We start from the raw sequence: 144179 nt of genomic DNA, 5'->3' as shown, positions 1-144179 counted from the left end.
GAAATTTTACCTCTCAAATCCTAATAAGTATTTGAAAAACCTGAGGAGAGGCAATGTAGTCAGGGTGAGTGTGGAGGGAATGTAGTCAGGGTGAGTGTGGAGGGAATGTAGTCAGGGTGAGTGTGGAGGGAATGTAGTCAGGGTGAGTGTGGAGGGAATGTAGTCAGGGTGAGTGTTGAGGGAATGTAGTCAGGATGAGTGTGGAGGGAATGTAGTCAGGATGAGTGTGGAGGGAATGTAGTCAGGGTGAGTGTGGAGGGAATGTAGTCAGGGTGAGTGTGGAGGGAATGTAGTCAGGGTGAGTGTGGAGGGAATGTAGTCAGGATGAGTGCGGAGGGAATGTAGTCAGGGTGAGTGTGGAGGGAATGTAGTCAGGGTGAGTGTGGAGGGAATGTAGTCAGGGTGAGTGTGGAGGGAATGTAGTCAGGGTGAGTGTGGAGGGAATGTAGTCAGGGTGAGTGTGCACATAGGTTTGAGCATTTGGTGGGAATCAAAATGAAACATCTGAACAGCAGCCCTGCAGAGGTACGAGGAATGTGGGGTGGGGGGATGGGGGGAAGAGCAGGAGATCGAGGTCAAGCATGTACATGGTAAAACTCGTCAAAAATATGTGATGGTAATGTTAACCCACGCCATGGCTCCACCATTCAAAAGAGAACGTAACCTATGGCCAGCAGGACGGGTTCTGGGTTCTAGAGAGAATACAAAAGCTTGGTCCTAGGTGCACCGCTGGCTGGTATCATATAAGATAAGATGGACTTTATTAATCCCACAAAGGGAAATTTCAGCATTACAGCAACAGCTATAGACTGGATCAGTCAATATGCGCACCGTGAGCACAGTATGAAAGGACATAAATATATCAATATACAGTATAGAATGTACTGTATGAGTTCCTAGTGGAAAATTTAAACTGGAATGCCCCCTGAAGTCGAAATTCGACACATCCCGGAGCTCAGAGTTCAAGATGGCTGCTCCCTTTATCAACAGAAGCTAAAGCTGTAGTTCTACATTGTTTATTAGCACTTACGTCTTATTTGTGGCTCATTAAATCAGTCACACGCAGAGTACGGTACAACCGCTATCTGTGGATGTGCTGCTACAGAGTCATGTGCAAAATACCGTGTAATGTGTTGTTATCCACTGATATTGCTAACAATGGCTAACAATTAACCGGGTTAGAACTGGGGCCCGTTTCATTAAGCAGAATTTCTTGCTTAAGTGGATAACTTGTCGGATTTAAGGTAGTCTGGGCTAATTGTAAATAAACAAAGATAAAAGGTCTTTAAACTGGGCTAAATTAAATCCAACAAGTTACTGGGTAAGTAAGATATCTTGCTTTTTGAAATGGGTCCCTAATACTGTTAAATGGCTTTTCTTACTTACTGTCCTGGAACACCGCTAACTCATGTATGATGTTACTCCCAGTTCCGAGTTTTGACCTCTGAGGTGAATGGAACACAGCATAAGACCTGGAATTGTACTGTAAAAAGTGACGAGTGCTACGGTATGTAAACACAGGCCATGAGGTTAGGGGGTTCAGTGAGGAGAATCAGCACATAGCAGTAATAATAATGACAAAGTAATAAGTAGTAGTAGCAATAATGGGTGACGCTTTACATTAACTCTGGTTAGCAGAGTGATTTCACTGTGGCGAGGGAGCAGGGAGACACGGGGACAGAGAGGGAGCGGAGAGACACGGGGACAGCGAGGGAGCGGGGAGACACGAGGACAGCGAGGGATCGGGGAGACACGGGGACAGCGAGGGAGCGGGGAGACACGGGGACAGTGGGGGAGCAGGGAGACACGGGGAAAGCGAGGGAGCAGGGAGACATGGGGACAGCGAGGGAGCGGGGAGACACGGGGACAGCGACAGTAAAAAGTGACGAGTGCTACGGTATGTAAACACAGGCCATGAGGTTAGGGGGTTCAGTGAGGAGAATCAGCACATAGCAGTAATAATAATGACAAAGTAATAAGTAGTAGTAGCAATAATGGGTGACGCTTTACATTAACTCTGGTTAGCAGAGTGATTTCACTGTGGCGAGGGAGCAGGGAGACACGGGGACAGAGAGGGAGCGGGGAGACACGGGGACAGCGGGGGAGCGGGGAGACACGGGGACAGCGGGGGAGCGGGGAGACACGGGGACAGCGGGGGATCGGGGAGACACGGGGACAGCGAGGGAGCGGGGAGACACGGGGACAGCGAGGGAGCGGGGAGACACGGGGACAGCGAGGGAGCGGGGAGACGGGGACAGCGAGGGATCGGGCAGACACGGGGACAGCGAGGGATCGGGCAGACACGGACAGCGAGGGAGCTGGGAGACACGGGGACAGCGAGGGAGCAGGGAGACACGGGGACAGCGAGGGAGCGGGGAGACACGGGGACAGCGAGGGATCAGGCAGACACGGACAGCGAGGGAGCAGGGAGACACGGGGACAGCGAGGGAGCGGGGAGACACGGACAGCGAGGGAGCGGGGAGACACGGGGACAGCGAGGGATCGGGCAGACATGGACAGCGAGGGAGCAGGGAGACACGGGGACAGCGAGGGAGCGGGGAGACACGGGGACAGCGAGGGATCGGGCAGACACGGACAGGGAGGGAGCGGGGAGACACGGGGACAGCGAGGGATCAGGCAGACACGGACAGCGAGGGAGCAGGGAGACACGGGGACAGCGAGGGAGCAGGGAGACACGGGGACAGCGAGGGAGCGGGGAGACACGGGGACAGCGAGGGATTGGGCAGACACGGACAGTGAGGGAGCAGGGAGACACGGGGACAGCGAGGGAGCGGGGAGACACGGACAGCGAGGGAGCGGGGAGACACGGGGACAGCGGGGGATCGGGCAGACACGAACAGCGAGGGAGCGGGGAGACCCGGGCAGCGAGGGAGCGGGGAGACACGGGGACAGCGAGGGAGCGGGGAGACACGGACAGCGGGGGAGCGGGGAGACACGGGGACAGCGAGGGAGCAGGGAGACACGGGGACAGCGAGGGAGCGGGGAGACACGGGGACAGCGAGGGAGCAGGGAGGGAGCAGGGAGACACGGGGACAGCGAGGGAGCAGCTTTTAGAGAAACCTTGAATCTGAGCACTGAATCTGCAAAGGTCCTTTCAAACCTGAGCACTTAAAGCTCTGTGCCAGCAGAATTCATAGCCTGGCAGTCTGCCAAAAGCATGACACACATCTTAGCCGGTGAGCGAGCTTCAGCTGACATCACCGGAGGTGTACTGAGCACCCGGATCGTCATGCATTGCTTATGAGCTCTGTAGTCAATAAAAAATACATTCATTAACTTATTACTTTATGTGTTATAATCATTACAGCTCTTCCATCTTTCTTCACTGACATCCTGAATCTCTGCTTATCTACCATATAACAGGTGTATACAATGCATAAAACATTCCAGATTATGGTGTGCAGGACATGCAATTCCTGAAACAAATAAAACCTATATAGGATTCTAGGTATATGGCATCTGCTCTTCCTGTCAGCAGGAGTTTCATAATTTATGTAAAGAACTGGCTGTTTCTCCCCTCCGTGCTCCTGGGACAGGATGGCCTCAAGCACCTATCCAAGGCATCCGTCTGCAAAATAAAAGGCAATGAGAAATTAGCCATCATTTGTAAGGGACTCTGATAAAATGTTGCCTTAGGGACCAGCGATGCTGCTTTTACTGGCTTTATCTACTGGACTGAATCGGCGGTTTCCTTTCAGGTAACATTCTTGATGGTTGGCTAGAGCCTCCCGAGACCCTACTGGGGCGGCCTTAGGAGGAACCGCAGGAATCTCCTACCATCCACATGCTTCATAGATTTGCAACGAGCTCGGCGGATCTCCGCAGTTTCGAGATGGATGTTAGTTTTTGTGGTTAATCATTACCAAATATAACGTTACTGATATATAGACCTCATTATGAGCAAAGTAAGGTTTAAGAAACTTGCCCATTAATCACCGGAACACAGTCAGGGCGCCATGCAAATTGAATGAGAGAACAATATATTAGTGGAATCCAAAAGGAGCGCAGAATGATGACTTTTAGTCTACAGTGACTAATGCAAATCAATACCCTTGTGTATTACAGTCTAAAAGTTTTATGACATCCATACCACTGTTGACAAAGAGGAACTCGATTATCCGGGGGCACAGTGGCCCTCTTTTTGATGGCTGCAGGATTAAGTTGTTGGCACTTGTGGTAACTGGCACACGAACATTGGACGTCTCTGCAAACGCTGGGCTAATGGCATCCTTTGTGAGGTTCTTGCCTTTCCTAAGCGTCCTGCCGTAGGTTTATGATGAGCTGCCTAAAAAGTTGTTTCCCTGCGGCTTTCTAGCGCAGGCAGTTGGGTCTTACTCTATATAGCCTGTCGTTAATTACTGCAAAGTAAGGGTATGACATTGGCCTGTCTGGGGAGAGCAGCAGGCAGCCTTGCTGGTCGCTGCAGTGATGGAGTGTCGTCCTGCGACTGTTCCAACGGAAAAGCCCCCAATGGGATTCTTTTATGAGGACTTTGGGGCTGTGGATGAGAAGCTCAGGGGCCTGGAGAGGGAAAGGGGAGGAGAAAGGGGGAGTGGGGAATGTTCTGGTGAACAGAGAGAGAGATAACAGAGAGGGGAGGGCTTCACGTTTAGGATTTCTCCGTGCGGCGGGGGGTGGGGCGTTGGTGGGTGCAAGATGATTTTCAGCCAAATAAGCCATAGCAACCGAAGTGTGCCAGTGGTGACACTGAAGCCTGTCCAAGGTGACCTTCCGAAGACGGAGGCTGAGCTGCTCTCGCGCCACCTGTCCCACCATCCAGGGAACAGACTCACCACTGCGGACACCACCTGTAGCAGCCCGGGATCTGCTGGCCAAACACAAAACGAAAGCTGACTTTGGAGAAGGTCAGCTTCTGCCCTCTCTGCCGCGGTTCCTTTGCCAGGCAATCTGGGGTGTCTGTAGACTGCCTGGGGTGTCTGTAGACTGCCGTGGTAAGAATGAGCGCGGTGCAGAACGTCACCTGGGCCTCCTCAGTCAGAAAGTGAAGCTGTAAAAATACCCACTCAGCAGGCGGCCGCGAGCAGAAAAACCCCGAGGACAGTGTGTAGATCGTCCTGTGCTTCCGTCTTCGTGAGCTGGAGGAGCAGGTATGGTGTAGGCGCTGTTACAGGTTACGGAGAGCCTGTCAGGGATGGGGACAGGGAGGCGTATCACGATTCACTCAGCGCTGAAACAGAGTGACCACATTCACGCTCTGAATGTAATAGTCCTCCATTAACCCTATGGATTAATAATAAATCCATTAACCCTATGGATTGCACCAGGGGTTCATGTTCAACAGGCCATTTGTTGCCTCTTTGGGATAATTACCTTATAACTTCAGATGTAAAAGTCAGAGACACATGCCTGCCTGATACCTAAAATCAAAGCTGACCCTGTACAATTAATTTTAGGAAGCTGAATAACTGAAATTAATAACCTGTGTATAATTTATGGACAGGCGAAAATAACAAAAAACAGTAGAAAAATACAAAAACCTGTGTTTGTGTTTTGGCATTTTGCACATTTTTCAAAAACTATATGGTGGATTCGGTCCAATTTTAAACATGTGGTTCTCGAACTTGTTTTCTACATCTGTGCCCAATTTCATTTCATTTGATGGAGCCCAACAGGTTTTATGGAGGAAAGAGCAAATGGTGCAACTGGGTGCCAAACCTACTGTATCCCAAACCTAACCAAAACCTATCCAAAATGGCTACAGTGTAACTAGTAGTGTTTCTTGGGATAGCCTCTTTCTTTCTAAATGCATTACCACTTATGGGTCATAAGAAACATTTAGTCACACAATATGACCACACATGCTGGGGAAAAAAAACTGTATTTTGTTCACACACAAAACACCATAAGAAATTTCAAGTTTCACTGTCCCCCCACCCCCCCATGTGTCTATCTGCAAATGCCACTCTGCAAAACAGATTCGGTCTGCAACTATGCAGAGTGGCACATTGCATGCTAAGCATTTGTAAAATGTCTTATTGCTTAGCTTCTTGGAGTGGCACTGCAAACGGTGCTTCCTGCCCTGTGTGGCCTTCAGCCCGGAGTCCACTGCAGAAGTGTCAGCGATAGCCACTGCGACGCACATCTGCTTCTGTGGCTGTGGCTCTGTGGCTCGCGTCCTGCTGGGTCCCCTCCTCAGTGTGTCCACAGGCCAACAGCTGCTGACAGAGACCCTCCCGAGAGCGTTTCTGTGTGAGACGCCTCTGCCTCTCCTCCCTGGCGATTGCTGTATAGATGATGAAGCTGTTCACCACTGTAATATCCACAAAGTGGTAGAAGAACTTCTTAAACACTTTGTAGTCTTCTTTGACAGTGTAGTGCTTCATGAGGTCAGATAAGTCCACACCCCCCATGTACTTATTGTAGTCCGACACTGCGTCAGATACTGCCGCACACTGTCTCTGCAGCACACTGTCTCTGCAGCACACTGTCTCTGCCGCACACTGTCTCTGCAGCACACTGTCTCTGCCGCACACTGTCTCTGCAGCACACTGTCTCTGCCGCACACTGTCTCTGCCGCACACTGTCTCTGCAGCACACTGTCTCTGCCGCACACTGTCTCTGCAGCACACTGTCTCTGCCGCACACTGTCTCTGCCGCACACTGTCTCTGCAGCACACTGTCTCTGCCGCACACTGTCTCTGCCGCACACTGTCTCTGCAGCACACTGTCTCTGCAGCACACTGTCTCTGCCGCACACTGTCTCTGCAGCACACTGTCTCTGCCGCACACTGTCTCTGCCGCACACTGTCTCTGCAGCACACTGTCTCTGCCGCACACTGTCTCTGCAGCACACTGTCTCTGCCGCACACTGTGTCCACCCATCAGCTACCTTCATACATCCATTTTCTGTAACTGCTTGTCCTATTCAGGGTCACAGCTAGTGGGTCCAGACCCTAAGGGAGCAAGGCAGGGAACAACCCTGGATGGGGTGCCAACCCTTCACAGGGCACAGTCACACAGCAGTCACTCACACAGCAGTCACTCACACGCCAGTCACTCACACACCAGTCACTCACACGCCAGTCACTCACACGCCGGTCACTCACACGCCGGCCACTCACACACCGGTCACTCACACCCCAGCCACTCACACGCCAGTCACTCACACGCCAGTCACTCACACGCCAGTCACTCACACACCACTCACTCACACATGCCAATATAAAAATAAATTAATGAAGTACATTAAGGAAAACAAGTCGTGCCAAATTAATTTAAACTCATTTGCCAACAATATATTAATTAGATCATCTGCTGATATGTTTTCGCCAAAAACAAAAATTGCATGTTGCACTTAACAACATGCAAGACTCAAAAGAGTTTTGAGTCTTGGCTCAATATTTAACACCATATAGTTATTATTGGATGAAGTCTGGATGATACCTCAATGGAAAGCTTTAACACAAAAAATCAAAAGTACACAAAATATTTTGAATTAAATATAAAAATTATCTCATTTTGGCAGCTTTTGTTTCTGTGAAGCCTTTTTATGCTTGTGTTGCATTGTCTGCCTCATCTCTATGCTACTTTGGATATTAAATGTAAAATGTAAATAAGAAACAACATTCACATGTTTTCAGATGTGCTTTTACGGTCCCAAATGGCTGCCAATTACCAAAACTCACAGCTCACAGCTCAGCGTTTTTAAGTTTTTCATTTCCAGGTGAGAATTCAGCTGTGCTTAACAAAGAAAACAGGGAAAACATTGGCTTGTGTGTTTTCTTTGATCTACTGCACAATGTGTGGAAACAGTGATTTTGGGCAAGTATCATAACCACGTGTTTTCTCCAGGAGAAACAAAAAAAAGCATCTATATATAACATATCATGTCAGGCATTACTCTCCGAAACCATCTGGAGAGAGTCAGCTGGGAAAAGATTTGTAATGATGTTGGAAAGTTAATTGTCACCTAAAGTAGGTTTTTCCACTTTGTTTAAACATAAATAAATACAGTTTATCAACTATATGTCATGTTTTCCTGATAATGAAGATAAATCCCAAAATATTTTTACACATATTCTGTTAAAAGTTTGTAGAGCTGGAGGGTGCAGTCACCAGTCTTGGCCTGTAGGGGGCCTGGTGATGAGTAGCCCAGCTTGTCTAAACTAATAATCTGCACCTGTCCTTTTTCATACTGGGGGTCTTTTATTTCTAGTGATCAGACTACAGAGATGCCCTGTGATGGGCTGGTGCCCCCACCTGTGAGTCTTGAGCCCAGAGCCTCTGGGATAGGTTCTGGATCTCCTCAGAAAACAGATGGATGGATGGATCACATAGAAGTTTCGGCCCATATGAAATGAAAGGAATACCCTGCCGTTAGTCACGGGCTCTCGGTCCGGTTATTCTGGTGCAGCGTCACAAAGCTGGTAGAAGGTTCTGCAGACCTGACCTGGTGATTCATTTGGTTGCAAAAATCATTATCAGTTGTCTGTGGGCCGCGTTTATTGAGCTGTCAAGCCACTGCGGTATTAAACACTTACCAATTTATTACCTATTAAATTCAAATTCTTATACTTCTGCAAGTAAATGCCATTGTCTCAGAGGGATTACGATGGTTACAAATATTCTTTATTTAGAGCAAATATACCTTATTTTGAAAGTAAAATGGTTTTACCAATTTAATTATACGCTCAGATAGTGCACAGCTCTGTCCCATGACGATATCTAAGTCATCTCTGTTAATTTGTTCGCTGTTACCAGTTAGGAGTGCATGCAGAATGTGGAACATTACTTCTGCGTCTTAGTTTTTAAGATTGATGGGGCTTTGAGATAGAGCAAGACCTCTAATTCTAACGCGAGAATAGAATGATCAGAAGACAACCTGTATATGATTCTCAAGAAGCACAATGTGAGAAATAATCAAAATTATTTCTTTTTACTTAGTCCAGATACTACAGACTAATGTAGTTGCTTGAAGTACATGCCGTTTTACAAAAATAACAACTATTAGCCGGAAAATCTTACGGGAAGAGCTGAGTCACCGAGGTTTCTAGGTTAGCTGAAGGGTGGCAGGATTACTTTGGAGAAATATAAAGGCATTACTTCCAAATTTCAATGCTGGAACATGCACAGATCAAGGAGGTTGGTGAAGTGACTTCTCCAAATGACCTATAATATCACAAGTGCTGATATAACTTACTCTAGTCACAAAATCCAGGGGATTTCTCTCATACCTACTAGGTTATTTCAAATATGGGGAGTCAAGTTATGATGACAACTAAGGAAGAAATAATTCTGAGCAATAAATACATGTATGTTGTCTGACTATTTAGACAGGCACTCACCCCACACAAAATCCACAAACAGTAAATTACTAACACTGCACATGAATACAAATGACTGCAATAGCATTTGGGGAGAGAGAAACAGAAATGTGGAAAAAAAAAACGAGACAAGATGTTCTTTTTGCCACCATAGTTTAAAGAATGAAGCTCTCGGCAGCAAAGCCAAGGCCAACCCGCGTAGGACACCCAAAGCCTGAGGCAGAAGTCTCTAGCAGCTTCTCTTCACACAGCTGAAGTCCACCAAACAGTGTTGATTGGTCCAGTGCACCAGTGCTGACACTGCCTACACACTGGTATCAAACTGCCATGGAGACACCCTAGTGGCAGGGAGCAGGCATTACCTCCCACATCTTAGAGATGTTTCTGTGTATGTGACTGTGTGTCCGGCAAAGGACTGGGATCCCATCCAGGGCGTCTCCTGCTCATCAAGAAACTCCACTAGTTAACAGTGATGACAGATGAATTGACAGAGAAACTGATCCTCTGTTACTATCTGTTCTTTCTGTAGATATGTAGTGTCAGCATCATAGTGTAAGAAATGACTTTAATTATGGGGAGGGATAATGTGTTTAATGTTGCACGTACAATGATTTATCTTGCATCTGCATAACAATGGAATTGAATAGAGAGAAAATGAGTCCCTTTCTGATTTCTGGATTCTGGATTCTTTATGCAGGTGTAAAGACAACAAAGACCATGGATGCACCACCCTGATATAATGATACCATAATAAGAGAAAAACAATAAACTGGCTCTTCTGGAAGCCAGTCAGTCTCTGATGAAACGGTTCAGAACTACTGCCATTACAGGAACAATGTCAGAAGGAATGAGGAAGTATTCAGTTTGCTCGGTGCAAAGTGACATGCATGCTGCTCCTGAGTCCAGTATGTGGGAGGGATGACTTTCACGCGGCTTGTTCAAATGCCACGAAACAATTTAAGGTCGGAATGGTGGATTATAGCAGACGGAATGCAGTCTTCCGGAGAAAATGATCTGCCCATCGTCGTCTTGGAACTGGCTATTTAAGCTCTCCAAAAGACTCTTAACATTAAAGTATGGCTTCTACACCATGATATCCATGGAAACTGCTGCAAAGGATGTATCACAGATACAAGGGAGCAGAACCGAGCGTGAAAGCGGGAAAGATGCAACAAACAATTTAAAATGCAAATGGGCCGTCGTGTCACCGCTGCGGGGAGTCGCTGCATCCCTCTGATGGCTGCTGGTTTGAGGAGAGAGATTACAGGAAAAGGTGTTTGACTGGGAAAGTCTGCAAACCAGTGAAAATCACACAAAGCTATAAATCAACACATGGCTTCTGTAAAGGATTCAGACCCCCGCCACCCTGGCAAGGCGACGGAAATTCTGTTGCAGCTGGAATTCCGAGAAGATTGGAATTCTGTGCTGGGTCCAGAGGACTCGATTTGATGTTTTTGGAGTCTGACTTTAAGTCCCCCCTCCTCCCCCCCCTCCCCCGCCAGAGTCAGAATATCATAGCTATGTAGCTGGTTAGCAGAATATGCTGCTTCAGCATCTCCTAAATAAGGAATGTGTTTATTTAATATTTAATGTAGTGACTGTTGGGGGCTCTGTGCAAATGCGCAGTTTGAGTGGCGGTAAATGCTGGTGCTCTTAGTCCTGTACTTTCTGGAGCGAAAGTGCACATGGAAATAGACAGAGTTGCAGCTCTTTCCATAATCCCAGCTGTGGACTACAAAAGCCTTTTCATCCCTACCCTTTAAGACATAGTTGGGTGAGTTTGCTGTGGAAGAACCTGACTGATCTACACAGATCCCTGACCTCAACCCCATCGAACACCTTTGGGATGAACTAGAACGGAGATCGTGAGCCAGGCCTTCACGTCCAAGATCAGTGCCTGACCTCATAAATGCTCTTCTGCATGGATGGGCAAAAATTACCACAGACACACTCCAAAATCTCGTGGAAAGCCTTCCCAGAAGAGTGGCAGCTGTTATAGCTGCAAAGGGGGGACCAGCTCCATGCTGATGCCTATGGATTTAGAATGGGGTGTCATACAAGTTCCTGTAGGTACAACGGTCAGGTGTCCCAAAACGTTTGCCCATACAGTGTACATAAAACACCACTGTGCTTTCTTTGATTTTCAGGTGGTTTTTGAGAAAGGAAAAGATGGACGTGGACAAAAAGGCTGCCACCCCTTGAAGAACCACGAAATTTATGATGCCCTTCACACCAGCTTATCAACAAGGATATATTCACCTTACCAGTTCATCAGACCCAGTCTCCTCCTCCTCAGAATGACTTCAACACCAGCAGTCTGCTGAGGTTGGTGGACCAGGAGCTGCAGAGAGAGCAGGTCCCCAGCACTACCCAGGGGATTTTACAGTAGCAGCTGAAGATGATGACAACCACATACAGAATGTGTCAGAAGTTCTCTCCAGGCTGAAGGAACAAGCTGAGAGGGAGTAGAATGAGTGATGGGAGACCCTACCTACTGTGGCCATGTCGTGTCTGGCAGAAGACAAGGCCGAGACCTACTGAAAACACTGTAACTATATCAAGACTGTGTGGCAGGTGAAGTCTTCCCTGGCTGTTGTCAACTACATCACAAGTTTGTGTCAGATCACCCCACAATGCATCACTAGTTAGAAGAACACAGGAAATGGTCACGCAGCCATGGATTGTCCTTCACAGAGCTAGACAATTAATAATGTTGAGGGAAGAGTTCAAACACTGTGACTGAGCACTTTCCACTGAGTTAGCGTGCAACGCTTTGCCTCAAGCCATCGCTTTTCCTTTTTTTTTTCTTAATCACTGAATAAAGAGAGACCATTTTCATTCACAATGAGATTGCTGACGCAGGCAAAATGCAATTATGTTCAAATTGACAAAGAACCCAAGTAAGAAATTATTAAACAGTCATTGGTGACTGATCACCTCCCGTCACTTGAGGTCTTCAACACAGAAAAGAGTCTCTTATTGATGACTAGTTCTCGATGGCCTTTCCCTGTGTTTAGGAGCCTGTAGCATGAACCAAACAACACGGCAATGCTAATGGCTTATGGACATTGGTAGCGTTTTGCTAACACTCTTGTCAAATACTCAAAGCAAGCAGTGCACTAATTCAATTAAATAAACATGGCTAACTGTGTGTGATAGCATTTAGAAGAGTCAGATAACAGCTAATAGATAATATACATGGGGCCTTAATATGCAGATCGTGTGTAGCGATTACATCAAAGCTGTGTCTTTTTCAGCAGTTTTTTGGTGCGAGATAAGTAGGAAATTTAACTATAAGTTCCTCATCAACAGATATTTCTGGGGTCAAGAGATCAGCATGGTGATAGAGGACTCACACAGGAGGTAACCTAAACCCCAATGGATCCAGCAGGCCTCTTCATGTCCATCTTGTCACCTCCAGGGAACTCATAACTGTTTATCTGCGTTAAAATCATTTATACTTGATGCCCAGTAAACAGCCGAGGTTTTGAATGAATTGTTTGACTGCAAATGAAAATAACAATCAAAGTGAAAGAATGGAAATCATGGTGTGAGTCTATGAGTCCCCCCCCCCCCCCCCCATCCCCCACAGAGGCATATTTTGCTTAAAATTCAGTCTTTCACACTGATTGTCGTTAAAATTTGCATTTGGTGATTGGAAGTTGGTACTGCATTAAAAAACAAAACAATCGCAGACTGGTCCAGTTACATTTCTTTAGTCGGAGTATTGTTAAGTATAGTGTGAAACAAATTATGTAGCACAGCAAGCCATAGAAGTGTCCATTATTAATAGCTTTCGGCTGCAAACTCGATTTCAGATTAGGTCTAAAGAGACAAATATTAGCAGAAAAATAATAAATGCTTGGACTTCTGTACTTACTATCTGCATTGAATATCACTTTTCTGAAAAATATTATTTATAGTTTAAATAAATAGTGTAACAAAACATTTTTGTGTGAATCTCTTGCAAAATGTGACAAAGCAGAGCCAAAGCTGCCCAGGTTTATTCAAGTCCATTGTGCAAAGGCTTAATTACATGTTCTGGTACTTCTCAAGAACTGAGTCATCAATCCACCAAAATAACATGTTTTTGGATGGTGGGAGGAGACCCATGTTATCGTGGGGAACGTCCCACACAGTAAATTCTGACGTGGAATATTAAACGGGATCCCCTGGAGTAGAGGGGTGACAGCTTCACCAAGCGCCCCGCTGGATATATCCTGAATATGTTCCAGTTCACATATCGTCATGGATCTCGTTGAGTCCAGTCACCACTGTCACTCTAATCACAGTACCTTGTTTTCTTACTCATATGTGGTTACATAATAAAAATCCACATATATATATATATATATATATACACCCACACACATTTATGGGACACCAACCCATCACAGGGCACACTCACAGACCTACAGGCAATTTGGAAACTCCAATTAACCACAGCATATGTTAAATTCAGTGCAAAATGGACTTTGAAAACACACAATGACAGGGAGAACATTTAAACTCCACAGACGACAGAGACTCAAACCCTGGTCCCAGAGGTGTAAAGCAACAGTGCTCACCACTGCGCCATGGTATGTATACTGTATGAACCTTACTGTTCTCACTATTCTGTTTTTTGCTCTTCAACATTATAGGTTCTCGGCATGTAGGTTTGCAAGCAAATATGTGCGCTTGTGCAATAAAGCTTTTGAATTCTTGAGTCCTAGCTGGACCGAAGCCCAGGGTCCTGAGCTGAAATGGGGCCTCAGATAAACCCCCCCTCCCTAGTAGTCCAGTTGCACATGAATGAACATTGAGACTATTGTCACCAAGGTAAATATTAAATAAGGGTTTATCTGCATACATTAAAAATCACTAACTTGCAACATTATTCAGTTTTTCTTTCAGCCATACAGGGACCTAAAATCAGTTTTCACTCAGTGCTGAATTTCTTGTATCTTGTATCTTGTATCTTTGTTCAGTCCTCTTGCTTTCAAAATGAAATTGGCAGACCATTTCACAGGCCCGGGACTTTCCTGTGAAGGCAACAGACGCCTTTCAAGTTCAGGACTTGTAAAGATCAAGCGCATTATGAATTACAGAAAGATTCAATAAACGACTCCAGATCTGAAATGCAGGGAAGTGTGTCGAGGGGCTTCACAGGCCGCTGCTGAGTGAGATCCTACAGCATTGATTAGAGGCCTGGAATACGAAGCAGCTTCGTAACTGGAATGTACTTTCACAGCTGTAATCAATGCACTAAATGATAAACCTGAATGGTCAAATGCTAGTCATGACCACTAGCTGTTATTAATTTGACTTTTGCTGAGATTAATCCGTTTTCACAGAATTCTTGAAGCAAAGTAACCTGTAGTAATTATAAAAGTGGGAGCCTAATACAGGTATTTATGATTTTGTCTCCTTTGCTTAAACATAGTTTCTGAAAATTGTCCTACATCATGTCTGATTGCATTTGCACAAATAAATACCCTTGTTTTGTAAGCACATTATACACAGTTCTCTGACTGATGACACGTATCGTCTTAACCTTGCTATCACATTTTATTTGCTCACCGTTGAGTTTGTCCAACCACCCATCTATCATAACTACTGATCCAGTACCGGGCTGTGGTGAGTGTGGAGCTGGTCCCAGGAAGAGCAGGGAACAGGGCAGGGGGCACCGTACTTGGGATGACAGACAATGAATATAACATTACTTACATGACTTCACCTATATACACAATCGAAAAATGATCACATTTTAATGAATAATTCATACTTATACATCCTTGCATCCCCAAAGACAGGGCAGTAAATTCATTGGACACAGAGCCTATTTCCAGGGTATCAGTCTAACATGGGGATCACAAAGTCATACTTAAAACCATGTGAGTATATCATTTTATTTCTGGATTCCACATCACTGAGTCCTGAGACGCTAGCATGTAGCTGTTGATGCAGAGTGATTTACGAGATTATGTAGCTTTATACAGTCCGTACGCCTCCCCCTTGCTTTAGCCAGGGAATCATCTCTAAGCCACCAATGAGCTGTCTCCTCATCCGCCGATGTTGATCTGCAGCAAGGGACTTCTGATCTTTTTTCCCCCACTTGAAAGAGAAAGGTATCCATTGGCCTCATGATCAGGTATCACTCCTGTTATGAAGACATCAGTACTGAAGGCAGTATTTCCTTCTGCGAGTCGTGGGCGAAGACACGATCCATAGCCTGAAGGTCTCAGAATGTGTCCTGCTCGAGCGCCCAGGAGAAAAGGCACTTAACCCAAATTGCTGTTTTAAAACGGCTGTTTTTATGTATAGGTGGGAAATCGCGGCTGATGCGCTGCTAGGGGATCGTCACGACGGCAGAGGCAACGGCTCTTCGGAAGTTCATCTTGCCTGACTTGTATTCTGTCGCACCTCTGTTGACATTTTCACGTCGATTCAATATGTTTGTGTTGTTTTATGTGACAAAACAGCGCTGGCCCTGGTCTATTTTTTCCGACCGTCAGGAATAAGCCGCTCTCCATCTGTCACCGTCTCTGTTAGTCAGAAGGTCCTGTTTTAGTGACCAATTTCCTCTGCAGAATCAACAGAATCAGACGATGTGGTTGTCAGAATAAGCTGTGTGTATAATGTGAGAACACCAGCTGTGGGTCTACGGGCTTAATCGCACACAGCAGACAGCGGCACACAATAAGCGGACCTGATTCTGCATCTGTTTTGTTCGGTTGTTTTATATGGGTTGGGAAAGTGAATTTGTTTCAAACCTTTTTCAGTGCATCAAACCACTAGCAACTCAAAATGGTGAAGGATGCATTTTTCAGCTGCAAGTTCATGAAGTTTTATTTACAATACTACCTAAAAACAACCTAAACAATAATCTTGATGTAACATTAATGCTTTCAAAACACACACCACAAAAGTTTTCTTTTTGAAAAACAACACATTTACACTGCAAAATATACAATTATCATTAAATATAAATTGTATATTTATATCATTAAATATAAATAGATCTAGAGTACGTGGTAACATTTTTGTCTGAAGAGCAGGTAATGTTGTGATAACAAACAGAAAATACATTATCAGGAATTAGTAAATCGTTCAATTTTTGTTCACATTCCATTCCAGTTTTAAACTGGCTTCATTGCTATTACAGATAATCACCATAAAAATACATTTACAATTAGATCAGTCAGTCACATTAGAAAGAAATGAGATTTGTTTTATTTTTATTTTCTGGATTTACTTCCATGACAACCATACTTATTTTTGTCCTTTTTTGAGAATATAAGGGCTTTGATTTAAATGCCTCTAATTCTCTTTCATTTCTGTGACAAAACAGGCATATAAATGTCTTCAATCATGAGTTTTTTTTCTCGCAGAAGATGGCTGCAGTATTTTTATTAGGTTTGAAGAGTCCTTTTCACTAAGTGACTGCAGTAATTACAGCAATCATTCAGTCAGTGTTGAGATTGGCCCCGAGGGTCTCCTTCACATGCATCTTGATCTAACCCTCAGGGTAGAACAGCACCTTATTCAGGTTCCTAAGGATGTCACCACAACTTCATCCAGCTTTAAGATGCTTGATGCCTGCTGATAATTTGATTATTTGGTTTCCGATAAGACATGTAGATGGTACATCCTGCACCACCAGCAAATTGCATCAATCACTTTCCTGTCTGCTCCATAAAGAATCTGAAAGAGAAATATTTTGCGTTGGGACTGATCTGCTGTGAAGCAACATAATAATATAGGCGTTTGTAGTGTGAACATCCTGTAATAGGTAATGTTTAATTTATCTTTTATGTTTAATTAATATTTTCAGTGCTGTAATAGGTGACTAATTTATTAGATATATTTTACGGTTAATTTAATGCTACCCCAAAAGTTTTTTGATGATAACATGAAGCATAACAAAGGGCTTCAGTGTCTTCAGCTGCCGTTTCAGAAGCTGCATCCTGGCTAAACATGTAATTCAGCATATAGAGTGGGGATCTCCAAATAACACTGTTATTTAGAAGTGTTATTTCGTAGTGCTTATATCACTTGCCTTGCTTGGATTCTGGGCAGTTCAAACATTTTTATTTGCTTTGAAAAAAACAAGTCAGTATAAGAAGCAGAGACACCGTGTAAAGGCAGACTGGGCAGTAAACTTTAAACTTATTTAGCGCTTCTAGTGTCATGATGTTTAAGTATATTAAAGGGGAAAAACAGATAATTGTACTAATGATTGTACATTTTCAATAGAAATGTCATTTTATCAAGTAAATTCTTCACACTCTGCAAAGTATATCTGTGATTATTAAAACCACCAAAAAATTGAGTTATGCCCATGGAATTATCAACAAATATGTTTCCCCTTTTACTTTACTTCTGTGGCTTATGATATTAGAATATTGGTCTATGAAAAGAAAAATGCATTTTAAATTTGCTTTCATTTCAGCACCCTATGCAAAATTAGGTGAATAGATTATATCTTTGAAATGAATACAGTGTATTTCCATCATCATATATTTCATATCATATTTTACTAATCTTCATTCCAGATTTTCCTATTTATTTATTTTTTTCAACGACGTACATTGGCGTTGAGATGTGTTGCATAATCACAGCAGACCACGCTATAGAGAATGACGAAGGTTAGCGCGTGACTCATGCTATAGCTCACACGCTATCAGCACCCCTTCGTGCCGCTGCTGCTGCCCTACTGCACAGAGCCGGAGCTCGCAGCGCCGGCAATGTGAGAATTTAGTTCACAGTATTATTCCGCTACACACTCAGATGTCGTTCAAAAAGATAATGGTGTCCGTAGACGGGCTTCACTGGGAACTCTGGAACAGACGGGTCTCAGAAGACACTATCCATCCGTGCAAGGTCACCCGCTCATTTTTACTGTCTTACTCTGTCTTATGCCTTATGATGTTGGGGAGAATCCTTCACTCGCTGGGGGAGTTGCTGCTGTCTGCTTTCCCACTAGGGGCCCTGTTCTGAATGATTTATTACTCATCTGAACTTGCAGGGGACTTACAGACATTACATTGTGTACATTTAAAAAATATATATTACAAATGGGCAATGAAATGTGCTAGCAGCGGCTAGCAGCGTGTTAAATGCGGTACTTTAAAAAGTCACTATTAATCAGTTTTAGCATCCCTTTTAAAAGCTTGTAGAATATCTTGATTTCATTTTTATTGGTGCACCGTTTAATTTTTAATCAGTTCTTAAAAGTCATACTCATATTGTATTCAGTTCGTGGTGCTATCCTATAATAATTCAACCATTTAAAGATAAAAAATAAAATCCACAATCAGCAGAATATAGAATTGCACCTTTAAATCTATTTTTTTTAACATCAATAATTGTTTCCATAACGCTATACTGTTACCATGTTTCCTTTTGACGATATTCCAAAAACTAGATGTTTTATATTTTTATGTCTTATATTGAACATTTTTTTACAAAACTATACTGAATATAACATCAAAGTATATTGAATTCTCTTTCATTTGGTTTATGTGCTTTCACATGCTGAAAACACATTTTTAAATACCAAATGAGCTATTAAAACAGAATGTACTCATCTGGCATTAAAACAAGACAGTGGTTTGTATTTCACAAGAAAATCAAAGGTCTGGTATCCATTTATGCTGTAAGCTAACAACAAATGAAATGAAGAATGATGCTGTTTATAAAGTTTGAAATTCAATTTGTTAAATTGTTGTTTCAGTATATATTTATATACTGAAAAAGACAAATAATGTGTGCGTATATATCATTCGTGTAATTACCATAAATCATTTTCACTAGTGATTTATATGTTTGTGTTATTGTTCATTGGAAGAAGACAAAACCAGTGATGTAACTGAGCTAACGAAAAATGAAATTCTCAGACTGTATCAAAAGCAGAAGTATATTAAATACAGAGCTGCACGACATCAAGCGCTTGTCCCACTCGGCGAAGCTTCCTCTGTTTCCAGCCTTGTAGCCTGGCAGCCAGCGAAGGCACTTCCCACGTTGAAGACGCTTCTCTACGTCTGCAGACTGAAATGGACTTTGTGTAAATGGGTGACTGACGCTGCCTTTTGTGTGCAACAATTTACATGGACGCGTCTGCCCTGCAATCTTCTAGCATTACAGGTGAGGTTCCGGCTGAAACTGAGAACTCGGCTGAATACTGTAAATGTTCATTCGAAATAGCTGCACGGAAAATGGAGCACGTCTAAAACTTCCACATAAAGCACCGAGAGAAAGTTCACATTAGTTGCTCCAATTTGATGTAACTGTGAGGAAGTTTCTTTGTACGCCTAAGTGTCTCAGAAAGGCTTTGATCCACATATGCATGTGTGATCGCTGGCATGATCTTATATTTTATTTAAGGTGCCACCTTGACAGGCAGACATTTTCTAGAAATGTCTAAGGTTATAACATTTGGATAATACTGCGGTGTTATATAGGGTTAGTTAACCACATATTGCAAAATTATTGATATTATTTAGTCATGTACTCAAAGAATGAACATAAGAAATCAAAATTGTTATTGGCCATCTCGCCCAGTGTGACAAGAACATCGTGGTCAGCATCACAATCATGAAGGATAAAGGTGCAGGGAAAACTTGGCCTAATTTAACTCAATATTTAATAATTTTAGCACAGACATTTTTATAGACCTGTAAATGGCCAAAATTATAGTGGGTAGTTTAATTAATTCTCCAGTTTTATTAAAATTCCCTGCGTAACTCAGCTAGCAGAAGACTGGCCAAGGAGAAATATTGCATTAATACTTGTATATAGAGCCCCAGTTAGTACTGAGTGACCCCAAGAGCTGTATTTCTGCCTGAGGGGACTGTGACGAGTCAGACCCTGGACTTCAGAGATAAACATGCCATCCAGGTGACCCTGGTCCTGCCATCTGTATACTGTATGCTGATCCCAGATGTGAGTGAAAGACATCGAATCCGAACTGTTTATATACGGAACCTGCAGCCTGACCCCTGCTCACTTATCAGGCTGTGCCCCAAAAAATTCAAAATTCATTCAAAATTCAAGTGAAATTTTGAAAAAGAATGATTATTTTCAGCAGAGCAGTGCAGAAATGCTATTCCTCTGCAGTGCGTGTCGCAGCAGTAGCTGGCTTTCCAGTGACGCTCTGCGGGCTTCTTGGCCCTCAGCGAAACCATTCGCAACTCATTTGCATAGCTATGAATTATCAAAGTACACAAAGAGCACATGTCCTTACGGAGAGCTGCTGTTCGGGTAAAGGGCACACGTCCATCCTTTGTTCATTTAAACATTAAAAGTCCATAAGGACATCAATATATTTTCTGTATATTTTCTTTTTTGTATGGTCTCCTATTTTAAGTGCGTATTGTATGTCCTGAAAGTGATCAATTTTATATGCTGTTCTGTTCTATATTTTGAAAACACTAAAATGCAGTTATAGCTAGATTTGTTTCCCCATTACATTTTGTTTCAGTATTTTTTTCTGGTTAATTTCGCAGGGAAGCAACATAAAAATTATAGGGTGTTAATGCCAATAATGAATCTCGAAAGCCTTTCAATTTACTGCCCTGCGCAGGGTATGGATTTTTGTTTGCACAAGAAATGTTGATTTCAGGTCAGCTAGAAGGTGTATCGATCCACTTTACATTGCTTTACCTTTTAACCCTGTGTCTCTCGCTGGATATACAGAAAGCAGAAATGATTATTAAAATGCACAAAGCGCTGTGAGTTATGGAAGCTTTAGTGGTGATTTGTCTATGATATTGATGCTGATAAAATATGTTTTAAGGAGAATGCATGCCCCATTTCACTGAATGGCTAATGGAGACCTTCCCCTCAGCCACTGTAAATGACCTTTGTTCTGGGGTAAACACAAAGGGCTATTCTTTATGTGGGGAAAGGGGAAGTATCATGGAAAATAGCACAACGGCCAAAACAATGGGGGGTGTAAAATGTGACAAAGTCTCCTGTGATTCTTCGCATCCTTCTACCCACCCCCCCCCCCCCAAAGAAAAAAAAAACAAAAAAAACAAGCAGATTTGTTTTCTCATAAAGAGAGAGACCAACATATCTATTGAAAAATCATAAAGAAAATAATAGCAAGCAATGAGCTGTTTTTGTAATCTTCTATTCTGCATCGGAGACTTCCACACTCAGAAAATTGACTGATGCATAATTACAGACAAACACATGAGCTAGTGGTTGTTTTGTTTGCTTAAAGCAGCTTCTAAATCTAGCCTTTTAAAAATCAAACAAAGGGCCTCTTGTTCAAGGGTACAACATCAGGGCCAGCCTGCAACAACACACAAGGTTGTAAGCGTGTGTGTCTCAAATCGCCGTGATTCCTGTAACAGTGCTGTATGGAGTCTGAGTCTGTGGTTCAGATCCTGTATTATTCTGTTAGTTTGGCAAATATGTACAAAATAAATTAATTGAGCTGCCTGTGAATTGTTGAATGTGCAGCAATACAAAGCATTTCATCGCATGAGCAAGCAGTGGCAAGTGCAGATACTTAACATGTATTAAAGAGCCTATTTAACATTTATAATTGTGGAGTGTATTACCTTGTCCAACATATATTCATTACAAATACCAAAGTACAGGAAAGTGTTGCGAGATGTCTGGGCACTGAATGCAAAGAGAATGAATGAGAGTGTTAATCACTGCCCTTGTCGTCAGCCCTGGGAGGTCGGAGCTCCTCTGTTTACATGGGTTTACTATTCTCCATACAATCAGCCAGTCCAGAAAGAACACTGTTTGAGAAGACGAGCACTACACGCTCCACGCTGTATATCGTCCTCACTGGAGAGCATCTCCGTACAGACATTTTTATAGCATGTTATCAATTTATGCCTACAGGCTATCCTAATTTGCTATTTTTATGCTACAGTAAATCTCTGTGCAGTGTTAAAATGTTACATTCACCGTCAATAAGGAAATCTACTTGAAGGAATAAAACTATACTTCATTACTTTAATAATGCATGAGAATAAGCGAGAAATATTTATACAGGCAAGGAACATGTCTGAATGGCAGGTTAGCTGATGGGGGGGGCACCAACATATATCCCAGGTCTGTAATCTATGGGTAAGGTGCCTTTCTTCCTCTGTTTGCTTCCCACAAGCCATGCTCTTCAGATTAGCAGGCAACTGATGGTACAGTGAATTGCTACAATGTATTCTCTCACAGATTGAGTGTCCATTTCTGGCACTTTGCCCTGCCTGCCCTAAGCCATGATCAGAGAGCACTTTATCGTTACTAATTTCAGCAGTCTAGTGCCACTTGCTGTATATACTAAGCTCAATTTGAACCATTTTTCAATCCCTAGGCGTCCAGCTTTCAGCCCGTAGCGACTGTCCATCTCCTTCGGTTAAACCTCAGGGAAAATGACAGCCATCCGGCCTTAGCTGTAGGCAGATGAGCGAGAAATCCTTGCAGACCTTGGGAAGAGGGCCGGAGCGTTGGCGGCGCTGAGAAGAGCGACGGGGGTGAAGGAGGCAGGGGTCAGACATGAAGAGCGGGATCAGGTTTGCCAAGTCGGACAGGCGGGAGTCGGGATCAGTAAACAGAAATCATACGGGCCAGCAAGATCGAACCCAAATGGACGGCCGGCTGGGTCACAGCTTTCACTTGGTATTTATAACAAAGACTGGGTGTTGGAGTGAGCTGCTGTATTTCTGCAGTTTATAGGACGTTGCTGGTTCTGCCCTCAGCTGAGGCGGCACAAAGGCTCCTTGGTGCAATTTGTAACTTTCCATTGACTTTATCCAGTGCTTCTACACTGCAACCTATCAGCTCCACTTCCGCTAATTAGGCACAGTCTCTGTTTCTTGATCCACTGCAAAATTCATACATTTTCATGAACCCTCAATTACAGGGACATGGTGTGACTGCAAAATACACAAATATTTTTGTTTGCCGAGATGAACATTGTACCTCAACCATAACACGATCGAACATTATAATTGGTTCACACAATTAAGACAAGCAAATGGACTGTGTCCACAGCAGAGTTTATTAGTGGAGTTCTTAACTGTATTTCAGAGGGTGCGTATTTAGACAATCCTGCAAATTATCAAGTCTGAAGAGATCAAGATATCCAGTGAATAATATGCAATCAAACATCAGCTAGATCGCCACATTCAATGCCCAGTTTAAGGCATTAATTCCTAATGAGAGGTCAAGAACATAACTAAAATAGCCAGCTGTGTGATTCCTTTTGATGGACTCATTCAGGTCACAGACATGCTTAATTTCATTAATAGCTGCTCTATCGCCTGACTGTGGGTGGGCGAATAAAGTTTTTCCACATGAATTCTCTAGCCTACATTGTGGTCTTAGTTCTACAACTCCTTTCCAAGAACTGTTCCGCGGTTCTGTGAGTAATAGGGCAGGAAATAAGGAGTAGGATGTACTGGGATGATGCTGCAGGCTAAGCCTCAGTCCGTTTGGCTTTGGCTCCATGAAAGGAAGGACCCCACATGTCGGAAGTACACAAAAGCGAGCTTTGCAAAACACACAGAGACACGTCCCCGGATGATTTTCTGAGCAATACTCCTGTGGAACTCAGTACACGCATGAAAAGAAAAAGTAGAAAGACTTGTTCTTATTTTTAAAGTTCTTATTTTTAATTTTTCAACCAAAGTGTGTAACTGATAAAATACAAACGCCGTGCGATAGAAATTAAATCTCAACACCGAAAAGCGTATCCCACATGTCAAAATAATATTTCACCGCCTCAGAGAAGAGACTGTTTGAAGTGCTGAATGATTGTTATGCATTCCCATTTCCCAAGTTCTGTCTAGACTAGAAATGTAAAGGCTACAGATGATTCCTATAAAACAAAACTTCAAAGTGACAAAGGATCCTAAAAGTGCAGGTAAAACATCATAAAATGGTATTTTCCAACTTCAAGACTGGGAGTGCACCTTTGTGAACCGGCAGGTTCCTCTGGGATACTCGTGTGAAGGCGGAACGCTCAGTGAGACCTGTGAGGTTTCTGCACACCATTCCTAGGGTATAATAACATGAGAAGTTCATGAGTGCACTTCCAAAAACAGTGCTGCATGAAGCTGGGAACGGCACGGCATGCGAGGCGTGATTGATTGTGTTGTTATTCCTAACGACCCTCTTCCTGCAGCCTGCGGGACCCTCTTTCGATCCATCCCCTGTCTGTTTGTACTGCCGCTCATAAATTTTACAAGCTGGCCCCGGTCTGCCGGGAGCTCAAACAATTGCTCTATTGATGAATTCCCTCATATAGGCAAAGAGGATGGAAAGCGACGTGGTGCTGGTTAACACTATACTTCACCGCATGTTTTATTCACAATTATGTAATGTCTGCCTTCATGACAGGATTGCAGCTTCTAAAAAGTCCTGTACTCCATGACAACCAATATTGCGACCTGCGGAATTACGTTTGCCAGCAGAAAGCGCGGTTCAATGTCAATTCCCCCCCGTGTCCTTGACTTTCTTATGAGAAGCTTAAGATGAATGAGCATGGGATACTGACCTCAGTTGCTTAAAAAAAGTTATTGTTCCAGCAAGAACAATAGTGTCCACGTCACACTTTACAATATTATTTTCTTAATGAAAAATCACCAAGTTAATGTGCATTAAATGTGTGCATGTTGTACGAATGTTTATTTGAAAACAATAAAAAAAAACACATAAATACACATTAGATATCCCAGAAAAAAAAAATGTATGATTGCTTGATAAATATCAGTGTGAAGACTTTGAGACAACATATAATTAATGCTGGAGTTAATAAATAGAAGGATTCTTTTCATTCTTTTGCCTGACATTTGTGAAAGATAGACTGTGCTGTGAATAGATGGGTATACATGAATGGAGTCTGCTTAAGAAATGGTGTGGTGACAAAGGGTCCTAGTGGTTTGGGGCCCCTATTGGTTGTAGCGCTCATTCCACCTACAGAGGGAGGTAAAAAATTGGGGCACTACTGCTTCCCGTCTGCTACAACGCTGTGAGGCACTTACTGTTTTTAAAGAATAAATATTGCAAGCAAAACATGTTTCATTCTTGCAAGGATCAGCTAGAGGCAAATGGCAAGTCAACAGGGCGTCGGTGGAAACGTGATGTTGAAATATTTATCAGCACGTTGCATATTCAGTTGTAGGTCTTTTCTGTGAGGCCTCACGTGACATTCGCGCAACGTGTTCGCGGATTAAAGATTTACGGTGTTTAAATAAATGGAGTGGCATTAGGTGTCAACGGGAGAAGATGCCAGAATGGGGAGTGTAAAAAATGTGCGTAATCGGCACTCTGTCTCCAGAAACCATGGTGCGCAGGCCCTCTGTGAAATCAGAGATTCTCTAATTCCCAGCCACCCTTGGGATGAATTCATGAGTACATCAACTAAAGTAGAGAATGCCCTAGTCTAAATACAATAAAAACACAGGCAGGTGGATTGTGGTGTGGGGGGAGGAAATGAAAAACCATCTGAGAATATAATACACTGTTAGACAATTGTTGACAGGTATCATACTAAACAATCTGACAGGCAATTTATCCTGGGGCGCCATCTATACGATTTACCCAACTATGCTGCGTTATTTTTAGCAATGGCGCTAAATGCAATGAGAAATCGTTGTTATTGCCAGGTGGAGCTACTCACAGCGGCTATTACTGTAATAGGTCACTTCGTGTGTATCCAATGGACACAGCGGATCTCAGATATAGGTTCTCGTTGTCGACAGCCACACATTAAAAGACTGGCAATCGGGATATAATAACGCCGCTGTCCAACGTGGAAACCTTGCAAAATGCTGTCCCACAGAGAAAAGGACATCAGTACCAATTAAAATGTCAGCATGTGGAAGTGTGTTATTTTAAAAGGTGCAAATCCCCGTTTGTTCGGCAGCCAAGCCCGCTCTTTGTCTGGCCCATTTTATACGCTTCAGTCCGAAATGTGATTATGAAATGCAAAGGGGTGACACAGAATCGCAAAGATTCCGGATTCCAGTCGGGAATTTCCTTTTAAATTCCCTTAAGTGGTTTTGAAGATATTTTCATGAAAGACTTATAATATGTACAGTCGTATGTTTTGGGGAATAATGACTCTTTCGACAGCGCCGTGACATGAATTTGGGTCTCTTACGTATCCCGCAGAGAGCAAAAGAAGCTACGTCTTCATCACCGAGCAGGAGCATGCCCAAAATGTCCGCGCTTACCCTAATCGTCAGTAAATCAGAAAAGCCAGTGCAACAGGTCCCTTTCATAGTTGCTCACATGCTGTGAAATAAAGCCAGCGACAGAGATTGCTTTTAATTACTGACGTAAAAACACAGCAGCGAACGTCTTAGGATGACGTCCCCGAGCGCTTTCGCTTCCCACGGCGCTGCCGCGCGAAAGCTGACGCCGCCGGCGGCATCGTCCTGCTGTCACTTCACACGACCGCTAAGCAGAAAATTAGATTAAATAAAAATTGTCTCTTGGCCAGAAAAATGAAAATATGCAAGTCTGCAATATCAGTGGAGAACAGTTTACTGTGCATTTGTAAACGAGCTGGGGACTTAAATCCTGAGAAGCCCATTCTGCTGACGCCAGCGTACTGGAGCCACTGGCTTCTGAGGCAGACTGGGATTTGTGAAGTGACTTTGCAGTAAGTATCCCTTATTTGCAATAAACCGTCAGAACTCAAGAACTCAAGCCAGCCTCCAACTGTCCCATGGATGCGACAGAACTCCTACAGTGTACATGACAGAATTTATGTTTTGCAGGTGCTCTCTGGTTGTTAGACGACATAATGAACTTCCCATGTGAAGAGGAGGTGGATTTACAGTAAAGTATGCAGACGTGGATTAAGGCATTGCTGAAACGCGGAAAAGGTATGATGACTGGATCATGAAAATATCCCTGCTAATGAACTAGAAGGAATTTAAAGGCACCCGAAGGAAATAAGGGGCCTGGCAGATTAAAAGACAAACAAACATTAAGGCTGAGTATATTATGAAGATACAATAAAAGTGAGTCATACTGTGTGGCACTGATGAGTAAGACACTCCTCAGATAATGCTTTTCCAAATAAATTAATTAATGAAGTGCAGCCCTGGCTGTCAAATTAAATCCTAATGGTGTTTTAGAACATAACACAAAATAAAATTCAGCAATCTAAATTAAAAAATAAATGTTAGACAAGCATATAATTACAAAGTAATAATCTGATATTAAAATTCGACAGTGGTCACCTACTATTCCTTCCGCATTAAAAAATTAAAAAAACAATGACCGGCAAAGCAGAAAGTCATTTCCTGTACCGAGGTTCTTAAGACTGTAAATATTCTCTGGGAGATTACAGAGGTACGTTACCCTGTTAGCCAACGTTACAGGAGAAAGGACCAGAAAAAAAGCAAAACCTATATGACTAAATTAATAAATTACTACACCAAAAAAACAAAGATATTTCACTTTAGCATACAGTATGTGCTCCTTTACTTATTCAGTGTTAATTTTCAATGGTATTGCTTCCGAGAGCTAGGAGGGAGCGTCTTAAAGCATAGCTAATTGAAATGAAATGTGCAGTGGCTCAAGGTTGTCTTGCAAAGAGTTTTTGTTTATTTTATTTGTATTTATTTTTTAATGAGAACCAGTGGGCCTAAGAGCACAGTGGTTACAGACCTCACCCTAAGAGCGCAGTGGTTACACACCTCACCCTAAGAGTGCTAGCGGTTACACACCTCACCCTAAAGCGCAGTGATTACACACCTCACTCTAAGAGCGCAGTGGTTACACACCTCACCCTAAGAGCGCAGTGGTTACACACCTCACCCTAAGAGTGCTAGCGGTTACACACCTCACCCTAAAGCGCAGTGATTACACACCTCACCCTAAGAGTGCGGTGGTTACACACCTCACCCTAAGAGTGCTGCGGTTACACACCTCACCCTAAAGCGCAGTGATTACACACCTCACCCTAAGAGCGCAGTGGTTACACACCTCACCCTAAGAGTGCTGCGGTTACACACCTCACCCTAAAGCGCAGTGATTACACACCTCACTCTAAGAGTGCGGTGGTTACACACCTCACCCTAAAGCGCGGTGATTACACACCTCATCCTAAAGCGCAGTGATTACACACCTCACTCTAAGAGTGCAGTGGTTACACACCTCACCCTAAGAGCGCAGTGGTTACACACCTCACCTTAAGAGTGCTAGCGGTTACACACCTCACCCTAAAGCGCAGTGATTACACACCTCACCCTAAGAGTGCGGTGGTTGCACACCTCACCCTAAGAGCGCAGTGGTTACACACCTCACCCTAAGAGTGCTAGCGGTTACACACCTCACCCTAAAGCGCAGTGGTTACACACCTCACCCTAAGAGTGCTAGCGGTTACACACCTCACCCTAAAGCGCAGTGATTACACACCTCACTCTAAGAGCGCAGTGGTTACACACCTCACCCTAAGAGCGCAGTGGTTACACACCTCACCCTAAGAGTGCTAGCGGTTACACACCTCACCCTAAAGCGCAGTGATTACACACCTCACCCTAAGAGTGCGGTGGTTACACACCTCACGCTAAGAGTGCTGCGGTTACACACCTCACCCTAAAGCGCAGTGATTACACACCTCACCCTAAAGCGCAGTGATTACACACCTCACCCTAAGAGCGCAGTGGTTACACACCTCACCCTAAGAGTGCTGCGGTTACACACCTCACCCTAAAGCACAGTGATTACACACCTCACTCTAAGAGTGCGGTGGTTACACACCTCACCCTAAAGCGCGGTGATTACACACCTCATCCTAAAGCGCAGTGATTACACACCTCACCCTAAGAGCACGGTGGTTACACACCTCACCCTAAGAGCGCGGTGGTTACACACCTCACCCTAAGAGTGCGGTGGTTACACACCTCACCCTAAAGCGCAGTGATTACACACCTCACCCTAAAGCGCAGTGATTACACACCTCACCCTAAGAGCGCAGTGGTTACACACCTCACCCTAAGAGTGCTGTGGTTACACACCTCACGCTAAGAGCACAGTGGTTATACACCTCACCCTAAAGCGCAGTGATTACACACCTCACTCTAAGAGTGCAGTGGTTACACACCTCATCCTAAGAGCGCGGTGATTACACACCTCACCCTAAGAGCGCAGTGGTTACACACCTCACCCTAAGAGTGCTGTGGTTACACACCTCACGCTAAGAGCGCGGTGGTTACACACCTCACCCTAAGAGTGCTGTGGTTACACACCTCACGCTAAGAGCACAGTGGTTATACACCTCACCCTAAAGCGCAGTGATTACACACCTCACTCTAAGAGTGCAGTGGTTACACACCTCATCCTAAGAGCGCGGTGATTACACACCTCACCCTAAAGCGCAGTGATTACACACCTCACCCTAAGAGCGCAGTGGTTACACACCTCACCCTAAGAGTGCTGTGGTTACACACCTCACGCTAAGAGCACAGTGGTTATACACCTCACCCTAAAGCGCAGTGATTACACACCTCACTCTAAGAGTGCAGTGGTTACACACCTCATCCTAAGAGCGCGGTGATTACACACCTCACCCTAAGAGTGCGGTGGTTACACACCTCACCCTAAGAGTGCTGTGGTTACACACCTCACGCTAAGAGCGCGGTGGTTACACACCTCACCATAAGAGCGCGGTGGTTACACACCTCCTTACCCTAAAAGCACACCATTCTCTCCCACCCAATTACACCATACATGATTCTCTGTTATCTGCTCACAGTAATCACTCTTTGCACGTTTGCGTTTTTAAAATGGTCTGTTCCAATTTCTTGTGGTACACTATTTTCCTTTTCTTTGCTTTTTTTCTTTTTGGTTCACTGCAAGTACACTTTGCAGTGTCTGACTTTCTGGAAAGATGGCAGCTCACCTGTAGTCACGACTTTAAAATATTTTCCAAAAATGAACTGGGGTTGGAATAGTATATTTTCCCTACAATCACTCATACACAGTGTTGTTTACTGACGTTGTTTATTGGAATATGGACAGAGTGACAATGCATCCTGTAATTAAAAGTCTATGCAGCATAGAGCTCTGAACTGATACTAACACTACTAACCTGACAGTTTGAAAGGTCAGACATAATATTCCTGGTGGAAGATTCTCAACAGTTATATCTCTGATGAAATGCATGAATAAATTAACGCAGTAAAGAGGGCCAAACATGGCGGAGCAGAACATTAATAATGATGCTCATCCTGTGGTGGATAGTGCTCATGGTAATAAAGAGGTATTGTACTGGGAGTGAGTCTCACAGCTTACTCCCGAGATCTGGCAACCTTTGGAAAGTTCAAGATATATGTGTGTGTGTGTGTGTGTGTACGCATGTCTGTGTGGATTAGGTTTATAATACATTGACGGGACCAAATGTCCCCAACAAGGTAATAAAAACCTGTTATTTTGACATAGTGGGAGCAATTTCTCAGGTCTCCATAAAGATCTGTGAATGCAATCAAAAAACTAAAAATTCCAAAACTGTGTGTGTGTGTGTGTGTGTGCGAGCGGGTTTACCTATCCTTATGGGGACATAATGTCCCCATAACGTGATAAATATCTGTTTTTTTTCCCTTATGGGGACCGGTTTCCTGGTGTGTGTTTGTGTGTATACAGCTATGGAAAAAGTTAAGAGACCACTCTATATTTTTAAAGCAATCTGCATTTTAAATCCTGGGTTAATCCTGGTTCTGCTGCCAGAAGGCAACGCTGAGCAGCAGGTTGCTAAGCAGGAGACACTGGGAACGACCAGAAACCAGCCAAGTAAAGGGCGGAAGAGACTTTCTAATGCCTGAATTGACCATTAACTTATCCGACAGTTGCTCATGAATCGAAGGATGACATCAAGTGACCTTCAAAAGGAATGAGAAACCATATGGGAAAACTCTATTTTATAAAAAATCTGTGACTGCAATGAAAAAACTAAAAATGCAAAAATTGTTGTATTTTGTTTGGTTACTTATGGTTATGGTTAGGTCTGGGTAGGGGTTAAGGTTTAATCATTAAACGAGCTGATGAGGACGTTTGTAGCTATTGTCTATGTCAGGGTGCGACTAAGGTTTTGATTTCTAAAGAAATCAAATGAGCAGAAGAAATGAAGAAGGCGTGCCGGGAGTAGGGAGTACAGAGTAGGGTTAGGGTGTGCGAGTCTGACCCTAAAGTGTTCATTAAATTCACACGCTTTGTGTTAAGATACTGAAGGTGCAGCTGCTTATGCAGAAACATCTGAGATCACATTTGGCTTATTTTCCGACAAGCACAGAAATATCAAAGACACTTTGGTTGGAAATGAAATCTTTCCTTCAAGAAACATTCTGTACCAATAAAATTAGAAGCCAAAGTCCAAATCTGTAAAGTTTAAACACACGTTTGCATGCATTTAAGCCAAAGTTATTCTCCGCTTATAATTGATGCCATGAAACAGTTCCAAATATAGCAAATAAAAATGAAAAAGTTTTTGGTTGGAAGCAAAATTTGTCCTTCAAGAAACATTCTGCACCAATAAAATTAGAAGCCAAAGTCAAAATCTATAAAGTTTGACCACACGTTTACATGAATCTAAGATAAGATGATTCATCTCCTGTAATTGATTCCTGGAACAAGCCCCATAAAAGAAAAGAAGTAATTTTAGCTGCCTGTTTTGTGGAACATCTGTAAAGCATTATGATCAAGAACCATTTATTTATTTTGTATTAATGTTAATGGATACAGAGGATAGAACAATGATGATGTTATATAAACAAAAATTGAGGGGAACTGCTTGTTTCTGTTTGTTAAATTGGAAATTTACCACACAGTCTATTTTTTTTTAATGTTCTTATAAAGCTTTTGAGAAACTTCCACATGGATCACGTTTACCCATACCTTTGAAATGATAAAAGGAAAATGGCAAGAAACTTAACAAATGAGGGGGCCTATTCTCTTTGATGCCCTTGCTATGGTTCGACAACCTGACTGCGCTGTGAAATTTTGTCTTCCTTTGAATATTGGGTTCCCTTATTCAGTAGGAAGGAGATTTCATAGTAAACCTGGATAATTTTCCATCAATAATGTTTATGACAGTCATGCCTCCCATCATCAAGATGTTATATATTATTTATTCTATGTATAAGATCAGTAGGCGTCTAAGCAATAGATAATTAATAATTAATTTGTGTATGGTTTATCATAACTTAAGAAAAAACTTGGGGAAAAATTGAAACAAAAATGAAAAATAAATGAAATCAAAGAAATTATTTACAATTTTACTTTTTTAATTTGTTTTTATTTTTGAATATTTCATGTCTTTAAAGACAAAAGCTGCGTCCAATCGTTGGAACTGCTGGTTCATCTGGATATTGCCATTCGCTCTGTGAGCTGCTAATTTTGCTCTACTTGTAATAAACAGCGGCAATAGACACTTAGCTTTCCACCTGATTTTAGTTACACAATCGTAATAAGAAAATACACGAGACTGAGTCGAGCGACAGCATGGTTCAAAAATGTGTGCAGATATATAAATCGGCGAATGTGACAATAAGCAGGGCAGCAAGCACACATTTGCAGGATACCACCTTGCTTGTTACGTTCCTATATATGGCCGTGTAGCTGCCTCACGCTGGCAGGGTGACTGACTAGAGGTGAAACACGTCATCCATCTGTCTCAAGATTACCGCGTTCCCATCTTATTTTGGCCTGTTCTGCAGCCGACAGATCTCACCTTTAAGACGGCATACGGGTTTTTTTCACCATGCAATCTGACTTTTTGCAGCATTTACAGCATCAGAGGAATGAAGAAGCTGTGAAACAAGGGAGCAGAAATAACATATATTGTTGTACAACGTGCACGATAATGATAATCGCGTTACCACTTAACAACAGAATATAGGAAGCCTTTAAAATGAGTAAAATATGTCATTTTTTTCAAACCCAACACTGGTTATCCGGTACTGGGTCAGTGAGCCTGGCATATGCCCCAGGTAGCCCAGAACACCCTGGGGGGGGGGGATTCCAGTCCAATGCAGAGATGCCAGCCCACCTGATGGCAGCAGCCGGAGAGCCGAGCACCCGAAGGAAACCCATGCGGACTGGAGACCGTACAAAGTCACATATACAGGAGTGAGGGCGGGGTTAGAAGCCCCAGACCTGGAGGTATGAGGGAATAGCACAACCCACCGAACCACCAAGTAAATAACAATGAATAAAATCCTAATTTGTAGGGTTTAGTAAAAGTAATGATATTAAAAATGTGATCGGAAGGTCACAGGTTCGAGCCCCAGCCTTGGCTGAATAATCACATGTCTGTGGGCCTTTGAGAAAGACCTTAAGCCCCAGCTTCAGGGGTACTGCATGCCCCCACCCCACCCTCACCCTCACCTGTACTGTATGTGTCTGTGTCATAGCGAGAATGAAGGGATACACAAAGAGAATTTCTCATGGGGACTAATAAAGTACAGACAGTCCCCGGGATGAGAACGTCTGACTTACAGACAACTTGTGCTTACGAACGGACAGTTATAAAGTCTATTATATTAAGATTGAGGTAAAGTCTGTGATATTAAAAGTTAAAAAATAGTCAAATGCAATGGTTCGTCATTACAGACACATGCACTACATAAAAGCACGGCACAGCTTCAGCTGTTTGTCGGCTCGAGTTACAGAACTTTATGTAGTGACTTTTTTATCAGTGTTTTATTGTCATTATTATTTACCATATTATTACTTTCCCAATTTACCTACAAGTTCAACTTAAACACAAACTTAGGGAATTGATCTCAGTCGTAACCTGGGGATGGCCTGTATCATTATTCTATTCTATTCTATTCTATTCAAGTAATAATGTTAAAAATATTAAGCAATAGATGCATTCTCTAAATTACAACTTGAGGTGTTTTCCCACCTGCATAAATACGCCGTACTCCACATGGCCAGATATTCTCATCAAGCCTCATACATTTTTGGACCTTTCCCAACACTTCCAGTACTGATAAATGGCATCTGTGACTCACTCCAAATGCCTGTTTATGTTAGCTACCGCTTAAATATATTTGCAGAAATTCTATGTTACCAAACGTTTACTAAAGAAAAACCTTGCGTGGGTTTTTTAAGCTTTGTTTCAGGTGAATCTCTTTGTTCATGCAGCAACATCTTCAAGGTTCAGACATATGTGTAATAAGAATAATAAATAAATGACTAAAAAATAAGGAGACGGTGCAGATCACTGTCTTTGTCGGGGCTAAGTGTACCCCATCAGCGCTTTACGCTAAGTGAACCCCATCGGCGGTTTACGCTAAGTGTACCCCATCAGCGCTTTACGCTAAGTGAACCCCATCGGCGGTTTGCGCTAAGTGTACGCCATCGGCACTTTACGCTAAGTGTACGCCATCGGCGCTTTACGCTAAGTGTACCCCATCGGCTCTTTGCACTAAGTGAACCCCATCGGCGCTTTATGCTAAGTGTACCCCATCGGCGCTTTACGCTAAGTGTTTGCCATCGGCGCTTTATGCTAAGTGTACCCCATCGGCGTTTCATGCTAAGTGTACCCCATCTGCGCTTTGCGCTAAGTGAACCCCATCGGCGCTTTACGCTAAGTGTATGCCATCGGCGCTTTACGCTAAGTGTACCCCATCGGCATTTCATGCTAAGTGTACCCCTTCGGCGCTTTACTCTAAGTGTACCCCATCGGCGCTTTACGCTAAGTGTACCCCTTCGGCGCTTTACGCTAAGTGTACCCCATCTGCGCTTTACGCTAAGTGTACCCCATCGGCGTTTCATGCTAAGTGTACCCCTTCGGCGCTTTACGCTAAGTGTACCCCATCGGCGCTTTACTTGCGTCCCTACTACATCTCGCCCCATTTATACATACAAACAAGAGTGTTAGCTCAATTTGCGTTCATCTACACATATTCGTGAATCACACACAAATTATCAGTAGCTTTAAATTCAATTTTTTATAACGTATATTTTATTTACATCTACTTTTTTATACATTCACATTTAAGGGCAGAGTTTACAGGCCTACTATACATATTGAGCAAATTTTGTCTTACAAACATGAGCGTCTTGGTCTGATTTATAAATCTAACATGTCAAGTCACCTGTCCTTTTTATTTTGAATCGGTAAATCTGCATCATTTAAAAATGTACAAATATTTACACCTTACACCTGCCTGAATGTGTCTGACTGTGATTGTGATCTCAGAAGACAAATATAAACAAGAGTTTGCAAACTCGCCCCCAGATTAAACACACAGCCAGCAAACAATAAGCTCTATTCACCTTTGTTTGTGGTACAGCAAATGTGTGAGATGTGTGAGAACCTGGAACCCCCAACACCAGTACGTATATGGTGAGAAATGAGATTGTTTGATATGAACTGGGAGGCGTGAGTGTTATTTACTGAGATGTGTAGTTCATAAGGCAGATGGGAGAAAGACTCCTGTAACATGCATTCAGGAATTAAGTGTTAATGGCTCACCAATGTGTAATGATCAGTGCTTGATTTTTCTAAAGCGCCTAACTGAACGGCAGCTTTTAAAATTCAAGTCATACGGCAGGAATCAGCGTTCGGCTCACTGCGTAGGCATCATCGGGTATTCTGCAATTATGACAGCACGTCTATCTGCAAGAGTGAGCCGAGATTGTGTGTGAATTGCGTGTGAATGATTGCAAAGCTCTTCACAGAAATCCTCACCAATGCAGATGCTGCTCTTTGCTTGGATGCAGCAACAGCTGTGCCCGGTTCATACAGAGGCATCAAAAATGGGCTGACGGAAGAAGACGAAGTAGCGTGGTCTTGGGAAGGGAGACACTATCAAGCAGAGAGGCTCTCACTAATCGAATTGTGAAGCACGGCCCCCCATTTGCATCCTTTTTCACTCAATTCTTTATAAAGTTGGATGTGAGCAAGTTCATAAGCAATGTGTCCTCATTGTAAAGACGTTTCATTTACTTTCATTTCAGTTTTATTTGTATAGCGCATTTTCACAACATTACATCGTCTCAAAGCGCTTTACAGCATCCCCACCCAAAGCCCCCAGTGTGTAAGCCATAGGCGACAGTGGCAAGGAAAAACTCCCCAGAAGGAAGAAACCTTGGGAGGGACCAGACTCAAAGGGGGAGCCCATCCTCCAGGGGGCAGCAGAGGAAGCCCTAACCCTAACCAGACCCAAAGGGGGAGCCCGTCCTCCAGGGGGGGCAGAGGAAGTCAAATGAACAAGATCACAAATCATAAAATGAAAAATAAAATACCAGTATTTAAATATAGCAGTAAGAGAGACATGATTGCTTTCCTCAGTAACGGTGTCACTCTACTCAGCCTCGGTCGACGCTGACATGGAGGTTGGCGACAGAAGATTTTGTCAGCTGGACCAGCTGGGGATGAACATGCAAATATGACCGATGTGGATTGATTCGGGATGCAGGGTGAAGAAGTCGAATCGATGAAAGGTTACTGCATGTGTAAGACATGATCAGCCCATCCACTCCAGCAGCACGCTGTGCATAACTTCACTACGTTCACTGCCTACCATAGGATTACAGGTCAAACATCATTGCACTTTGTGAGCAGAGTGGCTGTAGTGGTCAGTGTCTGGCTTAATTCTTCATCCTTCTTCACCAGGTCTCCCAAAGCCATATGCAGGGAACATCAAACGGTGTCTACAGGCTTGAGTGCCATCAGGAAGAGCTACGCTGCATATAGCATGCATTTCCTCGCCCTTTAGTGGGGATAGTAAAGGCCAGTAAATGCAAAGAAATTCTGAGCTTTCACATTCAGCTTGTGGTGGGGCATTTCTGTCATAGATGGGGACACAAAACATCTCCTTCCAGAGAGGTGAATAGTCTCTAAAATGGTCTGATGAGCAGAAAATGAAATCTGCTGGATCTTTGGGGTCTAATGAAATCTTAAGTACTGTGCTACAGTTTATGACAAATGCATGTGAATATTCCCAATAAGCAGAATCCTATCTTTGTATGGACGACCTAAGTACACAAATTAATAATAATTAATAATTAATCTATAAATTTAAAAAAGGTATAAAATCTATATACATATGATGAGGGATGATACGAGAGAAAAAATAAAAATCTGCACTGAGTTACGGGGCTTGTGTCAATGCATTTCAAATTTAAATGGCAGCCTCATTTTCTAAGTAAACCAGGTGTTATAATTGTAAGTGGAGACCCGGCGATCTGAGTCTGTAACGTGTCATATGATTATGGCATCCGAGCTGCATTCATTGGACGTGAGAAGGTGTAATGCTTGGTGTGGATGGGTATGGTCTGCACGGGGGTATTTCTGCAAACGCTGAGGCTCAGGAATTCACAGTGTGGCGCAGTTAATCGCCTTCAGATCCCCCTTTAAACAGCGCTCGCAGTACAGCGGGGGATATTCTCCCGGCATAACCTCTCCTCTGAAAACATCACATTCCTTTGCCAGAAAGCTGGAGATTGCTTGAAGAAAATATATAAGAAAGTATAAATACATAGCACAGGTTATCCAGACACCGGAGCTGAGGCTCACATTTGCGGACTCGAATAGAGGCTTTGGGGATTACGGTGCGGCTTTTTGCGAGCGGAGGCGCCAGGCTCCCGGACCGGGCTGCCCAGTGAGATCCGACCGACACCGCGGTACCGTCACACCGTGCAGGATAACTGATCTCGCTTACTGAGGAAATGGTTGCATTAACAGTGAAGCACAAAGGCGCAGCACCGTGCATGCTAGCATAGGAATCAATGCCCTGCGCACAGACTGGACTCCAGTTTCATGAAGAGGAAAAAGACCGCATTTCCTTCGCCGGCTGGGTAAGTAACAGAAAATCCGCGAAAACTGCTTACTGCTATTTTTCACGTTTACAATAAAATACACTTAATCCATTATTACATATCTTACTCCTCCTCATCATCATCATCCTTATTATTTAAGCTATTATTATTATTACTATTATTACTACTATTACTACTTCAACTAGTACTACTGTAAAATACTATAGCAGCAATATAAATATTTTAAAAACTGCATTCTCTTATTGCACTTCCGCAAACTATGAACTGATTTCTAAGAGCAGGCTAAGGGGGTATGTTTATCTAAACGTCTTAAGAATCGAATTGCTAGTTAACGTTCTTCCAAAACGAATGTGACAAAAGTGCGTGTATTTCTGTGTGCCATTTGCGTGCGAATATTCCACTGAAGTTTTGAGAAGTATCCATGCACGATTAAAATAATAAAGTTAAATCAATAAAACACACTTGTAGCACGAAAATATGCTTCATGCGGAGGCGTATTTTGTCCGGATTTTGCGTCACTTTTCTCATATAAGCGTGTGTTCTTTTTGCGTGGCTCAGTGCTCACTTTAATAGGAAGGTGTTGCCATCAGCTTTTGAGATCTGGCACGTTTATCTTGTATCTGGTTGATTAGGCATCCAAAGCGGCATTCAGCACTACTGGTAGGAGATTTTTTTTAAATGTATAAGATTATATGACACTTAGGTTGAGCACAGTCGATGCAGGTGTCTCCCTAAATTCATTAATTCCGATGTCCATTAACCTGTCATTAGAATGACCATCCAGAACTTAAATTCACTTACCGTCATCTACCATCCATCAGCCTTTCTGAGACATAAAAATCTGTTTGGTGTTTGCTAAATCACATGGAGAATAACACATGGAAAATGTTTATTTATTTGTTTGTTCAGTGCATGTTTGGCTAGCAGTCACAGCTAAACCTGAGAAGGAAAGTCATGTTTATTACCTATACGGGCGTTATTTAGTTGTACTGGAACACTGTACCGTAATTGCACCTTCTTAAAAATGACTCACTTTGAAGGCGTTAGGTAACATCTTGTGGTCCCCTTGCTTCCTTAAGTTGACTTTAAAGTGGCACGTAGCCAGATCGCGATGTTGGGCTCTGTTCTGCTGTTTCGTGGCACCATACCTCTGGATGTTTGATGTGGCTCACAGACTGCAGAAGGAATCTTCTTATCCAGAGTCTTCCGTCTGATAACTGATAATTCATTCCTTTTGCTGTACGGAGGACGGTGCAGAGATGACACAGTGGTTCAGGTGCCTGACTCCTGTCTTGCTATGCGATAGGTGTCCTTGGTCCCTCATGGTAGCGTCTGAAGCGTCCCTGGAGTGCTAAAATATCCGAGGTGTGTGTTTCTAGCTAGGGTGACATCAGTCATGGACTTCTGATGGATTCAAGTCCTCGTTACACTCATGTTCATTGGATTATCTCTAAGTATATTGCCAGACCAGGAACTTGCTGCCTTTCATTTTTCTTAGGGTGGATCAAATTAATATTAAAAGCTATGAGTGTGTAAGAAATGTGATGTGTTTGACAAAAACTTTTCACATATTGTATAAACCATAAATAATTAATCTTAATGTGCGTATTTACTTTACATTCCAGTTTATTAAAACAAAAACTATGATTATGTATTTTGACTTATTACAACATGATTTGGAAATAGAAAGTTTTAATGGTTTTAGAGTTCACTGTTGTCCTTTCGATCAAGTTCCAATCAGAGCAGCCCCTGTTAACAGTGAGGGAGTATAATTCGCTCATGTGAGTGATGGCTGTTCCATCAGGACAGATTATTCTGTCTGTTCTCCTGGGTGTGTGATTCGTGACAGCATGGTATTCTCTTGTGATTTCTGGTGCTGTTATGGAAGTGTTGCCAGTTTCTGATGCTATAAAATGTTATTTATGCATGCATGCTAAGACACATTGATCAATCATATTCACGCTGCTCTGAACTGCCATTTGCTTTGATGGAAGCAGTTCTCAAAGCAACAGTCAGGAACTTCTCAATAATTACATTTACATAAAACATAGAAGTATGAGGAATGATATTTCATGGCTGCAGATGTAGAATAATGCTTTGTTTATGAAATGGTCTATTGACATATGTAGAATAACTGTTTCGAGATACCTTTGTAGTTCATATCTATTTTGCATTTAACGACAAGCATAGCACAGCTTGCCTACAGTAGTTGTTGTGTCAGATATCCTGGGCTATTGTAATATTTATTGTTAATGTTGACTGCATATATATTCCAATTACAATTTGGTTTTGTAATTATCCATTCGAGTGGTGGTTCTAATTGGTTTAGCCTCAGAACCCTGATTTTTTCCGTGGTCCTTAAGGGATCACGAGTCACGACCCAAATAAAAAAAAATTTGAACCAAATTTATTTCACAAAAAATACAGTAACAGTAAGTAGAATATAGCGCAGTAACAGTAAGTAGAATATAGCGCAGTAACAGTAATGCTGCATGAGAAATGCCAGTGCATGCCAGTCAAAATATATACACTGTAAATACATCAATCACACATTCCATGACCCAGTGAAAATGGTCCCGTGACCCTCTTTTGGGTTGCGACCCACCAGTTGAGAAACGGTGCATTAAAGCATGCCTTTGGAGATGTTGCTTTTCATAAGAAGAATAACAAGATTAATCGCAGTAGCATTGGCAGTATAATAACACAGTCGCATTCCACACTACATTTTTTTATGATCGATCTTCTTTCAACATACACATTTCTACGGGATTTTTTTTAGACTTGGTCCTGCTCAACATATTTTTCCAGATTTTATTCTTTAGTTTGTACTGCAGTTGGAAACTGGTGATTTTGCCACCTTGGATACAAGCACTGGGCCGGCATCATACTCCAGGAAGCAGTGCTGTAGTATACATGGAAATCAGCTGTAAGGCTGCATCGCATGAACCAGTCCAGCGAGATGCACGATAAACAACAGACATGGTTATGGGATATAGGTGTAACTGCAAAGAGTAAATTCACACCTCTGTTTTCTGTGAACATTGTTGCAGCATTTTGCTGTTTATGAAGTCCATCTATAGGATGCCTTACTTCAAAGCACATATCACGCAGGCCATGGAGAATCCCAGATCCAGTGCAATAGCCAGTGAGAGCACAACTGAATAAATTTATAATTTCTGAAGCCAGCTTGTAAAACACTATAGGAATATTCTTCATCTTTATTTTATATTATTGACTTTTCTTGAATATAATGTATCGATCAAAACAAGGTCTTATTGTACATCTGCAAAGTGCAGTGTAATTAGATAAATGTTTTACTAGCCAAATTTACACATAGAGGGTATTCAGAAGATTCAAATTCCCTATACAGGCCTTATTTGAAATGTTACAGTGTTAAGTGTTACATTAAAAAATACATATATAAAAGACAATCGATGTTCACTGTTTTTCTTTGTTTCTGTGTTAAGGACAATATAATGCATTATCCTCTAACTTAAAGACACCAGAATAAATTATGAATTAAGGACTCTAATAAATATTCCTATTTGAATTCTCAAATTTTAATGCAGAATTCTGCCCAAAGTATATATTTTTTGCAATCGTTGTCTAAATAAAATATTACTTTAACAATAAATAGAAAATGTACGGTATACATTATATCAGATTATTTTAGTCGCACACCTGGAAGCCGACTGTATTCTTTGAATTAATGAATGAATTAAATACATTATCCTAATGTAAGATTAAATCATTTGTTTTAGAGTCTCTGTATTTGTCTGTGTTGATCTTGTTTTCATTTAATTTTAGCTTTGTTTTTTCTCTTATGCAAATAAAATAGCTTTTATCTAATCACTTGTGAAACTTACACAAACCAGAATAAAATACCAGGTAGTTTTGTTTGTTCTTCATGTTTTCATGAAGTTTTAACAAATTTTATCTTTGTATCTTTTATAGTCGTTCCTTGAGGTATATTACCATGTTCTCTGCCACACTTTTCAAATTAATTTGATTTGAACTGTGACATTTCTCTAATTAATTAAGAGTTTAAGATAATATGTTTTATTGCAGATAAAATGTTTTATTGTGGCATATGTGATTCCGACTGTGATTTTAGTGGTTTATTACGTATGTTATTTACATTGCACATGATCAGATTTTATGCAAATTGGATAATATGAATCACTGTGAAGTCCACATCTGTATGCTGCAAGTTAAAAAGCACTGTTTCAATCGGCTTTAATCACTGATCTTCCTGGTATGTCTGTATATATGCATCTGCTAGAGACAGAAAATTGCAATGCACTTTTGTAAATATAATTATTCTGATTATGTGGGATTCAATACCAGTAAGAGAGAAGTTTTTAAAATTGTTTCATTCACAGGAAATTCGGGCCAAAAGAATCGCCGCTAATATCAGCTCCATTCTTCTATCCAGCTGTCTTAACTAAATTTATCTTCTCTTAGAAGAGAGTGAAAAACCCAAAAGTCAGGGTCTTTACAAAGCTTTGCTGTAATTGATTCAGGAAAACGTACAGTAAAATATCTGTTACAAATCCTCCTGCATTGTAAGTAAGATTAAATGCCCCCACACACACACGTCTTTCAACCTTTTATTTAGTTCTTCTTTGTAGTTAAGCGGACATTAAGAGATCAATTTTATACAATGACACGATGCACTGGTGAAGATTAAACTATTAAAAATGGGATACATGGGTGTGGTTCACCCACTTCGCGGATGAGCTCATAAGGGTCTGCGCTGGTGGCCAGTGCTGACAGCTTATAGGTGGCGGCTGTGAGTGTCGCCTCTTCTCAGGCCTGCTGCTGAAGCTGCACAACGGCCTGTTCTGAGTTCCTTTATCACCCCAAACCATGAGGTGTGTGTCGGTGATGCGGGTCAGGGGTGAGCTCGTGGAGAGGCTCCTGTCAAACCTAGAAATACCCTCATCTATTTTTTTTTCACTGGGAGGCAGTAATTACTTTTCTTTGACACTTATTTATATGGGAGACACCTTTATCCCAAGCAGATCACACATTTTTGCTCCCACCGCTGTGGAAAGCCAGTGTATTTGGAGTGGCAGAGTCTGCACTGCCCTTTCTTTTGGCCGACCGTGAGTCGTGCCTCTCTGTGAGCTCAGACGATGGCAGCGATGGTGGTTATCCCAGCTACAGTCAGCACATTGTGACTCACACGGCTCTTAGGTGGCAGTGCGGCTTGGAGATGCGGATTCCGCTAATGGAGCAGCCAGAATCCCTCTGCGGCACGTGGCGGCCTCACGTAAGCCGCGTCGATAAGTTTGTCCGCTCGTGCCATGGGATTTGCATCAGGATTTGCATGAGAAGTAGAGAGCAAATTAATCTTTCTAAAATCGTTAATGAGCCAGCGGCTGACGGCAGGGTGCGAGAGCGTCGCGATCAGGCTGCCCCGTTAGCTGTCTGACTCTTGCTGGTTAACCCCAAGTATAAAATTCTTTATTTTATGATAGAGTTCAGTCAGCGCCCAGGATGTCCGTCAGGATAATCTCAGTATCTCTAGGGCGAGGTTGGGGCACAAGCAACTGCAGAAGACATAAGTAAAATTAAGCTATGAGCTAAATTTACATATGTTTTAACAAAAAAATAAAAAATACAAATACTGTAGCTTGTATGTGAAAAAACTCGTTTCAGATAGCACCCAACAAATCTGAGAAGCTGGTCGTTTTTTTGATTTGAAGATCTGTATTTAATAAACAATGCAGTCATTTTTGATATTTAAACGTATTTCCTATTAGCATTAGATTTTAAATTTCTAACTGCTGCCCAATCGCCTGTCTGACATTGAGGTGCATTTTAGTTTCGGCCAATCCACGGCCTTCCGCAGGTCTTCAGTGCAGATTATTGCCATATTTAACATAGATTCGTTTCTGATAACATCTGCATTGAATAGGGTTCATACTTCCAGGTGATTTATCATCACAATAAGTGGTAAGATCTTCTTTTTACAAATTATTATGTTGATATACATAAACATGCTGTTGTGATGTATTGATTCTCAGTATTTCACTCATATTTTAATGGGAACCACTGTTGGTGTATTTAATGGTTCTACTACTTTGATACATAAGAGCGATGCAGTAAAAATCCTTGTTTGGAAATAACGTCTAAATATAAATGCCAGAAAGCTAATTGTTTCATTTGTATCGAGGACTGTAAAGTATCTCTAAGGTAATTTAATTTCTGATGTGGTGCACAATCTGAATAGATAGGATTTCAAAGTAGTCCGTACAGACCACATTTCAACTTCTACACAGAATTTTTATATATCAGCGTAATAAAATTACTTGTATTACAAAAATAAGAAACAAACTCATGATTCTATCTGACTTTAAAATCTATCTTGGGAAAATATACAAAACATTCCATTTTGTAAAACTCAGTGAAATAAACCCTTAAATTAAATGTCGATCCTAATTTCTTTATTTGTTTGTTTGTTTGCACGATTATTAAGGGCTTGCCAAGTAGACGTGGTGTGGATGATGTGGGATTTTAATGAATCATTACTGGGAGTTTTTTTAAATACCCGGAAGTGACCTGAACCTCACTATACTCTCCAAAGCTCTGAAAACATACCGACTTTTACACTAAAACCAACCTATCACATCCATAACCCCATTCCCACACGCCTGAATGGACCAATCACATGCAGGAACCTGGCAATACTCAAAAGAAATGGAAGCCCTTAGAAATATCGCTCTCGGATTTTTGGGCCATAGACTACAGTTGTTGTAAGGCTGAATGGATTGAAGTAAGTGCCTAGACCTAAGAATGACCTTTAATATCACCTACCAATAAACACACTTCAGTCAGAAACACAGTGAAGAGCCTGAGCTGCAGGCAGTGGACAGACACCACGTGTGAAATTCGGGCAGTGCCGTGGCATCTTGGCCCCTTGATTTCTCCCTGTGTTCTGCCAGCCTGCCGGTCGCCTCCCCTGTTCTCCTCCTAGGACCCATTTTTTCCCTGCAGTGGACAGGCTTCTGTACGCGCTGTGCTGTCTGCCTCGTTCGAGAGGCGTAAGGCTTGCCGTTACCATGAACTGGAAAAGCTTATATGGAAATAACAGCGACAGTAATCTTTTTTTAATTGCTGTTGTGGTTTTAGTATTAGGGGCGTCATGGTGGCAGTCTTCAGCGGGGGTGTTTGTAGAGTTCTCTCCGTAATGCTGTAGGGTGTCCAAAAACATGGTAAGGTGGATTGGAGTTGACAGATAGTCCACAGTTGTGAATGATTGCATGAATGGTGTATGTGCCCTGCAGTGGGTTGGCGCCCCATCCTGGGTTGTTCCCGGCCTTGTGCCCTGCAGTGGGTTGGCGCCCCATCCTTGGTTGTTCCCTGCCTTGTGCCCTGCAGTGGGTTGGCGCCCCATCCTGGGTTGTTCCCGGTCTTGTGCCTGTGCCTGCTGGGATGGGCTCCGGACCCCCCGCCACCCTGCAAAGGATTAGTGATGCACCCATGAGGACATTTTTGTCCGAAACCAATTATTTTGAAAACTGAAGCCAACACTGGTACCGTGTTTGGGAGGTTCTGCTTAAATAAGTTTAAAGGGACACTCCACCCAAATAAATAAAAAAACAAATAAAGTATATTCCAAAAATATGAAATATATTTATTTCTTGATAATAAAACTGTGGCATACAACAGTCGCAGAGCGCTATATTTTACAACTGTATTCTTACATATTTATAACATTTATAACAGAGAAGGGTTGATTATCAAGTGCGATAAACTCCATAATTTTCCAAGTATTTTTCCTAGTAATTTTGCACTGTCTGCACTGAATTTTCTTTTGCTGTCAAATGCAGGCATTACTGATGGACAAGCGTCTTTCAGCAGAATCGCAGCATTCTCTGTCGGAATAGATTTTTTTTTCCAGAAACTTCTCATGCTCTTCTGTGTCTTGCCTTAAGGTCAGCAGTCAGGTTTGTTGTTTCGAAATGTTTCATAGTAGATCTTCCTTGTGAAATTTTAGCAGAGCAGAGTTTGCAAAATGCATTTCTAATGACATTAAAATAAATCCACTCAGCAGACATTTTTCTAACTGTTTAGTATGCAGGTGTGCAAAGCAACATGGGTCACCCTTTTAAAGGTAATTATCGGCAGAAAATATCGGCTCATTTTTAATCGACAACCAATGGCCAATTTTTTCTGTATCATCTGATACCGAAAGTTAGCTGATACAATCGGTGCATCTCTACATAGTGGGTATACAGGATGTATAGATGATTTTAATATTACCGTCAACAAAGAGCTCCTTGGTAAACAAGTGAATGTATGTTAGACTAGCATAAACTCCTCAGTGGGTTGTTCTCTTAACCAACCGGAGCTCATTTCATTGATAATACCTCTCGTAAAGAATGAAAGTTGAGTTTGTGTCAAACTCTTGAGGGGCATCATCGCTGTAGTGTTAAAATCTTTAAGGACGTCTACCATTCAGACATCTCATAAAGACGGATGAATTAGCCTATGTCTAAGAAGGTTAACCGACGACCTTGGTATGGCTCGCAGAAAAAAACAACACGTCTGGCAGACTGCCATGTCTATAATGCACAAGGGGACTGCCAGCGTGAGCGGCTAGTAGTCCTTCACAAAGCACTCACATACTGGGCCAGTTAACGGCAGTAATTGACCTTGCCCTGGGATTATGTGAGGAAACACAGACTAGCACAGAGAGAACAGCCAGAGTTGGGACCGGATCTGAACATACTATGAAGAATTAGAATTAGAACTATTAAGATTTCTACCTCTGAAATTTTCCATAAACAGTTGAGCCACTGATTTTTTGAATTGATCTTTTTCCTTTCGATGTACCGGAAATGTATTATCTTGTCATTGTGCTTTAGTATAGTAGCTAAAGCAAGTGCATTTTGAAAGATAACAGTAATTCTGAAACATTTTTGAGAAATATAATTTAAGATAAATATCATTTATATGCCATATCCTAGCAGTAAAAGTACAGAAAATGCAGTGGCTTCTGCAGTGAAGTTTATGGACCTGTCTGTATCAAGTCCATTAAAATTATCACTGAATCCCATAAATTTATATTTTGAAGACTTATTAGGTATCTAATAGTCACTTGTCCAATTTAAATCTTCGCCCAATAGATCTGACCACTAAATTAGGTTAATATTAAAGCATAATGCCTTTTAAAATCATGCCTTTTATTCTTGGGAATTGGACAGAATATTTCGGTCAATTTGTTCCCAAATGTTTATGTGGGGCATCAATTTAGACCAAAGAGCAAACTTTTTTAATTTTAAAAAATAAATGATGAGGGGAAAGATCCATGCCTATTATTTGATGATGATGAATGAGAAGAGAAGATTAGGGAAGGTGAACACTACTACGAGGCTTTTCTGAGCTGAGGTTATTGTTTTCTTTGCGGATATTAAATGTGAGCAGTGTGGCACTTAATAGGGATCTTTATCAGTTTTTTATTCTGTAATTCAGTGTATTCTACTGCTACTTTAGAATAGCATTATGTGCAGTTGGTAGGGTGTGTGTTACAGTATGTACATATTACATTGTGGGGACCAAATGTCCCCAGAATGTGATAAAAAAACAACAACAATTTTTTCAGTCCCTGAAAAGGGGAAACTCAATTTTATAAAAATGTGTGACTGTAACCAAAAAACAAAAAATGTAAAAAATCTTGTATTTTATTTGGTTACTTATGGTGAAGGTTAGGGCTGGGTAGGGGTTAAGGTCGTCATTGTTGGGATTAGGGTTATGACCATAGAAATGAGTAAACGGTCCCCACAAACATGAATACAAATGGTGTGTGTGTGTGTGTGTCACTGAGGACTCGGCCTGGGCACACCACACTTAGGGTCCTCTGCTGCCTGGGATTGGCTATTGCTCCCACTGTGACTCTGACCAGAACAGGAAAGTGGAAGATGAGTGGATGAAGGTATTTCAATTATTAACACTGTAGAATTTTTGTAATTTGTACAATGTTTAATGTTAAAATTGATATTCAAATGCATCTTCAAGCATCTTCAATACACACATTTCTTGTTTCCAGACACAGTTAACTGCTTAACCAATCACATGGAGCTCAAGGGAGTAAAATGACCACCATGTGCCAAACAAATGGCCCAGCAGTCAGGGAATTATCTCATCTACTGGGCTTTCTCTTAAGCCAACGGCTTCCATTAGGCTAGATTATTGTGGAGGGGAGGCTTCGATGCCTCATTAGATTTGGCAGGAATAAGTCTGCGTATATGACTCACTTCAAAGGCCAAGCGGGCAGAGATAGGCTGTCCACCCTGTGCAGAGACTAATGTGGTACTGGTGTTTTTAAAGCAGCCGGTAGGACAGTCGGCCGGTTGGACAGTCGGCCGGTTGGACAGGCGGCCTGTTGGACAGTCGGCCGGTTGGACAGTCGGCCGGTTGGACAGGCGGCCCGTTGGACAGGCGGCCGTTTGGACAGGCGGCCCGTTGGACAGTCGGCCGGTTGGACAGGCGGCCGGTTGGACAGTCGGCCGGTTGGTCGGACGGTTGGACAGGCGGCCGTTTGGACAGGCGGCCGGTTGGACAGTCGGCCGGTTGGACAGGCGACCGTTTGGACAGGCGGCCCGTTGGACAGGCGGCCCGTTGGACAGGCGGCCGGTTGGTCAGGCGGCCGGTTGGACAGGCGGCCGGTTGGACAGGCGGCCCGTTGGACAGGCGGCCGGTTGGACAGGCGGCCCATTGGACAGGCGGCCAGGTCGGCACGACGCTCCACGGTGCCGCTCTCCCATGCGCAGCTTGCGACGTGGTTATTTTAGGATGGAGCCTATCCTGTAAAAAAGGTGACGACAATGAACAGCAGAAAGTGGCAGCTTCATGAGCAAAAAAAAGTGGCTCCAGATTAATAGTGTGACATGGAACACAATGTCTGTATTAAGAAAATCACAATTTGTGTAATTCGGGTTGCTTTACATTGGCCGCGTGTCCCTGTACAACTTATTCAGACACCAGAAATCAGTCTGTCTGCAATTTAAAAAAAAAGCTAATGAATAATGACTCGCGTCACGGGGGGGGGGGGGGGGCTGGGCCGCCCGTGACAGGGGGTCGTCTCTCAGAAGGAGCTTATTATGGGTTACTGGCTTCACCCTGGGACTGATACATGCTCACTTAGCACGTTGTCAGGGGCGCCCTGGAAACACAGCACCCATGAATGATAGATGAAAGCAAACTGCTTATTGCCTGTGACCCCCTTGCATGGGGGGCTGATCTGGCCATCACGCCGTGTGCCTGTCTGTGAGTCTCTCTGATCTCCCTGCCTTACACTGGCCTGCTCTGGTTTCCCTGCACAGTCCAGAAGCACGTGGTTCAGCCGAATCTCCTTTAGTGTGTCAGGCTTTGTGTGTAAGAGCCCTGTGATGGACTGGCAGCCTGTCCAGAGCTCAACTTGGCTGCTGGCCGGTGCTTCCTGGGATGGATTCTGGAGCAGCCCCCCCCCCCTCCCCCACCAACCCAGCTGTATTATTGAAAATAAATGGATGGATGGTTTTGAAGTATTAAATTCCTTCTCAAGTTTAGCCCTTTTGTGGCCCGACCGCCCCAAATGCGACAGAGTGGCACTTGTGTTCTGCGGGCTTGTGTGAGGCAGTGTGAGACAGTGTGAGGCAGTGTGAGACAGTGTGAGGCAGTGTGAGGCAGTGTGAGACAGTGTGAGGCAGTGTGAGACAGTGTGAGGCAGTGTGCACCGTTCGGCAGTTTGTCTCTTAGCTCGAACTTCTTGAGATCTTATTGCACTCTTAATTACAACCTCTGATAGCAGGTCATTTCATTTTCTGGGGCTTCCATTTAGCCAGCGGCATCCAACCAGCTGTATTGCTGTGCCGGTGGATTGACATCCTTTCACACATTCTTCTCCTTTGGAGGTGGAACAGGCCAGATTCGCGGTTCGCATTGCAGTGGGACCCCAGAACGTCCTCAGCCCCGCTAATGCACCATAAGCACTTTTTCACTGGTGAAATAAATACATAAGCAAACCGCCTCTTGTCTTCTGTGGCCCTGTCTGGTTTGAAAACTGCAGAAAACACAGGAAAGTGCTGAGAAACCGAACGTTATGGGGAAAAACCACTAGCAAGAACCTGAAAGCCAGACTCCTTTCAAAGGGGAACTTTACCTTCTCTGGTCAGTTCTGCCCCGCCGCGTTTTCCTATACTCAAGCTGTCTGTCCCAGGGGGTGTACACCACAGGCAGCCTCTGTCTGATCTCCCCCCCCCCTCTGCTGACTATAAACACCAGAACACAGAGCGTGAGGTTTCCTGAAACCTTCCCCTGCATCGACTCCCTCCTGTACTGTTTGACTTGGTTTTAACCGCTGCACAGGAATATCTGGCATGTGATAGCTGCGTCTGGTTGGGGCGGCTCATGGGCCTGTCCGCCTGGCTCCAGCGGTCCCGTACGCCTGGAGCCGACTCCTCTCTTTCTCCCCCGGCACCACCTTACACCGGATCACAACAGTCATTGGTCGGTGTCTCAGTTTCAAGGGGTGGCTTTTGTGGTGGGATTCAGATTCTTTAATGGTAGTCTTTCAGAACGACAAGCCAATTATAGAGCAGAAAGGATGATTGACGAGTCACCTGTCTGGTCCGCGCGTAGGAAGTGGTCTGGGCGGCAGCAGAGGTTAAATGAGAACATTACAGTCAGCGTTGGACCCGCAAGGCCGGCTGCTGCCTCTGCCACGGACTCTCCACGCCGCTCTCATCTGGCAGAAGGTGAAGAACCATCTGAGCCTCTTCTGCCAGGTTCAGCAACAGCTTCTTCCCCGAGGCTGTCAAGACACCTGCTCCCCAACTCACCCCCTACCCATTCCTGAGAGTAAACACCCCCTCCCACCCCCTAACTAATACTGGCCTTTTTAACTTATGATCATTAATCAGTGTAGTGGTATTCGATTCACTGACCTGCTTTAAGCTGCTGTATTATGTATTATTTGCATAAACATTGCGCTGTGTACATAAAACCCTCGCATCCACCCCCGTTCCTTGCTGGCCTGTTTTTGACTTAAAATGTTGTGAGAACCCACTCCTTTCCACTTTGGGTTCATATGTTGCACTGTGGTTCTGGAGGCGTGCTATTCACTGTAAACCTGGATGCTAGGAGAATATAGTCCTCTATGTTCTTCACTTGACTTTAGGAAATAGAGGCTGGTCAGGAAAAACGTGGAAGAAGGAATAAGGATGGATGTTTTTACTTATTAATATACAGAAGTAACAGTTGTTACTTTATTAGAATATGAATTTCTTTCCATGGTATCCCATCTGTCATTTTGGAACAATGACTAACCAGTCTGCAAAAATCCCTGTAAAATATAGATGTGTCAGTATGTATGCAAATTCAGTGAAAGATGACCATCTTACTTTGCAGTGAAGGCTGCAGTGAAGCGTGATTTACCCCAAAGACCACAACTAAACAATAATGAATGATAAAACAAATAATGAAATAAGAGTTTTATCTTTAAATTAATATAACTCTTTTAATGGTTCAGATTGTTTAATGAAATACATTGCCATAAAAATGTTGGTCGGTGACATTATTAACAGTAGTTAATCAAAATGTATATTTTAAACTGTACGCATGGTCATTTGTATAAAGACGTTTTGCCAGTGATGAATATTTACCTTAGTTATATAAGCGAACCATAGTTATATAAATGTAAGAATATTTACCAAAGCGGTATTTAGTTTAAAACCTCGCTGCAACACTTGTGTCCTGTTTTTCCTGCACTGCTTTCGACTCTATCAATCACTGCTACACTGAATGTCTCACACCCTGCAGATTGGCCAGGTGCACCCCTCAGGGTAACAGTAACATATGACAGTTTATCAGAAGGAAACATGTTTACTCTAACTTTACATTATTTGTATAATAGATGCAGCACCGTAATACTGCAGTGTAAAACTTAAAGCACTAAAGTGCGTCCACCATGTGACATTATTGACAATGTAGAGTTATGACAGAGTGACCAGCTTCCAATGTAGACATGAACCTGGTTAGCATTGCCATATCTGTCACTATGAAATTTCTACGCTCATTACGTCTTCCCATACAATGACCCACTTTAACTTTGATTTGTCAATTATTGAGCAACCAGATTTATTCTTCCTGTTAATTTGCCTGTTTGTGTATTTGACCGAAAGACTGAGCACTGGTCAGCAAAGTAGATTTAGGTTGACAACCAGGTCCTATTAATAGGAGGAAGGTAGCTTCTGAGGTCAGCGAAAGGCACCCCACTCATTCTTTTGATATGGCTATTTGTACTTGTTTCCTGAGATGACACGTTCTGCATAATACAGGGCACCTTGTGTGATACCACGCTAAGAGTTAAGCCCATGGAAGAGCTGAATGGCAGAATTCTGGTGGCTGAAAGTGCTCTTGTGAAATATTTAAGCCCTGAATCAGGCAGATCGTATCATATCAGTCGGTAAAACCCAACAGTCTACTGACAATATGTATAGTCATGAAAATCATGTCTCAGTCGCTAAGCTGTCAAGAGATACCTTGCAGTTTAATTTGATTCCTTTTCTCTCTTGAATAGAGATAGTGGGACCCTGTGAATGTGATCACTGCGTGAATGGTGTAGGTTTAGGGGCAATTTGCATAGTAGTGTAACAATTCGTACATTCTCTTCATTGAATGAATAGGATACTGCTGCATTTTCGACATGTCACAGGACAGTAGGCATCGAAATTCTGATATTACAGCTCATATGCAAGCAAGAATTGCACCAATATATGTATACTTATTTGTCCGGTAGACTCACCATCAGTAAAGAGTAAAACTATACGAAGGCTGGTAACACTTTATTGGGAAGAGTCTGCCTACAGAATATTTGTAGCACTTCTGCAACATAGTTCAGATTCAACGATTCAACTGGTTCGCTGTCTGTAGATGATTAGCAGAATACACAATCTACAGAGTGTATGTAATGATTCATGAACATACCTACATATTCGTAGAATAATTTGATTGAATTCCACTACTCACACGTTCAATGTTATACTAATTGTTGAATCTCAACTAATAAGTTGTTGAAATGTTACAAACACTCTGCATGCCCTCTGTAGGCGGGCTATCCAGATCAAGTGTTACCAAAAGGCTACATCAAAGAGGCCAAGGAGGAACATATAAGTCTTTTTGCTATGTATTTGGTGAGTGTATCTGTTCAGTTTTGGTAGTTATATTGAAGAAACATACCAGTACATTAATGAAAAAATCCATAGATTCTGCAAGGCAGCAGATGCGATGCCTCCTCTCTTGTGTGCTTTGAAGAAGGAAAATGATACGCAGGCCTAGTACCCAAGAAGCCAAACATACAGTCAAAGTTTCCCAAAGCGAACCACAGGGTGGAAAAGAAGCTCTTCCTTAGGGGTCGAGTGTAGTCTTCAAGTTCTCCATTGGAATATGGATTTTCTTTTTCCTTTATCTCATGTCTATACAAATCTCAGTGTACAGTAAGTTTATATGGAATCTCAGCATTTAAACAGATTACTAAAGTACCAGTAACAATGTGGTATTAATGTCAGTTGTCTGTAGGGTTATTAGGGTTATTACTGTCTGTTATTAGGAGGCCAATACTGGCCTTTTATTTCAAGGTCAAGAGTAAAATGTTAATGTTTGATTTTAAACAATTAAATGGGTTTTAAAAGTGAAATAGGAAATATAGAAAGGAAGCCAGTGTGTTATTCATTGGTTCATTAGTATTCTGTTTGGTTATTATTACCTTTTACAGTGTTCTGTTCATTGACGGTACACCAAAGCTACATCAGTAGTTGAATTAGGCTTCTGCATTGACCTAATGCATCATGATGATGCGGATCTCTGTAAAAAGTTTATAAGGGTCTATTAGGAGTCACAAAGTAATCTATTAGAACTGTTATTGCAACTGTTTCATTTAAATTACTGTTTATTACAGAGTAATGTAACAGAATGAAGATAACAAATGACACACATTGTATGTGTTGTTGGGTGAAAATGTTACTGAATGTAGAATTTTTCTCATGTTTACTCGGTTTTTGCAAGAAAACATGATTGGCTGTAGGCTTAGGAAACATCGGTATTTTTGCAGAATGTTTGTGAATACAGGCTGCACCTTATACAGTATATTAATGTTATTGTTGATGGTGATGATGACTGAGAAGAGAGAAACAGCAGCAACAACAATGACAACAACAACAATAATAATAACAATAATAATAGCCATTTCAACAGAGAAGACTATTATTATTATTATTATTATTATTATTATTATTATTATTATTATTATTATTATTATTGTACGACAGCTCTTGTGTTTATAGCATAGTTGCTAAGATTTGTTATTGTGTAATGATTATGTGTTTCTCTTGCGATGCCATTTATTGGTGTTTTATGTATAAACTTGTCAGAGGAACAGTCTAATAATAATGCATGTGTGTATTTGTATACGGAGGTGTATGGCTGCTATATTACACCTTAAATGTTGCATTTTAATTATTTCTGTAATGATTCTTTCTCACAGATTCAAATTCCCGTTCAAAGGAAAAGTATTCCATTCACAAGCTATTGGATGACAGCATTATTTGCCCTTGGCAACTGAAGATGATGTTACTATGGAAACAACTTGTGATTCTATCAGTCATTGGCTGCCTGGCAGGTAAAATCTTGCTATTTCTTTACCACTGATTATATGCAAATGTGTTACATTCAGTTCATATGTATGTTCTGACACAGTGTTACTGTCATATTCAAATGTACAGTTTTTAATGTCTCTGAGATACTTGGTCTTCTGCTGAAAACTTGCTGGATAGTATACAGGGCCCAGGGATTATATGCTGGAACTAACAAATTAGAATTAAAATTGAAATACTAAATAAGCTGGTATTTATCAACAATAGATAATTTTCTTTTGTAATTCAAAAATACTTTTTCTCAGGACCATAATGGCTGTGTACTAAAAAAAAACGTCACAAAAATTTTCATATCAGGAATATCACAACAAAAGTTGTCATATTTCTGTTTTCTTCTTTTTAAGGCTCTTCATTGTTACTTGCCATAAAAAATGCTACACATTGATATGTAAATATGCATAACCACAGTGGTAATGCTGTATTTTATATGTATTGTTGCATTGTGGCTTCCGGTTTAATCTAATTTAAACAGAATTATTTAAAAAGACTTATTACACCTAAACATAAAAACACATTGGAAATGGATACATTAAAAAACTGAAAAAGATGAATTGGATCAGATGCTGTTGTGTTTATAGAACATCATTTTTCATCACGTCACACAAATCTTCTTTTTCATAATGCTGTGTATGCTCTGTGTCTGAGAGGGAACACATTACGATGCATCGTCTTTCACAGCCAGCTACACCATGCAAATGGATTTAATATCATTTATGAGTATTTCATGACTTTAAAGCCACTTAACATTTTATACAAAAATGCATTTTACTAAATGAAAACATCTAAGGCATTTGATACATTGCAAAAAGAATACTATAATATACTGCAATTATAAGGTAATTGTAATGGCATTTCATACTGAAAAAGTTTAAAGTTATCATTTACTATATAATAGGGTTGTAAGTACATGTAAGGCTCATGTATCATGATTTTAGCTTTTCAGAGATTTTTATATACTATAATTCTTGTTGGGCTGTTTAGTATAAATATGATGAATTATAATCTGTTATATCTGTTTAGAATTTAACTTGTTCAGCTGCAGTTTGCACAGAAGTGTTTGCATTTTTTAAATAAACTTCAAAGACATAAGTGACATAGGCTTCCAACACAAACATTATTTACAATTATAAGATGGGTTGGTAATCCCTCGCTCCGTATCAGATGCTTAACACGTCACATAAATTTTCATACAGATTGAAGATTAACATTAAGTTGCTAGCTAGTATTCTTCGAGGAGCGGACACTTGAGGGACCCCCTTTGGTAAATTTAGCGTTATGGAAAAGGCACTTAGAACCTCAAAAGGGAGGTGCTTCCAATCATCTGCTCAAAAGGGCTGACAATGCCCCCAGATCTGACCTAGGTAGGCTTTGTGTAGTTTATGCGCATAGATCCATACATGATGAGGATCCCTACTGGATGATTCCTGAACGGATTGTTTCATTGTCTTTTCCATCAGACACACAGTGGTGCTTCTGTTTCTGTTAATTATATGGTTCATGATATGAAGCTGCATACTGATGTCTCCTTATATTTTATATTTACTGGGTTAAACTAACAACAAATGGCTTGTTGCAGGTTTCAGAATCTCTGCTGCCCTGCAGTCAATCTACAACAGCTTGTGTTCCTCTAATATAGTGTTTCCCAATCCGGTCTTCGGGGACCCACAGACAGCCCATGTTTATGCTCCTATCGGGAGCAGGGAGGGAGCAAAAAGGTGGACTGTCTGGCAGAGAGCTGGGAGGGAGCAAAAAGGTGGACTGTCTGGCACAGAGCTGGGAGGGAGCAAAAAGGTGGACTGTCTGGCACAGAGCTGGGAGGGAGCAAAAAGGTGGACTGTCTGGCACAGAGCTGGGAGGGAGCAAAAAGGTGGACTGTCTGGCAGAGAGCTGGGAGGGAGCAAAAAGGTGGACTGTCTGGCACAGAGCTGGGAGGGAGCAAAAAGGTGGACTGTCTGGCACAGAGCTGGGAGGGAGCAAAAAGGTGGACTGTCTGGCACAGAGCTGGGAGGGAGCAAAAAGGTGGACTGTCTGGCAGAGAGCTGGGAGGGAGCAAAAAGGTGGACTGTCTGGCACAGAGCTGGGAGGGAGCAAAAAGGTGGACTGTCTGGCACAGAGCTGGGAGGGAGCAAAAAGGTGGACTGTCTGGCACAGAGCTGGGAGGGAGCAAAAATTTGGACAAAAATTAGGATCAGATTGCTCTAACAATTTCTGAGATGATCCAGAATTCACCTCTGTTCCTGTGCACACCACGATTAGAAAATCCCAGGTGTGTAGTATATACAGTACTGTATTAAACAAAGCAATTTAAAATGGCCTGTTACGTTGGACTGTACTGTTGTCATTACTTTTTATATGCTAGCCTGTGCAGCAAAATATGGGCAGTTCTTAATAATATCAAACCCTTGAATATTAGGGAACATCTTCAAATATGTTCATTACAGCCATTTGTAAGTGATTTGGCTGTCATTTACTTCATTGTCATAAAGATGTTGTATTGTGTAATAGTACAGCAGGTTTATCTATCTCAACAAACACTACAACGAGAAAAATGGGACATTCAGATGAAGTTTAAATAATGAGAGTATTTGGTAGAAATGTACTTAAGAAGGATAATTATGGTGTGCTGGTTTCATCTTACTATATTTTCCGGATTTGCTTGTGGCTTCAAAAGTGTAAAATGAACTGATTCGAAGGCAGGAAATCTCACTTGAATATTTTACTCCCGTTTGTTAAAAGAAGATAAAAGATATGCTTCAGGCCTAGTGCTAAACACACAAGCTGCTGCCTTCATACGTTCCTGATCTCTGCAGCTCTGCGCCCCCTCCCCCCATCTCTCACTTACGCTCCATCCACATTCAGTCTCAGACAAAACAGACCCTCTTCTCAACCAATACAAAACAGTTGAGTTAAACTCTTACATTATCCTATGATTGCTGAAGTGCATTACAGCGATTTGAACTGAATACTATTACAGTCACTCTGTAGACTGATGTTGCTGCAGATGCTGTTCTATGTACTTAATGTAGGGTTATTCATGGGTGTAACATGATTATGGATTTGCCGTCCATTTTGTACTGGTGTATTTAACAAACATTTTTGGCACCGCATGTTAAGTGCAATAACATCAGGGTTCGAGGTGTCCTGGGATGCACAAGGATGTCAACCCCCACTCGAAAAAATGACAAAAACCATCCCCTTCTGAAATTATATCATCCCCCTCTCCACTCCTCTAAATTGTTCTGTGTAATTTTGCTCACTTAAAAGTAAATCTCCAGACTATATGAGGGTTACAACATAGTGTAATTCCCCCACTCAGCAAAATGTATCGTCATGGAATCCCCGCGACCATGCCATCCCCCTTGAAATATTTTTACACCTCGATCACTGACAAGCATTCAGTTATGCAAAGCTGAAAATATGACACACCACAGTGATTTAAGAACTGTTAAGTTAAATTGTCACTGTGTGCCGTGGAATATGCCAGCCCCATATGTCTGCTTTCATTTCAATGTTTCTTCACATCTGTAATTTTGTATTGCAGGAAAAAAAAAACAAAATACATTTTTAACAATTAAGGAGCCGCATGGTGATATACTGCATCGTGTATCTCTGCTCTCTTGGTTCAGTTTTCCAGAACTTTCCACCAAAGGATGCAAACACTTGCAGGATTCAGTCCCCCAGTACCCATGCGTTTAGGGTGTTTCCTTTCATGAATATCTGAATGTCACTTACTTAATCAAATCTTAAAAGCTGCATCCATCGTGTTACATAAACAGGAGGACAAACATGGTGTCATTTAAGCCTGAACGGATTTCTGACGGTGAGTGTTATGTTAGCGATGAGCCAGGGCAAATTAAACAGCTCCAGCACAGTCTCCGCTGTGAAAGATTCAATTAAAATGTTCAGTCAATCTGAAAATTGCTTGTATTTTTAGGATGCGTTGTTTTGGATGCATTCTCCAGGGATACAATGACCTGAATAGGCATTTTTGTTTAATATTAATATTATGTCCGTTTATGTGTTTGATTTTAATGTTATTATTTATGCCTATATATGCAGTACAGTGTGAAAGTATTAGACAGTCAAAGAGAATGTTTCAGGCTATTTATCTGGGTAGTACATGCATATTTGCTCAGAAAAAAAAAACACAATTTAACCTAAGAACATATGCAAATTAACAGTAACACATTAAAAAATAAGCAAGAATTTCTTCTGTTCTTCAAAAAATGACTGATATCTTGTTGAATGACTAGATGAACACCACTCTGGTTCCCAAGCCTCTCCTCAGGGGAGCCCCAGACATTACATTTCTTCACATTTCTCCACCAGCTCACTTTATTAATTAATTTCAGAATCAGAACCAGAAATTTGATTAGTGAAATAACTTGGTGAGGTCTTTATTTTCTAAACAATGTGGGGTAGTGGTGAAGTCAAAAACACACGGGTGTATGTTACGTGTGTACAGTACACAACTGCCGCAAACACTGGTGATCTTAGGGGAGGTTTTGAGAAGGCTAAGCTGACACACTTTGACAGACATAATTACAGTTTTTTCCAGTCATTTTAACGCGTGTCTCAATACCATGTCCACTTTTTCACAACACTTAACACATGCACCGTACCAGTGGACCATGTGAGCTAAACTATGTATACTGTACGTTTGCATTGCTTTGACACAATATGCATTCAATCACCACTTCCCCCAAATTTCATGAATACTTCTCTCAGTCAGTGTTCGCCGCCAGCAAAACTTTGTACAACCACACCCGATTTTTCAGACGTTTAGATAATCTGTTCAAAACAGTTAACTTTCAGGTCAAAACCTAATGAAATTTAGAGCACTGTAAATTGAAATATGCTGCATTTTGACAGACAAAGGACACTATGCACTTGCACTAACACAAATAATTATGTTTTTAGCAGAAATTTCGTATTTTTGTTTTTGTTTGCTGCTTTGTTACCATCTATACAAATGAGGCCATGGAGTGTCCCCCCCCCCCCCCCCCCTTTACTTTTTGCAAGGCAACACAATGTAATCTGTGCAAAAACAGTGGGTATGGCAACACATATATTACAGTAAAACATTTACATTTATTCATTTAGCAGGCACTTTTATCCAAAGCTACTCACAGTGAAGTACGGTAACTACAGGGACTGTCCCTCTGGAGCACGTTGGGGTCAAGGGCCTTGCTCAGGGGCACAATGGTGGCACCTCCTGGGATTGAACTCCCGCCACCATGGAAGAAATGTGACAGGAAGGAGAGCCACCATTGATGCTCCAGGCCAGAGGGGCGCTAACATCAGCAGTGTTATTGGGTGACAGCATTTGTCATGGTTATGGCAGCATGAGTCACTTTTGGGTGAATTGTGAAATGTTTTGGTGGTTGCGGGGCATTTTGCACCAAAGGTTAAGTGATGTGTTCAGGTGTGTATTGGTACAGCCCACTGTGTTAAGTGTTGTGAAAAAGTATACATGGTATTGAGACAAGTGTGAAAATGATTGGAAAAAACTGTAATTACACTGCCTATGATTTTGCACAGTACAATGTGTGTGTGTGTGTGTGGGGGGGGGGGGGGATATGTTTATATTACATTGTGGGGACCAAATGTGATAAAAACCAGTCATTTTGACATTGTGAGAACCACTTTTTTTGGTCTCCACAAGGAGAAACTCAGTTTTATAAAAATCTGTGAACGCAACCAGAAAATCTCAAAAATTTTGTATTTCGATTGGTTACTTAGTTAAGGTTAAGGTCATGGTTAAGGTTAGGACTGGGTAGGGGTTAAGGTTGTCATTGCTGGAATTAAATGAATGGACGGTCTCCACAAACATATGGAGATATATAACATATGGAGATAAAAAATTCTATTTTATAAAAATCGGTGACTGCTGTGAAAAAACTAAAAATGCAAAAACTCTTGTATTTTGCTTGGTTACTTATGGTTATGGTTAGGGCAGGGTGGGGGTTAAGGTTGTCATAGTTAGCGTTAGCGTTTTTCCCATTGAAATGAATGAGCGGTCCCCATAAGGATATGTTTACCCTACATGTGCGTGTGTGTGTGTGTGCGTGAGTGTGTGTGTGTATGTGCCTGTGGCTAACCCTGATGATATTTCATAATTAAGCAGGACAAGCGCACATCATTCCTGTCACATGATTTCTTTCTCCCGTTTGTGTCTGGGGTGACGCTTTTGGCAGTAAATGACATTCTCTTTCAAGTTCAAAAGGAAGACGCGCTTTCTGTTTGTCTGAACTCTGCATGGCATCGTTCGTCAGTCAAACTGCTCTAACATGAGTGATATGAAGGTGCTTAGACCAGTGCTGTGTCCCTCTGCCCGGCCAAAACGCAGTGAGGCAGAATGTGGAGTTTCTCCACTGGACTTAGGGAGCGGGACGTGGGCATTGACTGCGGCAGTGTAGTATTAAGCAGATCAAAGAACCTTATTTCTTTTGCATGTAATTGTGCTGTGTTTTATCACTGGGATTTTGTAGGTGCTGCCATCTGCTAAGGTTTTCACCATACAAACTGCAGCAATATTGAAGCTAACAACACGTGACCTAACTCTGCACTGTGGCTATGCTGTTGTAAAATAGCACCATAAAATAGGGCTTTTTAAAAACCATTTTTTCTTATAAAGTTTCTGCACAAGGTTCAGCAAGAATATTTCATGCGTGACCCTCTTTGTTGGCCCAGCTGGTTCCTTTCACCGATTTTAGCCCGGAGAAACACTCCCCAGCAAAACAGATGTCGGCTCACAAGGCTGTAATGGTGCATGTTGCTGAAAGGGACAGAGGAAGAAAAACAACAAATTAAATTTTTACAGCCAGTCAGGGGGTGGCATGATGATGCAGTGTTTAGCACTGTCGTCTGACACCTCTGGGACCCGGGTTCGAGCCTCCACCAGAGTTCCATGTGTGTGGAGTTTGCATGTTCTCCCTGTGCTGTTCTGGGGTTTACTCTTGGTGCTCCGGTTTCCCCCCACAGTCCAAAAAACATGCTGAGGCTATTTGGCGATACATAATCGTCCATTGGCGTGCATGTGTGAGCAAAGGGTCTGTGTCCTCTGCAATGCAACACTGAATAGGACAAGTGGTTTCAGAAAGCGGATGGACAGCCCGTCAGTCCAGTTCCACTGAAAGAATGGATCAAAGAGCAAATGCGTGCCCATTTATGATGATTGCTTTTCAGTGTTTAAGTTATTGGCAGCTGAGGTAATCAGTTCAGTATTGGTGTTTTAATCATCCACGAAGGCAGTAAGTATAACTCAGGTGTAATGACTGGTGTGGTATAAAGAGTAGAGAATATTAAATGAGATGTGGCTCGATTTATTACTGTCTACATGGGCTTGTGCAGTATAGACAGATCACAGCACAGCACCTAATATCTGATGATTTCAATGACAACTCTAACCCCTACCCACCCCCAACCAACTGAATTTCCCCCCAGAGCATCAAAATAACAGGTTTTTATCACATTGTGGGGATATTTGGTCCCTACAATGTAATACATACCTAATCCCCCCCCCCCAACACAGACAGACAGACAGACACATACTGTACACACACACACACACAGACTAAGGTAGTCCGCAAATGAGTCTGGATTTGCACTAGTTGCTGTAACCTTAAATCTCTAGTTTATATTTCCTAAGAAATGTCAGTGTCTGCAAAGACCCCCCATGAAGTGAATTAGCAGTATCTTCCCGGGTTTTGGTACGACTGATATGTTACCGCCAGCTGGCAACTTAGCTAAACAGAGATCAATGAACTAACGTTTTTCTTTTTCCTTTCAGCTTTTGCAGAAGATGAAATGTTCCTTGGTCCAAGGTGGATAACAGAACCCAGCGATTTGACACTCCCCATTGATTCCCCCGACCAGGAGGTCACCATACCATGTGAAGCAGGCGGGGACCCCCCCCCACAGTACAGGTCGGCCCATCGATGTGTCGCACTGCTTCCAGAAGCCTCCGGTTTAAAACCATCTCATGAAATATTGCACCCTAGAAATGTTTGGTATAGCACATTAAGAAAAATGGAAAACTGACTCTGCATATAGATTGCTTTAGACATAGATTAAAAATAACATCGTTGACACTTACCTCTGCACAAAATCTCCCGGCGTAACATTGATTTCTTTGGCGGTAGGCTAGTAGTTGATTTAACTGCAGCATAATTACTTTAATCTAAGGATTTATTAACAGTTCAGTGTTGCTTTTTAAAGCTTATATCACCAGAGACATTTGCTTCACTGCTTTTGGGAAAAAAAATGCCAGTAATTGGAATCACTGGCCTTTCTGGGTCCTGTCTTGTTCTTTAACTACTATACCGGAAAGGGCACTTGCTGTTGTACCCTTGAGAGATGTGCCTCAGCTGGAATGCGTTAAGTAAAATCTGTCTGGCTGAGACCCAGGTACGACTGGAAACTAGTGCTCATGATTAGTTTGACTGGATAATGATTTCCGAAAAGCAAATTAATTCAAATTCCATGATGAAGCTATATTACTTTATCCACAAATGCATGAAGAGATAACATTCATTAAGTGCTCTCCACTTAAGACTTACTTGCAAACCTGTCAAACATTTCTTGATAAATAAATACAGAGGCCGGCGACGCTCTTGCGCGCGCTTGTGCTTCGTAGCTCGGTCAGCATCGTGTAAGTGCATCGCCAGCAGTAACCTTCTGAGTGGCGTTTTGTTTAACACGTACGTTTGCTCTTGCTTATGTTTGTTGAAAATCTGCATCTTAAAGCAGCAGGGGGCATCATCACATGTGTGTAAACACAGCAATTCACATTTATCTTGCAGATGCTTTTTCCCAAAGTGAAGTGCATTTGAGATGGCAGGGTCAAACACTCCCTGGCACAGTTGGGGTTAGGGGTCTAGCTCAAGGGCCCAACAGAAAAATCACTCTGCCGACCGCGGGATTTCAGCCAGCAACCTTCCGATCACGTATACCCAGGGTTCCAAGCAGGGAAACGTAACTCTTCTTTCAAAATAGACAGCCTTGACCTTAAAATTGAATCCAGTATTTGAGGTAACTGTACTGCCAAAACATTAGCGTAATGCTAGCTGGTGTCTTCACTTTGCCTTTACTAAAATTGCAGAGGTTGTATAAGCTCATCTTTGCCATGTTGTTTGGAAAGATTAGGAAGTATACGCACTTGTCAAAACGAATTCAGGACAGTGGTAGGGGAAGTTACAGTTCTCTGCAATTCCATACAGATATTCAAACTGCATCTCTGTCATCAACACGTTAAGCTAGGAAGCCATGGGCAGAACGCAGTATTATCTAAGATTTACATTCTTTCTTCTAGTCAGTGTTTCCCAATCCAGTTCATGTAGCGGGAGGGAGCAAAAGTGTGGACTGTCTGGCAGGGAGCTGGGAGGGAGCAAAAATATGCAGCGTCTGTGGCTCCCCAAAGACTGGGTTAGGAACCACTGTTCTAGATGTTTCAGATGAATCCTGGTACAGTGTGGGCTTTGATCAGTTTTCCCCGTTGAATATTGCTGCAGGAAATCCCTTATTCTTATCAGTGTCCAAAAGCAACTAGGAGCATGTGGTTACTGCAGAGAGTACAGGCTATATGTACAAATATCAAATCCTTGACTTATTTTGTTCAGTTGTCTCATGCAAGGATGACGAGGAGCTAAGCAGAGGATGTTAAATATGATGGCTGACGTGACAGGAAGGGACAGACCTTTCAGGTGTATACTTGGACAGAAAGCTCTCCTTGCTGAAGTGTTCTGTCCTGTTAATGTTCCTATCTGAACAGTTCAGAGAGCCTGTGTGTAACTAACTGAGAGATAAGGTCCCCTCCGGCTAAGTGTGGCCTTTTGTCCTGATGCTTAAAAGTGAGATGCTTCATTGCACCATAACATATCCATAACATAACATGAATACACAATGTGTACAGCACCTCAGCCTCAGTGCTACGCTAGACAGGAGGATGTTGTAGAGCGGTGTCTTTGAGCTCATCAGAGTAAATTGCTCACTCTCCTCCCTCTCGCTCGCTGTCTGTTCCTCTTTAAAATTCTGCAGCAGTAAATTGTTATGGAGTGGTTTTGAAGATTTGAGGAATACTGCATGATGTTGACCTTGATTTCCAGTGGTCCCATCTATCAGCGCGGTGTCAGTGTTGGGCAAGAGGTACCCAAAGCCAAATCCCAGAGGGTGGAATCTGAAGCAATGCACGATGAGCCAAATTATACTGCGGATCATATGAGTATTGAACGAGTAACCAGCTGTCAGAAGAAAGCGGGTTTATTTCCATGTGGAGGAAAGTAAGAAAACCCACCTGGTTATGAAGAAATGAAAAATCTCAGGGGGTTGTATCGTAAGATGGCGCCTCCATCTGGTCATCAGTATGCTGGGAAAAAAAACAGGATAGCAGGAAAGTAAAATGCAAAAACAACTGTTGCAAGAGCGTCAGTCCACAAATGTATGATTTTTTATTTTTTTGAGAGAGAGCAGGGATAGGGAATAGTGGGCAGGACGTTCCTGTGGAGCCAGCGGCTCAGCGTGCCGTGAGAGCAGTGATCCGTTATTAACACAAACTGAAGTCAAGATAGCAAAGCCAGCAGGTAGAAGTTGTGGAAGCAGACATGAGTCTTGGCATCGTTACTATCCGAATTCACGTTCGTGATGTTGTGGCTACTTTGATGTTGTTACAAGTTCCCATGACGAATTCTCTTCACTGAAGCATTTAGCTCCAGATAAAACACTTAATGCAGAACTGAAATCGCTATAGCAATACACCGTGTTTTAGGGTTAGCGGGTTTCTCATCAAGCAAGGTTTTGGGCATCCCAGCGGCTGTAGGTGGAAGAGTACTGGCAGGGGGCGCTGCTGTCAAGCTCTGTTAGCTAGTCTTTACGTAACGCTTTATGGGTGAGGTCAGCCAGAGTTCAGACCGCTGTGCTCTTAACAACAGCGAATATGCTGCATGGTTTCTCAAAAACGTGTCCACCGTCACAACTGGCCATAAGGGTACAGCTGTGTACTGTGGATAGGGCTGATCGGTAAATGTGTAAATAAGTGAATAACGTCTTTGAGTAAGCAAACGGTTGAGTCATCTTCTGCTGATGGTCGGTGACATTTCTAGGTACACTTCCAGTCCGTGTCGGGGGGGGGAGGGGGAGGAGTTTTACCGGCATTATTTTCACATTTGGTGTGTTCACTAGCGCGGTGGAACATCTCTCAGTAAAAATAATCATGCTTCGTTCTGATGTTTCCACTCCATGAAATCTATCACCACAGATGAAAGAACCGTGTTTCAGCTTCCATAACTAACCTATTATAATTGCCCATTTCCATTCATTGATATGGTTTTCCATCTGTACACCTGTAAGTTATGCAGAGTTAATTGACAAAAAACGTTTGACTTTTAGGTAAACTTTTTCTTTGCTCATCCCTGCTTTGTTTGTGGAATAATGAATGACTGCTGGAGAGTCCGTGCCGTGGCAAAGTGCGGCCCGGTCTGCTCCTGCGAGGCCAGATGGCTGATGGTGTCTCTGTCTTTTCAGGTGGTCACTAAACGGAACGCTCCTTGTTCTCGGCAGCGACTACAGACGTCACACGTCCAGGGGCGACCTAATCATTAGTCGCCTGGACAGGAACCACGACACGGGGCTGTACCAGTGCACGGCGCTGAGCCCACTGGGGGCCGTCCTCAGTAGGAGGGCCAGCCTGCAGTTTGCCTGTAAGTCATTAGCTCTGTCTCTGAAGAGTCTTTCTGCAGTTCTCTGCCTTTTTCTTTGGAGCTGCACACCAATAAAAGACAAAAGCCTAACATTTAAACGGTGTGAATGACAAACGCACATTCTCACGCACTCTACAAAACTGGGGGAACATTAATGCATCTTGATTTTAGTAATAAATGCATTTCAAAGGTTGTCACCATTTCTTAGTATGTTTCCCCCAATGCAGATGTGTTACTTTACAATATAAAATCAGTCCTCGGAGACTCGATATAAGAGCCTTTTAAAGACGCAGTCAGATCACAGCCGCCGCCACACGCCCTGCCTTCTCGGGGTCCTGCTATCGATCTTTCATATAGCTAACAATCCCAGCTGGGGTCTGGGCTCAGCTTCACTGTCCAGGTTGGGGGCGATAGAGGCATCACATTCAGTCGTTTGATTGGTCATCGCTGTGCGCACGCTCACAGACAGCCGGCTGGACTGCAGGCCCCTCCCACATGTGGAGGTCAGGATATTCTGGCACAGGGTTAATCTGTATGAAGCCCTTTTTAATTTTTATTTAAAAAATGTCCATACAGAGTTATGCTCTGATCTTTCAGCTCTTGCTCTGAGATGTTCCTCTCTGCCTCGGTTATAGAAAACAGCTGAATATTAATGTGCAGCAGAGTCTCGGATTCTGCACAAACTCTCTGTCCCTGTGAACTGTGCCCTGGTGAATTCTGGCCCCGACAGTAACATGCCAGTGCCAGTGTTCTGGGGTATAATAATAATAATAATAATAATAATAATAATAATAATAATAATAATAATAATGATAATAATAATAATAATAATAATAGCAATATGATGGTGGCAGAGGAAGGATAGTCCTCTAAAGCATATACAGTGGTACCTCAGAACTCGAACTTAATCCATTCAGAACTCCGGATCGAATCCTATAAAGTTCGAGTACTGATCGAATTTTCCCCATAAGAAATAATGGAAGACCAATTAGTTGGTTCCCGGCCCCAAAAAATTAAACCTAAATATGTTTTTTTTAGCAAACACAAAATGAACCGGACAAAACAAGAAGAGCATATACTGTACTAAACACATCTAAGCGCATTTATCAAAACAGTAATTTGTAAAGTAAGAAAATAAATGTATCCAAACAATGTGTAAAGTTAAAAACAATGTGTCCTGCCCCGATCGTCCGCTCCTTCCGTGTGTCACGCCCCCTCGTTAACCTCGTGTGGAATCCCCGTGTCGTCAGCTGTTTCTGGTTGTTGTCATTAGTCCTCTGTATTTAGTCCGCGTTTCAGTTTGTTTCCCCAGTCCGGTCATTGTATTGTCCGTCTGCGTTTTGCCTGCCTTACCTGTAATTAAACCCTGTATTCCCCGATACCCTGACGTCTGCGCCTTTGTCTCCGTTCCGTCCCCGCTGGGCACGACAATATCATTATAATTAAATATATTAATGGTTTATTATTAATATTAAAATAATTATTAAGATCTTTATTTTTTTATGTATTTTATTATATAATAATAATTACTGTTACTGTCTATCATTGTTTAAATGTATTTTTACTGTCTTAATATATGTATTCAGCTAGTGTAAACATGTACGATGCTATCACAGTGAATGCGAGGCTGAGACAGAAGCTTTACCCTTTGTTTCCGCTGAGAGAAGTGCGTGACTCATTTCCCCACGCGTACAAGTTATCTTAGGTCGGCGTTCACGGTTTGACTTCTGAGATTCAGATCAAGTACTAGGTCATTTTTTTTTCAAACTGGTTGGTTCGACTTTTAAGAAATTTGAGTTTTAATGAGTTCGAGAACTGAGGTACCACTGTATATACTGTATATACATACATATACATATAAAGCACATACAAAAGATAGAGCCATGATTATAAAATCCTCAGTATGTGTTATTTTCACTGCATGTTCAGATGGCTCACCTTTTGTAAATGGATGGATGGTATCTATACCAGGAAGAGCCGCCTTCACTTGTCATACAGTAATTAGGCACAATTCACAGAATTGAAAAAGATGTACTGATATTTTACACGGAATGAGCTTCACCCTCTGTTTCATGGAAAATATAAAAACATATGTCAGATTAAGATGCAAGTATAATCTTGTTTAAAATTTCAATGCAGAATTAGTCTTGTTTGATATCATTGTAAATCATCCGTTAACATCAATTTAACTTCCAAAACCTCATGATTAAAACATCCAAGTATCACAACCAGCTATTTCTTGCAGTAAGTGAAGGATGTACATTTAACACTGAACTGAACTCAGCTGTCAAATAAATAAATGTGAAATTGACCTGATGAATTGATCAGCTGATACTGAAGTATGAGAGAGCCCCTGTCACACAGTTAGTGGCTTTATGTAATACTCTGCTGTTTACAAAGACAGAAAAGATGACTGCAATTTTAAATATTTGAAATAGTTTTTATTTTCTTGTGTGTTTTTGGCCGGCTCTGCTAAATTTGGCACTATTATTATGGAAATTAATCTTTGCGTAAAGATCTGGGTTTTGGTACGACCCAAAATCATGCGATCTGCTCTGAACTGTCATCTGGGTTTTGGTACGACCCAAAATCATGCGATCTGCTCTGAACTGTCATCTGGGTTTTGGTACGACCCAAAATCATGCGATCTGCTCTGAACTGTCCCAGGAGGGGACTTGGTGTTTTATTCTTGTGCAAAGTACTTAACCTGGATTGCTTGAGTAAAACATCCCAAATATATAAATAGGCATAATTGTAAACTCTGCCTGGTGCTTTATAAAAATCATGTCTGCTGAGCAATGATAATAATATTGTGAGATAAGGAATAAATGGGACATCGGGGTAACATGATGGGATACACGAGCGTGTTAATCCATGCACTCAGATAGACAGATAATATCATAATGTATTGACATTTAACAATGGCAGGAACAATGTTGCACGCCAAAAGCCAGCTATGAAGCCAGAGTCAGGATTGTTGCATAACAGGTCCTGAAAGATTAAAGTTTATTTTAATATATTTTGTTTTCCAGATACTTCATCTAATGCTGGAAAGCTAGTAGTCATTTAGCTTCTTATTCATGTGACAATTTTTTTAGAAAAATTGTAATGTAATATATACATGACCCACACCACACACACACACACACACACACACACACACATACAAGCACATACCATGGGCAATTTACAGGTACCAGTTCACCTAATTGGATGGGGTTTTTTTAGAGAATAAACAGGGATATGGGTACAATCATCCACATGCATATTTCTTAAAATAAAATAACAGAAACACCCTCCTTACAGGACAGACTTTCCTGATTTGACTGGTGTCTGGTTTTCATGCACTTCGAATGCGATGCTGGGTTTTCCATGAGGAGATGTTGGCGTTAGTGTCTATCATGGGATGAGGAGCAGTATTCTGGGCCAGGTACAAGCGTGGCGTGCCAACGTGTGCTAATTTACATAAATGGATTGAATTACGCCCATTGACATGGAAACTAATTCTTTAAAGTGCAGGATTAAACTGCATTTCATATTGGCTGTTATTTCTGGCAGTGAAAACTGTTGTTAATGATGTGCTCTGCTTCAACTCTGACTCACATCTATCTTCTCCAAACTTCCACATCTCGGTCTAAGTGAATCACATGCTGTTTTGTCTTACGGTACAGAAGATTCATTACATCATAAAGTTATTTTTGTTCAGCAGCATTTAAAGATTCCAGTAACTTCTGTCATTAATCACTCATTTACTGTGACGCTTGAAATATTGTGAGAAAATAATTATTTTAAGTAGTGTGCTGATACTAAGAAGTAACCACTACAAAGTGGATTTGAAAATACTGTAGTTTATGCAGAATTTTGCAGGATGTCATGGTAATGCTGCGATTTCCTTAGCAATCTTTATAAGATTATTGGGTAAATTTACATGTCTGAATATGTGGATGAGACACTTTTGTTCTGAGATACCTAATCTTTAAAAACAGTAAAATGAAGGCAAAGCCACTATGGTAAATAACACGTTATTCACTAGGTTTGTGAACATTAATGAACGTGCCTTACTTGCAATCATAAACCCGCATACTGCCCTACAGTATATACATCATTGCAGCATGTAACTCTTCCTGAATCAGTTTTTCTTTTGTCATTCTCATTTGTAGACTTAGAGAATTTCAAAGCCCAGCTGAGAAGTGCCGTCTCAGTGCGCGAGGGACAAGGCGTGGTGTTGTTGTGCGGCCCCCCGATGCATTCTGGAGGTAGGGCTAACAAAATGCCTGTTCAGGTGGGGGCAAGGGGCTGAGCTGATTAGTGACTAAGATGGTAAGATGTCTCTCACACCCTGTATGAATCTGTCCTTCACAGATAGATTTTATCTAGTGATTTCATGCTTCTTTGTCCCAAAATGATGGTACAGAAATGCAGGAAAATGTGTTCAAAATGACACAAAATGTTGTTTTACATTTTGCTTTTTTTATAATTATCAAAGAGTATGTACTGTACATGCATATGCGTGTGTGGCTGTCTTTCCAAAATTTGCCGCACCATGGTATGATATTATTTCCAGTGCCAATGATGACTGGAAGTTTTCTTGCCTTAGCTAACCAGTTTGTCTGCTGATTGTCTAAAGGCTTTCAGTTATGCAAGAACAAACTGAAATGCACTGATTTGGTAAACGAAACGTAATCTGCTACAAAGCGTATTATACCAGATGGCTTACAGAATAAATAAAAAATGTCAGTTATATGCAGCCACAACAAAGTCACCCTACTGGCAGGGCTGCTAGTGGTTTCAGCAGTGACCAATCAGCTTGCTCGAATACGTTGTCACAGCAACAGCTACTAAACTGTGTTTTTTGCCCAAAGATGGTGAAAGCAGAGTTGACTAAACCGAATTGAGCCAGAAACGTTCTTGTGAATAAAAATGAGATATTTCTTAATTTTACCTCTTTTTGATACTGAATTGTGATTAAAGACATATGTTGTTTGTTAATTTGTTCATTCATTAACTAATTCATTCATTTCTTTGACAGAAGCATAGTTCTATTGCTTCATTTGATCTGAAGTCTGAAATGAAAAATATATAAAATCACACCATAGGGACTAGTATGTTTTTTCATTTGATCCCATTCATTCAATTAGAGCTAAACCTGTTGGAAAATGAAAGGGGGTTATCCTCAGATTGAAGTCTCGACCCAATTCCAAGCCAATCCAAATTCAGCAGGGTGCAATTTCAGCGAAGATTAACTAATCGTTTGCACAGTAATCCCAACTCAAATTTAACGTAGGGATTTGGCATTAAAAACACAAACCCTAACAAAAAAATACTAATATGCTGGTGGAAGAAATATTGATGCACTTAATTGATTGGGAAAATGTAGACAAGTCCTTTATATCTGCGTGCATTTTTGTCTGTAGATTCCATATACATAGACACAGGAGATGTGCTCTTGCTCTTCCCTTTGTTATCACATGTATTTACATATTTAAATAATGCTCACCTGCCATGTATTAGACACTAGGAGGAAGTGCTCTTTCCCACAGCCAATCGATCCACCCAGTGGGTTGCTGATGTGCTCGGATGCGATTATAACCACCCCGAATATGACAGTTGGTGTGAATCACATCATAGCCGCCAGCGTGAAATGTGTGCTGACAGCCTTCTACTCAGAGACTGTAAGCTCTCCTGCAGCTTACACTCTATCAGATCTCCAGTACGTCGTTTCTGTCACTCACTGAGTACAAAACTCATTGCTAACGCTTCCGGAAATACTACTGCATGCATGTATTACCTTAAGGTTATTTCAGCCATGATTTACAGTACCTATGTCAAAGAAATTCCAATAGATTGTTTTATATGCCCCGGAATGTATTATATATTTTTTCTAGTATTATTTTGATTAAATGAGGGTGCATTCTCTGGTGTGTAATGTGGTATCTTAATGGCCATCAGGCCAGCCCACACTTTGAGGTTGTACATTTCTTTAACACCATTTTTGGTCATATCTGCTGAAGAAAGAGATTCAGCCTTTAGCAGAATAATGAGACTGAACTGCTTTCAGCATCAGTGGCCTGAATCCCAGGATGTGAAGGGTTACTTTTCACACTTACATGGCCTGCGAGAGAACAAGAGTCACTTTGCCCACCTCATAGCTTCAGGGACACCAGTCTCTGTTAGAATAGCTCTCCTCAGTGAAGCTCCTTTTCCCCAGAATGCTGCACTGGTGCTCTCCACGTGAGTGACGGAGGCGTGGAACTTAGTGTAACAAACAGGGAATCCTCAGCGACCCCTGGATGTGGGCCAGACCGTGTCCTAGGCAGAGGCAGGCCATTGTAATCCATTCACCTCCCACCAGAGTTATCAGCCATGTCCACCGAGCCTTCCTTCCTCCCTGAAAATACCCTGTGAAAAGGAAATACTGACATTCAAAATTCTTATTATGCATGGGTTGTACATTCTTATATGAATATGTAAGGCTTTACATTAACTGCACCTTTATAATGTCTTTATCATGCATTCATTGAACATTTATAAGCAGCAAGTAAGCATACAGCTTGAATGTACATCAACAACAAACATTATAATCATATAATGTGTGTCATTAATGTATATTAAAGCTGTTAAGGGATGTTAGGATGCCAGTGTATACTTACGTGCTGCACTGAAAGTTCTGTGAAGGCATCATGAATCCATTATGAAGGTGGAGTTAATGTAAAGTGCTACAAAATATATTGTATGCACAGAAAAAGTCAGTGTTATAAACTAAATTCATTACAGGTTCAGAGTGGAGAGTCTGCAGTGTGTCAGTTTGCGATGTTCACCTTTTCCTTTAATTGTAACCGTTTACTGTTACCGTTCTAATAATATTACTATTATATGTACCGTGCACTAAACTGTTAATTTCAAGTTATGTAATAAACTAGTGTTTTATTTCTTTCTTTTCTGTCTCAGAGCTTAGTTTCTCTTGGGTGTTTAATGAATACCCAAACTTCATACAACAAGACAGCCGGCGGTTTGTATCACAGGAGACAGGGAACCTCTACATTGCTAAGGTGGAACCATCAGACGTGGGCAACTACACCTGCGTGGTGACCAACTCCATCACCAAGGGGAAAGTCCTAAGCTCTCCTACCCTACTGACCTTGAGGACAGACGGTGAGGTCATTTTTAGTCACACGTCCTCAAGATCACAGCATGTTCTCTTGACAAGAATCCACGGAGTAAAAAAATATTACACATGTCCTACATCGTCTGTGAAGTACTGCTTCCTTTAATGTGCACAGAAGATGTAGCACACACTCGATCTTTCACGGCAATCCTCTTGAAGGCCTTTGTGTTGCGTTTGTCATGGGCTCGCGAGGAGCAACACAAATATATATTCTTCCAGTTTATTTAAATATTTACTGACAGTCTGAAAGTTACCCAGATATGAATCTCTAATGAAGTAACAACAACACCTGATTTATAAATTATGGCTGCATTTGTCTGTATGATTTTAAGGTGTCCAATAAAGAGTCACAGGATTCTTCTTCATATTATTATTATTATTATTATTAGTTTTATTATTATTATTATTATTATTATTATTATTATTATTATTAGTTTTATTATTGTTGTTGTTCTGTTTTGCCTCCTTAAATCTTAAATGATACCGTCGGCTCTGTGTTTGTCGCATTTATTTTTATGTCTCTGTTTATCCCCGTGTGTCTCGTGTTCTTTTCATCGTAGGAGCGATGGGTGAATATGAACCAAAAATTGAAGTTCATTTCCCTGATGCCATTCCTGCAGCAAAAGACTCTGTGGTTAAGCTGGAGTGCTTTGCTCTGGGAAAGTAAGTTACACGCAGTGTGTTTACCAACAGTGTGTGTGTTTTTTCCCCTCTAGTTCCTCAACCTTGGGCTGACGGGGGGCATTTCATATGCTTCAAGTAGTTCCTTCATCCACTTGTATGAAATAAACGCCATTTTCTCAGCCTGCTGATGGCCATGTGTAGGTTGTTGATGCATCCTACTAGTTTCATGCCAGCTTATGATCAATAGCAACTGGAAGAGTCATTTGTCGATATTTCAGCCGGAAGTCTCTTTGCGATCTTGGGTTTTTCACTCACGATTTTGACTGGGGTTGGGATTATGAACAGGAAGCTCTGTGAAGTAGGTCTGTGGAGTGATATCAGTAAGCACGGTGCCTTACTATAAAGCGATAGTTTGGGAAAGAACTAAAAATCAGATGCAACCTTCATGCTTGACTGTTATTGTGGCAGGCTGGGTAATATTGTGTTCCACAACAGGAAAGTTTTATTAATGACACCCTTCCTAATAGGTTTTATAGGGTACATATCTCCTTGAAGTGTTTACTTATCTTTCTGTCTGTCTGTCTGTTTGTCTGTGTATCCGTCTGTCTGTCTGTCTGCCCGTCTGTCTGTCTGCCTGTTTGTTTGTCTGTCTGTTTGTCTGTCTGTGGTTTGTCTGTCTGCCCTTCTGTCTGTCTGTCTATCTGTCTGCCTGTCTGTCTGTCTGCCCTTCTGTCTGTCTGCCTGTTTGTCTGTCTGTCTGTCTGCCCTTATGTCTGTCTGCCTGTGGTTTGTCTGTCTGCCCTTCTGTCTGTCTGTGGTTTGTCTGTCTGCCCTTCTGTCTGTCTGCCTGCCTGCCTGTTGCCTGTCTGTCTATCTACCTGCCTGTCTGTCTGTCTAGCCCAGTCCCTGAAATCACCTGGAGGAGAATGAATGGGGTCCCATTTCCCAGCAAGGTGAATGTGAAGAACTCTGGTGCTGTCCTAGAGATTCCCAGCTTCCAGCAGGAAGATGCCGGGACGTACGAGTGCATGGCCGAAAACAGCCGGGGAAAGAATACAGCGCGTGGCCGTCTAACATTCCACTGTAGGTGCCTCGGGCGTCTGTGCTGGCAGTCAAAGGGAACCATCTGTCATCGTGGGGGTAGAACTTAAACAGAACTGACAAATGATATATGATGCAATAAGTCCCTGATTTATGAGTTGGCATTTGCTCTTCTGAATATATGTGTGCGTGCACAAGCGTCTGAGCACGCATGCACGTGAAGTAATTGTGTCCAGTAACTGTTCCGCTTCCCCTGGTCACATGACTGTGGGAAATAAAGCTCTTTCCTAATGGAAGTTGACATCGTGCTGCCGTGACGAGCGCCACACGTGTTAACAGATGACAGCGATGCTGAGCTACTTCCGGGCAAGTGCCCTCGAAATAGGGCTGCCGCAGCCTCAGAGGGGAGCAGCCAAGGCCTGTGATTTATAGTGTGTTTTGTTGCAAAACAAAGTGGCATTATAATGCTCCCATTGCTGTTTAAGACAGATGTACGTTCTCATAAGGAGACGGCAGGTTGCCCCAGGACAAAATGGCTGTGTCCTTTGAAAGGGGGAAGTCCTTTAACTGGGCCAGAGATTGAATTTCTGCCCAGTAGAAGCACTCAGACCCCAAGCGGCCTGAACACGATGGTGCCGCTGGAGTTTGCTCACCAGGGCACCCGGTCAGAGCCGCCTTTTGTGCTTTTCCCGCAGCAAAGCCCCACTGGATCCAAACGATGCAGGACACGGCCGTCTCCGTAGGGACCGGCCTGTACTGGGAGTGCAAGGCCAGTGGGAAGCCAAAGCCCTCTTACAGCTGGCTGAAGAATGGGAAGATCCTCGCCTCCGAGGTAACGAACGCACCGCCGTGAAACGCCACTGACCAGCTCTACAGGCAGATTCTGCTTCCGCTGTCACCACATTCTGCTTAGTTCATGCTAAATCCAAAAATGTGCCAACAAGCTTAAATATTCTGATTTCAGCAGGTATTCTCCCTTTGTTCGTTATTGTTACAGCTTATATGGTTATCATGTTATGCCCCTCAGATTATTTCAGCTTCACTAACGCAGGCCTGCATCTCTGTCTCTCGGTCTCAGGGAAGGCTGATGATTGAAAATGGAGTTTTGTCCATCTCCTCTTTGGACCTGTCAGACGCTGGGATGTATCAGTGCATCGCTGAAAACAAACATGGAACTATTTACTCCAGTGCTGAATTGATGGTCTTAGGTAATGTTATCTCTTCACAGGTCTATTTCCCACTTGCTATTGCCTCGCTAATAAATTATTGAAATTCTGAGCCATCTCCCTGAACTTTAACTCAACAGCTCGCTGTTCTGCGATGGTGTGGGAACTGCTTTTGTGAGGAGGCTCTGTCAGGTTCCCGCTTAGGGAAAGTCTGAAGGCTTCTCTCCCGAATTCCTGTTATTAACTTCAATTCAGTGCAGTTTCAATGGGTACAAAGTGGAGAAAATTAATTTTTCTTGTCGCACTGATTGATTTTTGGATCTAATGCATTGCAAATGATGCGCAGGCAGCCGGCAGATGAGATGTTGACAATTTGCAAAGACTCTGTTTGCCTGTCAGATGAAAGAGAGGAAGCCTCTCTTGTCAAGATCCTAAACAGAGGCTTGTGCCTGGCGGAGGCTGCCTATTTCCATTGTGAACCAAAGATAAAAGGCGACCCATAAATAACTCCGAAAAAAGCTTAATGAGGACGGTGATGTGATGCGGTGCTGGAGCGGGCAGCCACAGCCTCGCTTCTGCTTCCTGAAGCGAGGGATGCCCCGGAACGGCGTGCGTCTCGCTGGGGGTCTGCCCCGAGTCAGCCTCGGTGACACGCTGCCTCCTTGAAGTCTCACTGACGCGGCTCACGGCCTCGCCTCCCCCTCCCCCTTCTGCAGCCTCGGCGCCCAGCTTTTCCCGCGACACGCTGAGGACGGTGCTGAAGGCACGCACAGGAAGTGAGGTCGTTCTGGAGTGCAAGCCCCAAGCTTCTCCCCAAGCTATTAAACTCTGGAAGAAAGGGAATGAGGTCCTGCACCCCAACGAGAGGTAATTTACGATATGATGATTGATACCATGCAGTTATCCCAGTGCTTATGGGAAGTTTAACCATGTTTAATATCAGTGACAAAAACAGACTGAGCACTTTTAATGGGAAGTAAACCGAACCATTAACCAATGTGCGGCTCTGCGTGTTTTTGAAGAAAAGTCTTAAGTAATACAAGAATGAGGGTCTTTTACATCAAAAGCAATTAATAAGATTTGTCTGTTGCATTGCACTGAAATGTAAACAATCATATAATAGTAATAGATGAAAAAGATCAGTAATTAACACGCTGACCTCAGCAGTAGCCAATATGGCGACATGGAAAATATATGAATCATAAATATATTTAATTTTAGTTGCTATTTTAAGTCATGCTACTTGTCATATATACATTTACAATATGTTTGAACTGAAATTCTGAAACAGTCTTACTGTTTTATGTTGGAATATAATATTTGTAAGTCTTTTTATATCATCTCAGTCCATTTACTCTGAATATCTAAAAATATAATTCCTGGAGGGAAAGTGAAAGTCTTTTAGCCGACTGTCTTACCGATAACCCCCCCTCCCCCCCCCATCTTTGGTTCCTTCTTGGCCCCTCATTTGGAGATGCCACTGATTTGCTGGAAGCTAAATTTAAGAATGGAATCCCATTAAAGCCTTGAGTTTAAAAATGCACAGAGTAAGATATCCCCTGCCTGAATCAGACAAGGAGCACGGCAGGTCATTCTGTTTTTTTAAGCGGTGGTGATCTGAGGAATTATTCACAATCAATGAAAGCTTTTAAAATACAACATCTGCAGGACATACTCAGAATATACAATAAGCTGCAGGAAAGGAAAAGGCTGTTGCAAAGGTATTGCACCAATAACATGTAAAGAAAATATAAGGCGCTATATATACCAAGCTCATAAAAAATAATTGTGACACACAGCATTTTCCATTCAGGTCTAAATTAATTTTTGTTTGATTTAAACACACTTGATTACTGGGCACGTTCAGTTATTTTCTAGCACAAATGTAGTGCCTCCGGTAAGTAGGAATGCCAAAGGTTCGACTGAGTCCAGACCCACTCTTGTCTTTTCCAGGATTTCACTGTATCCTAATGGAACATTAAGGATCTCAAACGTGACCCGGCGGGATGGCGGCAGCTACACTTGTATAGCGCGAAACCAGTTTGGAACTGCGAGCACTACGGGAAGACTGCTAGTTACTGGTGCGTCCCATTGCAGTGCTTTTTGATGTTAGCTGTTCATTGGCTCATTTGACAAGTGTGGTTTAAGTCACAATCACCCAAGCACTGCTAAGAGAGGCCACTTCATTTAGCATTAAATGCATGATAAAGGGAAGCATGCAAGTTAGTTATGAAATATATTTAATAAGAATAATGGCACTTTCTGTTGCATTATACTGTATTTAAAAATTGCCAGTGATCCTGACATTAGAAGATGGATGGGTGGATGGATGGATGGAGGAATGGATGGATGGATGGATGGATGTACAAGAATCAGGTGCATCTATCCACCATCTAACTGCATATTCGACACATTTTTTCCTTGTTTAATACTCTTAGAGAAATATTTTGTACTGTACTCCTACTCCTACCTATCGTGCTATAAAAAGTTTGAATATCTATGAATTATATGGCAAGTAATGGCTGTGCAGTTATGGTAGAACAATTTAAAAATAAAAATTGCCAAGATGTGTTAATGATATGCTGCAGTAATTGTTCTTTTGGCCGTTAATCTAGCGAGCATGTGAAAGTGTCCTGTCCTTTTGCACTGATTTAGAATGAAGTGACTGTTTGAATCCTAATCATGGAAAGGCAGTAAATCCTGCACCGTCTTTAACGCGGAGCGGAGGCAGTGTGATCACGCCGCTCGGATGCCGACTCGGCCGTTTGCTGAGCTGCTGTTTCATCCCACAAGGTCGTAGCTCTGCTCTGAGACCCTCATGCGGATCCCTTTCATATTCTTACCTTTCATCCTTTCATATCTGCTTTCTATTAATGGGAGCGGCGTCCCAGGGGACCCCCACCCCAAACGCTTCAATGTAGGTTACAGTGGACTTGTGGGCAAATCAGATAAGCATCCTGCACACGAAAATACCTTCCAAACCTTATTCATACCTGCCTGAGATGGTTTTAATGTTTGCTTACTAAATTATACAGTCTGCAAGTTTATTCAGGGAAGGAAATAAGGTGTAAAGCCTCAAAAATCTGCATATATTAACAACAACAATATTTACAGTATTTATTTGTTTGTTTTTTATTATTATTATTATTATATTTGACTATTATTATTATTATTATTTACTAACACATTCTGCCTTTAAGATGCCAGCGGGGTTAGAATATCTGACTTACGGACAACCCGAACGGACTTCCATGAAGCCTATATATAAAAAATTCAGGCTAAATGCGATGATTCATAATAACAAACACACACGCTACTTTGATAATAACAAACACACACGCTACTTTGATAATAACAAACACACACTCTACTTTGTGACGCTCATGAACATCGCATGGCTTCAGCAGTTTTTCAGCTCCACGTACAGCACAGTACCGCATGCAGTTACTTTCATTTTTACTCTATAATAATAGTCATTATTATTATTATTATTATTATCAGTGTTATTATTATTATTATCAGTGTTATTATTATCATTGGTATTGTACTGTATTATTTCGACTTACCTATAAATTCGACTTAAAGACAGTCTTAGAGAACAGATCTCGTTCTTAACCTGAGAAATGCCTGCATATCCACCTGGCATTATGTTGAGGAATTAGGTATAACATTCATGATACTTATTTTCAAATGGCAGGACATTTATTTCTAAAATATGATTAGCATTTTCTTGTATTTTCCCACATGATTGTGGACCATATGATCTGGTTTATTGTAACAATAATGGGACTGTGATTGTCTGGTTGTGGATCAGCCGTATAATAAAGGGCATTATAATATAGGTGATTATTATTGCAGGGTGTTCTTTGTAGTGCTACTGTCTTTAATCTCCAAGCTTACATAATGCCGCAGGACTATGCTACTGTAGTATGGCACTATACTACTGAGAAATGTGTTTCTGTTATTTTTTTTAATTTTTGTTAATACTTGGCAATCCTTGACAGCCACTGACAGTTCGGTCATTTTCACATAGTTAGCTAGGAGGCCATTTGTTTGTTTTCTTTTTTTTCTAGAATCCCAGTTGCTTGTTTTTCCAAAATCTCAGACAGAACAATGCAGGATAAAATGCAGAAACTCCTTACGTTCTGTCAGGGGAAATCCATAAACTAACAGCACAAATGTTCTGGCATTTGAACCCAAGGAGAGTGGCTCAGTGGTCGGCACTGTAGCCGTGCACCTTCAGGGTTATGGGTTCAATTCCCATGTCAGCTCTGTGTGTGTGATGTATATATTACATTGTGGGGACATCCTGCAATGTGATAAAAACCTGTTATTTTGATATTGTCGGGACCATTTTTTGATCCTCACAAGGGGAATCTCAATTTTATAAAAATATGTGACTGCAATTAAAATGGCAAAAGTCCTGCATTTTGTTTGGTTACCTTTGGTTAAGGTTAGGGCTGGGTTAAGGTTGTCATGTTGGGATTAGAGTTTGTCCCATAGAAATGAATGGAGAGTCCCAACAAAGATGCAATTACAAACGTGTGTGTGTGTGCCTGTGTGTGTGTGTGTGGGGGGGGGGGGGGTGTTTTGAAATGATTTACCGTTACTAATTATACTTGCCGTTGAGATTATTTTATTGGAGAAATATGACAAAAGGAGCCTCCGTTTCTCTTCCTGGCACAGAGCCCACGAAAATAATCCAGAGGCCGAGCGACATGGAGATTATAGTCGGCGAGAGCATCGTGTTGCCCTGCCAGGTAGCCTGTGACCCAGTTCTCGATGTGTCCTTCTCCTGGGCTTTCAACGGCCAGCTGATTGACTTCTACAAGGAGGTGGATCATTTTGAGAGAGTGGGAGGGGTGAGTCACTCATGGCTGCAGGCCTGTTCCTGCTATTTTAACTTTAATTAGCCGAGTTCCCGCTGCTCGGGAAAATGCAGAGAATCTGCATGTCATTCATGTCTAATTATCGGGTCGACAAAGTTCGGGAAGTGAGCAGAAAATGAAGACAGGGCAGGCTCTGGGGGGGTTTTCAGGGAACATAAACGCAATTCATGGAGACCCGCAATCTTATAAAACTCGCTGGAAAACTATTTATTATACCTACCGTCAGGGCTTTAATATGTATTGTTTACAGCTTAAATTCATTGCATGAGGATAAGGGAATCACGTCTAGCAATATAACGCCACAGGCATGTTTCGTAAGCAGTTCTAGGCTCAGTGGTTTTGGGGGCCTATGAATTGTATTAATTTTCCTGGGAGCCCTTCAGCTACCTGACTTTATTAAAATATGAGGTTCATCCTATGAGCTTCAGCCGTGGACATTCTATCATGCATACCTGTTCTCTGCCCGCATGCCTTTCCTGTATGAAGATGCTCAGATCCGAATGTCAAGTACTGTCAAGAGGTTGTAGAACAAACATCAAAGCAACGATAATGTCTGTGCTCTGTGTGCAGAACCGAGACCCAAACAGCACGTGGAGCATTGTCTGAAATAACCATTAATGCCTTCTCTAGCATAATGAACTAAATTTGTCATGAATTAGGCTAAAATAAGAGACAGTAAGCCAAGACAATGGCTCAGCAAAACAATAATATACTATTGTTTACTGAAAATGTAATCCTTTTAGTAGAGGATAAAATAATGTGCTCCAATTTTGCCTAATGCCCGTAGAATCCCAGTAAAACCCAGTTTTGTTCTTTTGTCTGTTAATGGAGAGTCATCCTTTGGAATTGCAGGAATTTTACACTGTGTCTTCGAAATCTAACATTCAGTTTTTCATTTTAGGCAAATATAAAAGAAAAAGGATGACAGAAATAAAAAAAAATGAAATGCTCATATATGCAGAAGAACACACACTTGGGTGCATGTCTAACAAGCATAAATGATGTTGATATAATCATGACATTGCTGCTTCAGGATGATTTGAGATGATAGTGTCATGTTGTTGTTCATACAGCCATGCAGACGTCCCCGTTCCGAGTTAGTGCATCCGAGATCTCTTTACGGTGTGCGTGCATCTGTATGTGAGTGTGTGTACTTGCTCTGTAGTTGATCTCCTTGTCCAGAGGCTTCAGGAATCAATCTCAGCCTCTATAGGCTTGTCCAGTGGGCTCCACTTTGTCATAGTCTTACAGGTTACCCGCGGTCATGAAAAACCTGGATAAGTTTTGGAATTTTGAAATAATTTTTCCAGGCTCTGGATAAGTTTTGGAATTCTTGGATAGAGAGGAAAAGTTATGGAAAAGCTTTGGAAACTAGCATTGTTCATTTTTTTTCCCGCTTCGTCCCGCAACGCGCTAACAGAAGTGTACGAGTGGAAGTCAATAGTTAACTACCTTGGTAAACATCCGTTTCCGCACAGATTTCGCGTATTTGAGATCGCTGCTTTTTTTGCTCGTTATTCCAGTTTTTATGGTTTTATGTTTTTTGCACGTATTTGAATTTTATTGATCAGTTTCCCGTTTTTGAATCTATTTTCCTCTACCAATCATAAGGTACATATAATTGTAATATTTAGATTAATTTTCTTAATAATTGAACGCTATTTGCACATTGGCGAAAGTTGTCCACCGTCTGTGTTTATTTGTTAAACAGATTAGCTATTATCGTACCGAAAATTGTAGCATTACTGTATGCGGGACGCGGAGACAGGAGCGGCAGTCAGGAAATCGGGGAACACGGGGTTTAATGAATGAATGAATGAATGAATGAATGAATGAAATGGCAGGCAAAAAAACATTACAGTGACATTACAATGACCGGACTAAACTGAAACGCGGGAAAAAAACTGAAACGCGGACTAAATACAGAGAACTAATGACAACAATCAGAAACAGCTGATCACACATATGGGGATTCCACACGAGGTTAACGAGGGGGCGTGGCACACGGAAGGAGCGGACGATCGGGGGAGGACAATTACTATCTGAAACTGCATGCATCATCAAATCAAAGCAAACTTGTGGGTTTTGGAAAAATTTATTGTGGTACTGGAAAAGTTTTGGAAAAGTCATGGAAATTTATTCTGCCAGAACTGGGGGAACCCTGGTCTTACTGAGCCAACTTTTCTGAGAATTTCATACTTGAGCCAGACCAGAAAGTACTATTGTGTAAGGAGGTTAGCTGTGATCCTTGTACTAAACCTGAATCGTCTTTATGAGAGATACATTTGTAAGATTTAACAGTTGTCCGAAAGCAGTTATCCTACATCCTTGGACTGTAGGGGGAAACCAGAAAAAATAATGCAAACATGAGAACATCCACACCGTTACACGGATCCCCGGAGACTTTCCCTGCCCCCCGAGAGGCCGAGCTTTGCGTATTGTCTTGTATGTGTAGTTGCAGAATATTTCTATTTTGGTAGAAGTGTCTGCCAAGCAAGTGAAATTGTGCTGTATATCACACTTGCACGTGTTCACTGGGAGGTGGAAATGGCTTCTGTACCGTGGGATTGGTGTGAAAACAGAAAGCCAGACAATTGGCTGTGCATTATCTCTGCTTTGGCATTGGATAATTGGACACAATGAATTTTTTGCCTTTAGGAAATATGAAAGGTGCTTACTGTACACTTTGGGCCATGATCCGTGACCTTAGATCTGTATGGCACTGCATTCTGCGGAACCCTAGTGATCTTGACTGCAGTGTCGCCTTTTAAGCTGACTTTCTTGCCATAGTTCTTCCTAAACTGCCCGTCACTGTTTGCCTCCCTGCCGAACAAAACAGCTTGATGATTTGATAGTTTAGCTAGCGATACCAGCTTATGATTTTCATACTAGCAGCTTTAGCTGGTCATAGCAGCATGCTCAACTGGTGACCACCCCAGCCAAACCATCAAACGTGACCATCTTAGACCAGCTAAAACCAGCTAAAACCAGCTACCAGCATAAACTGGTTTTTAGCTGTTCTTTAAAGCAGTGCTGGCTTTATTTGACTTTTAATAAACATCTGTGGAACTACAGTGTGAGTGTATTCACCTTTTTGTTCAATTCTGTGTAATTATCAACTTATTAACAGCTTGTTCTCTGTTCCCTAGTTTGTTTGTAGATGTCCATTTGAAACCGGAGGGGACAGTTATGAATTTAACAACAACCACCAGCGGGATTCATATTTTTTATTGTTATGGAGCAAGCTTTCTTTTTCATAGATGTCACAGACATTTACAATAATTTCCAAGCTTGTTCAAGCTCTGGCACGTAAAAGTAGCAATTAAACACATTTTCTGTTTTCAAGGCTGCTGCACCAAGACGGAGCCCATGCCTTTATTCCAGCCCTGACTCTGTTTATCTGCATTGTGTCATTACTGTGTTACTCTGTCTAAAACCAAGTGCCTTTTTCTTCATTTATAATTTGCAATAATTATATTTCTTTTTATGCTCTCTGTATTTTTTCTGAACGTTAGAATATTCTTGTGATTTGTGTGCTCGCGTGGGAAAATGTGGGCTGTTTTCTGTCATTTTATTTATCTTGGCCACATATATTGATGATAGATTCTTGCCACTTAGGCTGTTTCAGGAGATTTGATGATTCGCAACATTCAGCTGCGTCACGGTGGAAAATACGTCTGCATTGTCGAAACGGATGTGGAGAGCTTGTCATCTGCTGCAGTCGTGGTTGTGAAAGGTAAGGGATCCAACTTCAAAAAGCAGCCTTCTCCTCTCCACTAAAAGACCCACAAGATCATAATCGAGTTCCTTTTTTGCGATTTGAGTAGATTTCACAACACCAAAAGTACATTATCAGAGTGAGCTTCCAAAACAGTAAATGAAGATTTTATTATGCATAGACATTACTGGGTGAAACTGACTGTGAATCTGCGAAAAAGAAATTGCTGGTTTGAAACATTTAAATAAAAATGAGTAATAAATGAATAGAATGAACATTAGTGAAATGTCTATTGCTGGTACTGCAGTAACTCTGTGGGGGATTGAATCCCAGCCTCGCTTTGTGTGTGGAATTTGCACGTTCTGTCTCTGTCTTGCAGATTCTCTCCCAAAGCTGTTAGTCTGATCGGTAAAATCTGTAACTTTACCCATAGTGTGTGTGTGTGTGCGCGCGTATGTGGATTATGCTTATATTACATTGTCGGGAACAAATGTCCCATACAATATAATAAAAACCTGTTATTTTGACATTGTGGGCACAATTTTTCAGGTCCCCCAAAGATCTGTGAATGCAAAAAACTAAAAATGCCAAAAGTCTTGTATTTTGTTTGGTTACTTATGGTTAAGGTTGGGGCTGAGTAAGGAGATAAGGTCGTCATGTTGGGATTAGAGTTTTCCCCATAGAAATGAATGGAGAGTCCCCACAAAGATATAATTACAATGTCTTACCTGTGTGTGTCAGTGTGTGTGTGTTTGTCTGTGTGTGTGTGTATGTCTGTAATCTGCAATGGACTGATGGACTGGTAACCTGCTCTATATTGTCTGTAGCTTCCCCTCCAGCCTTGTCCAGGATAAGTGACTGAAGATGTTTTGACTTGGTTAATGTAGCACCTTGAATTGGCACTATGTTGCTTTGCTTGATAATTTGGCTTATATGTTTCAAATAACATTTACAGATGACAGTACAGCACAAGGCAGTATCAAAAGGCAGGTTCAAAGTTTGTCACAGGGAACCACGAAAGCATGAAAATGCTGCGTTAGATCTTTGGAAAAGAGAACATCTCTCTTGGAAGTGGTCAAGGGAAAGCAGCACGTCCAAGCATTAAGCCCTTTTCTGTCAAACGTCATTTTATAAGTTTAAAAGTAGAGTCATAAATTATACCTTTAGAGCCTGAATTATTTCCCAGTTGAGCAGGAAATTGATATGTAATTATAGGCAGTCAAATAAGGTTAGATATTGCTGATGGAGTAGTGGAGCGGCATTGTGGGCCGCGGCTGCTGTGTCGACACTAACTTTGCTAATTGTCTGATCGAGTCAGGTCCCCCAGGACCCCCAGGCACCGTGGTGGTGGAGGAGGTGACAGACAGCACCGCTCAGCTTTCCTGGAGTCCTGGCAGAGACAACGGCAGCCCCATCACTGGATACATCATCCAGGGGAGCACAGCCTACACTGTGGGCTGGCAGGTGGTCAATACAGGTAACAGTGCAGGCAAGACTACATTATGGATGGATGGATGGATGGATGGATGGATGGATGGATGGAAACCTAAAAAAAAATTGCTTGATTTTCAGTCATCATTCTAGGTACTGAAGGTTTCGATAAAAATGTCTTTGCTTAGGTGTAAGACCATGTTTCGGTTTTCCAAAAAATATCTAAAAAGACTTTGATTTGAAATGAAGCTAGACATAGATAGATAGATAGATAGATAGATAGATAGATAGATAGATAGATGATAGATAGATAGATAGATAGATAGATAGATAGATAGATAGATAGATAGATAGATAGATAGATAGATAGATAGATACGCTAGTCATTAAGAATGATTTCTCATCTACAGTAACGACCTGGCCAATAAACCTGAAATACGTTGTTCCTGACATATTTCTTTGATTAGCATTGTCTGTATGGCACCCTCTGTCATTCACAGTGCCTGAAACGATCGATGGAAACACGCTGACAGCCACCGTGGTGGATTTGAATGCCTGGGTGGAGTATGAGTTTCGTGTGGTCGCCAGTAACAATGTGGGCATGGGGGAGCCCAGTCCTCCCTCCATCAAAGCCAGGACAGAGGACACCAGTAAGTGTGCTCTCCACATCACTTCCTTCACAGATTTCATGCCATTTACAAAGAAATTGGTTAATTCATTTGGAGTATAAATATCAGGGATGGGAATCAGCAGTGACCTCCCGATACAATATTATCGCGATACCTAGGTGGCGATTCGATATGTATTGCGATTCTGTAAGTATTGCAAACAAATAAAGTTGTCATACTGCTAAAGCTTTATTCAGTAGCTGCACAGCTGGATGAACATGAGTAAACATGGCATACTCCAAAGGATTTTCCTCCTCAAAACCCAAAGGCAGCATTTAAACAGTGTGAAACAACTTTATACAACAGTCTAAATTTTAACTTAAAATTAGGAGTTAACAAAAAGCTACATTTGCTGCTGTCGTGACATAAACTACACAGTTTTCATGCTTCTCCATGTCCTTGTCTATCTCGGGATGATGCCTAGCAACATGTGCCGAATGTTCATCGTATTACAACTATTCTTACCATCCGCAGGACAAAGTTTGCATACATGACTTATGTCCAACTTACCAATTAAGTTTTGAAAGCGAAAATACCTCCATGCGTTGAATTTAAACTGTGGAGGAGCAGCACGAATCGCTGCTATGCCATCCGCCATTCCTGTTATTGCTAAACAAAGTTAGAAAATAATTGTCTCCTACTACATTGGATGCTGTGCTGCCAGTCAATGTGGGCATAGTTTTGAGCACGCCACCTGCAGGATTATAGAGAAACAACGTTTCTCCACCCTGAATCCAAACATATACAGATCACTTATAGTGATCACGTCTGTAAGGGTGAAATTGATTGCTATAAGGAGATGAGCATTATAACCGATTTTTTTTATGGTAGTTTTGCTGCTGCAGCTCAGTGGCTCGCATAAGCTTTGATGAGTCTGTATTTGTCATTAAGAGAAAATAACTTTCTTTTTCCCGCCATGTTTTTTGTGCACGCTGCATTAGCCTCGGGTTATCGCAAGGCAAAGTAGGGCGATCATATTTTGTCATGTTTAAAAAGACCCAAAATGAACACTGTAAATGGACTACTTGATTACTATAAGCAAATTGTTTGAACTGAATTTGTACCGGAATGATTCTGTCCCAAACTTTTTGATTCATGTAAGTGGTTGATCACTATAATCCTGGTCACTATAACCGTAACCACTATAAGCAATTTCCACTGTATAAATTATAAAAGAGTAAATAAACGGTTTCAGAGTTAGTGTAGTGATACATGAATCGCTGCACAAAAGAATCACAATACATAAATGAATTGATTTTCTCTAATAAATATAGATGCATGTTTAAATAGTCTGGAACTCTATTATGCTGTGTATAATCTCTGTATATGTGGATGTAAACAAAAGTACCAGGTTGAATGATGAACCTTAAGCCTTTTGTTATTTAATTGTCTAATGACTACACACATCTTTTATTTATACCTTTTATAAATGGTTAAGTTGCCTTCTCTTTTCCAATCAATCTCTTAAGTTTCCTAAGGCCAAGATGAGTTTACATGACAACATAATTCACAGAAAATATCCTAAACGGTAAATAAGGTGATAAAAGCACAACATGCAAATATTACAAAGATGTTTAGTGAAATACTGTTATCTTGCTCTTCCTTCTTTTTGATATTATGCAGTCCCCGATACAGCGCCCTCTGATGTTGGGGGAGGTGGTGGTACTAAATCTGAACTGGTGATAACGTGGGAGGTGAGCTGTCTTTCACACATTACTCTTGGTAATGAAATATTTCTTAATGGAGCAGGATTTACAGCCAAAGCTCGGTCAGTCCTGTTTGTCACGTCCTGGCCGCTGTGTCCGCCTGGCCCTCCTCTCTCCTCCCTGACGTGCCTGGCCCTCCTCTCTCCTCCCTGACGTGCCTGGCCCTCCTCTCTCATCCCTGACGTGCCTGGCCCTCCTCTCTCCTCCCTGACGTGCCTGGCCCTCCTCTCTCCTCCCTGACGTGCCTGGCCCTCCTCTCTCCTCCCTGACGTGCCTGGCCCTCCTCTCTCCTCTCTGACGTGCCTGACCCTCCTCTCTCCTCTCTGACGTGCCTGGCCCTCCTCTCTCCTCCCTGACGTGCCTGGCCCTCCTCTCTCCTCCCTGACGTGCCTGACCCTCCTCTCTCCTTTCTGACGTGCCTGACCCTCCTCTCTCCTCCCTGACGTGCCTGGCCCTCCTCTCTCCTCCCTGACGTGCCTGGCCCTCCTCTCTCCTCCCTGACGTGCCTGTCCCTCCTCTCTCCTCCCTGACGTGGCCATGATGGGCCGCACCTGTTGCTTGTTGTCCCTCATTAGTCCATGTCTGTCTCCTCATCACTAGTCTGATCACTGACGTCGCTCCTCCTGTCTGCCCGGTTCCGGTTCTCCTCTCGCCCACTCGTTTTGATCCCCCTGGTTTTTTTCCTGTCCCTGTTTGTTTAAGTTTAATAATAATGCTGCTTCTGTTATGCCAAACGCCAGCCCTAAAGTCCTATGTCTCTCCTATTGTGACATTTATTTTGTGTGCAATTCTAAAAGTTTATACAACCTTTTAATACAGTATTAAGTGAAATTACCAAACACAGAATAGTCTTTGAATTCAGCAGTACAGTATGTATGCTATGTTTATAAACATGCAATTAATGGTACACGATTTATAGCCAAAGCTACATCACTTCTGTTCTGATTTTTTTTTCTTTTTCCTTTATTATTCATTTCTGTTTGTGCATGTTTGAGAAATTCCAACAGCAATATATTGGAATCATTTTAACAAAATATACAAGCTCATTTATACATTTATTTCATGTATAGAACTGCACAGAATAACTCCTACATTTTATACAACCAGTTAATATAGTCTTCGGATTGAGCATCACCCATGCTTTGTCAATGAATGCTATCATCAGTAACATTTAATTAAGCTATTTTAACCTCCATGGGTCCTAGGAACTGTCTGAATAGACATTTATTAATAATGTTATTTTTTCAAAAATTTCTGGGGGGATAACAGAGTATGGTTCTAAATACTGGGTCAGGGTGCCTCTGGGTTTTAGTGGGATACCAGCTGCTGTTGCAAATCTGATGCCCTGTCACAAGTGCGACAAAATAGCCAGTTTTTTTCAGTTATTTGCACCTGGTTTGTTTGGACTGGTGGCCATTTAAGTGATTCTGTGTAAGAGAGTAAGCATGAGGTAAGCTACTAAACAAAAATACAAGGCTAATAAAGCAGACCAGAAGTGTGGATGTATTAGAAAGGCTGGAGAAAGACCAAGTGCCCAGGTAGCCATGAGTTGAGGTCACCCAGTCAGGATGATGTAATGGTTTTAGCGAGTATTTGGGTTGAGTGTTTGAAGATGGAGGTTAGATCCAGAAGAACGATACACTCGTCATCATCTTAGGCAGGGGGCAATCAAATATTTCAGTACAGCCAGCGGAGATTTGAAAACAAGCCCTTGGGTCAGAAGAAACCAGTAGAGATGATAAGCAAGGCATTGATGGCGGTCACCACTGTAGAGCACCGCAGAAGACATTCCACTGTAGAGCACCGCAGAAGACATTCCACTGTAGAGCCCTGCAAAAGACTTTCCTGTGCTCAGGAATTAGACCTGTGAAGGGCCTAGAGGGCAAAATTATGGGATTTTTATACAGTGACCAATGACTGCATGCTTAAGATGAAGGGAGACAAGAAGCTGACACATGATACTTGCATCTTTAAAGTCTGGACAGAAACAACCAGAAGGGATGTATCATGGATCGATGTGAAGATAGGAAGAATGCTGAAATCAATAAAAAGGAAGTCCTTCCTTTTCAGGAATGTACCACACGGAGTGAGAAATGATATTTATGAATTTAATAGCATGGTTAAAAAAAAAATTAAAATGCAATTGCATCACGTGTTAATAAGAGTAGCCAGTGAAATTCTGTTATTTTCTGCAAATGATATTTAACATAAATTGGTTTTCCTGGAAACCCTTTCGGCCTTGGCCTAAAGCAATATTACAGGGTGTTGAGGTGCCTTTAATATGCCTTAGCATCTACAGCTAAATAAAAAAGGCAAGCCACTTAAAATGATTAAAGGGGAATTAATGGACGGGCGAGAAGCAAAGAGGAGTGTTTTTTTGTCTCTATGTGTTTTAATATCACTACAGTTTTGTGTTCTGCTCCCAGCCGGTGCCAGAGGAACTGCAGAACGGTGACGGCTTTGGATACATCATAGCCTTCCGACCACAGGGCGGCATCACCTGGACACGCGCCGTCATATCCACGCCCGGACTGGGCAGATATGTCTTCCGCAACGACACCATTCCGACGTTTTCTCCATTTGACGTTAAAGTGGGAGCGTACAACAAGAAGGGGCAGGGCCCGTTCAGCCCGATCGTCACGGTGTATTCGGCGGAGGAAGGTAACCAATGTGTGGACGCTAGAAGAGTGCGGGAGTGGTCCTTCTGCAATGAACGATAACTGATCCGAGTTCAGACCATCCATGTTTGAGCTGCATTTAGTGCTAATATCTGGTCACAGGTCCAGGAAGTGTGCTTCTAATACGTTTCTGAAACACTGTGTTTTCCTAAAATCGCTTTGATTTTTGTATTTACTTGAAAAATAGATCTCTCTGCAACTTCGTCGCCATATTTATAGGTCTCATTTTATTGCATTAAAATACTTTTTTTGTCACTTATTAGGACATTTTTTTCACATTGCACTTAAAAACAAACATTAAAGATTTCCGAGGGCTCAGTGTAGAGCTGTAATTAATGCAGTGCCGTCACAGAAGCAGCAGCTGCTTGGTTTGAGAAGCTAAATAAGATGTTTCATGGATATTTTTTATTTTATTTTTTTGCCGATGGTGTGCTGGTCAGGGCCTGCTCGGGACGACCTTCTCTCTCGTTTCGGCATTGGCACCCACTATCTCACAGTCACACGCAGACTTGACAAAATATCAGGCTGCCAGATTCAGTCTCCTTGAAGATTAAGGTTTATGGAAGAAGCTCCCTGCAGTTTTATTTTTTTTAACGCTGGAGGGGATTTTTAAATGTTAAAATGTAGTTGTTTTGTTCATGCTGCTTGTTTTCTGTTGTAACGCTTTGGTTGTATTATTTTAAAGGGCCTCTTCTGATTTTAATGTCAATGATACACTTTCACCATGACCAGAGTGCTCTGCTCTCCCATTGGCTGCTCCCACCCTGCCACAGAGGATATGCTCTTTTAATCATTTTCTTTGCTTATTTGATTAACCCTTTACAGGACTTATCTCCCAATTTCAGAGGGCATTTGCACAATTCTGGCAGTTATCCATTACTACAGATAAGCTTCTTCTCCTGCCTCTGATAATATGAGAAATCACTCTGATTCTGATGCTGGTTCACTGCTGATTAAAACTTGCTTCAAATACTCAACGTTAATGCCACATACACAGTTGTAGATGTGATTTTTAACTTACTGAAATCTCGCATTTTGTCGCTCGTGGTTCTTCTTTGATGCTGCAGATGTAGTTTTGAGAGAATTTTTTTAATGCTGATGGGATTTTTCTGATCGTTACAGTAAATTAGAGGAATTCTGATGTGTTAATTGGCATGTGAATTTTCTACATCAGTGTCATAATCTTACCACACTGAGATACCACTCCTCTGTGTCTTTTTGAGTAGTTGTTTTTGTTGTTGCTGTTGCAGTGCCAAGCGTGAGGCCAGGCCGGGTTGTAGCCCACAGTATTACATCCTCGCAAATTGAAGTCACCTGGGGAACCCCTCCATCCTCTCCAGAAAGAGTCCTTGGATTCGAGGTAGACTGCCTCTTCCTGATTTATCTTTAAAAAGGCAATTATCTGATTTCAGTTGAGCAGGTTGTTATTCTGGCATCCTCCTCATGTGCTTTGGAATGAGAGTTTACGTACAACTGCGCGATGTCTGTCACTTCTGGCCCGTAGCAAAAAAAATGCAGAAAAATGTGGTTTCCATGGCAGCGCTCTGAAATAAAAAGAGGCATTATGTCAACATTTTTCTGGAATCACAGTATAGTTAATAATAAAACCTTTCATTTTTAAGGAGGCTTGTTAAAACACACTTTATTAAAACCTCCATTTTTTTGCGATGAGCCAAATGTGCAAACTGTTAAAATATTTCCTGATAAACCCTGAAAAAAGGATACATACCACAGGCGATTCTAGGCCCTGTTTACGGGCACTTCAGGCGATTCTAGGCCCTGTTTATGGGCACTTCAGGCGATTCTAGGCCCTGTTTACGGGCACTTCAGGCGATTCTAGGCCCTGTTTACGGGCACTTCAGCCTCCCTGTTCTTTTGGCGCTTTTCCACTGCAACCAAGAAACGAGTTGTACCCAAGCCGTAACTTATTTGCAGGGCCGAAAGCATGACTAGAACGAGCTACCAGTGTTCTGTGCATGGATTACCTGAAGAAAAAAGGGTATATAATTCTATATATTGTTCATTTTTGGTAATATATCGCGATGTATTGTTGCATTCCCAAAAATTTCCCACATCCTACTTAAAGTACCATAGAACAGGATTGTATTCGCAATGCAAAATTACACAAGTGAATGCTAATTCCGCTAGTATTTAATGCTAACATAAGATCTCACAGACTTGTTCGCAGAAATTAGTACGTAATAAATGACGGTGTACACCATGTGGACAGTATACTGTATCTGCGTCTCTTCGGTATTTCATCATTGTTGCTCTCCAAACCCAACGTCTTTACCGAGCCGAACCTTCTGCAGTGGAAAACCGAAGTGAGCTGGAACCGCGCTGTAACTAGTCTCTCTTCGCAGTACGGCTCGGTTACGGCTCAAATCCTGTATGCCAGTGGAAAAGCTAAATCCATTCAGCGATTCCATCCCATATTTCTTGGAGACAAATCCCAGACTCGCTTCTGATACACACCATGGCTTTCTGTTAGAATGGCGCCTACCCATTCAGTTTCTGTCCTTTTCAGCTTCCAGTTTGTTAAACTTCTTCATCCTTTCCAGCTAATAACACATTGTCATTTTATAGCATACTGCAGGGGACGGACAAAATAACAGAAATACCTAATGAAAATCTACAGAATCCAAGAACAGCTGTGCTCGCAATTACTGTTTTTAATACCGTTATCTTCAGATAATGAGATAATTTATCTCTTTATCTTGATATTCCAAAGCTTGTTTTCTGAAATTTACCTTAATATATAAGGTTGATCTGTTGCTGTGTGTACACACGCTATGTATAGTGATATGATGTGGCATTTCCCAGGTCATAGGTCAACTTAGAGACAGGACATGACATGCACGTCACGGGAAAACACTTACACGGGTATAACACTTAATTTTAACATTAAATGCACGGATGCACACATTAAGTAACACAATTACAGTACATATATGAGCAGCATTGCGTACGGCATAACCGCCCCATGGTGTCACACGTTCATCCCTGTAATTATTCAAAATAAAATATCTTGCTACCTCGAGATAATGAGATAATTAAGTACGGGCGTTCTTAGTTTCCGTAAAAAAGGACGTCAGCTTAACTAAGTCAAACACTGGAACCGCAGCTACAGAAGTCGTATTGCACTGAATGGCACTTAGCAGCATGTTAATATATAAAAAATATTTTAAAATGTCTGACCGTAAGTACAGTGATATGTCAGTGATAAAGCAGGCCCCCTAAGCAATGGAAACATGAACATGTTCTGATGAGTCATTTTTCAGCAAAATCTAACAATATTCTTCTCCTAGGGTAACCCTGTTCATAGGACATTAATATATTGTTTCTTTTTTTCTTAATTTTTTTTGTTTTTAGCTCCCATTTACGTATCTTAATTTTTCTTGTCATTAATTATTTTTGCTCATTTTTTAATATTCTGCAACCTTATTTCTTTTCGGCAGTTCCATGTCGATTGAAACCTTAGGTCCTTATCACATGAGACGAATTCCAAACGTGTTTATTTCCTGAAAGTGCAGGTTTTTATTTCATCTCATCCTTACATCTAAAAACGTCAATATATTTATATCGATTTTGTCGCCCCGCGTTACAGGTTACGTACTGGGAAGATGATACCAAGCCCGACACAGTCGGAAAAGTCCGAATATCTGGAAATTACACGTCAGCTAATGTCAGTGGACTGCGAGGAAACATCCAGTATTATTTAACTGTTAGTACTTTCAACACGGCAGGTACAGGACCTCAGTCTCTGCCTGTCAATGTCACCACTAAAAAACCACGTGAGTATCAAAATCAAGATTAAATCTGATTGACACATTCTGTAGTAGTTGACGCGTATACATTATGATTTTGGTGTTGTTTTTTTCATTGTTAATCCTAATAAGCTTCCTGTGATTAGTTTATCTGGGTCTCTGAGAAGTAAGTTATTTAACGGGAAATGACAGTCAGTAACTGTGGCAGAGTAATCGATCCATTATTAAACCAGCAAACCTGCAGCATACACAGCAGAAGAGACAGGTAAAACCACTACTAACTAAAAACCAGTGAAACAAATTTAAATTCATGTATGTGCTGCAGTGCTGGTCTATCTTTGGTTAAGCTAGTGATGATCACTTTTCAGGATGAGGAGTGCGCACTGTCATTTTGTGGTACACTCAGTAGCACACCCTTTCACAATGTGCTGCTTTAACAAACTGGGACATATCTTTGCAGTAGGTAAATTGTCAAGAAACCACATACCGATGTTTCTGTGCACGAGTCGAGCTTCTGTTTTACCTGCGATGGTGGAGGGCTCATTGAAAGAGGCATAGCCCACTGGCATGATCACAGAGTGACCTGAAAAGAGAGAGTCTCACATTAGGAAATACAGATAGGAATCGGGAGGAACAATATCTCTGCCTGTTGGAAATTTATGATTTCAGGTCTCAGCCTCGCTGTCTCTTGCCGGCCTTTTATGACCTATAGAGCTATACTGTGGATTAGATCTACCAGAAGATCTACAGTCACCATCCACTGAAACGTGATTTAGCACTAGCTGATACTGGATTCTCGTAAGAGGTTGCGAGGTCCTAAGCATAGCGCTGTGGAAGCACGAACGCTAATTTTGGTCATTATGATATCCGTCTACTCATTCTTCTGGCATGTCCTTGCAACACCGCATTCACTTTTGTCTTTTCCTTTTTTGTTTTCTGCACACATGTCCAATGCGAAGACACAGTATGCAGAAGCGTACGATATCTCCCACCCACACTGTCCTGTAGACAAACGTAGAGTGTTTCCAAAGCAGCTGGCTCACTGTACTGTTTGTCTTGCTCACCGTTGGCAATCTGAACGCATAAAGTCTCTCTGCTTATAATGATGGCTGCGTTACAATGCATTCACTGTAACAAAGTCTCCATTGCAGTGCTCAGCCAGTAGGTCTCTGTCCATCCACTCTGCAATCATGGTGGCTTTAGTCATAGCTGGGGAGGGTACATAAACTGCAGACATGCACACTAACCAGCACCTGACCAACCCATTTCCCAGGTTATAACTAGTATTAGGTGAAGATCACATAGGTCTGAATTTGCTAGACTATTAAACCCTAAAGGAGTGTGCTCTCTATTTTATTTTATTTTTTGATAGCCCCTGCACAGCCCCCTCTGAATATCGAGTGGACCCTGTTTGATTCGCACCTCACCTTACAGTGGGACCCCGTGATTGCCTTGGAGACTGAATCTGAGGTCACTGGATATCAAGTGAGTGATGCACCCACCACCTCTGACCTCTATCCAGCAAACGGCGATAACTGGAAAGCATCTGCTAAGCGTATTGTGGGCAGGTGTTCAGGCACCTTGGAATGTTGGGCCGCAGACCAAAACAAGGCAATGTAGAGCATCCCCTGTTTATTTAAACATCGTTCTGATCAATTGAAACCTACACAGTTTACTATTTTATAAATGTATATATGCGGACATTTTTGCTGAATAATTATACACCACAAGGAGCTCTTTGTTCTTAAGTCCAAACATTCCTGAATTGTCCTGTTATGTAATGCAATTTCTATGCATATTTACTTTGTACAGCTAGGAGTCATCTGACTGTTTGCGTTCTCCTTTTAAGATATCATACAGAAGGCATCGTCAAAGCAACGCCAGTTTCATCACAACAAACAAAACTACGGTGGACTTAACGCTCCCCAGCAATGACGACTATTACGTTCAGGTCAAAGCGTTAAGTGAAGGCGGAGAGGGACTGGGTAGTGACCTCATCCACATCCACAAACTCAGTAAGCTTGTCTTGTTTCCAGAACACAGTGCAATGACAGTTAAACACTTCTGATTCAAGCCATTAGTGAAACTCCTTTTAAGCTGGTCTTCTTCCCAGATATTTATCTGCATTGCAGTATTGCTAGCTATTCAGTTAGTATTCCTTGCATATAATAATTTTATTTTATTTTTTATTTAACCTGTATTTAACCAGGAAGGTCCCATTGAGTTACAATAACTCTTCTTCCAGGGAGTCCTTGAGACATACAAAAAGGGCATTGTGTGTTGCCGTCTTCTGCTTAAAACTGAAACCTGACCATGCGATGGTGTACAGTCAGACCTCGGACATTCGCGAGGTTAGGTTCCAGAACCCGTCGCGAATGAGGAGGATTCGCGGATGTTTGGTAGAGTCACTAAAAATGGCAGTATGTGCTTATTTCTATAGTTTAAACCCTAAATATGACCCCAGTCATGCTCCCAAAACACTGTAATTTCATTTAAAAGTTAGCTTAATACATTACCTTTAAAAAAACCAAATGTTTGATGTAAAAATAGAGTACAGTATCGCCTAACGGATATTTGACACACTAGCACATTTACAGTACAGTATACTAATGCTAACCCTATTAATTCATAGACCACAATTGGCTGCCGTTTTCTTTTGCATTCACAGTAAGGTAAAATAAGTAAACTAACGGGACTGTAAAGTTATTGACAGAAGTCATGTACGTAAGCAAGGTACAATTCAATAAAATAGGAAAACATGTACGTGTAATTTTCGCGGATCTGTGAATCGGCGAATCACGAAGCTGGAATGCACGAGGGCTGACTGTACATAGTCTGTTGCATAAGTATGGATGTATGGATGTTCTGTCTTCGTTCTTAGATATCTGTGCTTCTGGTGTTTTCCAGGTATGGGTGCGCATGGCTCCCGAGTGTCAAGCCTCCGTTCGGCACCCATGATCCTGGCCTGCTCTTCAGTAATCTCCACACTAAGCTTGACGTTGTGATAGCTGAGCCAACCACACAGACAAGACATAGCCTTCTTTTAACTCATCCTCATATATTTTTTTTTTAATTCGTAATGTTTTCATCAGTAGCATATGTAAATCAATGTACCCAAATCTCAGTTCCAGGGAGAAGGTGTTGAAATGTACTGTTTCGGAGAGTGCGTATTGTAAGCGGAGATGTTCCAAATTATCCTTGGTGTGCATGTTGCTGAACAAAACAATCTTACAAGAGACAATGTTGTTATATAAAAAAAAAACAAAATGTCCATATGAGTAGATTGCTTGTTTATGTTTGCCTCAATGATCCTTGAAAATGATAATGCCTTAATCCCATTTACATACCAAAGTAGTTGGGAAAATTTATTTACATATCATGTTGTGTTTGTTTCTTTTATATGTTTTTAGGTGTTTTTCTTAGGTGCTTAATCCAAGCCCAGACATAGGATGTGGATGATTGGATGATGAAAATACTATTTTTGTCCAACGAAGCCTGGTGACGATGTTTCTTGTTTTGAGCTTTAATGCTTAATCTTATTTAGCAGCATTTTAATCTGGTTACATTGTTACGCTATTTTGCTTTTTTTTTTTTTGTCTCGAAAGCAAAACAGCAGTGTTAGAAAAAGATGTAGATTTAGTTAGTCTGCAATTTCATTTAGTCAGTTTGCCCAAAATGAAAAAAAAAACATTCATGGTATGTTTCTGACAGACAGTAGGGGAAAAAAAAACATTGAATCGGGGACCAGGGCTAGGAACCACTAGAATCACCTGTGCCTCTTAAAAATGTAATTTTAACTATTGCTTCTTTTCTCTGTAAAAAGAACGTTTAAGATCTAGACCCGTCTCATGCTACATTGGACTGGGCTAAGTGTAATGTGCAGCTCTTTACGGTGTAGGGATAATGATTACGCAGCGCAGGACGGAATCCCAGGCCGCCGAGGAACTCTGACCGCCAGCAGGCCGAGCCACTGGCTTCGCGTCATATTATTATTTTTCAATTCAGACTTACTCTAGCATAAACTTAACCTTGACCTGACGGACAATGCGTTTGGCTTCTCCTTAGAGTTACGCTACATGAACGATGAGACAATTTAAGAACAAAACTAGTGCCTTTTTTCACTAGAAATTGTAGGTCTAGCTCTTCTCTTTTGACAGCCACATTAATAGTAAATTTGTTAGATGTATATAATTAGCAGACATACAACAAACACTAAGGAAAATTAACAATAAGTTTTATATAGAAGACATTAGTGGCAATTGGTTGGTTTATTAAATATCTATAAGATGGACAAATAGAAGTCTAAATCTTAAATTCTGTACAGTAAAAGTGCAGACCCAGCCGTGTAACACTACACACATACATATGAACACATATGTAGGATTTTGCTTGGACTGCATAATATAGAGAATTAGGTTTCACATGTAATATGTATTATGAGCAGACAGAATAAGCATATCGGGAGTAATACAGATTGATGTTTAGCACTATTTAGAGATGGTATTTAGTCTTTTGTGTTATATCAGGGCTGCCTACTTTCGGGGGGGGGGGGGGGGGGGGGGGCATTGTTCAGATAATGCTCAAATGATACCTGTAGACCTGAATTTTTCTGTCGGTCAGCGTGGAAATGGCTGCTAATTCCAGGGGGATGGTGCCTTTCTCAAACCCCGGCTGTCTGATCCACCCGCACCGAGGCTGCGTTCCCTGCTGGCCCTCGCACGATGCACTTCCTTTCAAAGTCTAATGAAAGCACAAGGAAATGAACCAAGGTGACGTGGCGTCCCTGTTCAGCCGGCGGGACTGGTGAGCTGGGCCCTGCAGGCCCGTTACCTCCAAACAGCACTTACGGTCGGGCGGCCTAACTACTCCCTCACTGAGGCCTACGCTCATTGATTAGGCCTCAGCAGCAGAGCGAATGGGATATCGATCCTTCTTCCCAATTATTATAGCCGTCAGAATCCTGACGGCTGATTGATTGACGTTGCCGTCGCAGGTGTTTGGTAGATTATGTTCTGATACGTCCTTTGTCTCTCTCGTCTTTCCTGTATCTTTCTTTTAGCTAGTCTTTATGAATGAAACCGCATAAAAAAAATCTAAATACACTTCTGCGAAATGTGAGCGTATTTACCATAAACTAGTAGTTTTATTTATGATTTGCGAATTCTCTCTGAATCATGTTTTCTTGTTATTGAAGATTTACCGTATGTTAACCGTGTTGAAACTGCAATTGATTAGTGCATCTGTTCATTATTTTGGTGGGTTCAGAAATTGTAAAAGACAATGAGTTTGTAATACTTACCATAATGAAGCATCAGAATGGGAACATTTTTAATGTTTTCATTCATACTTTCTTAAAGGTCAAGTGTTGTTTAGGGATTTTTATAACGGAAATGACTCTTGTAACATAGTTTTTATTTATAATATGGGCATTTCTGAAGCATTATTTTGCAGTGATGTTATGGATTTTTATGAGTTATTGAACTGCAAACAGCAATTTTCAAAGCAATGTCTGGACTGTACACCCAGTGTATAATGGAGATTACCAGATACAGTCAGATGGAATTATCTGTCACACAAAAAACAAAGACCAAGCTTTTATATAAATCAAGGCCATATGTAATAAGTAATTATGCAATATGCACGAATACACAGAATATAATTATGAAACCTGCACATGAAACCTTTTGAGAACTGTACAGTTTTTGGGACTAATTACTTGAACTTGATGTAGTAACCCTGCTCCAAATCTAGTATGGACATATAATATAGTTTGTCAGCTAGAATTCATTATTTTATTGTATTGTTAATATTATTTTGCAGGATGTGAATTGCACATCTGATCTGTCCATCCATCTTGCAGTTGGTAGAAGGTTGTGGTGAGTTCTTAGATTTCACATATTTATATGGCTAGATATGAGGTTACATTAAATCCCTAAACTGGTACTCAGCATAGCTGTCCATTACTATCATTTGAGATACGTAAAATATCACTAATCATTACTCAAAATGCAATTTAGTTTATCAGGAAAGTTTTCATACAGTGCATTGGTTTTTCTTCAAAATGTACAAAAATGTCAAATACACTCAGTATCCAGTTTACTAGGTACTCTAGCCCGTTCCTCCGAGCAGCGAGTGATGTGGCTGCAACCGAATACATTACATAGTCACACAGACAGGGCCAGGAGATTTAGTTACTGTCTAGCTAAACATTAGAACGGCTGAGACGCCTGATGTAAGGGATTTTTGAATGTGGTGTGACTGTCGGTGCCAGACGATGGTTCGAGCCTCTCAGAAACAGGCCCCCCCTGGGATGTCACTGCTTTGCAGTATCTAATGTTTATAGAGAATAGTGAACAAAATAACATCCAGTTAGTGGCAGTTCTGTGGCTGAAAACACCCTGTTAATGAGAGAGGTTGGCGCAGTATGGCTAGACTAGGCTGAAAGGAAGTGTCAAAATAACAGCCCTGTACAACGATGATGTGCAGAAAGGCTTCTCTGAAATCACAAGTCACCTACCTTTGAAGTGGTTCTAGCAGACAAAGGGGGTCCTACCTAGGACTACCTAGGTGTACCTGTAATAATGTGGGTACTACCCGTTACTAGGTAGGTGTCCCTAATAAAGTGGGTCCTACCTGTTACTTGGTGGGTGTACCTAATAAAGTGGGTTCCACCCGGTACTAGCTACAGTAGGGGTACCTAATAAAGTGGGTCCTACCCGGTACTAGCTAGGGGTACCTAATAAAGTGAGTTCTACCCAGTACAAGTTAGGTGTACCTAATAAAATGACCACTGAGTGTATGGTACAGCACTAAATTGTTTTATATAGAAGTCTTAATTTCTTGTAAATCTAGAATCTAAAGAGTTTAAAAACATATTGATATTTTTACAACACTTGGCCTTTGATTTTAATACCACTGTATTAATTGACTGTTTTTGTTATCTCTGTGAGATAAATGATTTAATAGATCTTTTCATATTGAAAAGTTACTTGTCAGTCTTGTATACTAAAGCTGTGCATGCATAACATTGTTTGGTGGATTTGTGTTGATTTTTTACAAAAAAACTAACTAATAAAATGTTTAAAGTAGCAAACTTTTATTCTACGTGTGGATTATTTGGTGTAATTGCCAGACATTTTAATGACCATTTAGTACATTTTTGCTTCTTCTTGTGAACTCATTATTTTTTTATTTGGACAGCTATCCAGCGATACCAGACCTTTTTGCTTGTTTTGCATGATGATGTGCTGTTGCCAGTGTTTCACTGTGGAAGTATTTGTGGATAAAAAAGGCTAATCCCAAAATGGGATTTTTGCAGGGATGCACCACTTGATTGATCCATAATCATGAGACCTGGTCTAACAATTCGTAATGAACTCAGCCGTTATGAAACACATTGACTGCTGGGCACAGTTTTAGAGAGGCTCCTAGAATGTGTAATTGCACAATCAACATGCAGTGTTTTTTTTTCCTTAAGACATGGATAAAAGATGATGCTAAATTGGATTGAAGGCAGTCTCTTATGCAATCTAATGCAAGGATTGCAAAGCCTTCAACAAGCTCAGCTCGAGGGACTCGCGTGCTCATAGTAACTGACTTCTTGGTCTGGCACGATTCACTTCAGATTACATTTTATTAATGCCATATAATTTCGAAAGTTGAAGCAGCCTTGACGTCTCCTAGTTTTCCACTTTAGACTTTCAGAAACTGATTTGTTTTAATTACACTGAAATCAGGAGTGAGTCATATTATATATTTTGTACATGCCTGTTTCATTCAGAAGCTGATCAAAAGCCAATCCTGTACTTCATTTATTTATTTATTTTAATAAATGGTTAATGTCCCAAAGCTTTATAAACGAGTGCAGTACCGTATACTTCATCAGCAGACAAATCATACTAAGCTTTTTTGCCCTTTTTTTCAAAAGAGCAGCAGGTGCTGCTTGTATAGTAATACCCAAGGGCACTTCATACTTAAGCTTGTTTAAATTCATGAAGGGAGCAGGATAATGAATGCATGATGTGTGAATTAACGTAAATTTGGCATATTCCGTGTCAGGAACTCGAGTGCAGGTGATTTGTGAATGAGTATGAGCGAAGTCATTGTGGTTTGGAACATTCCGGCTTATAGAAACACATGCTGCAGAGGGTCGAGATATATGTCAGTCTCAAAGAAATAATTTTTTCTGCTCATGCAAAGTCCATCTTGTCACAATGTGAAAGATCATTTGCAAAAGTGTAACAAGGTTTCCAATCCACCCTGGAGATTCTGTTCCCGCAGATTCATCCCCAGCCTGACTCATACGATGTTCTTAAAGGCTGACATCCCCAGGGATACATTTTGGGAAAAGTAGGCTTCTGTCAGGGCTGGTAATGGGATGGTGTTTATGGAAAGGTGAGAACCCAATCTATCTGAAGTACTCTGGACAGACAAGACCAAAGTGGAGTCCGATGGCTGTAATCAAACGCGACGTTTTTGCACAGGAATCCCATACCAACTGTCAAGCATGCTGATGATTCAGACCTGCCTGGTTACCGTCAGATGTAGACGCCTCATTATTGTTGCGACCACTCTGAATTCTTCTCAGTGCCAGTATTTTTTAGAGTAAACCATGACACCATCTGTCCCAAAACTAAGGCTTAGCTAAAAGTAGATCTCAAAAGAAGACTGGCATCCAAAACAAAGAGTGAACCTACAAGCGGATGGCGGAAGGCGTTGGGACTCTGAAATAAGCCAGCAATAGTGAAAGAACTCAACCCCATTGAGATGGTGGTGTGGGAATGCAAGAGAGCTTTCAAACAGCCCCTGGTTGTGTAATCGGCAGTGGGTCACAATCCCACTGGCTTGATGCGAGGGACTGATAAACCATCACAGTCTTACCAAGCCCTGCTGTCTATATGTGAGCCTCCCATATCCAGTGGCCCAGTACAGCGTCACTGGGAGCCCAGAGACTATCCCAGGAAAGGAGCGACAGCACAAAACAGTTTAGAGACATCAATTTACTTAAACTGTGTATCTTCGCAAGAGGAACTGCGACTGTGCGAGGAAACTCACATAGAACACGTAGGGAGAACACGCAGACACAGAGCACACACACACAGCTGAAGCAGGAACTGAGCCCACAGCGGAACATGTGAGACCACACACTGGGCACACTGGGGCCTCCCCAGCGAACCAGCGGGCCACCCACTGAATGTACGACGATCCTCAAATAACCTGTAATATGTCCTGAGCCCTTCTATAATGTGTAAAGTCTTTACTTATGAGGAAATATGACTTACAGGCTCAATCATTAATACAGGAAGTGGTACACTCATTAAAAATGCATTTTCTTTTTCTCTTATTGGATATTAATTCAGCTTGTTCCATTTCGTGGTCTTCCTGTGGCCAAAATGGGGGCATTTCCCTTTCGGTCTCACAGTAAAACTCTCACGGCACAGCTGGAGAAAGCTGGACCTCGGCGACGTCCCCACTGGTGTCCTGGGCCATCCCAGCTTCTGCTGGTCTCCCTGACCTCCTTTGAGGCCTGGAGCCATGGTCAGCCCAAGCTTTCCGGCAGCTGTACAAATCTCCATAATAGCAGGGCAGAATGAGTCATTCAAAAACCCACAGCACAAAGTTTTGCGATGTACAGTATATTATTATACTCTTAAAGAATAAGCACGATATAATCCATCCATCTTCTATAGTCACTTGTGCAGTAGAAGGTTTCAGTGCATATGATTTAATCATATTTCAAAAGGGCTGCAAAAGCATATTTATATTCTTTGAATAAGTAACTATCTTTCACATCGCTGGCATTTCTCACAATCCAACTGCCCATTTAGATCTGGTTATAATGTAAAGCAGAGAGTGATGGACACTGACGCTGAGCACATCAGCCAATTGCACCATCACCTCCCAGCCCATGTAAAGACTTTACACAAATGAAAAAAGGTTACATCACATTATAAAACCCACTGAATATAGCTTCTTTTCACACTGAAAATCTATTCCACAAAAAGTGGAGTAAAAAATATTTAGCTGTTTCTACAGACCATCGCAAGGTGAGAAATCCATTCAGTTTGTCATACGGTGTCAATCGCACGGTGATCCATGTTTCAGTGGACGTGTAATAGCAGGATAAGCTGAATAAACATAAGCTATGTGCCCCACGTCACCCTCTGTGCCCAGCTGCCTGAAGCCATTTTCTTCGCAGTCAGTTTACCCGATTTCTTGTCTAGGCCAAGTGTTTCTCAACCCCCTGCAGGGACCCCCAGACTGTCCACATTTTTGCTACTAACAGGAGTTGGGAGGAGGCAAAAACATGGACTGTCGAGGGCCCCCCAAGGATGGTTAGAGGACCACTGGGCTGGACGATTGTGATGCTCCTTTCAATCAGGCCTTGCTCCTGATTTGTCGTTTTGTTTTCCTTTTCATCTTCACATTCTCACAGAAACAGGGTCTGTTAGCGTTTAATTTGCTTTCAGAATGTGGATCTTCAGTCAACAAATGATGAATGTGTGTGATGATCCTGACGCCTGAATTCATCTCTAGTGAGCGATTAGAATTGGACACTCAGGAACAAAGAGTGTAAGAGAGCTTAGAGAAAAGAGTAACTCTGTGCACACGGCTCAGCCTTTTTGGCGGAAAATCTCACTTTATTCCTCATACTTCGGGTTTCAGTTTTGGCCGAGCTTCCCCCGTAGGCCTCGTGGATTTTCAGTGGGGCATCATCAGCAGTGCATTTAGAGCACAATAGGGACCGACAGGGTATGGGATTGGATGATTAACGGCAGAGCAGCAGCCCTCCACAGCCGCACACTGTCACAGACCACAAGGGTCCTCCGGGTTGGGGGGGGGGGGGGCTCCCTCTGTTGGCTTGTGGAGGCAGGTTAAACAATCAAAGCTGTTACAGGCCTAAGATCTCGCATAGCATTTCTACAGAGGTTACCTGAATTAGTAACCCACAGGCTCAGCATGCCTGAAAGCTGTATGCCCACTAATTATTTATGTCATTTATCTTATCTAGCATTACAGTGGTTTAAACTGAAACTACTTTTTCACCTTTTTATACGCAGTTAAAAATCTATAAAGCTAGTAAAAGTTTGAGTGCAAGTGATTTTCAGGTTCTTGTGAATATCCAAAGCACTCCTGCTTCATCCACACGTCTGTCTCCGAGGCCCCAGGAGAACTCCAGCCTGCTCAACCTACTTCAAATTCTTTCAGCTTGTAAAGTAAAACGAAAAGTGCATGAAAAGGACCACTTGGTAAATAATAACTGATGATAAAAATAATATTAGCCGCAACTGTGCGGTACATGATGAGTTATTGCAATAACACCTGATACAGAAATGACTGGTGATATGAGATACAGCAGAATGCTTCAGTTCCTGCTCTCCTCTCTGTGTGCTGGTTCTCCGGGTCTCCGCCCCTCCCTTAGCTCGAGCATATGGTAAATTATCCTTCCTTCCATCCATCCATCCATCCATATGACCTATCCAGGAGTCTCTCCCAGGATGTCCCTGGACGGATCAGTCCCCACACCCACAAACACCGGCACACTTCGGGCACGCAGCAAAGACGCTGTGCTTTAGCCAGTTACTGTGTGATCAAAACACCTTTCTGAACATGCATTAACATGCATTTAACATCTAAATAGCATTCTGATAATGGAATAAACCATTTTTTTAATATGAAAAATGTTATTTTTGACAACAGCAAGACATTGAGGATCAGGGGCAAACTGGGTAAAATACATGTGATCAACAAAAGAAATTTGAAGATGATCCAAAACAAGACTGTAGGCGTTTTTTATAAATCGGACCTTAGAAAAATATTCACATAGAATATCAATACAGCTGTTTTAGCTCCAATGCTACCAACTTTTTGCAATGTTTTTTGTAATTATTATCATGCCTGTTAGTTATATGGCTAAATAGCTACATTTGCATGTTTATGAAATAAATTAAACTTAGTGAACTAAACTAAACATAATGAAATTGCCAAGCAATTAACCATTGTCAGCTAAAAAGGTTTTTTGACCAGGGTACTTGTACGCTGAAAATGAGCTAAATTAAACAATTAATTCTGGAGCTGTGCTCTATATATAACCATGGGCTACAGCCCAGTTTTCAGGCAGAAACGATTTTGCTGATAGGAATAATAGGTCAGAGAGGAGACACAAGGAGGCGTCCTGAACCCTTGCCTGCAGGACCAGACCGGCGCTCACTCCTGCTTCATTAGCATCCGTGTTTAATCTGCAAGCCTACCAAAAAGTACCACAGCAATATTGTTGTGATAAAAGGACAGTTAGGTCACTGTCCTACATCAGCATTCGAAAGGAATGGTAAATCAAATTAGGTATCGAAAAAACACACAACCTTTCCCGAGCATTTCAAACATCTGTACTCACGCTTCAGACATCTGTACTCACGCTTCAGACATCTGTATTCACGCTTCAGACATCTGTACTCACGCTTCAGACATCTGTACTCACGCTTCAAACATCTGTACTCACGCTTCAGACATCTGCACCGACGGGGCGCATATTGGAGAATTCCGAAAGAGTGTGAAATTTGCAACAGGATGCTCTTTCCATGAAACCCCTGGACAAATGCTCAGTGGTACATCCAGATGGATTCCCAGATGAGTGCTATAAAATGTTCTGGTCCACACTGGCATCCTCATCCCTGCTTGTTTCCCCATCCTAGCCACATTGAGATCACTTTAACCTTTCAGCAATTTCAAGGCAAGCTGTTTCTATCCACTTTAAATAAAGCAGAACATATTTGCAATTACAAATTGTAGTGGTACAGATTAAGGCTTCCATTTGAAGATTCCCTTTGGTCCTGTAAAATGCCAAAGCTGAATGGCCTCAAATTTATACAAAGTTTAACCATCTACATCTATCATTATGCTGTCAGTTTATTTATTTCAATTCTGCAGAAAAAGAAGCATGTATAGATTATTCAATCTGGCTATCTTCTCTGGTAAAAACTCTTTCAGCTGTTACATAGAAACTGACATCATGCTATCCAGTGACTACATCCCCCATAAATCTTTCCAAACTGTGCATAAAACATACATTATGTATATAGATCTATTTTCATAAGCATAAATCCTCAGAAATATGGTTTTTGTGTCATATTAATGTTCGAGTCTAACTGACCACCCATCCATATTCAGAATGGGTCTCCTGGCATTTATCGCTGTGGCAGTTTGTCAGGCAGGTCGGACCAAACCTCCCTCTTCCCAAGGTCACACACTCACAGGCTCGTTCTGGGGGATCCCCGCCTGTTCCCAAGTCAGTTAGGAGCTGCAGTCCCTCCAGCATGTTCTAGGTCTGCCCTGGGGCCTCAGCCCAGTGGGACATCTCCCTTGGACGCCAACCAGCTGGCACCTTCACCAGTTTCCGGAACCATCTCAGCAGACTCGTACGGCACTGGCTCCATTTTGAAGCCTCCCAGGACCTCGGAAGCCCCCAACCCCCCCGCCGCGCCGAGTGAGCCTGGCAGGCCGGCAGAGAAACCTCGTTTTGGCAGGTTGTACTTGCAACCTTGTCCTTTTAGTCATCACCAAAGGTGAGGGCTGGGATGTAGTCTGACCGCTATGCTCCAATACATACCCAACCTCTTAGCTCCTGCCTCATGAACACGGACCTGCAGGTTGCAAGTCTTCAGCCACCTGCCAATCTCATTTGCCCTTTTAGATCTCCAGATGCTTAAACCTAAGGGCAGATTGACAGATTTGCTAAGGGCAGATTGACAGATTTGCTAAGGGCAGATTTGCTCCCTCACCAGAAAGGAAACATCCTTGAGGCCACTTGATACTCTTTCTCCATGGCATCTCCGAACTCCTCCCACGTACAAGCTTTCATCTCAGTGCAGGCTTCAGCCAGACATTTTCAGCAAACCCTGACTGCTTGTCTGGATGATTCTGGCTTATCTGACCCTCCCCATGTGCAAAATCCAACTTACCACTAAGGAACGATCAGTTAAAGACTGCCAGGAGCACACCTGACAACAGAACCAAAAGGCCCGTAGGGCCAAAAGTGGGTCCCAGTACCCCCAGTCCAGACAGGGTACCCTGGAATTTTATGCCATGAAATCTCTGAACTCTGGAAATGTCATGTCCTATTAAAGAAATTCCATGTACAAGGAACGTGTTCAATATATAAAAGACATTAAGAAGAATCCAAGGACCACGTCCGCAGTACAAAAGGTTTCGGATGCAGGAGACCTGCGGTAAGTTCTCTGAACTTTTTGCTTAATTATATCTTTCATCAATGTCAGTTACTCAATAAATTGATAGGGAGCAAAACCACTAAGATGCACTCATGGATCAGAGCAGAATAAGATCTTCTCCTGCTTCTCCGATGTCCCCCCAAATGACACAAAAATGTAATCAGTCCCAAGCATGAGAAACCTGTACATCTCAGCCACAGTTGTGGCTTATTGGAAAGAGGGTCACACAAACCCTCTGGGTACCTTTTAGTCTCTAAGGCATTGACAGTGTCTTTCTTATTCAACTCCTGGACAAGATGGGATAAGAGAAATTAGGAAAAAAAAATTTTTTATCCAAGACACCTTTTTACGTATAAGTTAACACCTTAACCATGTCCACCTGTCAGTACTTCTGCTAACTAGTCCCTCAGTGTCTATAATAGGTGTTGATATCTATACAGGTATAGAAATGGACGTGGTTCTTTGTAAAAGCTCCCCTACTGACATCAGGCAGTGTGTTCTATATTGTGAAGTTTTTACTGTTAGGTGTGTACACGCAGTAGACGCTGTAAGGTGGTACCAGGTACGGCCCTTTCTGCACCCCACTCTCCTCAGCTGATTTAGCTTTAACGCGTATGGTCATTCTCCTCTGCCCTCTCTCCCAGCCGCAAAACTGCCACTAACTGGATGTTTTTGTTCATTATTGTCTGTACACTCTGTATCACAGTGAGATCTCAAGAGGGTGGCTGTTTCTGCTGGAAGCAGCGCATCTGACAGCAGCGACCACAGCACGCTGACAATCACACAGCTAGTCACGCGCTCGCTGCCATTCTCTATGTATTCAGCTTCATTACTGACTCTTTGGAGGAGCAGCATGTTTCCACTGACAAGCAGGTACACAGACTGAACTGCCCACTGAGTCTATGTGGTCTATATATATAGATCACTGGCGTCAGGAACAGTTTCACATTGTGGGGAAGCACACACACACACACACACACACACACACACACATACACACACACACACACACACACACACACACACACACACACACACATACACACACATACACATGCACATACACACACATAAACATACACATGCACATACACACACACATACACATGTACACACACACACACAGTGAAATGGTGTGATATGACAGATTCCTTACGCACATTTCATCCTCACACTCTGCATGCACATCAAATTGGCCTCAGTAACACACAGATTCATAAGACAAGGAACATGCTATTATATATTTATAGGGGAGGGGGTCTACTGTCCTCCCAGTTTCCAACACCCCTGACATATACTGTATGTTTGCAGGAATGGAAGGAAACAGAAGACAGGGGTGTGAGCTCACAGCCCATTGATACTGTATGTTTGCAGGAATGGAAGGAAACAGAAGACAGGGGTGTGAGCACACAGCCCATTGATACTGTATGTTTGCAGGAATGGAAGGAAACAGAAGACAGGGGTGTGAGCTCACAGCCCATTGATACTGTATGTTTGCAGGAATGGAAGGAAACAGAAGACAGGGGTGTGAGCTCACAGCCCATTGATACTGTATGTTTGCAGGAATGGACGGAAACAGAAGACAGGGGTGTGTGCTCACAGCCCATTGATACTGTATGTTTGCAGGAATGGAAGGAAACAGAAGACAGGGGTGTGAGCTCACAGCCCATTGATACTGTATGTTTGCAGGAATGGAAGGAAACAGACGACAGGGGTGTGAGCTCACAGCCCATTGTCAATGGGGGGAGCTGGCAGACAGTCGTCTGCTTCTCTGAAACAGCATCATTCGGCATGTCACTGCTTAGCCGGATTAGCGCCATGCTGCTAGCATGGGCTGATGCTTTACACTTCTGCATTGCCACCTGATGTAACTATAGGACACTGTTAAATTGCATATGCAATTTTAATTATATCTGAACTGTAATTATTACATAAATTATGGTAGAGGCATTAAAGTAATATTAAAGAGATTTTTTTTCCTCCCTAAACAAATTTGAAAACTTAACAGACTCATTTATCTTCCAACAGCCTGTCCAGTACGGGGTCACAGGGGGCTTGGAGGTAGTCCCAGACAGCACAGGGCCGGGGAACGACCTGGATGAGATCCATCATTGGGTATACACACATTCACACCACACAATATGGGCAATTTAGAAATGCCAGTTCTCCCAACTGCATGTCTTTGGACTACTGGAGAAATCGGGGCGGCTGGCAGGGTGCTATGCAATACGGGTGGAGGGGGGGGATGGCACTCAAACCATCCAGTCAACCTTGGAGGTACAAGGTGACAGTGATACCCACTGCGCCAAAATGCCGTCCACTTAAAGAGATCAAATATGAAAATAACCGTAAATTCTACTCTAACAGGCTTCTGGGCCTGTAAAATAATGTCATTCAGGCAGGCGACGGGGTACTATGCTAAAGTTAGCTGCTTCAGGATTGGGGGCACAGCGATCCCCAGTGTGCCGGAGCCTCCCGGATTCAAGCAAACCATCAGGGTCTCCCACTGCCCGCAGTGCTTGTGGCTTTTCGACACTGCCAGGGTATCTAATCTGTATGAAGTCTGCCTTTATCGTCTGTTTTATCACATTTATCATTTATTAAAGGGGCAGTTCACCCCAAAATCAAAAAAAAGCAAATGTTTCAAATATGCTGGAGGACTATCTATCCATCTAGGTCATTCTGCTTGGAGATGTCTAGTTTTGAAGATATCGGTTACAGAAATGTCGGACTTCTCTGGAATATAACGGGAATGAATGGCATTCTTTCTGTGATGATTAAAGTACCAGAAAAATACATTTGAAAAATTCAACACTAACGTCTCTTATCAGAAATCATGACCCGGTTGCTCATGATAATCCACAGACCTTGTAGATGAGCAGATTGATGAAGGAGCTATTTTCTTTCTACTGAATTCCACACACCAACCATATCACTGCACAGAACTTAGTGCCAGGGCATTTGTATTCCTCACAACGTGACCGTAACCTGCCATTCATTCCTATTATATTCACTTTTAGATAAAGTGGGCTGAGCTTAAAATATTTACTGCATAGAATATTCAGTGCAGCTTGCACATTCTCTCTGTGTACATGTGAGTTATCACAAACACGTGTAGTTTAGGTGAACTGTTGTGTCCAAATTGTCCATGTTTGCCTATGGAGTGTGTAATGTGTTGCCGTGTGTCTAGGCCATAGGTTGTGGGACTTTTCTTTATCCAAAGCGACATACAATTGAGAGAGCAGGGTCACCCAGTCCCGGGATTAATTGGGGTTAAGGGCCACGCTTAGGGGCCCAACTGTGAAATCACTCTGTTGGCCCTTAGATTAGAACCAGCATCTTTTCAATCACAGGTACAGAATTGCAATCTGGTTTAACTTTTGGTCAGTTGATAGATTTTACTGAGGCAGTTTTGTGTGGATTTCAGGGGTAAAAGAGCAGGACCTCCCTAGAAATCTGAACAGCTTCTACTCAATGGACCAAAAGTTTGTTTCCGTATCTATTACACTCCATGCTACTCTTCTGTAACAGTGGTTGCTATGTCGCTCCCAAAAGGTCGAGAATATGTGTGACTATATAATCAGTGATATACATTTCATACACCCAAAATAATTTTTAAACGGTTCATTTTGAAAACAGTAGAACTATGAAAGAGAACCATAGCGTGCAGCTGGTCATGCACCTTCCTTCAAAGCTGTGCATTTGGACGCTGAAACTCCCGACCACACGATCATCTCCGGCATCTGTCACGGGGACCCCCGGCTGCCAGAATTCAAGGCTTCATGTCATCCGCAGCAGAGCTCGCTGTTAATTACATTCTAGACAGCTAAAGCTGGGTTAAGGTTTCCCCAGAAAAAAATAACTATGTTTTCATTTTAAATCTGGTCAAGCTGGCAGGAGACAGATCTGTACTGAAACACACAAAATATGTGCATCCGTATGGAGGAACATCACTGGTCAGGCCTGACATATGCTGTGATTCACCACCGTCTACGGAGCAACGAGAGAAGAGAGAAGGAGTATGATTCTCCAGCCACTCTGGTAGTATCATTAAGGACGAGGTCAGTGTAATTACAGACGACCGAGAGGAGCAAACAACAATCCCATCTTGCCAGTTTATTGAAGGCTCTAATTATTATACTGCAGTGCTTCAATGTACGTTGTTTACTTTCTTTTTCAGGTTGTTTATGAAATCCGTTAGCAATATCTGAAAGAAAACAGATATTTTGTTAAGGCCAAATGGAAAAAAAGTAATTTTTTTCTCTCAATGTCATTGCTATTTTTACAATTAAAACAATAAAAAAGAATAAAAAATAGAGATGACATTGAGAATCCTAAGCATCTTTCAAACGCAGACGGCTCTATAAAAATCAAGAGGAAAATGGTCCGCAGACGGTGGCACAGCAGGTAGCGTGGTCGCTGTGTGGCTCTGGGCGTCTGCTCCGTTGCATCCATTGTGTCTGCGTGGACGTTCTTCCTGTAGCGGAGCGGCTCCCTCCTATGACCCAAAGAGATGCTGCTCAGATAAACTGCTAACTCTAAATAGCCCTTAATATGCGACAGAGTATGAATGCCTTAGGGTCAGCTGGCAATGTGTCCGAGCAGAGCCTCCAGCTGCCGGGCCAATCACAGCGCTGCTAACCAGAGGAATTATTCATGACCATAGAAGGCGCCGTGCTTCATTCAGCTAAGCTACAAAAGGCGAACAAAAATAAAAAGCAAAGTTTCATGTTATATAGGCAACATATATAAACCCATATAAACAAAGCCGCACTGTTTCGGCCCTGCAGAGTTTAATCTGCTGCGATTCTTTTTTAAGAGCGATTGTTCCACTGGGCACCTGGTGCTTTCGCCCATCGCAGAACCCCCACAGCAGTGGCTAAAATACTACGCCATTGGTCGCTTCTAAATCATTTCTTTTCCTGCCCTAAATTAGAGTGTGTCCACGTTGTTATTAGGCAGTGCATGGTGGGGAGTCCCCACCCCTGTTCTGCGTGCCCCCTTTTAATGCAGACATTGTGGGATGTGACCTTCTTATGGCTGGAAACCTTGCAGACTGGAGCAGCAGTAACTCAGATGGATATTTTTCTCTGGAAGAACAATCGCTGCAGACAGCTGGTGATGCACATGTTCTGCGGAACATCTGTCGTGTAGCCTTGGGTACCCTGGAATCCCAGAACTACAGGTGTATGTATTCTTGAAAAAGAATTTTAATGTTACACAACTCTCAACGCCTTTTCTTTAATCAGTTATCAGCAGGCAAAATGAAGGACTTTCATCTTTTTATTTATTGCACAATGACACTTTTTGTGAAAAGTATATTGAAAAATATATTGAACAATTTTTTTATATTTGTGAAAAGTATATTGAACAATATCAGCAAAATATCACAAGCAAAATCGGCCATTATGAGTCAAAGCAAATGAGTTCTCTTGAATCACATCACCAATTAATAAAACAAATGTTATTAAAGTGCCTTGAAATTGTCCATGTAAAATTTTAAATATTACTAAATATATAAATAATAATTATTATAAAACAGAAATATATTCTATTCTATTTTTTTTTTCAACGAACCACAAATTCGTTCCAATTCTTGGAACTCACGTATAAATGTATAGGAATTTTGCATTTGTTCATATATTATTCTTTTTTTGTTATATTATATTATATAATATTATATCAATATGTAAGTATATATTAATATTTGCCAGTCCACATACATAGGCACACACACCATAGGAAACAAACTTCTTATTGATACTATATTCCGCATGTATGTCTGTGTCTGTGCCTGTGTATGTGAGTGTTGTTTTTCATTTCTGCCATTAATTGCATCAGATTAGACGCAGACATTTTAGAATGTAATTCAAAAGCATCACAGTTTCTCAAATTGCTTAGAGTTTAAGAAACAAAAGAACAAAAAGTGAGAAATGGGCAAGATTCTGGAACAAAAACCAGGCTAAATTTTGCACCAAGTGATGTGTTATTAATACTAGATAGCATTTCAGCAAATTCCTTTTGATTAATATTTCCACAACCTTTTTTGTGTATTGCACTAACCCCTCTGGCACCCTTATCTGGTAATTAAGGAAGGCAGGAAAACAGTTGGAAAAAGTCCCAAGGCTTTGATGAAGAGAGAACGTAAATGAGCACATCATTTTATAAACAAGCCCGAGACAGTCTGCAGCTGAAGACAGTGGTTTAAAGTGAAACGTAATTCTTTGTTTAGTGTATCCTCTACATACATTTATATATATATATCTCCTCCTGAGACCCCACCCATTCATTTATGTCCATTGTAGTGGACATTTTGTTTTTGCATCTATCTTTTCACTGATGTAAGGAAACATATTTATTCCTGTTGTACACTAAAGAGGACATGCTGTGAAATTAAAAATAAAGACAAATTTGAAAAAATCTAAATTGTAAGATGCCTTATTTCCTTGGGTCTCAGGAGGATATATATATATATATATGATGAGTGAGAATTTAACTAAGAACATTTTCCCTGCTCTAATCATCTATGCTAATATAAGCTGATCGTTAATTTAAAAAATGTGAGAATTCTCAATTCATTCTGTATGAAAAAAAAAAAATATTTAATAATACACCATAAATTGTTTCAAATAGTTGTTTTCAATTTCGCTTGAAAATCTAAATATACTTTCACGGTAATATAGATGAAGTGAAAAAATAGTTTCATACTACGATACATGAGTGATCTAATTTCGAACGGAGTCTTTAAAAAAAACTGCGGCATTAGAATAACTAAATTCCTTTATTCACATTTATGTACCATGAAATGCTTGAAAGGACAGTTTTTCAGTAATTTGCAAATGTTAACGTGCGTAAAAGAGCGGCTCTTTTTACTATTCTAACCTGATCATATAGGCTATTAAGAAATAGAAGTACTTGTGTAAAACCTCAATAATTATTCTCCCAGAGGAAAGAAAAAATATCTGAATAATGCAATTATAACTACATAAATTTAAATGATACTCTTAATTTTCAAAATATAAAATTTTGAATTTGAAGGCTTGTGTTTAATTGAAACATAATTCTGGGTTATTGCTTGGCTGAATTTATCATCATCACAGCTGACGCGGCGTATAAACAGAAGCGCCGTGATAGCTGTGCGGCGTAGCGCGGACTTCGCAAGCTTTCCTAATAAATGCATTTGTACAACAGGAGACAGGGCCGTACTGAAATTATTACTGCATGCATGTAAAACGTTTTAGCCAATTATCAAGCACACAGACGCCAGTAAAACAGAAATAACATGAGCAAAAAGATTGTAACGCATCAGCTGGAAACAATTGTTCTCTCAATTATCAAGGAAGGGCTCTTCGCATGGCACCCGGAGGCACGTGGGGAGATTTTCTGAGAGAAGCATCTGAATGCAGTGCAGGCTTGTAGCAGCTGCCAGGCAGGAAAGCTGTGTGAAATGGACCGTGGCGCGAGTCTATCAGGGATCAGACCTAGCGGGATAACGAACCCACATCGGGTACTGCATCCATTCCTCACTGTCACTGATTCCCGGCGATCTGGCGTTCCAGCACAGAACCCTCGTTACTCTAAGTGTTGGACTTTAAGGCCTATTATTAATTCAAATGGTAATAAGCAAGTGATGGAATGTATATTTCGGTAAATGCCAATAAGGGTTTGTGAATGGACATATAAAATAGGTGGTTTATAACATTATATTATATTATATTATATTACGTTATATTATATTATTTACATCCATTTCCTGGGTCTTAAACATTTTATAGTCAAATCAAAATCATTATTCCGATGGGGCGTCGTGTGATTTCGCACATCAGAATGTGGGCAGACATTAAATAGTTCCCAGCGGTTGTATTATGACTTTCATATTTCATCAAAATAAACATCTTAAACAGGTATTTACCACTGAGCCAAAAGCAGAACCGCATAGAGTACCTGTAATGGGGGAAAATGCCGTCCTTGGGTCCGGACACAGCCAATACGATGGTATTGTTGGTCGAAAATTGAAAAGGCTTTTTAGCTGCAGGGGAGAGCTTCCTGAATACATTAAAATGAACAGCATAAAACTAGAGACCAAAGCTTGACACATGTTAATATATTCTTTGGCTACATTCTAATTTGGTGTTCTGCACGTAATCCTGCAGCAAATTAAAGTCGTACTTGAATTATACATGCGCATTAGCAGAGAAAAAATAAAGCAATGAATTGTAACGTTATTAACATTTGAGCCCCGCTGCAGAATTAGCAGGGGTCATCAACCACAGCATTTCAAGAACAAAAATGCCAACACACACATGAATGTCGCTTTAGCGGGCTGCTTCTAAAGGTCACGTACGAATTACACCAGCATGGTCCCACCGTATTTTGACTTGTCATTAGATTTAGACAGATATACAAAACTCATCCACACATCAATCACTTGAGGTGTGATATTGATCTGAAAAGTCTGACTCTTTAAACTAGTAATGTTTCTGCTATATGTTAAGTCTAACCTTACCCGTTAACCTTAACCATAACCTTACCTGTTAACCCTCACTCTAACCTCTGTTAACGTTCCAGTACAGCTCACCCTGAGTCAGCAGCATGCCAGTTTATACCAGGGCTTCTACGGCAGAGGAACTTAAGTGACACCCTTCTGCCAGGAAATGGAGGGTTTATACTGGACAATGGCAAACTAGCCCCCGTCCCACCCTGCCCAGCCCCGGGCTCCCGCACGCTCCCCTTCAGCCTGAGGACTCAGTTATGTGGCTAAAAGCAGAGGCCCTCTGATGGCATGCCTTTATATGTGCCTACAAACATCATAAATTTTAAAAACTAGCGACCTTTCACACAAACTGAAAAGCCGGTTTTAATGCACTACATTATTGCATTATTAATGTCAGACCCAAGATTTTTTTTGCGATGTCTTGTGATGTTGCAGGATGCAACAGGGATATTTAAGAATATGTTGTGACCTAGGAAACCCAAAGGGGCATCGCATTAGAAATTCAATAAAATGTTTTTTATAAGGCTCTGTCCTCATTGCCAGCCTGAAAAAGAAAATGGCACAAAACTCTATTTAAGGATGAAATTAAAAAAGTATATTTTACATGATTAATTAATTAAAATATCAAATCATGAGCCCTAAAATGTTGTAATGTGTATTTGAATTATATAGGAAAGAGAAACCTCCGAAAGAAACTACTATAAATGAGTTTTATTGGCCTCTTTCTGCACATTGCAGAGTGAAAACTCTACTATTTCTAACATCTTATTAAGAATGTGACATTCATACAAAATGTTAAACGGGAGCATGTAAATGAAAAGAAAATTTTAAGTGATTTTTAAAGAATGCAGCTGTTGTTTAGCCACTGATCTGTGTTAAACGCTGGGGATGCAGACACAACAAATGCAGCAATCTGCTCATCCGTCGGTGGCAGAGGAAGCGAGGGAGTGACCAAAACACCTCTTAAAAGCACCATTGTTGGGGGGGGGGGGGGGGCTCTTGTTATCCATGTGGGCACAATAAAATTGCAGGTTCCACAACACTGCGTTTCCCATTCTAGCCTCATTACAGGGAGACGCTGAAATGGTAACAGTGCAGAGGATTAATGTTACAACTCAGCACTTGGACATTTAGGTAAGTTGCCCACATCTTCTACACCGCAATATGAATGCAACAGTCTGAATTATTTATTCGAGCAAAAATTCGAAGGGCTGACTAACTCACTAACCACAGAAAATTACTTTTCTAATCATTTTTAGATGTTCTGATGTGTTACTCCTGCTTGCCTCCATGATTATTATGAATGAGCAAGTTCTGCTTCCACATTTTATTTGTCTGAGAATGATTATGTCACATGACTGCTCATTAGTATTATTTTTCATTGTCACTTTTATTGGCAGTTTAATTCTGCACATCTTGGCATTTACTTGCAGGTAAAATCTCAGCTGAAATGACAGAAATTCCTTGAAGGGCATTTTATTATTATAAATATTAATAAAATTTTAATTCTGTATATATGCCCTATAAAGGACTGGCATCCCGTCCAGGGTGCCCCACGCCGTGTGCCCCGTGATGGACTGGCATCCCGTCCAGGGTGCCCCACGCCGTCTGCCCCGTGATGGACTGGCATCCCGTCCAGGGTGCCCCACGCCATGTGCCCCGTGATGGACTGGCATCCCGTCCAGGGTGCCCCACGCCATGTGCCCCGTGATGGACTGGCATCCCGTCCAGGGTGCCCCACGCCGTGTGCCCCGTGATGGACTGGCATCCCGTCCAGGGTGCCCCACGCCGTCTGCCCTATGCTGGACCCCGGTCCCATGTGGTCCTGGCATGTTAATGCATTTTGGTAAATTTTTTAGGCAATTAAAGCATGAATGGAATTCTCTTGCTTCGTAGTTTTTCACTCTTAGTCCACTTTGGTGCTAATTGATTTTCACTTGGTTGCTCTATATTACCCTTTAACGTAACAAACACAGAAAGCAATTAAGTCTGCAGATTCACTTGATTTCTGGCGATTTCCATTACAGCGATAATGCATCTCAGATACAAAAATTAGAAGTCAGACTTCACACAGACCTACGCGCAGTTTGCTCTGCACGTAGCGGGGGCTCTGCACGTAGCGGGGGCTCTGCACGTACCGGGGGCCCTGCACGTAGCGGGGGCCCTGCACGTAGCGGGGGCTCTGCACGTAGCGGGGGCTCTGCACGTACCGGGGGCCCTGCACGTAGCGGGGGCCCTGCACGTACCGGGGGCCCTGCACGTAGCGGGGGCTCTGCACGTAGCGGGGGCCGTGCTCTTCCCGAGCTCTGCCCTGCGCCTCAGAGATACCCCTCTGCCATTGCTTTGACAATGTCCTTTTCTCTTCCCCTGGCTGCTCAGAAGTATGGAAAGTACTTGCAATTAGTCATAATTCTTCTGCACAGATATTCACGACTGGCTCACTGAACCATTGTCAGAAATTCTAATTCATAATTCTCTAAACATCATGCATGGAGACACAAGCAGGTGAATACAATGCACCGTTCCTCAGCGCTTATGTCCCAAACTCTGAAATGAGTTGCCATGCATCCGGGATTATGACCGGACACATGCCTGATTAGAGGCACGACACCTGTGCAGTGTCTGATTATTTCTGTGCCGTTTGCTTTAAACTTGGTGTGTCGTTGCATGGACTCCCACCTCCAGGGCTGGGAGCTGGGTGGAACACGGCCAGTTTCTTAGGTACCCCTGCTCACTAAAACAAACAGGCCGTCCGATCGACCAGTGCAGCTGCAACTGACAACACGCAGACAGGGACAAGAGTGTCACTTTGGCTTAGCATTAGAACGGCTAAGACGCCTGATGTAAGAGATTTTTGAATGTGGTGAGATCGGTGGTGTAGAGGTGGTGGTTCCAGCCACCGCCCCCCCCCCCCCCCCCAGGGATTATCACACACCACAGAGTGCAGAGTTTACAGAGAATGGCGTGATGAACAAAAACATGCAGTTAGCCACAGTTCTGTGGGTGAAAAGCCCTCGTTAATGAGAGCGGTCAGAGGAGAATGGCCAGACTCATTACAGCTCACAGAAAGGACAGAAGTGCAAAAAGTAAGAGCTCATTATAGAGGTGCATGGAAAGACTTCTCTGAATGCAAAGCTCTTCAACTTGTAGTTGTACTTCATGCTACAACCTGTAATTGTTTTTATGGTGGGCTGAAGCTTTACGTTCCTTGGTAAAGCACATGTGTTGGGGTCTCCATCCCAGAGAGAGAGCACTGGGTATATGATGCTTTATTGCTCTCGATGTCAGCTCCACATTCTGCCACATTCCTCAGTCAATATGGTTGTGTGCAACCAACCTCCCAACAAAATGTACTATTGCAAGGCAACATTCATAATAATTAAGAACAAAGTAATTTGTGTAACTTTGGACTTTGTCTGTGCGTAGTGCATGTAACTCCAGCAACCTGCAAGTAGTTCTGAAGAATTAAGAGCTCTGATCGCTTCACTAATTTCCTGCAAGTGCCGCAGGCAGAACTTACAACAGACAGACAAATCCGATGTGTGCTTCCACAAGATTTAGCCTACGACTCCCGACACGCGTCTGTGGCTGACTGCTGAGCTGCTCTGCTCTCGCCTCGTGGGGGGGGGTTGACACGCTGGATCTTCCCAGGAGGTCAGGGGGAGGTTGAGACGGAGACGTTGCAGCACGGGGAAGCGAGACGAGGTGATTGGCTGCATCCAACCGGCCAGCTGAGCTGCTGTGGTCCATCAAATGGAGGAGACCGAGCAAAGCTCATCCACAGAGCTCTTCAGGTGCCTGCAGAGGGGTCGGCTAACTTCTGTGAGGTCTGTTCACCAAGCCATGAGCGCCTCATTAATTAGGAAATTTGATTGAAAATGGTTTTCCAGCAAATTCCCATCACCAGCAGTCCTACTGACTGACTTCACAATGCTGCCGTTCGACATTTATTCATATTTTTGTGGAACTATTTTTTAAATATTTATGTCATTATATTAATAGCAAAAATCACTTCCTTCACACAGATTGAATAACCAAAAACTGTTTGCGAAATAGAGGTCGGGGGGGTGGGGCAGACTCGTCCGCCCCCCCCCCCCCCCCCTTGAAGTGGGTCATGATGAAACACCAATGCTGGCACAGTCATCATGCGTACCTTAGATTTCTGTGATGCGTACGTTAGATCACTGTGACGCGTACGTTAGATCACTGTGACGCGTACGTTAGATCACTGTGACACGTACGTTAGATCACTGTGACGCGTACGTTAGGTCACTGTGATGCGCACGTTAGATCACTGTGACGCGTACGTTAGATCTCTGTGACGGGTACGTTAGGTCACTGTGATGCGCACGTTAGATCACTGTGACGCGTACGTTAGATCACTGTGACGCGTACGTTAGATCACTGTGACACGCACGTTAGATCACTGTGACGCGTACGTTAGATCACTGTGACGCGTACGTTAGATCACTGTGACACGTACGTTAGATCACTGTGACGCGTACGTTAGGTCACTGTGATGCGCACGTTAGATCATTGTGATGCGTACGTTAGATCACTGTGATGCGTACGTTAGATCACTGTGATGCGTACATTAGATCATTGTGATGCGTACGTTAGATCACTGTGATGCGTACGTTAGATCACTGTGATGCGTACGTTAGATCACTGTGATGCGTACGTTAGATCATTGTGATGCGTACGTTAGATCACTGTGATGCGTACGTTAGATCACTGTGATGCGTACGTTAGCAGAGGCAGCGGCGTGAGGCCAACACACACCTGCGTCATGGTTTAAAAATAACCCCCCCTTAATGTATCGGCAAGATGGTGGGTGAGTTGGGGGGGGGGGGGGGGGGGGCTCATCTTGGGAATGAGAGTCAGGTGACTGTTGCTGTTTGTTATACACCCATCCCTTGTTAATGTCTACCAGTATAAATTGGTCTGTTCTGTTCTTTTGCTGCCTGTAAACCTGCTCTACTGCAAGGCCGTTTGGGACTCTGTCTCTGTCATGCCGAATTATTCCCTGACGCACAAGCCCAATTCTAATTTTACTCTTCCTTCATGGCACTCTTTGTTTTGTGAGTGTGCCCTCTGTATTACGATGACTCCTTCTCCTCACGTCCCTCTGACCCAGAGAGGAGAAATCCCATTTTAATAAAAGACTTGTCTCCGTGCCCTATCCAGTCCATGGGTCACAGGGTCCAGTTCATGAAAAAGACTGGAGAGATTCTCCATTTGCTCCCCACAAGTGCAGCAAAGCAGAAGCTGCTATCGATTAGCAGAGAGCCAGTGTAGGAAGCGTTCTGTGATCGCAAAAGTCATGGCGAAAACAGACATGGGAAGAAACGGAATCACAAGCTGAAAATATTCTCCTTCTTTAAAGTTCATTTTATTAAAATATTGTTTGTTTTGTTCAAGGTGGAGGAGGGAGAGTGATCTTTGTTGGAGATGGGAAGAAATATTAGTATTCTGGCGGCCTTTTCTTATATTTGCATGAGGGAAAAAATAAACTAGCAAAGTGACTCAGTAAAATATCTGTATGCATTTACATAGAAAAGAAACAATCCTGAAGATGAATAACATCCACCCCCACCCCGAAAGATATCATTTGGTTTGGGCTGAAATTGTTCACTCTGTGGAGTCCACAGCACTGCATTACAGTTCCGTTCCAGGAAAGATCATCTTGCACTAACCCTTAAGGAAATAATCAAATATTAGCAAGAGGCTGACACTTTTAGAAAAGTGTCAAAAACGAAGCCTGATAGTGACGTCGAGGAGAAACCCAGGGTCCTGCTGTTTTCATTGTGCGTGACACTGGCCTGAAGCTGTGCACTAACATCTCCATGATCCAACCTCTTCAACTGGAAGAGCTTCATGGTAACCCTCCGTAGAGGGGCTGAGGGTTAACACAGCAGCAGCAGACATTAAAAATGCATGAAGCTTGTTTAATCATGCAGGAGCCAGCAGTGCTCGGTTTACAAACTGAAAGTCAGGCAGGAGCACAAAGCCTGGTCATTAACTTACTTATGCTGGAGAAGTTAATAATGAAGATCTGTGGCACATTGCCCAGTTTTAGCAAAAAACTAGTAGCATGTATTAATGCTCTAGGAAGAGATATCCAACGTAAATCATGGCCAGGCTCACAGACGAGCTTGAAACTTGTTCCAGGTAGGATAGGGCACAAGGCTGGGGTACCCCCTACATAAGGTGCCAGTCCATCACAGGGCAGGGCTGGGGTACACCCTGGACGGGATGCCAGTCCAACAAAGGGCACACGTTCATACAAAGTTATTATCATTATTATTATTGTTGTTGTTGTTACGGCCTGGCATTCCAGGGTTAACCATTTTTATAAACAGAAAAAAAAATGTTAGGGGTTAGGGTTTACATTATGTGTTTATAGGACAACTGAAAATATATTGGGGCATATGAGGCTTCAACACAAATTTTCTTATCAATTGACTGGAGTTACTGCGTTATAATTCCAATGGTCAGTATCAGAATAATAGAACTCCGCAGAGTCTGACATCTAGAGATGTCGGGTGAAATTAAGGATGAATTAAAGATCAGAGATGCTTGCCATTTGCCTGCTAATCTACTGACTGAAAATCGGCGACCTGCCGGCTGGCTCTCCTACAGCAGTCGCGGTGCCTCCTCTTTCCCGCTCTCTTTCTCTCTCTCTCTGTCCGCTCAGTAGCTATTTCCAGCACGTCGGGCTGCCTCTCGTAGACTCGAGACTGCGACGGGTTCATTAAATGCAGACGGCGTGTGGGATAAATGATGCTCGCGAGCTCAGTGGGACAAGCACTTGGGCCCAGAGGAGATGCCATCACAAAGGAAGGCCACCAAGCGGGGGCGAGGAGGTCTCATTAACCCCACGCTGGAGGCTTTATTACTGTCCTGCCCGCCTGCCCGCCTGCACCCACGAGCCACGTGGCCCCGCGCAGTGGTTCTGTTACTGCTCTATGCAGAGGCACCTAAGTGAGATTTGGATTCGCGGGATGTATGACAGGGAATGCTACAGAACTGCATGCTAATGTGCATGCAAGCGAATGACGTCCGCATCCGTTCATCTCAGCACCCCATACGATTCAGGCAGTGGTGGGCAGTGTTCTGCTGATCCGCTGACCGCTAATTAGCAAAGCTAGCTGTTCCATTATTCCATGTCTGTGGTGCATAATAAGAAAAGGCAGTTCTCCCCACCACAGTGCCCACCACTGGATTTCAGTAGCTAACCTTACAATGGTGTCTGCATGCTTGGAAAAAAAATCGACCGACACACGATTCAATTCTAAAATGCTTGAATAAAACCAGATGTAAGAAAAAAGGCAACATTCTTCATTATTCTCTAGTAATCATGGTCAGGCATGGTGTGGGGTGAGCTGGGCTGTTGGGGTGTTAATGACTTCATTTCTGTCACAACCTCCACTTCCTATAACTGTGGATGTTACTGCCCCCCCCCCCCCCCCGACCCCCCACCCCCTGCTGCCCAGGGCAGCTCAGCTTCTCAAAAGCCACAACCCCGAGACCATATTTTAATTAGCACTTTTTTGACATTTCAACCGAAGATGACAAAACTCACTTCCCAAATAATTAAAGTGGTGAAAGATGGGGGGGGGGGGGGGGCACAAAGTTAGTGAAGTAAATAACCAGGTTAACTCAATTAGTAAGTCCGTTATACTCACCTATACGCCAGTTAATACATAAAAAAGCATCACAATTAAAAACCAAAATAATGGTTAGACTCCAACAGCTAGATAAAGTTATGGTTTCTCAAATTGTGCATCATTATCTAGCATTATTTTTTAAAGTGATTCGTATTATCATATTTGTTTTTTATTTAGGAAACAGACAATATAATTAATTTATCATTGTTCAGGCTGCTTGTCAATCAAAATGAACAAACTACATTGACATAAAAGATAATGATGCTGATTAGAAATGAGTGATTAATTTCCGACAGCAGACACTTCCAACGATACATACAATGAAAATACAGTTTATACATATTTACAGCATATGCCCCTTTTTGATAATGTTGCTAATCAGGAAAAGATACAGCTGACTATTTTCACATCACCACACCACAGCTTGTGAAGCATCACTCTTAAAAATAAATGTTTGTTATTCCACCCGACGAAAAGACAAAATACATAAGGACTGAAAAATCAGCATAAGCTTAATGAATGATGCACAGCTGCATATGAGCTGCTTATTCTGTAACTATAATAAAATGATTGGAAAAAAAAAATTTGCAGGGACTCAAAATGCTTCAGATACTACCCCAGCAGTATCTGCACGCCGTACCGTGAGGGTTTGGGATCATGCAGTCCAGCAAACACTGTTTCCAAAACGCCTACAGTGTGATGGTACAGTTTTAAAGCATTTGTTTTAGAATTGTATTTTTACAGGGATTGGAAAAGTATTTCACCACTTTGAAAAAAGGTAAAGATCGTCCAGTAAATATTTTGATAACACGTTCAGCGCTACTGGCAAGAGGACTGGCTTCTATCACCCAGCTAAGTATCTTAATTCCATATTTAAAAGTGATAAAGGTAGCAGGAGGATAACTGATAATACTGTAGTTACACTATTGGTGTGTGGAATGTACAGTAACAGCTCATATTAAAAACATCTAATGAGCCAATCAGAGATTGCCTTGAATCTGCCTTCTAACCACGAGTGAAAGGTCATCTTTTCTCAACCAATTCCCATGAATATGCTACTTATGACCTCTCTGGTTATGGGAACTAGAGTAAAAAGATGATGTAAGGAAGGACCAACAGCGACTAAGCCGTGTCTCCCCACGCCACAGCAGAGATCCTAACGCACACAGGCATTATTGGATTGCTGTCTGCGCCGGGTTGATCTCAGCTTCATACTCACTCGACAAAGTCCAACACTTGTCAAGCAAATTTAAAATCCAAAGCAACATAATTAAAAACTCATGCATCCCAGATGGTTCTGGTGTTGTACATAATCAGTTTTGCATTAATGCTGTTTACTGGAGACGTCATTCATGGCCGCTATGTCATGCAGGCTTTGTAATCCGCTCCGGACTGAAGCATCTACCGGCAAAGAGAACATAACGAACAGCGGTGGATCAAAACAAACAGCTGTTTACCCATCATTTGTAACTGTACAGCAACATGAACAGTGCGAAAGGAATAACCTTCCTGGATCAGGAGCAACATTTTATTTCATTAACTGGGAGCTGTTTACAAAAACAGACATTAAAATATTTGCTATTGACATTTTAATAATCATGATATTCAATTACCAGAATCTATATGCCAGCAGGGAACACTGTGGGTTCCTTCCTCAGGGTTGGTGGTTGAATTGCACTTATTTGTGTATTTCTAAATAGTGTGTGTGTGTGTGTGTGTGGGGGGGGGGTTAGGTTTATCTTACTTTGTGGGGGACCAAATGGCACGTGTGTGTCTGTGTGTATCCATGTGTGTGTGTCTGTGTATCTGTGTGTGTGTGTGTCTGTGTATCTGTGTGTGTGTGTATCCGTGTGTGTGTGTCTGTCTGTGTATCCGTCTGTGTGTGTGTCTGTGTATCCGTCTGTGTGTGTGTCTGTGTGTGTCTGTGCGTGTTTGTGTCTGTGTATCCGTCTGTGTATCAGTCTGTGTGTGTGTGTCTGTGCGTGTGTGTGTCTGTGTATCCGTCTGTGTATCCGTCTGTGTGTGTGTCTGTGTGTGTGTCTGTGCGTGTGTGTGTCTGTGTATCCGTCTGTGTGTGTGTCTGTGTGTGTCTGTGCGTGTGTGTGTCTGTGTATCCGTCTGTGTATCAGTCTGTGTGTGTGTGTGTGTGTGTCTGTGTATCCGTCTGTGTGTGTTTCTGTGTGTGTGTCTGTGCGTGTGTGTGTTTGTGTATCCGTCTGTGTGTCTGTCTGTGTATCCATGTGTGTGTCTGTGTATCCGTGTGTGTGTTTATCTGTGTATCCGTGTGTGTGTGTGTGTGTTTGTCTGTGTATCCGTCTATGTGTGTGTGTGTCTGTGTGTGTGTGCCTGTGTATCCATCTGTGTGTGTGTCTGTATGTGTGTGTGTGTGTGTCTGTGTGTGTGTGTCTGTGTGTCTGTGTATCCGTCTGTGTGTGTGTCTGTGTGTGTGTCTGTGCGTGTGTGTGTCTGTGTATCCGTCTGTGTGTCTGTCTGTGTATCCATGTGTGTGTCTGTGTATCCGTGTGTGTGTCTGTGTATCCGTGTGTGTGTTTATCTGTGTATCCGTGTGTGTGTTTGTCTGTGTATCCGTCTATGTGTGTGTGTCTGTGTGTGTGTGCCTGTGTATCCATCTGTGTGTGTGTCTGTATGTGTGCGTGTGTGTGTCTGTGTATCCGTCTGTGTGTCTGTCTGTGTATCCATGTGTGTGTCTGTGTATCCGTGTGTGTGTTTATCTGTGTATCCGTGTGTGTGTTTGTCTGTGTATCCGTCTATGTGTGTGTGTGTCTGTGTGTGTGTGCCTGTGTATCCATCTGTGTGTGTGTCTGTATGTGTGTGTGTGTGTGTCTGTGTGTGTGTGTCTGTGTGTGTGTGTCTGTGTGTGTGTGTGTGTGTCTGTGTATCCGTCTGTGCGTGTGTCTGTGTGAGACTGTGTGCCCTGCGATGGACTGGCATCCTGGGCAGGGTGTTCCCAAAGCCTCCAGCCTCCCCTATGACGCTGTGCTGGATGAGAGGCTGGCAGATGGATGGAGGTCCCAGAGCTGCTCCTTCAAGCCCATCTTAAAATTAGGTCAGCAAAAGAGTGATTTAGGAGGACACACCATGTTCAGGCCATACCTCCCATTTCCTACCAGGTCAGGTACCCCACCAAAAACATATATACAGACATATAAGCAGGTTCATACCATCACTTAGGTAAATGCGATTCTCTTATTGGTCCAGAGATGTCATGCAGGTGTTGATTATTTTCGTGTAACTGCACATGTAGTTCCAGCAGCCTAATATCAGCTCTATATTAAGGCATTTTAATGATTTATTTAACATGTTAATATATAATCCAGTATGATATTTAATCCATAAATAAGCCATCATTCTTATCAGCATAATTTTCCCTGTCCAACCCCTGTAACTTTTCATTTTTATAAGGTAACGTAACAGACTCCAGTGAGTAGCCTGACCAGACATACAGTATATTTTTAGAGCACATTGGAACATTATTAAATGGGCATTGAAATAATTTTCTTCCGAAAAATTAACAACTAGTTTTTTCTGTTATTGTTTTTTGTTGATTAGCCGTGGTATAGGCGGGATAAACCCCTTCCAGGTGTGCAGTTATACCAAAATAACCAGCCCCAACAGTTCATAATAACTGTACAACTTGCAGTGGTTTATCTTTTACTGATTTTACCAGTGGCCTGTACTACGAAGTGGGGTCACTGGCTTATCGGGGTAACTTGTCAGATTTAAGGTACCACAGTTTAAATGGACTTCATATTCATTCACTTACATTTTGCCCAGACTACCTTAAATCCAACAAAGTACCCCGATAAGTCAGTAACCCCGCTTCGTAGTACAGGCCACAGGTTGCTACACCGGACTACAGAAAGCCCTCCCAGCTGATCTCTCTGTCAGCTGATTCCTCCCAGGGCCAGTCAGTCAGTCCCTCTGTCCAATCACATTCCAGCATCCATTCGCCAGCGCATACTAAGGCAGACTAAAGCCGGAGTGTCTTTTCGAGGCAGAGGCAGGGAGCCCTTGGTGCAGGTGTGAGGCCAGCCTGGCTGACTTGCCTCCAGCAGCTTGGCTGGACCCTCCCATCAGAAGCAGACACAGCTGACACTATTCTCCAGTGCACCCAGACGTAGCCAGACCCCCTGCAATCTGGTAGCCGCTTCTTAAAGGAGCAATGCTCATTTTCTTCCCAATATTTTAATCTTTCACAGTACATTTCATTTCTGTGTATGTATATTTTTTCTTGCTTGCAAAGCATCGGTGTTAGAAAATGTTTGGTAGGCCATTGACATCACTGAATTAAATGATCAGACCCCAATTTATCTTAATCAGTAACGTTCATGAATGGCCCAGTGTTCTGTCAGCTGTTCAGGTGCCACTTGCTCCTCGCCAGAACACCGTAGGTCCATCCCGGCTGGCCTCGCCCCTCCTGCTGGGTGAGCGCTCCGCTTCAGCTTGTCCAGAAGGGGGCCGATGTGGCTTCCATGTCACAGCTGGCCTGGCCTTGCACGTGTCACCTCCACGCTGGCTCGCTCATCACAGTAAACTGGGATGTAAAAAGTCTGTTCCCTCCTACCAGGCAGCAAATCGTCCGGGACCACGACAGCACCGTCACCCCAGCCCGACCAAAGCACCCAGAACCCTAACAGGGCCTTTGTCCCTGTCTGCCACCCAACTGACATTAGAGTCCAAAAGTGACCAGAACTCTCTTTCACTAAGCTGTAGACAGCTGGGACTGCAGAGTAACTCTGTGTATCCTTTTGTCTCTGCATAAAGGCGTCTGTGTGTGTACTGTACACTTCATAGCAAATGGTTCTGTATCTCTAGTGTAATTTTCCAGTACAATATTTCTTGATTACATCCACATGACTGTGAATTACAACTAAATTAATTTAAGTTATATTAGACCATACATGCAGTGATGAGCACCAGTGCCTCAAATTCACCCACAAGTCTTTCAGGGTTTTAAATAAATAAACATTCTCCAAAGTTCAAAATAATATACATATGAAACGTGTAATATTCCTAATAAATGAGTTGGCTGTAATAAATGAAATTAAAATGTGGCATATTTAAACCACGTGATGGACTTGCTGTGTGAGGGTGCAGAGCGGCCCGACCCCAAAGCAGGCCGTGGCCGAGATGCAGCTCCTCGGATGGAGGCCGGACGGAAGAGTGACGGGAAACACACAACTGTATTATTTATTTTTAAAATGTGTGGACGAATATACTAACATTGAAGGAACTGCAAAAAAAATTCCCTCCCCTTCGGGATAACACTGCCCCATTTCTGTCCTAAAACCTTCCTGCCGGTGTCTAGAATGGCGTCAGCGTATATCATGGCCGCCTCACGTCCCCGTGCACGTAAATTATCCTCTGAAACAGATACAAGTAGGCAAAACGGAAGGCGGTGCGAGTGCCCCATGGCTGGATGCATGTCACGGAAGTGTAGGTCAAACTGGAAAACTGGTTCAAGGCCAGTTTGGAGAGGCTTTGTAACGTACACCCAGTCCCCAGGGGCTTCCGCAGCCAGTCCCTCCTCCTGCTCGCTGAAGGAGTAATCAGCTGTGACCTTGGTGCTTGCAGGCGCTCGTGCAGACCCATCCACACATTAATAGCACTTCTGGTTTTAAAGCGCATTTGCTTATCAAACGTATCCCGCCAAGCTCATAGCAGCGTATTACCCAGGACAGCGTAGCTGCTGAGTCACCCTGCAGAGCGCAAAGCCAGTATCAGGTGCAGCAAACCGTCAATCGCTGCCATCATTCACATTAATAACCGGGGGTGGGCTTGTGTTTTTCCCTCTGCCCCAAATATTCCTTTTGTTTTCCAACACAATAAGATTCACATTGATCTGATCGCATTGCCTTACTCCAGCTCCCTTTTAGAGTATCTTGCAAAATGCACCTAATCCGCATTTTCAGGGTTAGGGTTAGGGTTAGGGTTAGTCTTCAGCGCCTTGATTACCAGTTAGCACTTCCGCATATCAAACGTACATGTGTCCTTCAGAAAGCATCTTCTATTGATGGAGTATTGATGGAGGTAATTTAAAAGTAGTATTTCTGATACACAGATCTACTTATTTTTACATTTCTGAAGAGCATCGTTTTCTTTACTTCCTGTCTTTATTCTCGTTCCAGCTTAGGGCAGTAAAGTGTGTTGGTGAGAGGCCTATGATTGTGATACAGCTCTCAGCCAGCTAGCGATAGCGCACAAGCATGCAGCTTCCGCACATGCATGCAGATAGCACAAGTGTATGCCGATGGCACACGTATGAGGATAGCATAAGTGTATGTGGATACCGCACATGTATGTGGATAGCATAAGTGTATGTGGATAGCGCACATGTATGCGGATAGCATAAGTGTATGTGGATAGCGCACATGTATGCGGATAGCATAAGTGTATGTGGATAGCGCACATGTATGCGGATAGCATAAGTGTATGTGGATAGCGCACATGTATGCGGATAGCATAAGTGTATGTGGATACCGCACATGTATGCGGATAGCGCACATGTATGCGGATAGCATAAGTGTATGTGGATAGCGCACATGTATGCGGATAGCATAAGTGTATGTGGATAGCGCACATGTATGCGGATAGCATAAGTGTATGTGGATAGCGCACATGTATGCGGATAGCATAAGTGTATGTGGATACCGCACATGTATGCGGATAGCGCACATGTATGCGGATAGCATAAGTGTATGTGGATAGCGCACATGTATGCGGATAGCATAAGTGTATGTGGATAGCGCACATGTATGCGGATAGCATAAGTGTATGTGGATAGCGCACATGTATGCGGATAGCATAAGTGTATGTGGATAGCGCACATGTATGCGGATAGCATAAGTGTATGTGGATAGCGCACATGTATGCGGATAGCATAAGTGTATGTGGATAGCGCACATGTATGCGGATAGCATAAGTGTATGTGGATAGCGCACATGTATGCGGATAGCATAAGTGTATGTGGATAGCGCACATGTATGCGGATAGCATAAGTGTATGTGGATAGCGCACATGTATGCGGATAGCATAAGTGTATGTGGATAGCGCACATGTATGCGGATAGCATAAGTGTATGTGGATAGCGCACATGTATGCGGATAGCATAAGTGTATGTGGATAGCGCACATGTATGCGGATAGCATAAGTGTATGCGGATAGCGCACATGTATGCGGATAGCATAAGTGTATGTGGATAGCGCACATGTATGCGGATAGCATAAGTGTATGTGGATAGCGCACATGTATGCGGATAGCATAAGTGTATGTGGATAGCGCACATGTATGCGGATAGCATAAGTGTATGTGGATAGCGCACATGTATGCGGATAGCATAAGTGTATGTGGATAGCGCACATGTATGCGGATAGCATAAGTGTATGTGGATAGCGCACATGTATGCGGATAGCATAAGTGTATGTGGATAGCGCACATGTATGCGGATAGCATAAGTGTATGTGGATAGCGCACATGTATGCGGATAGCATAAGTGTATGTGGATAGCGCACATGTATGTGGATAGCATAAGTGTATGTGGATAGCGCACATGTATGCGGATAGCATAAGTGTATGTGGATAGCGCACATGTATGCGGATAGCATAAGTGTATGTGGATAGCGCACATGTATGCGGATAGCATAAGTGTATGTGGATAGCGCACATGTATGCGGATAGCATAAGTGTATGTGGATAGCGCACATGTATGCGGATAGCATAAGTGTATGTGGATAGCGCACATGTATGCGGATAGCATAAGTGTATGTGGATAGCGCACATGTATGCGGATAGCATAAGTGTATGTGGATAGCGCACATGTATGCGGATAGCATAAGTGTATGTGGATAGCGCACATGTATGCGGATAGCATAAGTGTATGTGGATAGCGCACATGTATGCGGATAGCATAAGTGTATGTGGATAGCGCACATGTATGCGGATAGCATAAGTGTATGTGGATAGCGCACATGTATGCGGATAGCATAAGTGTATGTGGATAGCGCACATGTATGCGGATAGCATAAGTGTATGTGGATAGCGCACATGTATGCGGATAGCATAAGTGTATGTGGATAGCGCACATGTATGCGGATAGCACAGGACCATGGGCTGCTCATTCTGCTTCCGCTTGCACCACATAGAGGTGAGTTATTCTGCAGAAACCTTTTGAATGCCAAAAGGGTCATAAACGCCTCAACTTATACATTGTCGTAAGTTCCTTACTGAAACATTTTTTTTTACACCTGTCGTTCTTGACATGCTGAAAGCGCCTTGACGTCATGTAATTTCCATATACTTAACGCATAAAATACGCATGTTTGAGCCGTTTTTTGCGTGTCCTTTCTCCACACAATCGTCATTTTCTTGACACGTTTTCTTGCTTGTCGTGTTCACACGTAATCGCCATCTCATTGATGCGTTTTTTATGCCTGTTGTTTTTGATCGCTAAAAGAGCCTCCACAACACGTCATCTCCACATACGTAAGGCATAAAATATGTGTGTTTAACGCATTTTTTGCGGATAGGCTTAAGACAACACGTAAGTTGGGGTGTTTATGACCCTTTTGGCGTTCCTTAGGAAGCGACACCGGAGAAACAGCAGCGCTTTGCTCCCGTACGAGTGGAAAGGCAACATATGGATAAGAATCCCGTTCATTTATTTATATTTATTAATTTCTTAATGTTCCTCTCAGGATGTTCTGTTTGTGTACTTTTTGAAAAATTGTCTGCACTGTGTTTACTTGTCTGAACGACGTGTACTGCCTATGAACTTTATGTATCTTACTGCTGTATGCACAAGAATTTCCCCCTGGGATCACTAATATTATCACTAAGGTTTCTTTCTTATCATCACTGTGGAAGCTGGCTCTCCTGGCTTCATACACACAGCAAACACCGTATCTCACTCACAGAATTAAAATGCTGGCAGTTAAAAAACATCTTGCTGCGTTTTAGAGGGATCTCTGCCCGGAGCGCAGAGAGAGCACAGCCTCGCTGTCACCGGAGCCTCTTCGGGAGATGGGCTCACGCCCACCGTGACCCAGGGGGGGCCGCGTCTAGACAGCCGGCTGATGAGGAGCCTCTTGGCTGAGTCCGACCACCTGTCCTCTTCACGGCGCTCCAGCATCCGCTGTTGTCCCCGACTCACACATATGTGCGGAAACAATTACACACCTCCCTCCATTTTCCTTGTTGTTTTTCATATTCTGGCCGATTCATAATTGAGGAGATAGTTGTATGTTTCGCTGTTATAGAATTTGAACATTGTTATTTTGATCATTTCCTGCTTCACCCTTAATTGCGGTCAGCTGTCAGTTTCGGTGGATCTCAAACACCTGGCATATACCTGCAATATCTTTCATCCCCTTATATATCCACACCTTAAAGGAACATAAAATGCAAAAGCATTGTTCTCTCAGCCAAGAACATAAAATCAGCATGGTCCGCTCTCCACCCCAACAAACACTGTGAAGATCATTAATTATCTACTCAGCTCATAATTGGAGGTAATCCTGGAAACTCTCCATAACATCAAACAGTCTAAAGACCATTCAGCCCCTACCTGCATACTCTGTCACGACCTGCCTAATGGTCTCAAAACGACACACCTACACTCACCACCATCGTGACTGACTGAGAGCCCACTGAGAAAGCCAATGGGGCCCAACACAGGGGACACAATTTAACATACATACAAAGGTCAATCTACTGGGTGATGATTGAAGCCATATAAATATTATCGGGGTACAGCCCACCCCCCCACCAAACCCCCACCCCTGCACCCCTGCTTAAAACACTGCACATCGTACACGTTGCCTGCAGATCCTCTTCTACAGAAGCACTACTACTAACTGATTGCCTGCATTTACCCATAATTATTCCATATTCCATACCTCCAACCTCCAATGTTCACTAGTTGGCTCAGTGACATGCACCATGCCCCCCTTCATAGACACACGAGGGATCCTTTGATTCAGATGTTAAATAAGCTTGCGTTTCCCTTCAGGATTCCCACTTTCTCCTTTGGGTATTTGTCTACTTGCTGAATTTCCCAAATATCCTTCTCTTCCAGCCAGGAGGTGCAGGAATAACCCCCCCCAGGAGATAAAAGGCAGATCTGTATGTGTTTGGTCCCTTACTCAGGTCCAAAGGGATTACTTACCATGCAAGGTTTTTCACATAGATACTTTAAATTATAGGTTAAAAAGCAGAACAGCCCTTGGGTTTACAGCAGATATGGTTTTTTCTCACGCCTTCAACAATTTTTCATTTCATAAGTCACATTTATGCTGTTTCTAAATCATTTACAAATGACATCCATGTACCCCCCAAATAATACAAATTAAGATAAATACCTTTTCAGAAATAAAAAGCAATTTATGACACATCTCAGAAATACAAAAATGAATAACCTCATTATTAGCTTTATTTACTCTGAGACACTCTGCCCATGATCAGAAGGTCACTGGTTCAAATCCTGGGGTCGGCAGAGTGGTTTCATCACTGGGCCCTTGCGCAAGGCCCCTAAGCCCAACCCTATCCCCAACCGCTCCAGGGACTGGCTGACTCTGCATTCTCAATAGTACATCGCTTTTAAATAAAAGTATCTATGAAATAAATGCATGTAATTTACTCTTGCTTTTTGAAAGAGAGACATTTTCATTGCAGAAACTGTATACAGTCATTTCAAATCCCAGCCCTTTGGATATTTGATGATAGAATCTGCAATCTATGAAATAACCTGGTCCCCTTTGCCTGAACCTGAGCAGTGACGTTAAACCTAAGCAGAAAGAGTGACCGTAGTTTGCTTTTGTGGATTCCCTAAGATGTCCGCTAACCTTGACTGCATAGCCTACATGCGCTCTCTCAAATCCCATTTTGGAAGTGGGTCACAAGCCAGCACGAAAAGACTTCTTGTCATCTGACAGAAATAATTGCTGTGCGCTGGGGCCTACATTCAGGTGGGGGTGTAAACATTCTCTTCTGTTCGGGGCTGGGGAACGTGTCTGCTTCACTCAGGACCGTCTCCATCCTCAGCACTGTGTACTGACACATTGAGGCTATGTCGCTGTCAATCCGCACTTTGTTTGAGCATGAATCATTTGTAATATGTATGGTTTTGTTAGCTCAGCACTCAAAACTACAAAAGGTCTGCTTCATACTTCTGTTACAGGCCATGGATGGGCAGCCAAAGCTTGCAATAATTCTCTACATCGTTTAGTTTTCCTGCAAGGGTCACCCACATGCATGTTGTAACATCCTTACTCAAAGCTGTACATTTTCATCAACATTCCCTGCTAATCTCATTTCTTAAGCATGTATGTTGTGTACATGCAGCTCAATTAAGGTTAAACTAATTTCTGGGACAACATGCACAGGGGAAGAACACATTGGCAATGATCAAAGAAAAATTACTAAATAAATCAACACTTGAACCTACATACATTACAGTAATATGGATGCCTTTGCCAGAGCCACTTAATTTAAAATAGCAGATTCTGTTCCGGACTGAGCTGCTATCTTTTGCCGTTCGTTTCATTTAAAATGAGACATACTGTAAGTCATTCAGCTTCTCATTTCGATAACTAATGTCAGTCTGGTGTCAGTGACTCTGCCCCCAGGGAACACTAAGGTCCTGAAAGGTAAATAGGTCAGACACATGTTGAAACAATCCATTTTTCTCACATTTTGCCAGGGAGATGTGTGTTTGCCCAAGGTTAAATCTGCCTCTGCCATAAACCAGATGACCTAAACTTGCCTTAAAGGTTATTTTTGGTTCTACTGTGGGTTTCTCCAACCTATTTCATACGTCATGCTTAAATGCCCATGTCGAGACTTAAATATTATCCCTCGAGACCAAACTAAATGAAAGTGCACAAGGGAAACAGATTTTAAGCAGAAAATATTTAGTACCTCAAGAAATTATGAACCTGAATGAAAAAAAATAATTTTGCTCAGAAAATGGGGAATGTTGTAAATGGGATTGTTCAAAAAATTTGAGGTTAATTTGACAAAGCTTTCCTTGCCTTATTTAAATGTTTGTTTTCAGTAAAAGCCTGTAGTTACATTTATTTCTCTGTTGTCTCTCTGAAGGCAGTAGTTCTGCTGGATGGGCACTGTAATGATCAGAGAGAGTCACACCTCTCTCATGTCATCGCACCTCCACATACTGTCTGCTTTGCTGTCTGAAAAGCAGTTTGCAGGTATGTTGAAAGGCACCGGCAGCAAATAATGAGCCAACTTTGAAAATGAGAAGAAAAATGTGAAAAATAAACACAGCATAACTTTGAGGCGTGTTGAAGGCAGTCTAGACTAGAAGCCTGTCACCTTAATGTCATACCATACACTAAAGACATATCACAGTTCCACAGTCCCCTAACTTCCACAAAGTACTAATAAATGAAACTAATAAAACCATTCAACTTTATAAAGGTCTGAGCTGCTTTCACACTTCTGCCATCAGGAACCTGTTAGTTTGTAAAAGACATACCAAAAAAAAGTCTTGTTGAGTGTCTACAGCAGTGTTTCTCAAAACGGTCCTCAGGGACCACAGACAGTCCACATTCTTTTCCTGGGAGGAAGCAAAAATGTGAACCATTTGGCAGGGAGCTGGGAGGGAGCAAAAATATGGACTGTCTTGGGATCCCCGAGGACTGGACTGGGAAACACTACACTAGTCAGTCAGTTATAACTGCACTGCTTCTGTTTTATCTCTCTCACATAGAGATACACACACAGCACACTGACACATTAGGGATAATCGCATTCCTAGCATACTTGTGACCTGTGGCTTTGTTGGAGTGGTCAGCGTGACATGAAGCTTAATCACTCAGGGATATGCTGATAGTTCGACTTCCTCTGCTGCCCCCTGGAGGACGGGCTCCCTCTTTGGGTCTGGTTAGGGTTAGGGCTTCCTCTGCTGCCCCCTGGAGGACGGGCTCCCTCTTTGGGTCTGGTTAGGGTTAGGGCTTCCTCTGCTGCCCCCTGGAGGACGGGCTCCCCCTTTGGGTCTGGTTAGGGTTAGAGCTTCCTCTGCTGCCCCCTGGAGGACGGGCTCCCCCTTTGGGTCTGGTTAGGGTTAGGGCTTCCTCTGCTGCCCCCTGGAGGACGGGCTCCCCCTTTGGGTCTGGTTAGGGTTAGAGCTTCCTCTGCTGCCCCCTGGAGGACGGGCTCCCCCTTTGGGTCTGGTTAGGGTTAGGGCTTCCTCTGCTGCCCCCTGGAGGACGGGCTCCCCCTTTGGGTCTGGTTAGGGTTAGGGCTTCCTCTGTCAGACTTAAGAGGATTGGATCCCCCTTTGGATCTGGTTAGGGTTAGGGCTTCCTCTGCTGCCCCCTGGAGGACGGGATCCCCCTTTGGATCTGGTTAGGGTTAGGGCTTCCTCTGCCGCCCCCTGGAGGACGGGCTCCCCCTTTGGGTCTGGTTAGGGTTAGGGCTTCCTCTGCCGCCCCCTGGAGGACGGGCTCCCCCTTTGGGTCTGGTTAGGGTTAGGGCTTCCTCTGCCGCCCCCTGGAGGACGGGCTCCCCCTTTGGGTCTGGTTAGGGTTAGGGCTTCCTCTGCTGCCCCCTGGAGGACGGGCTCCCCCTTTGGGTCTGGTTAGGGTTAGGGCTTCCTCTGTCAGACTTAAGAGGATTGGATCCCCCTTTGGGTCTGGTTAGGGTTAGGGCTTCCTCTGCTGCCCCCTGGAGGACGGGCTCCCCCTTTGGGTCTAGTTAGGGTTAGGGCTTCCTCTGCCGCCCCCTGGAGGACGGGCTCCCCCTTTGGGTCTGGTTAGGGTTAGGGCTTCCTCTGCCGCCCCCTGGAGGACGGGCTCCCCCTTTGGGTCTGGTTAGGGTTAGGGCTTCCTCTGCCGCCCCCTGGAGGACGGGCTCCCCCTTTGGGTCTGGTTAGGGTTAGGGCTTCCTCTGCTGCCCCCTGGAGGACGGGCTCCCCCTTTGGATCTGGTTCTTCCTACTAGGGAGTTTTTTCTCTTTACAGTCGCCTCTGGCTTCTGTACCGAGGTCAAGAATAATGTAAAGGACTTGAGACAATGTAATATTATGAAAATGCACTATATAAATAAAATTTTATTGAATTGAATTGAATTGAAGTTCTGTTGGCTGAGCCTTTCAGAATAGTGACTGTCAGTCCGACCTGTTAACCAGGATAGTTATCCGACTACAGGGATGCTGCATGAGGGTGGTCTCAAGAGTCTTCAGGGGCTGTGAGTGATGTCTGTTCTCCCACTGGTACAGACATACATCATCCTCTGTGCTTCTCTCTGCGTTACAGCAGAGGCACAATATACACACATCCCACTCAAATGGCAGCCCCTTTGAAAGATTGCAGTGGGCGTCATATTACTTACATAACCCTTGTTCACCTGAAGGTGGAATAGACTGGCAGGCTCCCTTGTCACTAGGTAACCCACACACTGGCCCCATATCAAAAGAGCAGAGCTGTCAATCAAATCACCAGCTACAGCAGAACCTGTGAAATCCGGCCTCTATGGAATACTAACCTGAGCCAATGAGGAGCTTGTGGGTGGGTCATCCTAATCACCTGACTTATACCCACGATTCCTTGGGGAGAAATGGCAGAAGGTACAGAGGGACTGCAGGTCCCTCCTGCTTAGGTTGCACCGTGAATTTAGCAGTGTTCTCACTTTCTGATTGTGCCTGAAGCTTTTTATCCATTACACCTAACCGGGAAGTGCTCTGCCATGCAGATCCAACACTGTTTGTTTTGCGGTGCTATATGTACTTCCCTTTAATTAAAGCAGCGGGGCACTGAGAAACTGCAGTCTTTTCCGTGTTTTTCCCCAGCTGGAGCCGACTCACGACTTTGATTCCTGCTGCACTTCGGAGCCGAGCTGAAGCCGGTTATCAGATAACATATGCAGCCGCGATCCCTGGCTTCACATCCCGCTGCGAGTCCCGCACGCCTCCGCCCAGCCCGGAAAGACGGCAGATATACTACAACGGAGGCTGCTTCTCTGTGTCCACATTTATAAAAAGTGTGACATTTCATGCTACGGAAATCGATTTGGAATACATAGGTTGGGATCGTATTAATGTATACAATGAAGACAAATAACAATTCAAGTATAAAACCACATTTTATGTAATTAAAAACAATTAGGTATGTTGCTACATAAATATCAAATATGTAAATCGAATAACTGGGTCATTTTTCAAGATGATTTGCAGCATTTGCATTTACAAAGGCTGCCTATATGCAAGAACTAATTACATTTTCTTACCAATTATAGTGAAGTTCATACTTCAATTCGCTTTATTTACTGCATCTTTTTAAATTTGCGTGTACTAATTTCTGTTCTAATGTGAATTCTCTTTATTACACTGACCTTCTCTTACCGATCCGCGCTTAAGAGCGGATCCCTTGGAGGAAACTTTTCCCAGCGCTAAACGCCGGGATTTAGGGACAGTTACCGCCAACGCACTTAAAAACGATCATATCTTCCTTTTCATCAGTGTTGATGTTACAGATTTCTGAGATGCAGAAAGTTCCCCACTGGTATAATGTTGAATCACTGTGTCAAATACACTGAGACATATTTGTCTGGCAAAGCAGCGCTAAGGGCTTATTTACTGCAGTATATAATATGATAACTGGCTTTAAAAAAAAAAAAACAGAGCAGTGGTTTGTGTTTATAGACCGAGTGGCTCCATTTATACTCGTATACTGTGACAGGTGCAGGGGATGTTGGGCCTTGTGTTGGAAAGAGAGGTTTCAGGCTGTCATTTCCACTCTCTGAGGACTCTTTTACACCTTGTCACCAAATAATGATGTCCCGATGGAGGAAGTGTGGAGTGACAGACAGAAAGAGGGGCAGTGACAGGAGCATGCCATCTAGGCAAATGTTATTGAAGAGTTCCAGCCATTTCTGATACAGGCACTGTAGCTGTGAGCATCGTACTTATGGAACAATCAACCTCCCTTTGTTTCACTGCAAGAAATGTCGCCTTATGTTACAATGCAAGGTAACAATTACGGGGAAAAGCGCTCCGAGAGATGCTGGGTTTTTCTATGAGCTGCTGTCAGTCCTTTCTTTCCTTTCGTACTCACGCTCATCCTTCTTTTCAGAGGTTGCCTCCAAAATGTGTCTTTTCAAGGTGAATTCCTCGCTATGTCGTTTTTCTTTATCTGACTCGTTATTTCTCAGTCAGCTCATAAATAATCAGTCTTCCCGATTCCTGTGAAATTAGCGAACAGATGTTCAATCTAGGAAGAAAATAACTGAAATGATTGCGGCCCAGAGCCTCGCGCTCGTCCTCAGATGAGCGGCTATATTTAGGGCCCCTCTGTCACTCGGGGACGTGTGAAGCGCCGTTGATGTGGCACAGTGGCACACCGCCCAAACGGGAGGTGTGGCTTCCCCATCGCATTTTTACACACAGCCCCCCATTTCTTCCTGAGTTCTCACAGCACATTGTAAGCTCAGTGTGTCTCTGACTCCTCTGTAAATTTGGAGCTGAAGAGTGCGGTGGGGGGACCTTGCCTACTAAAGCGGAATCCACCCCCCCCCCCGCCCAGGGGATGCGTAAGGAGCTGCTGTAGGCGCTGCGGACTTCCTGTGGCAGGGCCTGTATTCCAAAACCTTCCTTGTATTGCCGGTTAATACAGGATAGAGGGCAGATTAAAACATTTCTGGTGATATGTAATGTCAGAGTGGGGCTTTCACGCTGCCTGGTGATGCACCCTCTCTATTACGGGGGGGGGGGGGGTGCCTCTACCTGCCTCTGTGTTATGTTGATATTTCACTTAGAGTAGCAAAAGCACAGTAATATTTAGCGTATACTAACCTAGCAAGCCAGAGACAACTTACTGTTTGACCTTTTCTGTAATTTTGAGTCACCTACTTCTATTTTTTTTTACAAATTCCCCCTCTCCTCTTTTTTTTAAAAAGATTGATTATATATATTTCCCCATGGTTTTGGCTGACATTTCTATGCGTGTCACTGAAATATGTACCTTTGACATTTTATGAAAAGCAATCTAGTTAATCCTGTGGTCTTCACAAAAAAGGGGGGGAAAAAACACACGGAAAGTGCACTGAACGTACCTGGATGTGAGCATGTGACTCGGCTCCAGCCTCGGGACAGAGATCCCCTTCAGCTTGGATGATGATGCAGCGCGTTTACCTTTCTTTTGTGTCTGGGGTCACGGTTTGACACATCAAATCATATCCCTCCAAATGAGACTGAGTTTTGTTTTTGAAGAAGCAGCTACCCCTAACCCAGTGGGCAGAGACCTCCTCGCCGGAGGTGTGTGTGGGGGGGGGCAGAATCACGGAGCGACAGAGGAGAAGCGTGGGCGCACTGCAGAGGATTAACCTGCCATAGTATACATGCCAGCGGAGGGTCAAAACGATGGCAAAATGCAAATTCAAGACAGCATGTAACAATGTCATTTATTTGTTACTCAGTTTTTCTGTGTTTCCCATCTAAGTCTCCTTGGATCTGACTCTGAGTTACATAAATGAATACATGAACTGAGAAAATATTTACAGAAAATATTCACGACTTTTAGAAAAAGTTTTAAAAGACAATGTATTCAGAAAACATTTTTAAGACAGCGGTAACAATTTTTCTCCTTTTGGCTAGAAAATGGCAGAATTGCCATTTGTCTGAGTCAAGGTCAAGGCTTGATTACTGTAATGGACTTTTTGCTAGGATTCCTGCTAAGGACATACAAAATTTACAATACATACAAAACAGCGCTGCAAGAATACTACTGAGAGTAAGGAAATTTGAACATATTACTCCCATCCTCAAATCACTTCATTGGCTCCCTGTTTCTTCCCGGATCGAGTACAAAATTCTTCTGTTAACCCATAAATGTATTTATGGTCTGGCACCTTCATATCGCCAGGATTTGATGAGTTTGCAAACCTCCAACCGCATCCTCAGATCATCAGGTAGTATGCTACTTCAAGTTCCCTCTACTAAGCTGTGTACTATGGAAGGTCGAGCTTTTTGCTCTGTTGCCCCACAGCTGTGGAACCATCTTCCTGTCCAGCTGCGAGTTACACAGAACCTGGACTCCTTCAAAGCAAATTTGAAGACTTTTTTATTTAGGAAAGCATACAACTGCTAAGATACTGTATCATATTTAGTACTTGTGATATTTTTTTTTAGATTTTATGGATGTTTTAACTTTGTTGTTTTTAATGTGGCACTTTGAGATTTTGTTAATGAAAAGTGCGTTATAAATAAAATGTATTATTATTATTATTATGATTCATATCATACAGATAAAATGGAATATGCTTTCTACCAATCATATAAATTATTATTTGTAATGGTCATCTGGGCCAAACTGGGAATAAATGTGTTAGATGCTCAGAGATCCCCGTAAAGGTGGATCACTGACTTCAAACCCCCAGAAATCCAGCTTTACCTGGTCTTACCAACATCAAGTCCCCTTCCTCCCAGTCTTTGAAGATAATCGCAGATGATT

At 42.4% G+C, this 144179-nt stretch overlaps 1 protein-coding gene across 2 annotated transcripts; it reads left to right on the top strand.

Annotated features, from left to right (window-relative positions):
• Nucleotides 1-26468: 26468 nt before the first annotated feature.
• LOC111834587 (contactin-3-like) lies at nucleotides 26469-102402 on the top strand. 2 transcript variants are annotated; one of them, XM_023794059.2, is made up of 24 exons: nucleotides 26469-26919; nucleotides 27038-27145; nucleotides 54592-54726; nucleotides 62553-62688; nucleotides 66281-66456; nucleotides 70617-70712; nucleotides 73405-73608; nucleotides 74182-74284; nucleotides 75144-75328; nucleotides 75982-76118; nucleotides 76365-76494; nucleotides 77169-77319; nucleotides 78406-78533; nucleotides 81139-81314; nucleotides 84960-85077; nucleotides 86378-86536; nucleotides 86991-87140; nucleotides 88782-88852; nucleotides 91291-91525; nucleotides 92793-92902; nucleotides 95150-95336; nucleotides 96682-96794; nucleotides 97159-97324; nucleotides 98217-102402. In XM_023794059.2, the coding sequence occupies exons 2-24, from the start codon at nucleotides 27106-27108 to the stop codon at nucleotides 98312-98314; spliced, it is 3204 nt and encodes a 1067-aa protein (XP_023649827.2). In that variant the 5' UTR covers nucleotides 26469-26919; nucleotides 27038-27105; the 3' UTR covers nucleotides 98315-102402. The 2 variants fall into 2 exon arrangements, with proteins under 2 accessions (XP_023649827.2, XP_023649828.2); XM_023794060.2 differs by lacking the exons at nucleotides 26469-26919; nucleotides 27038-27145 and adding an exon at nucleotides 37606-38078.
• The last annotated feature ends 41777 nt before the right edge of the window (nucleotides 102403-144179 follow it).

Source organism: Paramormyrops kingsleyae, chromosome 8 (assembly GCF_048594095.1).
Source record: "Paramormyrops kingsleyae isolate MSU_618 chromosome 8, PKINGS_0.4, whole genome shotgun sequence".
In the NCBI taxonomy this organism is placed as follows: Eukaryota; Metazoa; Chordata; class Actinopteri; order Osteoglossiformes; family Mormyridae; genus Paramormyrops; species Paramormyrops kingsleyae.
The sequence above is the reverse complement of the archived record's forward strand: the minus strand, read 5'-3'. Positions and strand labels throughout refer to the sequence as shown.

Coding starts and splice junctions, on each gene's coding strand:
- LOC111834587 (XM_023794059.2), top strand. CDS start 27,106: ATGCAGACGTGGATTAAGGCATTGCTGAAACGCGGAAAAG. Junction 73,609..74,181: donor ACTGACCTTGAGGACAGACG/GTGAGGTCATTT, acceptor TTTTCATCGTAG/GAGCGATGGGTGAATATGAA. Junction 96,795..97,158: donor CTGAGGTCACTGGATATCAA/GTGAGTGATGCA, acceptor TCTCCTTTTAAG/ATATCATACAGAAGGCATCG.